Source organism: Felis catus, chromosome B3 (assembly GCF_018350175.1).
Source record: "Felis catus isolate Fca126 chromosome B3, F.catus_Fca126_mat1.0, whole genome shotgun sequence".
In the NCBI taxonomy this organism is placed as follows: domain Eukaryota; kingdom Metazoa; phylum Chordata; class Mammalia; order Carnivora; family Felidae; genus Felis; species Felis catus.
In genome coordinates, this window is record NC_058373.1 from 71,185,149 (window position 1) to 71,316,344 (window position 131,196).

The following is a 131,196-nucleotide window of genomic DNA, read 5'->3' on the forward strand; positions in this document are numbered from 1 at the left end:
TAAACGTGAGACAGGAAGCCATCAAAATCCTCAAGGAGAAAGCAGGAAAAAACCTCTTTGACCCTGGCCGCAGCAACTTCTTACTCAACATGTCTGTGGAGGCAAAGGAAACAAAAGTAAAAATGAACTATCAGGACCTCATCAAAATAAAAGGCTTCACAGCAAAGGAAACAATCAGCAAAACTAAAAGGCAATCGACAGAATGGGAAAAGATATTTGCAAACGACATATCAGATAAGGGATTAGTATTCAAAATCTATAAAGAACTTATCAAACTCAACACCCAAGAAGTGAATAATCTGATGAAGAAATGAGCAAAATACATGAACAGACACTTCTCCAGAGAAGATATCCAGATGGCAAACAGACACATGAAAAAATGCTCAACATCACTCATCATCAGGAAAGTACAAATCAAAACCACATTGAGATACCACCTCACACCTGTCAGAATAGCTAACATTAACAACTCAGGCAACAACAGATGTTGGCGAGGATGCAGAGAAAGAGGATCTCTTTTGCATTGCTGGTAGGAATGCAAACTGGTTCAGCCACTCTGGAAAACAGTATGGAGGTTCCTCAAAAAGTTAAAAGTAGAACTACGCTATGACCTACCAATTGCACTACTAGGTATTTATCTAAGGGATACAGGTGTGCTGTTTCAAAAGGGCACATGCACCCCAACGTTTATAGCAGTGCTGTCGACAATAGTCAATGTATGGAAAGAGCCCAAATGTCCACTGATGGATGAATGGATAAAGAAGATGTGGTATACATATACAATGGAGTATTACTTGGCAATCAAAAAGAATGAAATCTTTCCAATTGCACCTATGTGGATGGAACTGGAGGGTATTATGCTAAGCGAAACTAGTCAGAGAAGGACAAATATCATATGACTTCACTCGTATGAGGACTTTAAGATACAAAACAGATGAACATAAGGAAAGGGAAGCAAAAATAATATACAAACAGGGAGGGGGACAAAACACAAAAGACTCTTAAATATGGAGAACAAACAGAGGGTTACTGGAGGGGTTGTGGGAGGGAGGATGGGCTAAATGGGTAAGGGGCATTAAGAATCCACTCCTGAAATCCTTATTGTGCTATATGCTAACTAACTTGGATGTAAGTTAAACAATAAATAAATTTTTAAAAAATAAAAATGAACAAAAAAAATTACATCCCAAGTATGAATAGCCATTCTTATAGCAGTTGAGAAGCGGGGAAAACAATATTATAAAGATACAAATAGGGGCGCCTGGATGGCTCAGTTGTTAAGCATCTGACTTTGGCTCAGGTCATGATCTCATGGTTTGTGAGTTCAAGTTCCACATGGGTGGAGCTCAAGCCCCGGCTCAGGTGAGCCCCACTTCTCTCCCTCTCTCTGCGTTTCTCTCTCTCTGCCCCTTGCTCACTTGCACCTTCTCTCTCAAAGACACACAAAAAAGATACAAATAAAAATTAATAAAATGGAAAAAATTTCAAAACATGAGGGTAAACAACATCAAGTTCTTTGAAGACTTACAGGAAACAAACTGCCAAAAGAAAAGACACAAGATACAAATAAAAACTATCAGTACACAAAAGGAACAAAAATTCTGATACCACAAGTAATAAATAAGGACATATTATAAATAATTTAGTAAATTTGAAAACTTAAATAAAATGGATAAATTACTTAAAAATATAAAATACCAAAATTGAATCAAAAGAATAAAAACTTAAAATAATTCAAATCAGTAGTTAATCTTTAAAATATTTTTTTAATCACTAAAAAATGTCAGGTGCTAGAAGACATGAATAGACATTCTTCCAAAGAAGTGATACAAATGGCCAGCAGACATATGAAAAAATGTTCAACATCACTCATCATCAGGGAAATGCAAATCAAAAACTACAATGAGTTACCACCTCAAACCTGTCAGAATGGCTAAAATTAACAACATAGGAAACAACAGATGTTGGTGAGGATGCAAAGAAAGAGGAACCCTCTTACACTACTGGTGGCAATGCAAACTGGTGCAGCCACTCTGGAAACACTATGGAGGGTCCTCAAAAAGTTAAAAATAAAACTATCCCTACAATCCCACAATTGCAGTACTAGGTATTGACCCAAAGGATACAAGAATACTGATTTGAAGGGGCACATGTACCCTGATATTTATAGCAGCATTATCAACAATAGCCAAACTATGGAGAGAGCCCAAATGTCTATCTACTGATGAATGGATAAAGATGTGGTGTATGTGTGCATATACATACATATGAATATATGTGTATGTATATATATGTATGCATTTATATGTATGTTCATATGTATGTATTATTTGGCCATAAAAAATAATGCAATCTTGACATTTGCAACAACATGGATGGACCTAGACTATTATGCTAAGTGGAATAATGCAGTCAGAGAAAGGCAAATACCATATGATTTCACTCATATGTGGAATTTAAGAAACAAAACAGATGAATATAGGGGAAGAAAGGGGAAAAATAAAAGAGGGAGGCAAACCATAAGAGATTCTTAACTATAGAGAACAAATTAAGGGAGGGAAGTTGGGTGGTGGATGAGCTAAATGGGTGATGGGAATTAAGGCGGGCACTTGAGATGAGCAACATATATAGCATGCCAGTGATGAATCACTAAATTCTCCTGAAACCAATATTACACTATACGTTAACCAGAATTTTTAAAAAATTTTTAATGTATATTTATGTCTGAGAGATGAACGGGGGAGGGGCAGAAAGAGAGAGGGAGACACAGAATCTGAAGCAGGCTCCAGGCTCTGACCTGTCCACACAGAGTCCCACACAGGGCTCAAACTCACAAACGGCAAAATCATGACTTGAGCCGAAGTTGGACGCTCAACTGACTGAGTCATGCAGGCACCCCCTATGTTAACTAAAATTTAAATAAACACTTGAAACAACAACAAAAGCCAGATGCTGATAACTTTATAAGCAAGTTTTACCAAGAAAAAGATAAACTGATATAAAAAAACTTCAGATAATAATGTAGAAGAAACACTCTTTACTCATTGTATGAGGCTAGCATAACTCATATCAAAACCAGATTAGAATAGATTAATAAACTGTTTATTATGTGATTTTTACATACACCTGCCCTTAGATTCCACACTTGTATTGAGTGTTTATCATGAAAAGGTGTTATACTTTATTCAATGCTTCTTCTGTATTTATTGAGGTGGCAAATAATTTTTCTCCTTTCATCTCCTTTAATCCTTTAATCCACCAACTGTAATCAACTTTAATGAACTTTAATCAACCAGCTGAGCCACGCGGTGCCCCAAAATATTACCTTCGAGTATCAGAATAAGACAAAGATGCTTGCAATCATCACTTGTAGTCAGCATTCTAGAGGTCCTAACTGGTGCAGAAAAGGTAAAAGGATTGGAAAGGAAGAGATAAAACAGTTAATATTTGTACACAGAAAACCCAACAGAAGCATGAGAGATTATTAGGATGTGAGACTCTAAAAAGGTCACAGCTACAAAAATATATAGAACAGCCAATTATATTTCTTCTATTCCCAGACATAGCAAAAGTAATTTTTAAAATTACACTATTTACAGTAGCATTGAAAACTATGAAGTGCCTAGGAATAAATTTTTTTTTTAATATATAGAAATTTCTTTTTTCTTTTTTTTTTAATATATAGAAATTTCTTTTTTCTTTTTTTTTTTAATAAGGAATAAATTTAATAAAAGATATATATAAGACTTTTCTGGAAAAAGTATATAATTATATTGAAAGACACTGAAGAAGTCTTAAATAAATCAAGAAAATTATGGATAAGCAGATTCAAAGTATATAAAGATGTCTAGTCTTCCTAAATCGATCTATAAATGGAATGCAATCCCAATCAAAATCCTAGAGGAGTTTTTTGTGAAAATTTACAAGCTAATTCTAAAATGTAAATGGGCTGCTTGCTCAGAGCAACATTAAGGAGCTTCTCTGATCAGATACTGACTTCTTATAAAGCTATAAGATGATGTAACATGGGCATAGAAATAAACAAGTAGATCAGAAAATATCAGAATAGAGACCTCAGAAACAAATAAAACAAAAAAATATATATAATACACATATTACATATATATGTAATATCATGAATATATATATATATACATACACACAGACACACACACACACACAGACACACACACATACATACTTGGTTTAAGACAGATAGGGCTTTAAAGATCAGTGGTTAAAAGATAGATTCCTTAATAAAAGACGCTGGGCCAATTAATTATTCATTAAGAAAAAAAAGTATATACCTACACCACAACATAAAGAAATGTCATGATGAAAGAAAAAGATGAAAGCATAAAACAACAGAGGGGAAATATCTTTATGACTTCAGGGGGCGCCTGGGTGGCGCCTGGGTGGCGCAGTCGGTTAAGCGTCGGACTTCAGCCAGGTCACGATCTCGCGGTCCGGGAGTTCGAGCCCTGCGTAGGGCTCTGGGCTGATGGCTCAGAGCCTGGAGCCTGTTTCCGATTCTGTGTCTCCCTCTCTCTCTGACCCTCCCCCGTTCATGCTCTGTCTCTCTCTGTCCCAAAAATAAATAAACGTTGAAAAAAAAATTTAAAAAAAATATCTTTATGACTTCAGGACAGGAAAGGACTTCTTAAAACACAAACAGCACTGACCATAAAAGACTGCTAAATTCAGTAACACTGAAATTAAGATCTGTTCAACAGAAGATCCAGTACGGAGATTACAAAACAAAAGCAACCATTAGATGATGTTTGCAGCACATAAAATGACAAAAGATTAGTATGAAGTCCTACAAATAAATTTGAAACCCAGTAAAGAAGTGGTCAAAGACACAATAGTCCTTTCACTGTGAGAAATATTAGTAGCTCATAAATACACGAAAATATGTTCAAACCCATTTGTAGTGAGAGAAACGCAAGTTAAGGCCACGAGGGATATCCTTCAAACCTCCCAAATCTGTGGTCCCTAAAAAATAAGACAAATACCAAATATAGAAGAGAGTAAGGAGCATTAGGAAGACTCATCCACTGACTGTAGAGACATAAATTGGAACGGCCACTTTGGAAATGTTTGGTATTTCTCAAAAAAGTTGAGCATGTGTATATTCTGAGACCCAGCAATTCTGCCCTCATGCTAATACTCTGAACAGTGCTTCTCACACATTAGTGTGCATCAGAATCCCAGAGATGGTTTGTTAAACACAGATTACTGGACTCTTCCCTGAGTTTCTAATACATGGAATGGGGCTTAAGACTTTGCATTAAAAGAAGTTCCAGGTGGTCTTGATGCTGTTGGTCTTGGGGAACCACTCTTCTGAGAATCATTGCTATAAAAGAAACTCTTGGGGTGCCTGGGTGGCTGTCAGTTAAACCTCCATCTGACTTTGGCTCAAGTCATGATCTCACAGTTCGTGAGTTGGAGCCCCATGTCAAGCTCTGTGCCGACAGCTCAGAGACTTCCCTCCCTGCCCCTCCCCCACTCGCACTCTGTCTCTCGTTCAAAATAAAATAAAAACATAAAAAAAATTTTTTTAAAAGAAACTCTTGCACTTACTTATCAGGACACATGCAGGATATTAATAATGTACTTCCTTGATACAAACAAACCCAAACATCCTTTAACAGAATAACTACATTATGGTGTAATCAGTGAGATTATATAACTGTGAAAACAAATGAGATCATAGAGAGAACACAAGGGCTTCTAAGATACAAATTAATGTTCTAGTTTTGAAGCCAGGTGGACATTTTCAGATATTCTAATCACTCTTTAAACTGTACATACATGTTTTGCATATTCACTTGTTCATGTATTTCATCATAGAATCTTTTCTGCTTCACTCTACCACCTACTGGCCATTTTTCTACTGCCTGGCCCTACACAAAGTATGTCAAACCATACTCAGGACTTGAGTAAAAGGAAAATAGTTACCTGGTCTCATCTGTCTACTGACTCTAATGCACACACATTGCACCAGCCCCACTTTCTCCCCAGTTGCCCTCAACCACTTCTCAAGATATTTTACACCCTTTCAAGTTCCTGATTGCTCTTCCATGACTATAGGTCTCAAAATCAATACCCAGAACTGAACACAAAGCTCCACATGTGGTATGACAGACACTGTATCAAGACCTCTTCTCCCTGGCTGCTACAGATTCATTGGTACAGCCAAAAAAGTGTTTTTGCAACTGTATCATACTGATTACTCATACTAACTTTATCTACTAAAATTCTCAGCAATTTTGGAGCAGCTGGGTGGTTCAGTCCACTAGGTGTTCGGCTCTTGATTTTGGCTGAGGTCATAATCTCACAGTTCATGGGTTTGAGACCCATGTTGGGTTTCATGCTGACAGCACAAAACCTGCTTGGGATTCTCCCTCCGTCTCTCTCTCTTTCTGCCCCTCCCCGACTCCCCTTCAGCCCACCCCCACCACTACTCGTACACGCACAGAAATGCGCTCTCTCAAAACAAAAATATACTTTAAAAAAATTCTCGATAATTTTTCATACATAATGCTAAAGATACACCTGGAAAGTTGGCCTTTTGAGACCAAAAGAATGGACTTCAAACTTTTATCTTAGATTCAGCCCTTATAACATTCTTAGATAGATAGATGCTGATTTTATTACCCATTCTCTGAGGATTCCTCTATGCTTTAGATTCTTCATAGAATGAATGAGCCACCAATGATATTCAAGTCACTGATGAAGTTCAAAAGGACCGGACAAGTACAAAGACCTGAGCCAGAAGTCTTCCAAATTTATCTGTATCCATTAATGTACTCTCTGGTTACAGCCATCAGTTGGCTATTAATCCTCCTTCACATTTTCCCATTTTTCCTCAAGGGTATTAAGAGAAACTATTACAAAATGTATCACTAGAATCTAAAGAAACTGAGTACCTGGCACTCTCTGGTCTTTTAGCCTAATAACACTATTCGAATAATATTGCTGCCATCTTGCACCACAAGGGCCACCCCCAAGGATGACAGAATGGGAAAATGGTTGGAAGCTGCTTCCCAGTGACTTTTCGTGGAGTTGCCATTCCTGCCTTGGGATACCTGTTGCCAGAAATCTTTTAACTGGAAGAGAAATAAACTATTTAGTGTAAAGAAAAAAAAGGTGGGGGGGGGGGATTACAATAATGGATTGAAGTGATCCTAAAACCAAAATCTAAGCTTGAAGAGAATGAAGCCAAACTATACAGTATTTTTTCTCCAAACAAATTTAATTCTGTTCCAGCCCCAAAGAAGGGGAAGGACCTAATGTTTAAAAATAAAATAAAAGTTGCAAAAAAAACAAGCCATTAAAAAATCAAGCCCCCTCCCTTAGCAATAAATACTGCAATGATATATACACATGAGGCTCAGGAAGGAGGCAAGAACGAAAACCGTGGGGACTCTGTCCCATGGCAAGATGCCAACACTTCTACCAATTCCATGCTCTTTGCCTAAAACACAGAAGAGCGATGAAAGAGGCAGGAGAGATTACACCAGGGAAGTGTGTGGCCACAGAGAACCTGAACATGTGAACAGGAGAGAAAGACGAGACACAAAGCGTCCTACAGGGCAGGGGAAGGGAAAGTCATCATCTACAACATCCCCCCTTCCTGGCTGAGTCACTGGGTGGAGCTGGCCCAGCTGCTGACGGTCTTGAGCTTATCCTCTCGCCTCCGCTCCTTCTTCAGCATGCAAGTCAAGGACGGTCATTCGCACTGTGGCCGTGATGCCACTGTGGCAGCGGCCTGACTGCTGGAGCCCTGGGGCTTCCCGTTCACCACCAGCAGGAGGGGTGTCTCCACACGAATACTGCAAAAGGAATAGTCCTAGAAAAGACAGACAGACAGAGGTTCATTACAGATCCTAAGGTGGAAGCACAGGGATACACATCTGTGACTTTCTCCCTCTTCCTATCCCCTCAGTGTATACGCTCCTTCCCTTCGTCTCACGTCAAATAAATAAAGCTGAGTTTATTTTTATATATCCCCTAACAAAGGGGATATAATTTTCCCCAAGTTTTCAATCTTCAGAAGGACAGTCTGGGGTAGGTAAGATGCCAGTAGTTTCACCACAAGAATGGGGCAAATCTCTGAAAAATGACAGGTGCCGCTGCTGCCTAACTAGAGGGTGCCACCAGCCTTCACAGAATCTGCCCGTCCCAGTGTCTTTTGACAATGAAAACCAGACGCACACAGCCACCAGGGAGAAGCCTGAGCAACTCTTAGTCCCAGTGTTTGTAAGGCCCTAAATTAACTTGCCAAAGATAAATTCAAGTTAATTCTCCCTTCTTCCTCCCTATCAGGGGGAAGAAACGAATGAGTTGTTTAGACATTCCAATAGTAACAGAAAAGACAGCCCACTTTACCAGTTCAAATGTACTTTAGACCATAAAACATGTTGTTAAAACATCTTCATCCAAAAACTATTGTCCCACTGGGAGTTGTGAAGGAGGTGCTTTTAAGTCAAAGTGAAGACGTGAATTAAACAGTTCTCATAAGTCAATTTTTTAAATATCCTAACAGGAATATGGGCAATGACAAAAAAATACCAATTTATAAAAGGAATATAAACAGCCAATAAACTTGATAAAATGTCCAACCTCACCAATAATCAAGAAACCAAAGCACAACAATACTGATGCTGTATTTTTTCATGTAAAATCAGCATTTAATTTTTCAAAGGTTTCTACCCAGACTTGAAAAGAAAACTACAAAGAAGCAATTACATCTGCTGTTGGTATTAACTAGTCCAACATTCCAAAAAATAACTTGACAATATGAATCAAAAGTCTTAGAATTCTGCATACCTCTGGAACCAGAATTCTACCTTAGAAATTCACTTAAGTAAATAATCATGGATATAGGCAGATATAAATTTTTTTTACTACAGTGCCTTTATAATTGGGAAAAATTAAAAATAATCTAGATCTGAGAGAAGTAAATTTTTTCTGTAGAGGGCCAAATAATAATTAATTTAGGCTTTGTGGGTCACATGGTCTCTGTCACAGAAGAAGTATTCAACTCTGACCCCATAGTGCAAAAAGCAACCAAAGACAAGAGTAAACAAATAAGTGTGGCTCTGGTCCCAAACAAATTAACTTTTTGGACACTGAAATTTGAATTCCCTATAATTTTCATGTATCACCAGTTATTATTCTTCTTTCAATTTTTTCATTTAAAAATATAGAAACTGGGGAGCCTGGGTGCGTCAGTTAGTTAAGCATCTGACTTTGGCTCAGGTCATGATCTTGCAGTTCGTGAGTTCAAGACCCACATCGGGCTCTGTGCTGACAGCTCAGAACCTGGAGCCTGCTTCAGATTCTGTCTCCCTCTCTCTCTGCCCCTCCCCTGCTTGTGCTGTCTCTCACTCTCTCAAAAATAAATAAACATAAAAAAAAACAGATAAATAAAAATACAGAAACTATTCTTATATCACAGACTATACGAAACAGTCAGGAAGCCGGATTTGATCAATAGGCCAGTTTGCCAACCCCTGATCTAAATGGTGAAAAAGTGGTGAAACTGCTACTCTTAGAAGATTTCTGTGTTTATTACATGAGCCAGTATAGGCAATAAACCTTTTAACCCAGCACCTAGCAGTCAGTTAAGGTGTTAAGGAAATGTTAACTGTCATCATCATCTTCATCTCCACCTTTGTGTGTCAATTCAAAACAACGCTGTTAGAATATGTTAAACTGCAGGAAATGTTCACAAACATTGCATATAATATTCCACTCATTAAAAATATACATATGGATGTGTATATATATATACATATGCATACATATATGTATATACTATAAATAATATATATAAATAAATATATAAATATATAATTGTAAATATGTTTATAAATGTATATATGTATATATACATATTTATGAAAAAAGACTGTAGGTATATATAAGAAACTAGTATCTGAGTGATAATATTTCAGTCCATTTTTAAAAAAATTTTTTATAGAAATAATTGACATCTAACATGTAAACATGTTTATTTAATACATTTATATATTGGAATATGATGACCACCATGGTGTTAGGTAACACCCATCATGTCATACAGTTACCACTGTTTTTTTGTTGTGGGAGCAATTAAGATTTGTTCTCTTAGCAACTTTGAAGTATACAATACCATACTGTTGTCTGTAATCACTGTGCTGTGCATTAGCTCTCCAGGATTTATTTACCTACTAGTTCCAAGTCTGCACCCTTAAACATCACCCCAATTTGCCCACCACAACCCCAGCCACTGGTAACCACTATTCTATTGTTTTCATGAGTTCAGCTTTCTTAGATTCCATATATAAGTGTTATCATACAGTATTTTTCTCTGTCCAGTCCATTTTTTAAATTCTTGTTTACCAATAGGTTCCCTTTTTAGTAAAAAAAGTATATGGGGCACCTGGGTGGCGCAGTCGGTTAAGCGTCCAACTTCAGCCAGGTCACGATCTCACGGTCCATGAGTTCGAGCCCCGCGTCGGGCTCTGGGCTGATGGCTCAGAGCCTGGAGCCTGTTTCCGATTCTGTGTCTCCCTCTCTCTCTGCCCCTCCCCCGTTCATGCTCTGTCTCTCTCTGTCCCCAAAAATAAATAAACGTTGGAAAAAATAAAAAATAAAAAATAAAAAAGTATATACATCATATATGGAAATATGTGTGTATATCACATACACACACACACACATATATATATACATTACGTTACATATTTATTAAAAGAGATAAACTTGGTCCCACTTTCAGAGCCTATAAACTGGGAAAAAATCCTGGCCATCACTCACTTTTCCTTTGTGCTGAATTCGGTGAAGCCGAAGATTGGGCTCAGGAATGGCTACGGAGTCCCCAATGAGCACTCCCCAACTCTGTACCATATTATACACCATCACTGCACAGCAAGGTCCATCTGAATCTACCAGGCCAAATGTACTGCCAGGTTAAGACGGGTTAAGGGAAGGGTGGGGAGGAAAGCAGGCAGGAAAGAAGAGCAAAAACAGTGGTTTTAGAATACCAGCAAAATTAACAAATGCTTTCTCAGTTAGTTACTTAGAAAACTTAAGACAGGTACCATCATCTACCATCTGAGTCCTCATTTGTCTTACATATGTAATATCTTTAAAGCATATGCACAGGACTCATCAGTCTGTCACTTGACCAAGAACTTGAGACATCTGCACACTGAGTCCATTCAACAAATAATAATGAACCAGCTCAAAATGTTGCAGCTGTGACATTATTCCTGGTCTATCAATTTAGCCATCACAACCTTCCAACTCTCTAACCACCATCACTGTCAATTTAATTCAGTCCCACAAACTTTCCCTGAATGCCTCTTATGCGTCAAGCTTTGTGCTTAGCAATAAGACACTGATCCAGCTATGAGTGAGTTTACAGTCAAGCAGGAGTCAGACAGTTAAACCATCACTTACAGGACAAATGTGACAGGTGCCAGAATAGTTTTTCCCTTGCGATGAGTTCAGTGAGGCCAAAGATTGGACAGTGGGAACCCAGCGGAGAAATGTTCAAAACTAGAAGGCAGGGAAGATTTCCTTGAGGAGGAGACCCTCAAACTGAATTGTAAAGGATGAAAAATTATCTGGGTTAAAAAAGGAAAACCACTCCTCAGTAGAAATAAAGAACCTCTGAGGGAATGAGAACAGGGACTGACTGGGAGGGAACATGAGAAAACTTTCCGAGGTGCTGGTAATTACTGTTCTCTATCTTGACAGGTGTTTGGGTTACACAGCTGTACGTGTTAGTCAAAACTCAGCAAATGTACACTAAGATTTGTATACTTCATTCTATGTAAATTTTTACGTAAAAAGAAGAAAACTGTAAAAAACAAAACAAAACACCAAACTCTAGTTAATGTCTATACGCTGGAGTATTCAGAGGAAAGTATATAGATCTCTACAATTTACTCTGAAATGTACCAAAATAAGATGGATCAATGGATAAATAAGCAGATAGATAGACATGTGATACACCAAGTATAGTAAAATAGTAGAAGAATACAGGTGGTTGGGTACACAGATACTCACTGTAAAATTCTTTCAATTTTGCTGTGTTTGAAAATTTTTATAATAAATGTTGGGGGGAAAATGTTATCTATATCAAGAATCAGTAAAAGGATTATCCAGACAGACACAGAAACAGTGTGTAAAGGCACAGAGGCATAAAAATAGCTGTTCTGAAACCCACAAAATAATCCCATGATGGTAACAAAAGGCACAAGTGGGAAAGTGACAGACAAGGAGTAAATTATGAAGGGTTTTTGCATGCTAAGGCAATCTAAGGAGTTCAAACTTTATCCTAAAAGTACCACAGCAGCAGTAAGGGATTTTAGATAAGAAATGGCGATGGTCAGTTTTGCATCTGGGAAATATTTCTCTGTACTGTGGAACACTGGAGGAAAACAAGGAGTCAGAAGATGTGTCTGGAGAAGCAATAAGGAGCTATATTAAGTCAGTAGAGATAGAAAGGTAGGGACCAAAAAACCCAAAACAAATGTATGGACGTGGTGAGCACCACAATGCAGGAGAATGGAGAATTCTAGAACAACTTCTAGAAGTCTTAAGAGACTGAGTAGAAGTGGTACCACAGATTGACAAGGAATGCAGGGAGGAGAAACAGTTTAGAGAGAAAGAGGAAGTGAGTAATTTTGAACCTACTGAGTTAGAGATTTCTGATTGGAGCCCAGAGGCAGTTGGATATAGGAATCCAAAACTTGGAAATGAGGCCTGGGCTGGAGATCCACCTGTGAGCATGGTGAAGGCAGCCAAAGCCTTGGGCTTATATGACATCACCAAAAGAGATGATCTATAATGAGATGGTGAAGAACTGGTACACATGCCATCACTTGACACACCTGAATTCATAGCCAACCTGCAATCAAGCCCAACATTCTCTTGGTGGATCCAATCAAAGCCTCAGAATCCTTCTACACAGTAACTTGGGCAGCTGCTGCCAAGTGATAAAAGTTAGCACCTATTTGCCATCCTGGTAAAGAGAGAAAAGAGAATCCTCCTGGAACTTAACATTTAGAAGTTAAGAAAAAGAGAAACCAAGGAGTGACAAAATATTTGTTCTCAAGGCCCCCTAAAATCCACCTTTGTCTGAATTTCCTTCTCATTCCTCTTAGCTCTAGGGTCTGCTCTAGTTAACAAAACTTTTCTCAACCATCTTCTTGCTCTTCAACCCATATGTCTCTAGAAAACACCATGGGCATATTATGGGAAGTGTTTCCTTCTGGATGAAGCAGAAAGGATATGAAAAGGAATAAACAGTGAGAGATAAGACAGTGTTGTGGAAACACATAGTGGAAGCCAATGGACCAGACACTGGTGAGGCTAGAAAAAACAAATCCAGTAGAAAACAGAAAAAGGAAACCAGTCAACAAGGGATTAGGAAGTGAGTGAAGAACCAAGGACTGATGGCACAGACTAAACCCTAATTTTTCAAGGCTTAAAAATCTTCTAAGTAAGGGGTGCCTGGCTGGCTCAGTCAGTAGAGCATGCAACTCATGATCTTAGGGTTGTGAGTTCGAGCCCTGTGCTGTAGTGCAAAGAGAACTTAAAAAAATTAAACCTTTAAGAACATTTTTTTTCTAGGTGAATGTTCTTAACTCATATCCTCTACTAGACTGTAAGCACCTTCACTTGGATCCTTTACATTTCACTCCCTACCACACATATACCAGATGCTCAATAAATATTTGTTAAATAATATCTGAGACAATATCCCCATCAGGCCTTAAAGTCTAACTCAAAGCTAACCTTTCGGAACTGCCTAGTCATACCTAAGTCCAAACAGGACTGAAAATTTTTCCTCCTTTAACTTCTATGATCATGAAAACACAAAGAAGCAGGAGAATTTCAAGGTTTCCTTCTGTCTTCTAAAAAACACAGCAGTTCAATTTCAGCTATGGATGTAGGAATCCACAGAGCACCAAGCTCAGAGAAAAAAATGGGTGATGACAGAATCTACAGAGAGACTGTTAGATATCACCTCAACACTCATGAGACAGTCACAGAGGGAAGCAGAACTCACTAATCTGTGACCACAAACAATGTCCTCAAATGTCAAAGAAAGGCCAAGTGAGACCAATTCAAAAGAATGAAAAAGAGGAAAGGGAAAACAAACTCACAAGGGGACTTTCTCCTCTGTGGTGAGGCTGAATACCACTTTTCCTAGGACCACAGCACCACTGTTCACACCGGGTTGTAGCGCACTCAGGGGCTTGAGCTCCAGGGTCAACTTCTGCCCGGAGGCTGACTGGTAGCGCCCATCACCACAAGGGCCTAGATGAGCCGGGCGCAAGCTTCCCAGCATGCTCTGCAACTTTTTGGTCTTCACCTTTCCCTGCAAAAAAAAAAAAAAAAAAAAAAAAAAAAACCCGAAAAGAATGAAATCTTGCCATTTGCAACAACATAGATGGAACTAGAGTATATTACGCTAAGCAGAATTAGTCCATCAGAGAAAGACCATATGATTTCACTGATATATGGATTTTAAGAAACAAAACAGATGAACACAGGGGAAGGGAACCAAGAATAAGAAAAACAGAGAGGGAGACAAACCATAAGAGACTCTTAAATACAGAGAACAAACTGAAGGTTGATGGCGGGGAGGTGGGTGATGGGCTAAGTAGGTGATGGGCATCAAGGAGGGCACTTGTTAGGATGAGCACTGGTTGTTATATGTAAGTGATGAAGCACTAAATCCTATTCCTAAAATCATTATTACACTATATGTTAACTAACTTGGGCTTAAATTAAAAAAAAAAAAAAGGATGGGGCACCTGGGTGGCTCAGTCAGTTAAGCATCCACTTCGGCTCAGGTCAGGATCCCACAGGTTTGTGGGTTCAAGCCCCAAGTCAGCTGCGCTGACAGCTCAAAGCCTGGAACCTGCTTCGGATTCTGTGTCTCCCTCTCTCTCTCTCCACCTCTCCCCTGTTCACACTCTGTCTCTGTCTCTCTCCCTCAAAAATAAATACTTAAAAAAATATTTTTTTAGAAACTTAAAAAAAATTGTTTTTAATTTACAAAAAAGGAAAAATAGATAAGCAGCTGGAAGCTAGTCTGCTCTCTTTGCAAACCTATTCCTACTCCCACCTACCCACTTCTACAGGTAGCGTCACTACTACTGAAGCCTAGTCTTTTCTTAGTTTATTTGATCCACAGGGTCAGGAGGATAAAAGTACGATTTGGCCTTTTGACAACTTTACCTTGCTCTCAAGGAGACTGGTTAATCTATTCAGGAATTCCAGAAGTTGTTGCTCTCGTTGCCGGGGCTCTGGCCATGCAGGGTCCAGTGCTGCAGCCCGAGAGAAGCCCTCCAGGGCCTCCCCATAATTCTCTTCGTATTTATGTAACTGCACAGGAAGTAACCAAAAACCTCCCAATTATATGTATATTTAACACAAACTACACCGAGGGGAGTAATGGCACAATGCACTAGCAATCTACGGAAATAAACTGTTTCTGGGGTGCCTGGGTGGCTCAGTTGATTAAGCATCCAAATTTGGCTCAGGTCATGATCTCACAGTTCATGGGTTTGAGCCCCACATCGGGCTCTCTGCTGTCAGTGCAAAGCCTGCTTTGGATCCTCTATCTCCCTCTCTCACTCTCTGCCCCTCCCTGGCTCTCACTCTCTCAAAAATAAACAGAAAAAGAAAGAAAGAAAGAAAGAAAGAAAGAAAGAAAGAAAGAAAGAAAGAAAGAAAGAAAGAAAGAGAGAGAGAGAGAGAGAGAGAGAGAGAGAGGGAGGGAGGGAGGGAGGGAGGGAGGGAGGGAGGGAGGGAGGGAAAGAAAGAAAGAAAGAAAGAAAGAAAGAAAGAAAGAAAGAAAGAAAGAAAGAAAAACTGTTTCCCTTCTGCCAGTTGTTCTCCTGCTCTACAATGAACAATCTGAATAAACAGCAATGCTTTCCGTCCTTTATCCTGGCTAAGGTGATCACGAACCCCAAAGATGGCATCCCTTCAAAGAAGCAAACTTCCAAATTCTAAAACAGCTAAGCTGCAGATAGTGGGTCATTCTATTTGTATACTTATAATGAACATTTCAGAAAAGTCTTCTAAACTGTCCTCCCATCCTCTATGTACCCCTCCCACCGCCTCGGACCCTTCTCCTTTCCCACCAGACGCTCCATCAGACACTGAAGTCAAACTGAGCCAGCTCTTCCTGGAAACAATTTGGCTCTCTTCTCAAAGTTTGTACTCAACCTTGTCCCTGTGAATATCCAGTTATCCTCCCAGGCTAAGACCCAGATGTCACTGTTTTGACTCAGGTGATCACTACCCCACTCGTCTTACCGTTGCCCTGTTCAGATGAAGATCAGGATTGCTGCAAGCCATCCTGTCAACTTTCTCCTACAGTGAGAGAGAAAGACAATCAGTGGATCCTATCTCACTCTTAAGGATGGTCAACATGCCCTAGACCTCTTCCTTGTCAAAATGTTACCTACACCAACCTTTTTATAGAGTAACTGCTTGAGTGGTATATTACTCAGTCCCTGACACCTCAATGATGTAATGGTTTTTATGTGTACATGAAATATTAAAATATGATTATAATTTATCCATGCAATAGTATACAGATAAAATAAATGTGTAAAAGCATTCTGATAAAAAAAATTTTTAATAGTGAGATAATGGTATAAATGAGGAAAGCCTAGAAAAGAAATTTCACTTATTTAAAGCATTTCCTCTGCCCACAAGCCCAGCTCCAAATACTGGCAGAATCATGTTTCTACATTCAAGCCCCCTTAAAGCATCCATTGAAAGTCAAATTCTGGGGGCGCCTGGGTAGCTCAGTCGGTTGGGCGTCCAACTTCAGCTCAGGTCTTAATCTCACAATTCATGGGTTCGAGCCCCTGCACTGGGCTATCTGCTGTCACCACAGAGCTGGTTTTGGATCTTCTGACCCCTCTCTTTGCCCCTCCCCTGCTCACACACTCACTCACTCTCTCTCTCTTTCAAAAATAAACTTTTTTTTTTTAAATTATTAAGAGGGGCGCCTGGGTGGCACAGTCGGTTAAGCGTCCGACTTCAGCCAGGTCACGATCTCACGGTCTGGGAGTTCGAGCCCCGCGTCAGGCTCTGAGCTGATGGCTCAGAGCCTGGAGCCTGTTTCCGTATCTGTGTCTCCCTCTCTCTCTGCCCCTCCCCCGTTCATGCTGTGTCTCTCTCTGTCCCAAAAATAAATAAACGTTGAAAAAAAAAAATTAAAAAAAAAATTATTAAGAAAAAAAAGAAAGTCAAATTCTGATTCTCTAATTTAAATAGATGGCCAGAAATTATGGAAAGAGCCCAAATGTCCAAATGATTAAGAAGATGTGGTGTATATATACATAATGGGATACTACTCAGTGATCAAAAAAAATGAAATCTTGCCATTTGCAACAATGTGGATAGAACTAGAGTGTATTATGCTAAGTGAAATAAGTCAAAGAAAGATCTCATATGATTTCACTCGTATGTGGAATTTAAGAAACAAAACAGATGAACATAGGGGAAGGGAACCAAAAACAAGATAGAAGTAGAGAGGGAGGCAAACCATAAGAGACCTTTAAATACAGAGAACAAACTTAGGGTTGCTGTAAGGGAGGTGAGTATAGGGATGGGCTAAATGGGTGATGGGCATTAAGGAGGGCACTTGTTGGGATGAGCACTGGGTGTTATATGTAAGTGAAGAATTATTGGGCTCTATTCCTGAAACCAATACTACACTGTATGTTAACTAACTTGAATTTAAAGAAATTAAAAGAAAAAAAATGATAAAAAAAAAAAGAATGAAGAAATGAATACATACATACATACATACATACATACATACGTTGATGGCCAGAAACCACATGCAAGTGCAGACACATGTGCTGTGAAGAAACTGCTATGTTCCTGGCTATATTCGTTGTATTTTTCTAATTATGTTCATTGCCTAACACATTACAAAAGTACAAACACATGAATTAAAATTGTTTAAATGGTTGGGTGTGCCTGGGTGGCTCAGTTGATTAAGTGTCTGACTTCAGCTCAGGTCATGATCTTGCAGTTCGTGAGTTTAAGCCCCATATGGGCTCTGTGCTGACAGTTCGGAGCCTGGAGCCTGTTTCAGATTCTGTGTCTCCCTCTCTCTCTGTCCCTCTCCCACTCGCACTCTGTCTCTCTGTCTCTCTCAAAAATAAATAAACATTAAAAAAAATTTTTTTTAATTGTTTAAATGGTTGCCTCAAATATGTCTATGGTTGGGTAACAACATTAAGTTAAAAGCAACAATTTAGCAGAAGCCAAATATAAAATTTTTTAAAACTACACTATTATTTTTTAAAATGTAAACACTCACCAAAGTAAGAAATCAGACTAAAATATAATTCCTCTGCCTTAAAGCTCCCTGATTGAAAAAAGGCCAGTCCCTAAACTACAAACATGAATATAAGGTAGGTACATTCTTTATTCTGCCACACAGAACAAAGTAAGTAATGGTAAATTAAAAAGCAAAGGTCTATGTCAAGAGAAGCAAGAAAGCAAAAAAAAGAAAAGTGTATAGGAGGCCTAAATCAAAAGTGCTCAGAAGGCCAATGTGAAGCATCTAATAATAAGTGGCCAGGCTCTCACACCTGAAGGAAACCCCCATGTAAGTGGCTACTGATATAAAAACAGCCTGAAAGCCTATGCAAAGCAGGAGCTCCAGTGGATTAATCCCAAGGAAATGACTGCAGAATGGGGTATATGCTGTTTTCTATTGTAGCCTGTGGGAAATCCAGAGCCACAGTATCTCATGGTTAATCTAGGGAGAGCACTTAATTTATACTTAAGTATTAGTGCTTTCATTTTTCTTTAAAAATGTACACAAATTGGGGCGCCTGGGTGGCGCAGTTGGTTAAGCGTCCGACTTCAGCCAGGTCACGATCTCGCGGTCCGTGAGTTCGAGCCCCGCGTCAGGCTCTGGGCTGATGGCTCAGAGCCTGGAGCCTGTTTCCGATTCTGTGTCTCCCTCTCTCTCTGCCCCTCCTCCGTTCATGCTCTGTCTCTCTCTGTCCCAAAAATAAATAAAAACGTTGAAAAAAAATTTAAAAAAAAATGTACACAAATATTAATAAGCCTTATTTTAAATTTTTTTAATGTTTGTTTATTTTTGAGAGAGAAAGAGTGCGAGTGGAGGAGGTGCAGAGAGAGGGAGACACAGAATCTGAAGCAGGCTCCAGGCTCTGAGCTGTCGTTAGGTACAGAGCCCGACACAGGGCTCAAACCCACAAGTGGGGAGATAATGACCTGAGTCAAAGTTGGATGTTTAACCAACTGGGCCCCTCAGGAGCCCCAATAAGCATTATTTTAATATAGACTTTTTCCCCACTACAAAAGATGAACATGTTGGGATGGGCTCTGCGATTGGTTATACATGCCTACAGGAAACCTGGATAGTTCAAAGAGCTGTCTAGCAGTGAGGCACCCTTGCAGGCTGTTGCTAATACTCAAGTTATAAGAAGATATAGGGGTGCCTGGGTGGCTCAGTCAGTTGAGTGTCTGACTCTTGATTTTGGTTCAGGTCATGATCTTCTGGTTCGTGAGTTTGAGCCCCACACTGGGGGGCTCTGTGCTGATAGCATGGAGCTTTGCTTGGGATTCTCTCACTCTCCCTCTCTCTCTGCCCCTCCCCTGTTTGCTCTCTATCTCTCTCTCAAAATAAATAAAAACAAACTTAAAAAAAAATTAAGAAGAAATAAGTCACCCCTGCATACACAGCTTTGCAAAACCACACACACTGAACGCCACTAATGACCGCCCATGCTGCTTGCTAAAGAGCCACATGGAAACTGCTGTTCCTACCTCTATTCATCTGGCCAGGGTGACCATAAATACTTACTGCTTGGGCATAGGCACTGAGGGCTTGCTGGGAGATCTTAGGGTTCTGGCCAGTATTGAAGTAAAGAGAAAGATATGCATTCCCCAGAATATCTGAAAGAGAAACAAAGGGTTTCCAGCTCCTTGTGTAAGGGGCTTGGAAGTTACCACTCCATCCTGACAGACTGAAAAATCCTCAACTCTTCTTGGATCCAGAAGACAGGGAACGACACAGGGCAAACCACTGCCCCTAAAACTGGAGAGAGTCAGGCGAACACAGGGAGTGACCAGGGCAGACACTCACGAGCTGAAGGACCCGGTGCTGAGGTAGGCACACCTGAACTGTAACTGACAAAGTGCTGGAGGTTCAGCGTGGACAAGTCTGGGAGCAAGAAACTCCAGGGGTCCCTGTGGGGCAATAAACTTAGAGATTCCCCGGGCTTACACCAATGGGTTAACAAGGCGTAAAGAATTACAAAGCCATAGGATGTTCACACCCAAGTTTCGGTAAACAAGATTAGATAAATAAGTATAGAGAGGGCGGGACGAAGGCCCCAATACAGAACACAGGTATATGAAATAACCAAGATTAGATATTCAGGGCAGAAGCGCCCCCCAATTTAGTACTACAGCAGAAAGCTGCTTTCACAGGAGGGAAGGATCAAGTTAGATAAACAGGTAACTAGAGCTATAGACTGCTGCCTGCCTGTGGGTGAAGCTGCCCAGAGCGGAGCTGATTAGCAAAAGAAAAAGGTGCCTTGTTAACCCTGAGGTTACTTGCTCTATCTGTCTCATCCCCTAGGCTACCTAAGATAAACAGAGGTGCTGCCTCCCATCTGCTGTATACAACCTTCCATTCGGTGCCAGGATTTTGTTTTATATTAACCCAAACCCCTAACCCCGAATATCTTCAAGACCCCCTTTCCCTCACGTCCATGAGTTAATGTTCACACACAGACTGTCTCTTTGTGCACGTCCATCACCATGTTTGTAAGCCTTCTGATCCTAATAAAAACGGGGCAAAGACCCTTGTACTGGGCTATTTTCTTTTCCCAGACATTAGCCATCTCTCACTTTTAATCCTGCGTCCCATTTTCTCGCCAGACAAGAAAGATTTTCAGACTTAAGAGTCTATGACAGGTCCAGGTCATAAGGAGGCCCCCACAATACTGTGAGATTTACCTCCAGAAGCTTCAACCAGCCAGATTCCCCCAGCAAGTATCAGAGAAAAATCCCCTCATACTTCCAGCAAGGGGAAGGAGAGAAAGAACTGTTCTGAACTACGCCAGAGATCCCTGTTCTTAACAAGGTCTGCCCTCGGCAGAAACTATCTAACCAGAGCCTAACTGATCTGAGGAAGGAAAATATCCACCTGGCTCTATCCTTGTACCTAGGAGAGGCGAAACACCCACTTCCAGCCCACTCCAGCCATCCTGCCCCTCCTAAGCAGAGAAAAAACTGAGATACATAGTGGTGAATCATCTCAGAGCCCAGGTTCAAGATATAACTTATTCTGGTCACCCTCAAGAGTCTATTTGAAAGGTCCCACATCTGACAAAATCCAGTGATAACACTATATTTAGTATACCCCAAATTCCACTGAGATAAAGAGGCAAACACAGACCCAAAGGAGAAACTTGAACAGACTGCACAAAAATCCTGCCTTGCTTATGTGCAAATAAGCGTCCTCTCTTGGATGAAACGATCCAAGAGTTCCTAGAATAGTGGCTCATCAAAATACCTTTCCGGCTTCTTCAAAACAAAGACACTTAGAACCAGACTCAACAGTTGGGCTCCAGATGATTGTGGAGTGTAGCCATACTGAGAACCACTGCTCTAGAAAATTGGAGACCTTTTTCTTTTGAGAGCACTCACACCAGGAACGGCCATCATGGACATCCATCTGCACGGCCAACTTAGCCTGTCGGACACTGTCCATTACATGACGAGAATGTTCATCTCCAGTGTCAGTCCGCAGCTGGCGAAGCACCATGGACAGGTTTTGAAGGGAGACTTTGTTCTTGCACTGCAAATGGAGAAGACATATACTCACCCTTCCTGATTCTATTTCCCCTTTCTTATGCATCTTAATCTTCTAAATCTAATTTTTCATCTTAATTCTTACTGCATCTATATCTTAGACCCCTATCTACAAGGATCAACTTGGTTGTTAATCTTTCTTCACCTCTCATCTATCCCTGAACCTGATCCCATCATCTTCTTCCTTTCTCAGTCCCCTGGCCCTATTTTCCTCATCCAGGTCTGCTCCGACTCTCCCTCCCCTCTGATTTCATTCTCCTAGTTCCAGTATAGTTCTATTCTGGTATTCATATCCTAGGGAAATTCATAGAACCAAAACAATCTCATCTTTCCCATCTGTGTTTTCCAAGAGTATAATAGATGGCTCACATGGGTGAGGGCTCCAGAGAAGCAGGTGTGGGCAGACGCAATATCCCCTTTTTTCCAGTACACCTCACCCAGCTGGTTCCAGGCTTCCACCAGCTTGGGCTCCAGCTTCACAGCCTTGGACAGAAGTTCCTCAGCCTTAGGGCTATAGTCAGGAGTCACATTCAATGCCTTCCCAGTCAGCATCAGAACCTGGGCCTTGCCCTGGGCAGAACCTAGGTGGAAGGGGAAAAAGATAAAGGCAATTGGAAAAACTGAGGCAATCTTACAGATAAGACCAGGACACTTTCTCTCTAGAAATAACCTCAGGTCAGCCCTAGGAATGAAACAGTTGAAGAAAATCTGTATGAACAAACCACTTATTGAAAGCCTACCACATGCAGAGTACTGTGTTAGGTAATGGGGTAACAAAGAAAGCATTATCCCTACTCTGGAGGGGCTTATTGCCCCTCTGGTAGAGAGCCGATAGAGAGAACAAAGCATATTCGTGGAAAATTAAAACAACAATGAAAAGGGGCATATGGCATATCCCAATGAATGAGCTTTAAAAAGTGAAAAGGAGTGGGGCGCCTGGGTGGCGCAGTCGGTTAAGCGTCCGAGTTCAGCCAGGTCACGATCTCGCGGTCCGTGAGTTCGGGCCCCGTGTCAGGCTCTGGGCTGATGGCTCAGAGCCTGGAGCCTGTTTCAGATTCTGTGTCTCCCTCCCTCTCTGCCCCTCGCCCGTTCATGCTCTGTCTCTCTCTGTCCCAAAAATAAATAAACGTTGAAAAAAAAAATTAAAAAAAAAAAGTGAAAAGGAGAAAACTATGTAAACCAAGACAGAGAGGCAGAAACCCCTGTGGCATGTTCAAGGAAGAATTGATAGTCCAACCCAAAAGAAACAGAAAGTTCCTCTGTAAGTAAGTAGGCAGAGAGAAGAGTAGAAGAAAACAAACAGAAATGGTCAGACAATAGAGACTTGAATACCATTTTAATTCATACCAAATTAAGGTGTTGAGACTTTAACCAGTCAGCAGCAGGAATCTTTGAATACACTTGAGCAAAGAGGCAAACAAAAGGATAAGACTAAATGCAGGAAGAAATATTTAGAAAGATAATGGCATGATCATTATATAAAAAATTTGGAAGTAAAAAAAATTAGAAGCAGAAAGGTCAATTAAGAAGAACAGTCTCAGAAAAAAATATGTTCTTTTATTTTATGGCATTCGCTATAATCCAACTTTGGAAAACATTGTCTAGAGGACCGGTAGGCTGCCATCCTACACAGTGGCCCTTAGAAGAAACATTCTGTTGGGGCGCCTGGGTGGCTCAGTCAGTTAGGCATCCGACTTCAGCTCAAGTCATGATCTCATAGTTCATGGGTTTGAGCCCCGCATTGGGCTCTGTGCTGACAGCTCAGAGCCTGGAGCCTGCTTCAGATTCTGTGTCTCCCCCTCTCTCTGCCCCTCACCTGCTTGCTCACTTGCTCTTTCTCTCAAAAAAAAAATTTTTTTTTTGAAAAAAAAATTTTTTTTTTGAAAAAAAAATTTTTTTAAAAAAGAAGAAATATTCTGTTGTACCATCCTGCAACAGCCACAAACAATATAGCAAAGTTTAGAACGAGAGAGCAAAACTCTGCAGCACGTTAGTTAGCCTCCCGCAGGGGGCTCCATGCTCTTTTGCGACTCGTACCCACTACTTCCTCCATCTGCTGCAGGGTCTTCTCCATCTCTTCCCGCACATCCTGTTGCTTCCTTCCAGCATCCTCCACACCATGTGTCTCGAAATAGCACTCTCGAAATGAATAGAGCTGATCCACCAGTTCCTAAGAAGTGTAAAAAGGGTACCATTAAGAGGAGAGAACATCATACTCTGGTTTCTCTTCAGATCGTGTAAATCTTTCACCTTTTACTCAAGATTTCTGTGGAAAAGAGGAGCGAATGGCAGACAAGGAAATTTGAGACTGGCTGGCCATACCAGTTGGGGCCTAGAATTACTGATTCTCTATCTCACTAGGAATGACACAAGAGGCAGGCGGACAGCTTCTACCAAAATGCACAGGTCATGAAGAAAAGTAGCCACTGTCCCAAGGACCACTCTGGTGAAGTTCCGTGCCAGTCTGTGCACCATGATGACAGCTGTCTCTCTCCCAGCCCCAGCAGGGCTTCCAGTATGGCTAAGCACTTCATATACCATAGTCAAGAGGAGGGAAACACTTTGCAACTTGAGATAAAACAAAAAGTTAATAAGATATTTTTAGGCAGAAATCAAAATGTACCACCATTCCCATAAATAGTAACATCACTATCTTTTTCCTCTCCTCTACTCCATTCCCCCCCATTCCATTCCTGCACCACTCCTGCCCACCTACCCCAAGGTACTCCCAGCATACATGCTTAGTCCATCTACGACAAATGAGCCCAGGAAAAGACAGTTCTCAGCAAAACTTACAATACAATTCCTTTTGTCCTGCAATCAGCATGGCTGCCAATTAGGAATTTTAATTAGAGAGGGTCTCATTGTCTCATTCTAGCTGTGAAAGCAAATATGCATGAAATTGTTTAGTTTTGTTTTGCTGCAGTAAACACTTTTTTAATGTTTATTTATTCATTTTGAGAGAGAGAGAGAGAGAGCACATGCAAGCAGGGGAGAGGCAGAGAGAGGGAGACAGAGAGAATCCCAAGCAGGATCTGTGCTGTCAGCCCAGAGCTCAATGCAGGGCTCGATCTCACCAACTGTGAGATCATGACCTGAGCCAAAATCAAGAGTCAGTCACTAAACCAACTAAGCCACTCAGGTGCCCCACTGCAGTGAACATTTTTAATAACTTTTTGTCTCTTGGAAAAATCAATATATGTAAGGTGCTAAAATTCAAGTATGTACATGTAAAAAATACAAAGTAAGAAATTCCTCATAATCACTCCGAACAACCTCAGGGATAACTACTGTTTAGTATACCTCTTCAGACTTTTTTCTAGACGTATCCAAATACATATATACAACGTCTCTAATATGGAGCCAGTATTGATAATCTCTGATTTCAGCGAGTCACGACAGGGAATGAAAATAAATTAATCCAAGTCAACTAGAAGTAAAATAAAGCTCACACTCTAAAAAATGTTATTTTAATAGGCTCAAGAAACAAATAAATGTCACCAATGTTTAAACTTTTTTGCATTACAAGCTTTTAGTCAGGGTATAAGCCTGTCACATGTCTAATGTTTAAATTTCAGGCTGTCTTAGAACACAAAGAACTGAGTTTCTGAGTTTTAAGGAAAATATTGGGTCATGGAAATAAGGTAAAGAGCAAGTAACCAGTTAGCTCATACCTACCAAGTACAAAAAACTAGCCCTCCTCACAACTGCAGTCAACTGTGAACTGGGTGGAGTATGGACCCTCTGCATCAGACCCCAAACTGGAATAGCAAGTGTGCAAAAGAATCAAAACCGTGAAGTCCTGAGAGGAGTAACCAGGATACAAGGGGTGCAAGCTATTACTGTGCTTGTGGCCAATTTCAAAGCAGGTAAGTAGTAAAGAAATGGCCAATTTCAAAGCAGAGAAGTGGTAAAGAAATGGCCTTTGTGGGAATGAAAACAATACATGATAATAGCTCCTGCAGATCTGCTACATACATGTGTATACTATCTGTTATGGGTGAATCGGAAAAACAAAACAAAACAAAACAAAACTCCGTAAGAACGTTGAAGAATAAATTTAGAAGCGCAAGAATAAACTTAGGAGCAACAAATCCTCTTCCAAACAGGAGTGAAGTTGAGTGCACGCAGGTCAGCAGCAGAAGGTCCCAACACCCCGCTGCGCCCCTTCCGTAACAGGGGAGGCTCCCCTCTCCGCCAGCGGGCGAACCCTCAGGAGTTGTTATAGTAACCTCACTAACACATGCAGCGTCCTGCATGCGCCAAGTAATTCGCTGGTAATATATAAACTGGACTCCCCCCTTCTTCCCGAGTAACAATAGCACATATAGATTTTAACCTATGACTCCCACCTGCAATTTCTGCAAGATCTGCTTGACTTCCTCGTCTTCATCAGCCATCATTTCCCAGCCAGTCTCGGCTTCTCCGCCCCCAACTTTGTAACCACAGAGACTCAGGCCCACCCCCATCGTGGAGCCAGAGCGACATCTAGGGTACTGGAGGCTTACCTGCACCTGAGTAGAGGAGCTGGTTGATTTGGGTTTTACATGTATCCAAACATTATTTTTAATTTTAAAAAAAATGGACAAATTATACATTTGACAAATCACAATGGTAATTTACGATTTCAGGGAAAAAAATTCTCCAGTTTTCTTATGAGAATCACTATAAAGTTATAATGTAAACACATTTCTCAATGTGAAAAGGCATAAAATTTCCTTTATAGATAACGTGTCACTTATCTATCATGTAATATCAAATGCACCTGTAATGCCTTAAAGTAAATATGAGTCTTTTGAGCAAAAGGAGCCAAATCAAAGACATCATTAAGGAAAAACATGCATACGAGACTGAATTCTATGGAGGACAGAAGCCATTATTTTACTTATTTTTAATTTTTTTATGTTTATTTATCTTTGAGAGAGAGGTGGGGGAGGGGCAGAGAGACAGAATCTGAAGCAGGCTCCAGGCTCTGAGCTGTGAGCACAGGGCCCCATGCGGGGCTGGAACTCACAAACCCCAAGATCAGGCCCTGAGCCACCCAGGTGCCCCTATTTTACATATTTTTAAACTCGATAGTTCTGACAGAGCTCTCAGAACATAGTTTTTCAGTTAATGGGCAGCAAACTGACTTGCTGGTTAAATTAGCAACCATGCAGCTGCCTGACAACAATTGGATAATTTAGGAGTAACTGGCTTCTGGACATTAATTTTAATTACTTTGAAAAGCCATAATTTAGTACCAAATGTTTAAACACCCACTATAATTGCTAAGCTGTGAAGTCAGCTTTATAACAGATCAGCTATACAAAAGTCATCCATTTTCTTCAAAAAAAAAAAAAAAAGCTAGTAGAAATCCCAAAGAATAAAGAAAAAATTACTAAAGGTCACATTTACTAATCTAGTACCATAAGTCCAGTCTTAGGCCATCCCAAGTGGCTGCAAGGAGGAATGGCAGAGGTGATGATGTTGGAAAAGGGTACTTCGTTTATTTATTTATTTGTTTATTTGTTTATTAGCTTTTAGGGCATGATCTCACCTCTCCTGAGTTTGAGCCCTGCACCTGGGTGGCTTAGTAGGTTAAGGGTCCGACTTCAGCTTAGGGCATGATCTCACCTCTCCTGAGTTCGAGCCCTGCACAGGGACTCTGCTGACATACTGTGTCTCCCTCTCTCTCTGCCCCTCTCCCACTCACGCTCTCTCTGCCTCAAAAGTAAATAAACATTAAAAAAATTTTTAACGTTTATTTACTTTTGAGGCAGAGAGAGACAGAGCGTGAGTGGGGGAGGGTCAGAGACGGAGGGAGACACAGAATCCAAACCGAGCTCCAGGCTCCGAGCTGTCAACACAGAACCCAACGCAGGGCTCAAACCCACAGACCAAGAGATCAAGACCTGAGTCGAAGTCCGGTGCTTAACAGACTGAGCCACCCAGGTGTCCCAGAAAAGGGTACTTCTTAACCTGTGGGCCCTTTTGTGCTGTAAGGCAACACAGGATCTAGCAGAGAGGAAAATCGATGAGGCGGGAATTTAAAACAAAAGTTTTTGGTTCAGATGGTAAGGAGGCCCTCAAGAACAGCAGAAATCAGTATATCCAGGAGGCAGGGCTGGAGTCTACTTCGTGAACTAGAGGGTTTCTTCTTGGTATCCAAGTCCCTTTTAAATTTCTTCAAGTTTTTTAGCCAAGTTTGACATGTCATAATTCTGAGCCAGATACATTCCAAACACATTGCCAAAAGTAAATCCAAGCAGGATCTGGAGCATGGGGTCTGCAAGGAGGGGGAGGAGGGTGCAAAGGGTGGCTAAGTAAGAGCTGGTTTTCAAGGAAGGGCACCATGGCAAACCAACTTAACCCAATACCTGTAGCTCAAGAGAGGCTCTATAAATCACTTTGAGTTCATAAACTTGTTTCTTTCCCAAATCCTAGAAACATACTAGTCTCAACTTAATTGCATGTATATTTTTGTCCTGTATCTTTTTATTTTGGGGGATAGGGGGGAGAGCACCAGCAGGGAAAGAGCAGAGAGTGGGGACAGAGGATCTGAAGCAGGCTCTGCGCTGACAGGCTGACAGCAGCAGATGACGTGGGGCTCCAACTCACAAACCACAAAACCATGACCTTAGCTGATGTATGCCATTCAACCAACTGAGCCACCCAGCAACCTCTGTTCCGTATCTTTGTACGTATACCAAGATTGTATTACCACCTCCCCCTGCCAAAGAAGGACAGGTTAAGACAGTGTATGCCTGTGTTGTAAGTTTAAAATTTTGAAAGAAATTGGTTGAAGATTTTCCAAACACTCAGGATGGTATCATGAAAGCCATAACTAATACACTGACAGTATATTGACACACTCTTAATGCCAATATATTGACTACACCTAGAATATATAAGAAACAATGACACTGTCTCTGTAAAGGGAAATGGGGACCAAGAGTTGTCAGTGGGCAAACAAAATTCTTTTGCTGTGTACACTTTTGAATTTATTATGTACATGTACTACCTATTCAAAAACAATTGTCTTAAGTTTTGTTTGTTGTTGTTGTTTACTTTTGAGGGAAGGGAGGGGCAACAAGAGAGGGAGAGAGAATCTCAACCTATCAGCGCAGCACCCAACATGGAGCCCGAACTGACGAACCACGAGATCGTGACCTGAGCCAAAATCAAGGGTCAGATGCTTAATCGACTGAACCACCCAGGCACCCCAGAAATAAATTTAATTTTTAAATAAAATATTAGTTGCTTCTACATAGCCTATCTTGGAGAGAGACACAAGACACTGACAACAGTTTCTTTCAGAAAAGTGAGGTGACTGGGGGACAGGGGTGAAAGGGATTTCACTCTATGCCTTTTTTTGTACCCTTGTGCCATGTGAATATATTAAACTCCTCAATAAGAAACTTTTTAAAAGTGACATATAATAGTCCTAATAAAGGCTCTCTTTACTTTTTAATTATAGCTTATTTGTATTTCAAACTAATCCTGTGGGGTCTGGGGAAGAAAAAAGAAAAAAGAAAAACTGATCTTGTGAACCTAACAAAAGAAGCAAAGGTCCAAGGCAGAAATCATGAATATACATAAAATTATTTCCCCAAACCATTTTCCAGCAAAATTTAAAACTGCTTAAGGAAGAAAAATACTTTGCAACATAACCTATGAAATCCGTGTTAACAGCTATGAAATGGGGAGAGGGGTTTTAAAAGATTTTAACCTTTTTCTCAGACACCATTTTAACTTTGGAATACAGAAAAAAAAAATTTTTAAGTGAAGTTATATTCTATACTACTAACGAAGAAAACATTACTTCCTTTCTATCCAATTATATAAAGCAAGGGTATTTACTTGCCTTTCTACAACTAAATATACAACCTCTTCAAATGCTTTCAGTATGACTTTATTACCCAAATAACAATGGGATTTGACATTTAGGGTAGTCCCATTGTATTTCCTCCCAAGCCAATAAAAATAAATAATAAAATTCAAGAGGTAGAGAAGGGTTACAAGATAATTTAATTCAGTCCTTCATTTTACAGATGTAGAAGCAAATTCCCAGAAAGTTTAAATTCAAACTCACAACCAATAGGAAAAGAACATAATTGGAACCCAGATGTCCTGCCTCCACAATCAGTATGCTTTCAAGTCACGCCCCTAATAGGATGTAAGGTAACTCAAAGTGTCATTCAAATTTCTTTCCTGGCTCCACATTTTTCAAAAATTTTTTTAATGTTTATTTATTTTTGATAGAGCATGAGCACAGTAAGGACAGAGAGAGAGGAAGACACAGAATCCGAAAGAGGCTCCAGGCTGAGCTGTCAGCACAAAGCCCCACGCGGGGCTCCAACTCATGAACCGTGAGATCGTGACCTGAGCCAAATGAAGTCGGATGTTTAACCAACTGAGCCACCCAGGGCACCCCTTAGCTCCACATTTTAATGTTTATTTATTTTGGGGACAGAGACAGAGCGCGAGTAGGGGAGGGGCACAGAGAGAGGGAGACACAGAATCTGAAGCAAGCTCCAGGTTCTGAGCTGTTAACACAGAGTCCGATGTGGGGCTCCAACCCACGAAGCATGAGATCATGACCCGAGCAGAAGTCGGTCACTTAACCGACTGAGCCACCCAGGTGCCCCACATTTTAAATAAGTAATCTGTGATAGTAGTCAGAAATGCTATTTAATAAAGGAAAACAAGGAATAAATCTTTAAAAGTATTTTAATTAATATAATCTCTTGAGATCAATAATATATTGTTTAAATTTTCTGCGTAAGTAGGCCCAAGGCAACTGCTGGCAAAAGGGTAAAGAAAAAGTAATTTTATTTTAAAATAAATGCCAAAAATCAACTTTACAAAATAACTTTATCAATATGAATCTTTTTAAAAAAGAAATATAAGACTTCATATACATGCATCAAATTGTACTCTCATTCACTGACATGAACACACCTCCACAAACTAACACAAGGGCAAATAAATAAATATATACAAATAGATATACATGGCCAAATAACGAGCTACAGATTCACCTGCCATTTCCAGAAACCAAAATCTTCTTATAAATACACTGGCAAATACAGCAAAATACCAATATAAAGGAACACATATATACATATATGCATAAATACCAGAACCCAAAGTGACATGTAGACATATACCACAGTGCTTATATACACATACATCATAAATAAGCATGTAGTCCAGAAAGAAAACAAATGGTGATCTACAAAACAGTCAAAAATATTATACCCTTTTCATTGCTGGTGAAAACTTAACAGTTCACAATAAAATTGAGTTTAATATAATGCTCATGTCTTAAATAATGGAAACAGAAAAAGAAACCAGACTCTAAAGCCATTCCTACAGACACTGAGTCTCTCATAAAAATATAACAGCACAATGATGGGGACTCCTACCCTAACTAGAATAAAGGTAATTTGCTAAATGAGACCACTGAAAGTGATAAGAGAAACATTCTGTAAAATGAGCTAAATTCTTTTCACTTTAAAGGCCCTGCTAGAGATTTGCTGCTGCTCTACTTCACGACCTGGGGAGGCAAAACTAAAAAAGCTGTTGCTGGGTTCAGGTGCTGTGGGAGAAGCCACAAAAAATGGTCTGAACTGAAAATCTCCATCTCCACCACCCCGATTTTGAACTGGTGTACTGTCCAAAGGAAACTTGGAGTTGTTCCCTAGGAAAAAAATAAGGGGAAAACTTAAGCATCCATTTGCTTACAGATCTTTAGGTACAAAAAGACAAAATTCATTTAATAAATATTTTAACAGAATCAATTCCTATGAGACAGTAAAATATAAACTTAATATTGGATAGAGAAAAGGGTTATGATGGCTCCTACTCCCTCCCCCAACCACAGTATATACTATACCTTCTGCTGTGATGCACTTTGCAGTAGCTATGAACTCATCACCAAAAGTAATTTTACAGTGAAATGTTTTTAGTATAGCTAGAATTTACAATTCATAATTTCATTCATTATCTATGTAATCTACTTCAAAGGAATATTGTGTGTGTTTGTGTGTGTGTGTGTGTGTGTGTGTGTGTGCGCGCGCGCGCGCGCACGCCTGTGTAATAAAGCCTTTTGTCCCAGGTTCTTTAAGAATAATTTTATTTATTTACTTATTTTATTTTTGAGAGAGAGAGAGTGCACCTAGCGGGGTGGGGGGGGGGGGTGGGTACATACAGAGGGAGAGAGAGAATCTTCAGCATGCTCATCTGGTGAGGAGCCCAATGCAGGGCTCAATCTCACAACCATGAGATCATGACCTGACCCAAAATCAAGAGTCCGACGCTTAACTGACTGAGCCACCAGGAGCCTCTAGAATAAAATTTTTTTTAAATACTGCCATAAACAGAAAATATATATCAACTATGAAAAACTGGCACATACTTGCAGTCCAAGATTAGAATAACATTAAAAAAAAAAATCAGACAATAGATTTGATTAAATAAACATTTAACAACTTCCACTGTACCATTCTTTGGCTTCTACAAGTTTTAAATGGAGTATGTAACTAAAAGAGAATGCTGACTATAAACATGCTTCAAGCCAACAGCTGTAACAAGAGATAAAAGTAAAAAGGTTAAGGGGCACCTGGGTGGCTCAGTCAGTGAAGCGTCCAACTTCGGCTCAGGTTATGATCTCACAGCTTGTGATTTCAAGCCCCTCATCGGGCTCTGTGCTGACAGCTCAGAGCCTGGAGCCTGCTTCAGACTCTGTGTGTCCCTCTCTCTGCCCGTCCCCTGCTTGCACTCTGTCTCTCACTCTTTCTCTCAAAAATAAATTAAAAAAAAAAAAAAGTTAAAAAAAAAGGTTAAGTGTGCATAAAAAGTGGAACAGGAAAGAACTGATGAATATAAAGAAATCAACATAAATGTGGATTGTAACAAGAAAAAATATCTATAATGTTAATATACAATAACACTTTGACTAAATTATAATTATGATTAACTGAAATTTAAGCAAAAACTTGTTTTTGCTTCAATTCTTATATCTAATATTCTTCACCTTATTACTTCCTGCCTTTTCTAGGACATCTCTTCCCCTACTAAATGTTTTTCCTCAGGCTGTAATTCAAAAAACATGTATTTAGGAAATTAAGCACATGAAACTTCACTTTTTTACATTCCAAAACTAATTTATACTAATAGCATAGTAAAAATCACTTGGATTCTATTATATCAAGAATAGTATAAAGAGAACTCAGGAAGAGACAGGAGTTTCATTGTATCTGTCAAGGGACCTAACAAGCAGAAAAGAACTGGTATCTTCCTAGATTGTGCACTTCCAGAAAGCAGGAATCCTATCTGCATAATCCTTATATTCTCAGTGCCTAGGATTATGTCTAGCAGACTAGTACATGAAGTATGTTTGATAAATACTTGATGAATGAATAAACAAAATCAAACCAACAATAACTTAAGTACTGTGCAATCAGTATTGCCATGTGAAAGAAAATGAAACATGGACTTCTTGAGGATAGGAAATGGTTGAGTGTGGGCTCTGAAGATAGTTCTGTAACTTGACTAATTTACTTAAACTTTCTGTGCCTCAGTTTTCTCATCTGTAAAATAAGGGTAATAACTACTTCACAAAGTTTTAAAAAATAAAATGAATATATGTAATATTATAACAGTATCTAGTCCTTAGTAAGGAATCGAAAACTGGCAACTAGTATTACTGCAAGGAAACAGCTTTTCACTTAAAGTATCAATTTGCAAACTATTTTGAAGAGATTTACTGTTTACAATGAAGATGTAACTTAACCACAAGCAAATAAAAATAAATAAAAGCAAAGATGTACATGTTTAGACCTGGATAAGGAATCTGGAACCTATCACCACTCTAGGCCTTTGGAGTCTCCATTGACTTTCTAGACTGTGCAGAACACAATGTGAAAGATTTAAAGAACAGTTATTGGATATTATATGTCCTTTCTTACCTAATGGAAAGCCAAAAACACCAGATTGTGCAATCATGGATGGTTCCAGCATACTTTCTTGGTTAGCAATAGTGATGTTTCGCAGCCTAAGGCTATCATACAGGCCTTGGAGCTTTTGATACTGACGATTTCGCTCCATAAGTTTCTCAGAGATGTCACTGAACTTTTTCTTATATTCTTCTAGCACTTTCTTCATGGAGGTGACTTCCCCCTTCATAGAGGTCAATTCTACATCCTTACTCTGTATTTGCTGAGTGTATATCTTCTCCATCTGTTTCAGATGGCCCTCAGCCTTGCTGAAATTGTATTCTTGATAGAGACGCTCCTGATGTACCTGCCCCGAGAGAAAAAGAGATTTTTAAGGTAATAAGTACAAAGTTATATATCATAAAACTTTACACAAAAAGATCTACACCAGGACATTACTAATTTAACATTTAGAACCAGATTAAGAAGCAAACTAGATGTACAATTGGATGGTTACTATAGAAAATAATGCACCATGTCACTAAACACGTAAGAAAAAACTCTGGAGGAATATTCTCAAACTGCTACCATTATACCAACAAAAGTATCTATCTAACCCTGAAAAGTGACATGTAGTCTTAGTATTTTTAAAAAATATGAATGTCATATTTCAAGTAATCCATAGTATGGAGAACAGATAAGACAGTCTCCAATTATCCCTGTCTCCTTGTACTTAGATTCTCTCCTACAATGTGGGCAGAAGCTGTGACAAGAATACAGGTAAAATGAAAGGATGCTGCTTGATATTACATAAGACTATAAAGTCCGCCTTAGCACACTCTCTTGCTGGCTTTGTAAAAGCAAGTAGCCATGTTGCAAAGGCCAAGGCAAGTAATTGAGTACAGCCTTTGAGCAACAGCCAGCACAATACTGAGGTCATAATGAATCTAAACATAAGACTGTACACAATCTTCACAAAAATTAACTCAAAATGGATCACAGAACTAATGTAAACACAAAACTATACGATTCCTATAAGGTAACAGAGGAGAAAATCTAAATGATCTTGGGTTTAATGGTGACTTTTTAGATGCGACACAAAAAGGCACAATCTGTGAAAGAAAGAACTGATGAGCTAGATTTCATTAAAGTTGAAAATTTCTGCTCTGCAAAAGACAATGTCAAGAGAATGAAAAGACAAGCCATAGAATGAGAGAAAATATCTGGGGGCACCTAGGTGGCTTGGTCAGTTAAGCATCCAACTTCGGCTCAGGTCATGATCTCATGGTTTATAAGTTTGAGCCCCCTTCAGATCCTGTCTCCCTCTCTCTCTGTCCCCCCACGCTTTCTCTCTCAAAAAAAAAAAAAAAAAAGACATGATAAGTCTGTTATCCAAAACATACAAAGAACTCTTAGAACTCAACAATAAATAACCCAACTTAAAAAATCAGTCACAGGGGCGGGCACCTGGGTGGCTCAGTCAGTTGAGCAGCTGACTTAAGTTCATGCCATGATCTTGCAGTTTGTGAGTTCGAGCCCCGCATCAGGCTTTGTGCTGACAGCTCGGAGCCTGGAGCCTGTTTCTGATTCTTGTCTCCCTCTGCCCCTCCCCTGCTCACACTCTGTCTCTGTCTCAAAAATGCATAAACATTAAAAACTTAAAAAAAAAAAAAAAATCAGTCACAAGCCTTAATAGACATTTCACCAAAGAAAATAAACAAATGTGAAGTAAGCATATGAAAAGATATCCCGACAAAGCTGTAATCATCAAGACAGTATGGTACTGGCACAAGAACAAATACTCAGATCAATGGAACAGAACAGAGAACCCAGAAATGGACCCACAAACATATGGCCAACTCATCTTTGACAAAGCAGGAAAGAATGTCCAATGGAATAAAGACAGTCTCTTCAGCAAGTGGTGCTGGGAAAACTGGACAGCGACATGCAGAAGAATGAACCTGGATGGACCACTTTCTTACACCATACACAAAAATAAACTCAAAATGGATGAAAGACCTCAATGTAACACAGGAAGCCATCAAAATCCTTGAGGAGAAAGCAGACACAAACCTCTTTGATCTTGGCCGCAGCAACTTCTTACTCAACACGTCTCCAGAAGCAAGGGAAACAAAAGCAAAAATGAACTACTGGGACCTCATCAAAATAAAAAGCTTCTACACAGTGAAGGAAACAATCAGCAAAACTAAATGACAACCGACAGAATGGGAGAAGCTTTTTGCAAATGACATATCAGATAAAGGGTTAATATCCAAAATCTATAAAGAACTGATCAAACTCAACACTCAAAAATCAAATAATCCAGGGAAGAAATAGGCAAAAGACATGAATAGACACTTCTCCAAGGAAAATATCCAGATGGCCAACCGACACATGAAAAAATGCTCAGCATCACTCATCATCAGGGAAATACAAATCAAAACCACAATGAGATACCACCTTACACCTGTCAGAATGGCTAACATGAACAACTCAGGCAACAACAGATGTTGGCGAGGATGTGGAGAAAGAGGATCTCTTTTGCATTGTTGGTGGCAATGCAAGCTGGTGCAGCCACTCTGGAAAACAGTATGGAGGTACCTCAAAAAACTAAAGGTAGAAATACCTACAACCCAGCAATTGCACTACTAGGCATGTATCCAAGGGATACAGGTGTGCTCTTTCAAAGGGACACATGCACCCCCATGTTTATAGCTGCACTATCAACAATAGCCAAAGTATGGAAAGAGCCCAAATGTCCATCGATGGATGAATAAATAAAGAAGATGTGGTATACATATATATACAATGGAGTATTACTCAGCAATCAAAAAGAATGAAATCTTACCATTTGCAACTACGTGAATGGAACTGGAGGGTATTATGCTAAGTGAAATTAGTCAGGCAGAGAAAGACAAATATATGACTTCACTCATATGAGGACGCTAAGACACAAAACAGATTAACAGAAGGAAAGGGAAACAAAAATAATATAGAAACAGGGAGGGGGACAAAGCAGAAGAGACTCATAAATATGGAGAACAAACTGAGGGTTACTGGAGGGGTTGTGGGAGGGGGGATGGGCTAAATGGGTAACGGGCATTAAGGAATCTGCTCCTGAAATCATTGTTGCACTATATGCTAACTAATTTGGATGTAAATTTTAAAAAATAAAATTAAAAAAAAGAAAAGATATCCCATATCATGTCATCAGGTAAATGCAAATTAAGACAAGATACTACTACACACCTATTAGAATGGCCCAAATCCAGAACACTGATAACTAGCAAGGATGTGGAGCAAAAGGAACTCTCCTTCATTGATGGTAGGAATGCAAAGTTTGGAAGACAGATTTCTTGTAAGACAGATTCCTTATAAAACAGCAGTTTCTTATAAAACCAAACATAGTCTTACTATACAATCCAGAAATCATGCTCTTTGGTATTTATCCAAAGGAACTGAAAACATGTCTTGCACACAAATGTTATTTATAGCAGCTTTATTCATTATTACCAACACTTGTAAGCAACCAAATTGTCCTTCAGAGGTGAATGGATAAATAAACTGTGTAAAATCTAACAACAGAATAGTATTAACATTAAAAGGATATGAACTATCAAGACATGAAAAAAGAGGAAATTTATTTTTTTTTTTCAACGTTTATTTATTTTTGGGACAGAGAGAGACAGAGCATGGACGGGGGAGGGGCAGAGAGAGAGAGAGACACAGAATCGGAAACAGGCTCCAGGCTCTGAGCCATCAGCCCAGGGCCTGACGCGGGGCTCGAACTCCCGGACCGCGAGATCGTGACCGGGCTGAAGTCGGACGCTTAACCGACTGCGCCACCCAGGCGCCCCAGAAAAGAGGAAATTTAAATGAGTATTACTAAGTCAAAGAAGCCAATGGAGCGCCTGGGTGGCTCAGTGGGTTAAGCGTCAGACTTCAGCTCAGGTCATGATCTCACGGTCTGTGAGTTCGAGCCCTGCGTTGGGCTCTGTGCCAACAGCTCAGAGCCCGGAGCCTGCTTCAGCTTCTGTGTCTCCCTCTCTGCCTCTCCCCCCTCACACTCTGCCTCTGTCGATCTATGAAAAATGAATAAACCTTAAAAAAATTTAAAAAAAAGAAGTCAATGAAAAAGACTACAAACTGTAGGATTCCAACTGTGTGACAGTCTAAAAAAGGCAAAACTATGGAAATAGTAAAAAGATCAGTGGTTGCCAGGGGTTAGGGGAAAGGAGGGATAAAGATGGTGCACAGATTTTCAGAGCAGTGAAACTACTGTGGAAGATATTATCATGGTGCATATAAGTCATTATACATTTGTCCAAATTCACAGCATATATATACCACAGAGAGAACCCTAATGTAAACTATGGACTTTGTATGACAGTGACATGTCAATGTAGGTCCACCATTTAAAACATATGTACCATCGCGGTGGCAGATGTTGATAATGGAGGACTATACATGTATCGAAGACAACAAATATACGGGAAATCTCTCCATCTTCCTCTTAATTGTGCTATAAACCTAAAACTGCTTTAAAAATAAAGTCCCTTCGGGGCATCTGGGTGACTCAGTCAGGTAAGCGCCCGACTTCAGCTCAGGTCATGATCTCATGGTCTGTGAGTTCGAGCCCCACATCAGGCTCTGTGCTGACAGCTCAGAGCCTGGGGCCTGCTTCAGATTCTGTGTCTCCCTCTCTTTGCCCCTCCCCGACTCACACCTCTGTCTCTCTTTCTCTCAAAAGCAAATAAACATTAAAAAATTTAAAAAACAAAATAAAGAATAAAATCCTTTTAAAAAAGTAACAAAAAATATGGCCCTCAGTTTCACATTCCACTAGGAAGGGAATGCTGCCAGCATGAGCTTGGAAGCAGATCTTTCCTCAGTTGGCCATACTGTAGCCCCTGTCAACACCTTGATTATAGTTTTGAGAATCTGAGCAGTCTATGCCTGAACTCTTGACCTACACAAACTGAGATAATAAACATATGTTGTTCTAAGCCACTAAATTTGTTGATTAAGCCATTAAGTTTGTTACACATACACAACTACTATATACAGACACAAATTTTAGCTTATCTTTGGATTCACTATCCTTTATATATTGACAAGAATGAAATATGAGCATTCACCTCTAAATTTTTTTTTAATTTGCCCATTCAATATAGCGTGATGTAACTCCACCAAGTCTGGGTTACCAGTCCCTTCTATGTAGTCCCACAGCACTCTGTACTTTCCTTATAATGTACACATTACAAATATATTATAAATGTCTGGGGTTTTTTAATCTTTATCACCACTAAACCGTAGCCTTCTTGAAACTCATACATTTTGTTCATTACTGTATACTCAGTACCTAAGAAGGTGCATGAAATATAAATGTTTCCAGAAAATATTTGTTGAATAACTAAATAGGAAAAAAAAAAATTTATTTCTGACTACCTTACTCATTCACTGCTTTCTACCATATTTGAAAAGATGAAAACAGTAACACATTCATGTTCAATCAGTACTATCCCCCAAATAGGAATCCACTTTAAGATATAGTGTCTATTCATTCAGTCAATAAATATTTACTGAGACTTAAGACCAGTAACTATGATGGTCACTCAGGACCCAGAGATAAAGTATCAAAACTTGACATAAAGAACTCTCCCACCTAGAAGACATGAACAAGTATGCAGATAATTATAATACCATATAAATAATACAATAAAAGTATACATAAGATACAGGAGCATATAAGAGGGATGCCTTACCCAGAAAAATATAATGAAAGGATTAACTTGTTGACAAGCAAAATCTTTAAAAAGCATTATAAATGTATATGCAAGATATACAATATACTCAAGGACACGATTAAAGTTCTCCACAGAAAAGTCTTTCTAAGAAGGTACCAGAAATCATGAGTTAAGGATGTGAACTTGGTATTAAGGATGCTCATCACAGTGGTTTTAATAAACTAGAAAAAAATTATGAGACATTTCTATTATATCAAAAAAAAAGACTAATAAAAGATAAATAAAAAAAGAGATAATATCTTGCAATATCTGAGTTACGTACATATAAAGAATTCTTGGTAGTACCTGGGTGGCTCAGTCAGTTGGGCATCTGACTTCAGCTCAGGTCATGATCTCACAGTTTGTGAGTTCAAGCCCCACGATGGGCTCTGAGACTGGAGCCTGCTTCAGATTCTGTGTCTCCCTGTCTGCTCCTCCCCCACTCATGCTATGTCTCTCTTTCAAAAATGCATAAACATTAAAAAAGAGAGAGAATTCTACAAATCAATAGGGAAAAAACCTACAGCAAGTGAAATAAGCAAACTAAAACAGGCAATTCATAAAAATACATGAAAACATACAAGAAAATGTTTTCAGCTAACCGTCATCTAAGAAGTGCATATTTAAACAAGATTTTACTCTACTCATTATCTAATTGGTGAGTAGAAATATGAACAATCAGGCACCCTCATACATTTAAGGGACACAAAAGGTCCTAACTGGAAGACAATTTTAAAATACTGCAATTTGGGGAGCACTTGGCTGGTTCAATCAGTAAAGCATGCAACTCTTGATCTCAGGGTTGTGAGTTTAAGCCTCACGTTGAGCAGAGAGATTACTTAAAAATAAAATCTTTTAAAAGTTAAATTAATTAACTGCAATTTTTAAAACTTTGAAATATGTATTCATCCACTTTCAGGAATTTAATATTAACAAATAATTAAATACGTGAATTTGATAAGAATGCTCATCACATTTTTTTATAACTTGGAAGTAATTTATGATACAACTATTAAAATTATGATTATAAAATAACTAATTTAAAAATACTAAAATATTCTAGTAATCATAATATATCGTCAGCTGTAACTGATATTATCCTACTTTGGGACAAAAAATATATATATGTAAAACATATTTATGTACAAAAAAAAGTCCAGTAATACACAAAAATAATAACAATGATCTCCAAGTTATGGAATTATGGGTGATTTTTTTATTTTCTTCCCTTTGGATTTCCAAAAGTAAACATATGACCTTTTCAAATTTTTTTTTTAGTGTTTATTTATTTTTGGGAGAGAGACAGAGACAGAGCGTGAGCAGGGGTGGGGCAGAGAGAAAGGGAGACACAGAAACCCAAGCAGGCTCCAGGCTCCCAGCAGTCAGCACAGAGCTGACGTGAGACTCAAACCAACAAACCACAAAATCATGACCTGTGCCAAAGCTGGATGCTTAACCAACTGAGCCACTCAGGGACCCCTAAACATACTACTTTTGAAAAAAAAAATTATTAAAAAGAAAGTTTTCTATATATTCACAAAAAATAAATACAAACACAGTGCAGGAAAAACATTAGAAGCTTCCACATGCCTCCAATCATACTGTCCAGAAAAACTAACCTAAGCACTAACCTGATACGTCCAGAAGGCCAGTGCACGGGAGCTAATGTCCAACACAATCTCTGGTCGAAGTCCTGCCAATACCATGGCTTTATATTCCTCTGATGGACTGAGTTCTGTGCGGACAATGTCTAGCTTTCCAGAAAGGGTACTGTTGCAGGCAGGGCAGATAGCTGGTGAACGACTAAACTCACCACTGCCATGCTGATCACAGAAGATGTGAGAGCAGGCAGTGACCCACGCATAACCAGAGAGTTTGAGACGACACTTGCGATAATTACAAAGCAGCATGTCTTCACACAAAGACATAATAGAAAGTGAGGTCTCCAGATGCTGAAAAGAATCCTAATAAGGGGTAAATGAAAAGGCCAAATAAGTCAACTTTTAGTGAAAATGAAATAAACAGTAAATAAACAGACCATGTTTTCATTTAATTATGATAAAATAATGTATTTTATTGTTTTTGTAATTATTATCAATGTTACATTGATTTCACTCAATATTAACTGTGTTCTTTTGTGTAAACCGCTAGAAAGTCCATGAAAAAAAATTTTAAAGAAACAAAGACACTAGTGGTCCAAATCTTACTAAAGCCAAAAATAGTATGTACGTAGAAAATAAAGTTCAGGAACATTTTGCAAAGTACAAACAAATAAAAGTTAATTACGCCCTTCGCCATTCCTCAATACCTAAATAAAAAAGCCAAATTTATTACTGTCCATAGTTTGCTAGCATATTTTAGTATCACTTCTCACACTTGGCAGACTTAAGTCCAGGCACTGATTTCAACCATTCTTTAGTGCAAAGTGTCTTTTAAGTTACATTTTTAGGTTTTTCATAATACATGGACTTCTCAGATTCTTTACCTGCATTGCCTTAACTAAAAAGCCGGTAGTAACTCTGCTAGTATTAAAATAATTTAATTCGTCCAAGCAAATGACTATTATGAAACCTGAACAACTGTATAAAAAGCTGCTTTATCATCAAACAATTCCTTGCAAACAAATTGCAAGGATAGCATTCAATATTAATACAAATTGAACTGCTATTCAATTGCTATTGCTATTGAATGCTATCCTTGCAATTTTTTTTTAAATGTAAAACTAAATAAATACTTTTAGGTTACTTTTCAATATAGCGTCCACTCTCACTGGAGTTTTACTAACCAAGACTGGACAGCAATATTGTGGATATATCAAAATCATATACTGTAAGAAATAATTGTGACACTTCAATTATACGCCAAGGAAAAATGTTCACATTTATCAACCGATAAATTCTGTCAAGAATGTTGCCTCAGTCACAGGGGTCGATGAGGACGCTCTGACACCTTTATCCCCAAAGTTCCCGCTGAGGTAGGCTCCAAAGATAAATGGCACCTTGCAGCCAGAGTTATAAGGCTTATTTTACCTCCAGCAGGGTTAATAGGCATGGGGCGAGCAGAAAAGCTGGGACGTTTCGAACCAGAGCCTTCTCGGGCAAAGCGAGGGGAGCGGCTAATTTCCAATTTTCCCTGACTGGGGGAATAAAGCCAATTTAGTGAGCTGTCCAAGTTACTGAGGGCCAAGTTTTTGAGAATTAGACTCACAGAAACCACTCTGGAGTTGTTGGCCTGCTTCCTGCGGTCTACGCAGAAAATAATAATAATACAAATAAAATATCTAACCTGAGGCGCCCAGATAAAGCGCGGGAAAACACCGTTGCCGCCACAATTCCACAACTACTGTAGGGAGGGCTCGACCTGCGGCTCTTACTACATCTGAGAGCGCATGCGCGGGGTTGCCCCGGAGCCTGCCGGGTACTGGGCACAGGGCTTAGTACCGCTCGGGATCCTGGGACCGGTCAGGCTGTGGCGCCCAGACTTGGTTGGGTACGTATTCCCGGCGCAGGCGCATATCAGGCGCTGTGAGGGTGCGAGTCTCACGTAGTGTGGTCTAGGTTTCCCGCTTGGGAGCCCAATGGATACAGCCATTGAGTTCCCTTCACTGCCCTCGACTGGCAGATGAGTTAACATCCTAGCCCTCCTGGGTGTAACAGCTGAGGTCAGAGTCTCCCGAGGTAACAGCAGGCAAGGGGGCGAGAGGCAGTTGAGAAGCTAACAGAACCTCTGAGTACACAGGCGTGTTTGTCCTAGAAACACTTGGGGATGACAGGCTGGGCAGCACATACTTCCTAAGTAGGAAAAAGTCCCGGAAATGTGACGCCTTAATTGGATAGCTATCACCTCCACATTCTAGTTCTGCCATTTTACTTTTTATCCATCTTGGTACAGGGATCTTTATAGCTTTCACATAGCTTCTAGATACATTTAAAAATAGAACTTTTGCTTAGTTTATGATGTTACCAACATTTATTACAGGGCCTGAAATGAAGGGAGAGGATCAGGGGTCACAGCTTTTTTGAGGTGATCTGCCTGTGTGCTCTCCTGGACCTACTTTTAATTGTTTAAATGTTTGTGCCTGTTTTACCCTAATGCTGTCACCTGCCAATTTCGTTTCTGTTCTGTGTAACCTGCGTGGTCTTCTGCTCAATCTATAGAAGCCTATTGGAATTCATATTAGAAACTCAGCTGAAGAGGGCTTGAGGGGGTCCTCAGAATACAAGCCTTAATGCTGTCTTCTGCAGCCACCTCCACATAATGTGTAGTAACAGATACTACACAATGGACACCAAAGCCCTGTAAACCCCTTTATGGGTTGTAAATCTCTAATACTAACCCTTTCTTCTTCAAACAAAACCTATCCTAATTACACAACTTTTGGCTAGTTTTCTGTCTACTTCCAACTTGTTCACAGTAATTAGAAAGGGTCCTCTTGGCCTTTGTATACATTTCCTAAAATGTCGTCTGAGAGTTTACAGTGGTAACAACTTAATTCCGGTGGTACAAACTGGATTCAAACAAAAGTGGGTGTTCATGTGTAAACCCCTAACATCTCTTTTGCATATCTGAGCAGTTTATGCATTTCCTGATTTTAATTATGCCAAATATACTACAAAAGTGTAGAATCTAAAGTTAGAAAACAAAGCATTCAACTTCAACCAGTACCTAACTTTGTGATCTAACTTACCTTTGTACTGCAACATGATCTCTTCCTGCTTCTTCATCAAGACCATTGATTCCCCAAACCTTAGGGTTTCAAAACTAAGTCAGTTTCAAAGTCAGTCTCAAATTTCCTCTAGAGTCCGTTTCACATTTCCAACCCATTTGGCTAAAAGCCTGTAGGAATAATATACATATTATGTGGGTGTGTATGTGTGTGTATGTATACTTTTTTTTGCCAACATTTTGCCGGATAGAATAAAAAGGGGCAGGGGGCTACAAAGACTTAGTATCCCAGTTATCTGGAACACCAGGAACTGAACTAACCTCCTTCTTAGTGGCATTGTGTCCTCTTGTTATGGCAAACCTTTCACTGCCTTCACTGGCTCTTTTCTGGAGTGCTCCTGGGGATGAGATTACTAAAATCAATCAAGACTGAGATACAGAGACCCATCCACCAAACAGAACTTTTTAAAATACTGGTTTTGGGGGTACCTGGATGGCTCAGTTAAACATCAGACTTCAGCTCAGGTCATCATCTCCCGGTTTGTGAGTTTGAGCCCCAGATCAGGCTCTCTGCTGACCTCTCAGCATGTCGCCTGCTTTGGATTCTGTGTCCCCCTCTCTTTCTGCCTCTCCCCCACTCATACTCTGTCTCTCTCTCAAAAATAAACATTAAATTTTTTTTTAAATATTGGTTTTTATTATTAAATATCAAGCATACAAAAAATGTGACAAATGACCATCATGCAGCTTTAATAAACTGAAATCTTTCTCACATTTGATTTTCTTTTAAATGAAGTAACATATTATAAATATAACTGAAGCCTCCCCATTTTCTTCTACCTCTCCAGAGGTAAACAAGCCAGATTTTGGTATTTATCATTCTCATGCATGCTTTTATACTTTTAGTATATATGTATATATCAATCTTGTTTTGCATGTCCTTAAACTACTAAAATCTTATTTTGCATGTCCTAAAACTACTTATCATAGTATGCATCACTTTGCTATTTTATTAACTGTTTTTGACATGTAGTCATGTTAATACACATAATTCATTTTAACAGCCAAATTCTAAAAATTTACCACAATTTATCCATTCTTCTAGTGGACATTTCTTCCAGGTTTTTAAAATTAAAAACAGTACTTCAATTAACTTTCTATACATGTCTTCTTGAATACACATGCCAAGAATTCCTATAGAACATAATACCCAGAGACTGGATTTGTGTATAATCAACTTCAAATAAATTTCACTACCACCAGCAAAAACGAGAGCACACTGCTTCAGACTCAGCAACATATGCAAGTGTCATTTTTCTGGTTTTGTTTTCATTTTTGCCCTTATGATGGCAGTAAAATGGCATCTCAGTGTTTTAACATGCCAATTCTTTGATTATTAGTGAGATTAAGCATCTTTTCAGGTGACTGACTACTCAGAGATCCTCATCTGTGAATTACTCATTCATATCCTTTGATCATTTCTATATTTCTATGGAGTCCTTTGTTGATTACATGGTATGTAAACCTAAGTTTTAATTTTACTGTATACAAATTTATCAATCTTTCCTTTTGGTGCTTAAGTCTATTCCAATGTCATCATATTCCTTGTTTTTCTATAGGTTTAAAGTTTTGCTTTTCATTTATAGATGTTCGATCCATTCTTCCTAATATAAGGATCTGGATAAACTCTGTAATTTGTGCTTACGCATCATTTATACCATTTAATTACAGATTATCTTCACGTTTCAAAAATGATTTTTTTATCATAAAGTTTGATATTGATCTTGGGTAGATATTAAGTGTCTATCAGCTATACTGAGTATTTATATACCACATTGCTCTAAAAATTTCAAAATAGTAGTTTCTCCTGTTATTATTGAATCTTAGAATGTTAGCATGATCTAAACTAATTTGATACTTATATTCATTTTAATGGAAGAATCTTAATCTAAAAATTAGATTTCAAATTCTAACAGAAGTTATTATAGTGACATACCATTTCTATAATTCTAGTATGAGTATTAAATCTCATTTCAAATCACAGGGATAAGTACTAGACTTCCAATACCTGAATTTGTATGTTATATCCCTTGCAAGTAAAATATATCCTCAGGGGTATAAGTATACTATGTAGGGCAAAAAATTCTTTAAAGTATAATTTAGCCAAAACAATTATAAGTATTTCAACATTAACTATAAAGCAGAAATAATGACTTTTTATTTTTTTTTAACGTTTATTTATTTTTGAGACGGAGAGAGACACAGCACGAATAGGGGAGGGGCAGAGAGAGGGAGACACAGAATCGGAAGCAGGCTCCAGGCTCTGAGCCATCAGCCCAGAGCCCGAAGCGGGGCTCGAACTCGCGGACTGCGAGATCGTGACCTGAGCTGAAGTCGGATGCTCAACCGACTGAGCCACCCAGGCGCCCCGAAATAATGACTTTTTAACCATACCTGAGTGCTCTGTAAAACTTAAATCAATGATAAATGTCCAATTAAGGCTATAAATAAAATGCTCATAATAAAAGATATCCTATTAAATATCAGTAAGCTTTTGGGGTGCCTGGGTGGCTCAGTCGGTTAAGACTTTAATCGACTTCAGCTCAAGTCATAATCTCATAGTTCATGAGTCCAAGCCCTGCACTGGACTCTACTGTCAGCACAGAGCCCACTTTGGACCTTCTGTCCCCCTCTCTCTGCCCCTTTGCTGCTGGTTCTCTCTCAGAAAAATAAACATACATACATACATAAATGTAAGCTTTTATATAATTATTCCTCAAACCCAGATTGTTTTGGCAGCCATTCATCATTGACCCTTAAAGGATCAAGCATCATAATCAAAGTAATCTCTACACCCAGCTTGGGTCTTGAACTCACAACACTAAGATCAAGAGCAGCATGCTCTACCAATAAGCCAGCCAGGCACCCCAAGTATTAAGACTTTTAGGTAGACTCACTGGTACCCAGATGTACCTATATATACAATGTACCTATATATACATTTTTCAGAGTCAAAATTTAAGTTCCAATTATTACATGTAAATAAATGTCTTGCCAAAATGCCATTAAAAAGGGTGCCATTTTCCAGGAACTTAAAAAAATATCTAATGGAGGTTTCACTTCACATATTTTTGAGTATCTATTCTAGGCCAGGCATTACAGATAAGGAAGTTTTCCTGCTTTCATGGAGTTTACAATCTAGCAAAGAATCTAAGAATGATGAAAGAAAATATTTTACTCTTCCTGCCTCTTACATTTTTGCAAGTTTTTTTTAACTAATTTTCTTGCATTTCTTTTTAAAAAATTTTGTTCATGTTTATTTTTGAGAGAGAGACAGAGCATGAGTGGGGGAGGGGCAGAGCGAGGGAGACACATAATCCGAAGCAGGTCTCAGGTTCTGAGCTGTTGGCACAGAGCCCAATGCAGGTCTCAAACTCACGTACCTCGAGCTCATGACCTGAGCTGAAATCAGATGCTTAACCAACGGAGCCACCAGACACACCCTGCAAGTTCATTCTATAAACCCTTTCTGAGGAGAAAAGTCTGTTTCCATCTTTAATTTCCATCTACTTTCATGCTGTGAAGAAAAATACATTTTTTTTAAATGTTTATTTATTCTTTGAGAGAGAGAGAGCACAAGCAGGGGAGGAGCAGAGAAAGACACACAGAATCCAAAGCAGGCTCCAGCCTCTGAGCTATCAGCACAGAGCCCAATGCAGGGCTCATAAACCGTGAGATCATGACCTGAGGTGAAGTCGGACGCTTAACCGACTGAGCCACCCAGGCACCCCGAAAAATACATTTTTAATACTAACCTAAAATGTGTAAGCAACCACTCGGTAGAAAATTGATCAGTAGAAACTCATCAGTACAAAATGATTAAACAACTTAAAATGTAAACATGAGTGACTTCAGAGTTATTGTTTCAGAAACTCTCAATTTACTAAACCACTTTCTTTCATAGCCCTAGGTCAGTGCTATTCAAATACTATTGCAGTCAAAGGATTGTCAATAAACTTATACATCCTTCTATTTTAATGTTAGTTTTGTTTTATTTTTCAATCACAGGTACATTGTCTTAACCTAGAATCACCACCTGCTTTGTAATTGTTTGACTCCGCAAAAATCAGAAGACACTAACGGACGGCCAACCCATCCCCATGGTGCCCTGAGTGAAAACAAGTCAGCTTGGATATATGATGGACTAAAATCTCACTACCTAAGCTCTAAGCAGTGAGAGGAACAGCCATCAAAATTTATCTCCAACCATTTTAATAAATGTTTTAAGAATGTTTTAATGTTTAAGAATGTTTTAATAAATGTTTTAAGAAACATTTATAAAAATAAAGATATTAAGTCATTCTTTTTTTTTTCAAGTCAGTCTTAATAGGAATCAATCACTACATCTAAATTTTTAAAAAGTCAATTAAGAGCTAAATGAACCATCAAGTATCATCTGCTCCAGCTAAAAGACAAAATGAGGAATAGGATGATAAATAACTCAGTGCCAAAACAAGATCAATCAACTAAAGAAATGTTACTGGAACAGTCACATAGAGATACACACTAGTCCTGATTACCATACTTATTACCATAATTCTAGAACTTTAAATTAGGTTTTATGTGCTGGAGATAAAGATGTCAGAAACCACCAGGTAGAATAGTTTAAGATAAATATGCACATGGACTTTGATGATAAAACAGCTAATATCTAGGGGCACCTGGGTGGCTCAGTCGGTTAAGTGCCCAGCTTCGGCTCAGGTCATGATCTCATGGTTCATGGGTTGGAGCCCCACATCGGGCTCTATGCTGACAACTCAGAGCCTAGAGCCTGCTTCAGATTATGTGTCTCCTTCCTTCTCTGCCCCTTCCCCACTTGCACTGTCTCTATCTGAATAATAAACATCAATAAAAAAAAAAAAACAGGTAATATCTATTGAACAATCACTATATGCTTAAGCAGTGTTCTAAGCCCACAAATTTATTATCTAATCTTCAAAGTGACATACTATTCTTTTGAATCTGGCACTATTATTCTCATAAGATATTTAGACACTGAGATGTTAAGAAACTTGCCAAGGTTACATAGCTGTTAAGTGACAAAGGATTGGTTTGAACTCAGTCTCACTCCAGAATCTATGCATAATATACTATGCTACCTCAACATCTTTGACCTTTTAAAAAATTAAATCTGTAGCAACTTAGCAGCTGGCCATGAAGCCACAAAGTTGAATTTTCAAAGATTCATATGTATGTCAAAGCTTCTCAGCTTCAACATAAGCCTTACCACAAAAGAAAAATGTTGTCATCATCTGTTGTATATCCAGGACTTACAACACCCAAGAATTCCAAGCTGGGAAAGAAGTCAGACTCAGATCTAGTTTTGGTCTCTGAAACGTCATTGCTGCAAAAAGACATAGCCAAAGCTGAAAGCTATTTCAAGTACTAATGTTACTTTGGATTATTTGCATTTCCTGTATTTCTCCCTCAGATGTACCCCATTCTCTGCTGAAGCATGCAGGCACAGATAAAAAGAATAGAAGCCTGTTCTGTGTAGGTTCAATTAATACAATACATGAATATAATAAAGTCAGAAAACACAGGGTAACAGGATCACCCTTAGAATGCAATTCTAGAAACAATAAGCCCTAGTACTGAGTATATCCTTTCATAAAATTTCTGAAGTAAACATAAGTATATGAAAATATTTAAGCATAAAAGGGATTAGGCACATTGCTCTATAACTTGTTTTTAACTCAATGTATCTTGAATATCCTTCCATTTCAAAAAAGGTAAACCTGTATCAGAACTTTTAAGTGACTACATAGTGTTGCATTTTATGATCCTGACAAAATTGACTGAACCAACTCTGAAATCCTCTTAATCTTATATATAAATTAATAAAATAGTGATTAGTTAAAAACCGCCAAGTGGGTGATAGAATTATACCAGTTATCAGTGCTTTTTCTGTAGTGTTTGAATGTTTACACTGAGGAAGATTCTTGACCCTGGTTCTATCTATCTCAAGAAGATATCACAAAAGGTCAAAGCACACAACAAAGTGTTGTAGTATCAGATCTGTAATTCAAAGATTTAAGATTTACCTGGGACTGGGGGGCTAGATCCCAGTAAGAATTCCAAGAAGCAGAATTCAACTCCAGGTGTTTGCCCTAGCTTTAGTCTGCTCAGAGCATGTGTTTAATCAGGGTGATCAGCTGAAACACGGACTTAACATGCATTTCATCATGGCAAACTGTAGGTGACTGATGAAGGGCAAACCACCACAGGCTCCCCGTCTCTAAACTAGGACACTCTTAAGGTTAGAACTAAGGCTTTTTCAAACTACCAAATTCCAGCCACTAAGGACACTGAGCCCCAAAACTTACTAGATGATTAGAAATCCAAATCAAGTAAAGACTTTTCTTTTACACTTACCTCTGGTATCAAATCCATCAGCTTCTATCTAGAAATTAGTTGAACCACACGATCTACCAACTACCTGCATATCATCTTTCCAAATGCATCATCTCTGAAAAATAAAGAGTAAATAATAAAGGTTATGATTACAGGACTTGAATGCATACCAGCCTACTTCCAAGCCACATCTCTATAACCTCAAGGAAAATTAACCTCAAGGAAAACCATTCTTTGTATCAATCTCCAACCAGTAATATAAATTGACCCATCTATTTGGAGAATGAATGGCATGAAATGCCCAAATGCCCAAACTCAGTATCACATTAGGACAGGACTTCTTACATAAGCTCAGATTCTTGTATAAATTTAAAAGTTTGGGTAAAACTGTACAATAAGTTTAACCAAACTCCAAAAGTTACATGTCCAGAGTCTCACAATAAGAGAACAGTATGGAAAAGGAAGGAGCCATGTGCTGGCTGCAACCAGAGCTTTGCAGTTATGGGAACAAATTCAGTGAGATGGGGCATAAATGACATGGTTTACTGCCAACCTTTCCAAGTCCATAGGGTGTTCAACTACAGAAAATACTTGTAACCAGTCATTAGATTCACAAAATCCTTTAAAAAAAAAAAAAAGAAAGAAAGAAAAAATAAGGAAAGGAAAAAAGGATGCCTGAGTGGCTCAGTTAGTTAAGTATCTGACTTCGGTTCAGGTCATGATCTCACGGTTTGTGAGTTCAAGTCCCGTGTCAGGCTCTGTGCTGACAGCTCAGAGCCTAGAGCCTGCTTCAGATTCTGTGTCTCCCTTTCTCTGCCCTTCCCCTGCTCATGCTCTGTCTGTCTGTCTGTCTCTCTCTCAAAAGTGAACAAAATTTTTTTAATAAAAAGAAAAAAGAAGGAAAGAGCCAGGAACTCATAAAATAAATAAGGTAATCTTGGGCCCATGGCTTAGTCAGTAGAACATGGAACTTGATCTCAAGGTTTGAGTTCAAGCCCCACATTGGGCATGGAGCATACTTAAAAAAAGAGAGAGAGAGAGAGAGAGAGAGAGAGAGAGAGAAGGTAATCCAAAATAGTTAACTTTTTTTTCAAAGCATGTTTCAATTTCATGAGACAATGCTGATTGTATTTAACGTTTACTTTTGGTAAAAATTTATCACAACAAACTAAAGAAAACTTTCCTGACATAGCAAAATTGAATTAGTATCATTTAGAACCCAAGGCAGCCACAAGATGGCAATATAAGAAAGCATAATTTCCTCTTCCAAGGCTTCAGTGTAATCTTTCAGGTGAAAGCCTAGACACAAAGCTCATCACTGCAGGCAATCTTCAGACTATTCCCTATTATTAACTAGAAAGTTTCTTGTATTATATTTAATGATAATCTAAAACTTACTAAAACTATTATATTTTTATCATGTTCCTTTTCATACAATATGAAGATTTTAAAATCCATAACCTCAGATACAATCTAGTTAGAAATACAAGACTGATGCAGATTAATGTCCATGGGAAGAACCAAAAAGTGGTATAGCAAGGATTGTTAAAAATAAGAATCATTGGTCAGGGTGCCTGGGTGGCTCAGTCGATTGAACGTCTGGCTTCAGCTTAGGTCATGATCTTGCGGTCTGTGAGTTTGAGCCCTGCGTCCGGCTCTGTGCTGATAGCTCAGAGCCTGGAGTCTACTTTGGATTCTGTGTCTCCCTCTCTCTCTGCCTCCCCCCCACTCATGCTCTGTCTCTCTGTGGGTCACAAATAAACATTTAAAAAAGTTAAAAAAAAATAAATAAGAATCATTGGTCATAGTAGTCTTCATGAAGAAAAAAGTTATGTATCTTGAATGAGCCTTAAAATAATACCATATTGTATATTTGGAAGTTGCTAAGAGAGATCTTAAAAGTTCTCATCATAGGGTGCCTGGGTGCCTCAGTTAATTAAGTGTCCAACTCTTGATTTGAGCTCAGGTCATGATCACAGTTTGTTGACTTCGAGCCTAGCATTGGGCTCTGCATTGACAGCACAGAGCCTTGCTTGTGAGTCTCCATCTCTCTGCCCCTCCCCCACTCACGCTTTCTCTGCCTCTCTCAAAATAGATAAACTTAAAAAAAATTTAAGTCAAGGGGCGCCTGGGTGGCTTAGTTAGTTAAGCACCTGACTTCAGCTCAGGTCATGATACCAAGGTTGGTGAGCTCAAGCCCCACATCAGGGCTCTGTGCTGACAGACAGCTCAGAGCCTGGAGCCTGCTTCAGATTCTGTGTCTCCCTCTCTCTCTCTGACCCTCCCCACGCTCATGTTCTGTCTCTGTCTCTCTGTCTCCCAAAAATAAAATAACATTAAAAAAAATTAAATAATTCTCATCACAAGAAAAAAAATTGCACTACCCAACAGGTAACACCACATACAGCTGTTAAATTTTAAATTAAATGCCTCAGTCACATTTTAATTGCTCAATAACCACGTGTGGCTAATGGTTACCATGCAGAATACAAATATAGAACACTTCCATCACAGAAAATTCTGCTGGATAGCAGTGCCTTAAAGGATGGGTATGACTAAAATAAGCTGACGGAAAGAGAAGTAGTATCTAACATTGTTAAAAATTCCTAATATCTGGGGTCACCTGGGTGGCTCAGTAGGTTAAGCATCCAACTCTTGATTTCAGCTCAGGTCTTGATCTGATGGTTCCTGGGTTCAAGACCCATGTGAGGTTCCACACTGATAGTGCGAAGCATGCTTGGCATTCTCACTCTCTACCTACCCATCCCCTTCCCCTCTTGTGCATACACGGATACACTCTCTCTCTCTCAAAATAATTTTTTTTAATGTTTATTCATTTATTTTAAGAGAGAGAGAGTGAGAGAGCACGAGTGGGGGAGGGGCGGATCATGAAAGGAGAGAGAAAATCCCAAGCAAGCTCCCCAATGTCAGCACAGACCCCAACAATGGGCTCGATCCCAAGAACCATGAGCGCATGACCTGAGCCGAAATCAAGAGCCAGATGCTTAACCCAGGCACCCCACAAAATAAATAAGCTTAAAACAAATTACTATTCTGTCAGAAACTTTAAAAATCATTTCACTCAAACTTTATTATCCCATATTTATTGTTAAATTTGAGGCTTAGAGAAATTAAATTAACTAGCTATTAAGAGCTATTAAGACCTAAGATTTAGGGACACCTGGGTGGCTGTCAGTTAAGCCTCCAGACATTTGATTTCAACTCCAGTCATGATCTCAAGAGTTCTGAGATCGAGCCCCACATCAGGCTCTGCAAGATGATGTGGAGCCTGCTTGCGATTCTCTCTCTGACCCTCCCCCCCTAAAATAAGTACATAAACATTTTTTTAAAGAGGATTTAAATTCAGTTCTGTCCACTTCACCATGCTTCTTCCTACAAGAAATAGGAAGCAGAGTTACAGAAGATGGTTGGTTTTAGCATATAATGAGAATGACATACTGGCTCAGTAGGTCAGAAAGAAACTGAGATGGTTTAAGTACCTGAGAGATATAATCAAAGTGTTATTTTACTCCCATCTGACAGTTGAATAACACTTTAATTATTTAAGGCTATTTTCAGATGAGCAGCATATTAGATTAACTAAGGGAACATAAGTATTAAGACATGAAGTGCAAGGTTTCTACAGTTCTACCAATGGCATTCTACCAATGAAGGCCATTTCATAATTACTAAGCATTTAGGGAACTCAAGTAAATATTTTATAAATACCCCATAAACTACCAATGACCCACTCATTTTGTCCCCTGTGAGAAGTAAAAGCTTCTAAGTACTGGTATTCATGACCAAAACATACATTTTATGTATGGGAACAGATGCTTCATGAAAACCTGATATAAACTACAAACTGATAATACCAAATCTGATGCTTCTAAGATGACAATTGCCTATTCAGTTCCATGCCAATTACTCAATGCCCACTGTGTGCCTAGGATTATGGGAATCAACAGTAATTTAAAGAACCTATCTTTCTGAGATAGAAAAGACACATAGACATGGGACACAGAGAACACTTTAAGGCATTATCTTAGTCAAAGTTCAAGTACTTGCTTTATGGTCCCATCAGCCTTTAACCATTCCTACCGAGAATGTCCAAATCCAAGCCCACTTGATTGATGCTACAGATGCTTTCACAGTGCCACTTCTGGGCTGGCACATAGGCTTTCGAAGACCCAGGCCTGCGTTCCTCCATGGATTCCATCTTCAACCTGAAGCAAAAGGAAAACACAAAATTCTGCATAGGAATTAAATGCTACACTGTCACTTGGCATAGTTCTCTTTTAGAGATAGCTCTATAAGGCACTACTATCAGAAAAGATTCCAAGTTTGTTTCTCACTCACTGTCAGCTATTTTAGCCCAAAATACCAATGGTTTTAACCTCAGTGCAAGCAGAATCCACTCAGAGCATATATAAAAGTGAGGAGCTCAGAAACACAGACGGGCCATGCAGCTCATACCAAAAGACAACTATTTCACCAGGGTCACAAATGAAATACTACCTGAGGGCTTTGGATCACAACAGCAGGAAAGAATAACTTGAAATCAGAATACAAGAGCCAGTAAAAGTCTACTCTGTTAACTTGATATTTTATCTATTTCATAATACTTTGCCTATCTCAGAATTTACAAAGCCCTTTCTATATATTGCCTCATTTTGCAAATATAGGTCATCTCCATCTTATAGGTCTGTAAGCATGGTTTGGAGACTAATGGCAGGCACCTTAGTGGTTAACATAATGGATTTTGAAGTCAGACAAAACTTGACTCCCCCACCTATTTGCAACTTTTCTAAGCCTTGGTTTCCCTTTCTGTAAAATGAGGACAAATACCACCCACCTCTTAGGACTGTTGTGAAGATTAAATGAGGTAAAATAAACATAAAATACTTTGCACAGTAGCTGACATGCAACTAAATTGTTTAACGTGTTGTTTCTATTTTAAGTGTCCAAGCTCAACCAGCTAATGAGTAGGAATGGGGATATTCTGCCTAAAAATTTCACTTTCACAATATCTTAAAGCCCAGAAAGTCACTCCCTAATGGGAGTGACACATCCCTAATAAGTCCACTTTCAAATCCAAGATACTCCTAACTGGAAAACTAGAGGTTTCACAAGACATGATTTTAGCCTTTTATGACTTAAAAAAAAAAATAAAAAAGCTTTGGTGGAATTCCCAGAAGCTTTTGTTTTGCATATTTTCATCCCCAAAAAACATTTCTGTTTTCCCTAACTTAATGCTAAAATATGAGTTTACTCACTCAACACTGTTATTGCAGGAAGATATCCAGCATGCATTCTGCTAAGTAAACACTGGAAACATGCTCCTTCTGCCCATGTGGTTTCTCTGGTTCATGTTGCCATTCCTTCTCAACATTAAATGTGTTCACAGCAAAATAAACCATCCCTTAAACTGAAGTGGGCAAAGATCCATTCACATAAAAGCCATCAGCGTGGTTTTGCTTTTGATAAAAAATCCTTTATTGCTCAATCAGGACATTTATGGTGTTGGTTGGTTTCCAGTTATCACCGTGTACAAAATAAATATAAGTCACAGGAAGCAGTGCATGTTTAGAGTCCTTATAAACTATATCAAACCCAACTGAACTGGGGCATGTGACAACTGACTTATATACAAGGTTATTCATTATGGGGTAAACAACAAGACTGTAAACTACCTAAATGTTCACCAATAAAGCTTAAATTATGGTATGCACATACATTAGATTACTGTGTAACCATCATAAAGAATATGGATGTTCTTTATTCATTTGGAAATCTCAAGTGGGAAAAGTAAGATACATGGTAGAGTATGTAAGAGGGGAGGGTAAAATACATATATTTGCCTATACTTACATAAAACATCTCAGAAAGTATACATAAGAAACTGTTAATGCTGTTACTGGGTAGAGAAATTAGGCGACGTAGGAGACTTCATGATACACGCTTTGACCCCTTTTTAATTTAACCATGTAACTATTACTTTCCAAAAAAATAACATTAATTTAACAATAAAGCATAAGAATTATAAGGATTTTGAGAAGTCTACAACATTCTATTACTACATTCCATCCACTAGTTTATTTCTTTCACATCTTCTGCCTGGAAGAATAATGAACACATACATTGTATTCAAACTAATGTATATCAAGGAGGAAAAAAAAATGGGAATCCATTTACACTCAAAGTCACCAGGCAAGACTTTTTATAAGAAAAAATATATCCAAAATAAATTTACTGCTTACTTCTAGAAGGTATATAACATTTATTATAATGCCTGGCCTTCGTATATTTTGATTTTCAACAGCGGGGCCTCATAGTGGTCCACTGAGTTACCCAAGGTCACTGGAGGAGTAAACTGTAGTGCTAGAATTTGATTTGGGCTTGTCCCGAGCTAAGGCCCCTGATTTTTTCTTTAGTAGTTCTTAGGCTTTTTAGGGCACCCTCACTACAGTGGCGACATTAAAATTGGGAGCTCCTCTGAGGGCTCACTAAAATCATCTAACTTCAGAGTTTGCTGCCTAGGCTCACTAAGAAAGCTATAATGAATGCTCTGAGCAAAGACCAGGGAAAAATCAACGTTCGCTACAGCTCCCACAAACCCAGGGAGGGCCTGGGCTCTACAGACACGAGAGAAAATGTACTAGTCTGAACCTCTTCCCAAGGTCTACCCTCCGGCCAGGGAGATCTAAGTCAAAACAGCATCACAATAATAACAATACCTGCCCCTCCAAGCAAAAGGAATCCAGGTATTTTCCAGGAACACGGGGACTCTGTACATGAAGCAGAGTCCGTTGTTTCTGGGTCACCAGGTCTCGGGGAAGGAAGGCAGACCCAGTGCTGCAGAGGCCCACGTGGAAATAAGCCAGGCAGAGCATTTCACTGCCTTCTCCCAATCTCCACACAGCCGAAATTAATCGCCTTGTGACTCACACACACTCTAATGTTTGCTTGAAAAAAAAGGCCTGCCATCAGGATACAGGGCTCAAATGGAAAAGAAATTCAGAATAATCAGGGAGCAAAATTAAGTGCATACTCACCAGCCCACCACCAAATCGGAGAGACTAAGTGGAGAGACAGGAAGTGGCTTTGAGAAGTGGCCTCAGAGTCTGATTGGCTAATGAGTTAAAAGCAGAGTCCCTCCTCCTTTACCTTAAAAGGTACCGAAATGATACAACCCCCCCCCCCCCACCTACTTGTGTCTTTATAGAACAGTGATGCTACTTGCACTATTTTTAGAATGACCTTTTTAAACCAAGTTTCCTTTTGAGTTCAAGTACTTAACACAAGCAAACATAGGCTAATTCAAGCTATTTATACACATGCTTGTTTAGATGGCCCAACTGTAAACAATTTTGTTCCTTTAGGATAATTTCCTAACCTTTGGACTTCAATAGGGTTAATTTATGCAAAGTAACAGGTTTCATTATAAACAGTCTAGATCCATTCAAATTAGAACTTACCTTCAGGGTAATATTCCAGTTAACAAGCCGAGTGACTAAAAGATGGGTGTGGTTAAGCGGTTAGGCTTTGAAAATGTAGTTGTATAAACCAACCTTATTAAACTAACCCTTATCTTGGTAGCTCTTTCTTCACCAGTTTCTACTACTAGTTCAAAGCCCTTTGTCTTTTGTCAATTCTTCACAAATTTGTCTCTTTGTCTAAAAGTTTAAAAGTTTCCTACTCTGGTCACTTCTTCATTCTGTGAAGGTTCCCACGTACGTACATGTGAAAATTCAATAAAACTTGTATGTTTTCCTCCTGTTAATTTTTGTCAGTTCAATTTTCAGATCCTGCCAGGGACTCTAAGAAGGTTAAGGAAAACTTTTTCCTCCTTTAGAGTAGCAAATGAAAATCTCTATTTCAAGGTGCGGAACAGGGATATTCTGAGACATTTCACATAAATTGTGATAGTTTCCAAGACATTTTCTAGCTGCACAATCTGGAATAAATTTCTTAAACTCTCTGAGACTCAATTTTCTCCTCTGTACCATGGGGAAAGTAATACCTCCCTCCCTAACATATATACAAATATATGAAAGAGTCTAACAAAATGACTGGTCATAGTACATGGTCAATTCATGTTCTCCTTCCTTCCTTGCTCATCCTTCATTCTTATATAGAGAGGAAATGAAAAAGTAAATAACTGCTTGCATGACTTTACTTATAAACTTCTATTTGTTTACACATCATACAATTCTTTCAAGATATAAGAAATCAATGGAAATTAGTTTTTGCTCCTAAATTCTGTGATTACAGACCTACACTCACTCATAATTTCCTGCTTCTTAAAGTAACAAGATTACATTGCAGATTTTCTTCTTCTCCAGTGAGTGATATTAGCGGATCATTTTGGAACCCCAGAAAGATGAGTATAAGGCTCTCTGAAATCACTGTGGAAAAAAAAAACTACTTTAGTAAAGAACTTTAGAATACCAAGATGACATATAAAGGCAGAGATGCACGGACCCTACGTGTTTCAAGCGTGGATAGGAAAGGCTGCCCAGTCTCTAACGTGAATTCAGGAGAAGGGAATGCTCCTCCCTGAAGCCCTAAGTATTTTTAGAGAATTCTGGGGAAGAGAGAGGCTTGTTGTTCTTAGTAAGGCACTGGGAAACAACAATCTCCCCATCCTCCACACACACTCTAAATTTGTGGAAGAGTTCATGTCAGTTACATATCTACAGTTACCAAATGATATAAAGATTATACAGTATCACAGATTTAGCCCATTATCCCAATTCCTGCTGTACCATTATAAACAAAAACAAAAGCAAAAGAAAGCAAACAAGTTTCCCCCCAAATCACCCTTTTTCAGAAACCTTTCTCAGCTCCCTCTGTAGTCACCTCTGTGGCAGCTACTCTGTTCATCTCTTTTGCTCCACTTAGTATTTCTCTTCATCTCTTCCCCACTTCCATTCTTCCATAGGATATATTTTACAAGAAGTCCTTGACCATGAGACACTCCCAGGTCCCTTTGCTGTAATCACAATCCTTCACCAGGCTTTTCAGCTGGTTCCTTCCTTCTTCTCTGGACCTATAATTCCTTCCCCTTCCCACTTTATCCCATCACTAGCCCCGCTGATACGTCTTCTCTTTCTTCTGCATTGGTCAGGCTCTGCGGGTCTTCTGAAACCTTGCTACTATTTCATTTCCCAAAAGTTGAACAAATTTATGATGCCACAGCAATATGAATATTGCTGGCATGTCCATGGAAAGCATACAAAAAATATCTTAACGATTACAAGTCCGAGCAGTAAACTCACACTTACATTGTGCAAATACGACTGTTAAAATTTTTTATCCTTCTTTTTCCACTTTCTTTTCCTCCTTCTCTCTCTTCCTCTTCACTTTTCTTCTGCTCCTGCTATTTCTCCCTATATATTTTATAGATTCTGGGATTTCAGAAATTTTTTTTAGATACTACTTCTATTCCTTCTCAGAACCCAAATAAAGAAAATAAAATCATACTTATTTCTAGATTGTTTCAGCCATTTGAGGTTTGCATGATCTTATGTATGAACTAAAAGATTCTTATCTGGACATGGGAACTAGTTACCCAGTCCAGTGGGATGCAAACCTAAACTAGTCATTAGGAAGAGTCCTTTTCTATTTTAAAGAAGTATCTGTTTAATCTTGGGTATCACAAATCCATTTTTCATGCACTTTACTTTTTGAAATATGTAGACTTCCCCCGAAATTATGTACCTTTTATGTCTAACTTGATTAATCAAATTTTTCCTGTCATTATGACATGATAAAAAATGTAAATACATCTTAGGAATATCACATTATAATCAGTAATACTACCTAAAATATTCACTTACCAGGATATGAAGTCTTGATTTGCAGTTGGCTCTTCTCTTTAATTACAGTTGTCTTGACTAATTCATCCTTTTTTTCCATCATGTTTTCCTTAATGTATCTTCAATGTAATATGACAATTTTAAGTGCACAGAAAACTAGAGAAAAGAATATGATGGACATCTCTACATAGATTACCTACATTTAACAATTGTCTGTATTGTACAATATTTGCTTCATTTGATTATTTTGGTTGAAGTATTTCAAAGCAAATTCCAGATATCATGACATTTCACGCCTAATTCATTTTTTAAAGGAACTTTTTAAAAATCATAGCTACAATACCATTACCACATCTATATAAATAATCCCCTAAAATCATCTAATATTCAGTTCATATCTGCATACCCTCTTGCTCCCAAAAGGATTTTTATTGTTGGCTTGTTTAAACCAGCATCCAAATACCAAACACTGCCTTTGGTTGTTATGCCTGAAAAGTCTCTTTTAATTTAGAACAGTGCCAATCTTATTCTTTTTTTCTTATAACAATAACTTGAAGAGAACAGGCCGATTGTCCTGTAGAATACTAATACTAATACTTTGCATTTTTATGCCATGTGAGCCTGAAAATTTTTTCCACGTCCTTGCTTTTCATATTTGCAGTTTATTCATATCTTTTGTTCAGTTATCCACAGAAAATTTTGTTTCTCTTATGACTATTAGATAGCTCTTTATGTGTTAAGTACATTGAATTCAAATTTTAAACACTGTAGCTTTCCATTGGGCATTTTCTAAAATTCTTTCATTTTCTTTTTTAAGAATCAATAGGCAATGTATTATTTTCCTCTGTTTTCTTGTTTTGTTCAAGACCTAAGAAAATTCTCATTCACCACACATTTGTTAAATAGTTTCTTCTAGTTATCAGTGACATGTTTTAATACTGTTTTGGTTATGTTTACTTTGTGTCTGACTATAAAAAGTTATATCTTCAGGGCATCTGGGTGGCTCATTCGGTTGGGCTTCCGACTTTGGCTCAGGTCATGATCTCATGGTTCATGGGTTCAAGCCCCGCATTGGGCTCGGTGCTGACAGCTTGGAGCCTGGAGCCCGTTTGGGATTCTGCATCTCTTTCTCTCTCTGTCCTTCCCTTATTTGTGCTCTGTTTCTCTCTGTCTCTTAAAAATAAATAAACATTAAAAAATTTTTTCTTAAAGTTATATCTTCAAAATATATCTCAGTAATTCTCACTGACTACCATAAAAAATAACAACTAAGAGAAGAAAAACTAAAAATAAAAATAAATTTTTAAAAATGTGGGGGGTATGGTAATTACTACCAAGAAACTTGACAAATAAAATAGTCTAGTAGATAAAAATAAACTTTGGAGTTACATAGATCTGACCTGCCTCTTATGAACTGGGTGTTACGGGCTGAATTGTGATCCTGCCTCCCAAATGCATATGTTTTAAACCCTCCCACGAGCTCAGAATGTGACTGTATTTGGAGATAGGACCTTTAAAGAAGTAATTAAGGTAAAACAGGTCATATGAGTGGGCCTTCATCCAGTATCACCAGTGTCCTTTTAAGAAGATGAGATTAGCACATAGACACAGAGGGAGGATAGTGATTGGGAAGACAGGGAAGAAGACAGCCATCTACAATCCAAGGAGAAAAGCCTTAGAAGAAACCTACACTGTGGACACCTTTATCTTGGATTTCTAGCTTTCAGAATTCAGAAAATAAATGTCTGTTGTTTGAGCCACCCAGTGTGTGAGCTAGCTATGGCAGCCCTAGCAAACAGACTGTGTGAGCTTGAATAAATTACTTAAAATGTTCTAAAGCTCAAATTCTTTAGCCATAAAATGGGGACAAAAACAATACCTACCCTGTAGGGTTGTTGTAAGAATTAATGTATGTAAAGCTCATACCATAGTAAGCACCAAATAAATTCTAGCTTTTATTATTTTGAAGGTTAAATGAGATTATGCACGTTAAAGCACTTTACTCAGTGTCTAGTACACAAAGAAAGCTCTGCTGAGTATTAGCTAGTTTGTTTTTTTTTTTTTTTTCAACGTTTATCTATTTTTGGGACAGAGAGAGACAGAGCATGAACGGGGGAGGGGCAGAGAGAGAGGGAGACACAGAATCGGAAACAGGCTCCAGGCTCTGAGCCATCAGCCCAGAGCCCGACGCGGGGCTCGAACTCACGGACCGCGAGATCGTGACCTGGCTGAAGTCGGACGCTTAACCGACTGCGCCACCCAGGCGCCCCAGTATTAGCTAGTTTTAATAAATTTTCCATTTTTAGTACATTTTCCTATCTCCAAACTAATGCCTTTTAGACCAGTCTAGCTTATTTGTGCTATAATTAAGTTAGATGCAACAGATTTTAACCTACCAACGAAAGAAATTAACCAAACCAATCCCATCCAACAAGCATTTGTTGAGCATCTACATTTTGTTAGATTTATTCCCAAATACTTAATACACTTTGATGTTATATTAAATACTATCATTTCTTTTTTTTTTTTTTTAATTTTTTTTTCAACGTTATTTATTTTTGGGACAGAGAGAGACAGAGCATGAACGGGCAAGGGGCAGAGAGAGAGGGAGACACAGAATCGGAAACAGGCTCCAGGCTCTGAGCCATCAGCCGAGAGCCCGACGCGGGGCCGAACTCACGGACCGCGAGATCGTGACCTGGCTGAAGTCGGACGCTTAACCGACGGCGCCACCCAGGCGCCCCTAAATACTATCATTTCTTAAAAATTCTATTTCTATTTGTTTGAAGCTCTGTTATAAAAATGCAATTTATTCTTACAGGTTATTTTCTATCAGCCTTGTTAAACTTTCCTATTGAGTTAAAAATTTTATCCTGTAGTTTCTTCTGGATTGTTTATATTCACAATCAAACCACATGCAAACAATGAGAATTTTGTTTTCTTTTTTCTAAATTTTATGTGTTTTGATGAACAAAATTCTTTAATTTTAATATAATTAAATGCATTAATATTTTCTCTTATACTCAGTGACTTTTGTCTTAAGAAACCCCTTCCTTACCTCAAGATCTAAAAGATATTTGTGTGTATTTTCTGCCTAAGAGTTTTCAAGTTTTATTTTTGAATATTAGTCCTTAACCCATCTGTCGTTCATACACACACACACACACACACACACACACACACACACACGCAGTAGGACAAAATATAGTTTCTAGCCTAGCTTGCTGTGGAAACTAGCTGCCTCTCCGGCTGATCTCATACCACGCTTCCTTTTGCACTCATTGTTTCAGCCATTTTTCTCCCCTGTTCACTTTGTGATTCTCCAATACAGCTCAACTCCTGTCATGGCCTCAGTGATGAGTTCCGCAGTTTACTCTCCCATTAGAACTTCCTTCCATTGTAGCTGTACTTTTGCTTCTGCTTGTGTGATTACTTGATTAATATCTGCCAGCAGCTACACTGTGAGCTCCATGAAGACATGAGTTCTATCTTGGCCAAAATATTCTCTATCTTGACCAAACTATTGTAACCCCCAAACCCAGTAAGGTCCCCAATAAATATTTGTTGAGGTAATGAATATATAAATATCTCTGTATCTATACATATAATGAAAATCACCAACACCAGGGTTGCCGGGTGTTATCGGTAAGAATGAAGACCCTCACATTCAGACGGTCTGGGATAGGGGGCGGGGATCTGAAGTCTGTTTGTAATGCTTGTTAGGTGCACTGCCCTCACCCTCTGTGGGGCGGTGGCACCCAAATATCTGAGAACTCCTAATGTCATCACCACGTACCTTTGTAAAAGCCAAATGACCAGGTTTCTCTGGTCTTCAAAGTCTCCCTAGATCATTAGCATTCCCATAGCTCCCCTGACCCTTGTATCCCCCTTTCTTCCCCTAGCCAAACTCAACTTTCTGAAGCTTTCACTACTCAAACTTCCACTATTAGAGCTTTCTATTCTAGGATTTCCACTATTAGCTAGGATTTGTAATTGTAACTTTCTCCTTGTCCCGCTTTATTTTTTTCAAAAGCAGGACGGGGGAGAGTAGTCTGAATTGGGTTATGAGGCCCCCCGTTGGGGGGTACCTCACCTCAGCCATTGAACTCACTTCGCTGGCCGTGAGTCTTTTCCAAGCTCCGGCTAAGGAGGCATCCGCCAGGCCCCTCCTCGAGGGCGGGGTCCATGGCATCTCCTGCCCAGTCTGCCCTCGCGCGGAGCCCCGTTCTCTGGGAACTCACCTCCCCGCAACTCAGGGAGGACCCTGTTAGGGCCGCTTTTGGCCCTAGTCTCAGACCTTCCCAGGGGACATGGGGTAGAGTGACTTAAGGCACTCAGCGCGTAGCCCCACCGATGAGCTTCCCTCCGCCCTATGGGAAAGGGTGGCCCCGCCGAGCATTTATAAGACTCCCATACCTAAAGACATTTCTCAGTTATGGTGATTTCCCACAACACACAGCAACATGCAAATATCGAGGGGTGTACCGCCCCTGTCCTTTGTAGACGTCTTCTCTCCAGGACGCACGCGCGCTGTATTCCCGCCTTGTGACTCTAGGCGGGCGATTCCTGGGAGAGGGTTGATGACGTCCAAGTTCTGGCTTCATGGCGGCCCGGCGGCGGGGGACTCGCAGCGGTAGGGCACGAGGTTCGGAGCACATTGTAGGGGACTAATGCTGGAGGGGCGGGGAGTCTGAAGGGAACGGTGCCCTCTGCCCTAGCCCCTCCCCTTCCGTCGCCCTTTGACCTGCCCTCAGCTATCAAGCTAGTTTAGGTGTAAAACTTTTAAAATTTCGGTTCTCAGACCTTTTTGGATTACAGAATTATGAGAAGGGCTTGCTTGTAGACATCTAATAACTAACAGTGCCAGCACTATTTTAAACACCTAATGTCCAATTAAAAAAAATTAATTGTAAGGTGCATCATGTATCACTAAGAAAGGAAAAATGCTTCCAACTAAAACGTGATTCATTGCTTATATGTCATCCACTGTAGGATGCATACCAGTTTCAGAGATAGTAAAATTCAGGGTTTAGGACTAATGAGCCATCATACTCTCTGTGTACTATGTTTTTAAGTGCATAAGTCCATCCTACAAATTATATACTATTTTTGTCATCCTCTGGATTTTACAGTGGGGGCAACTAAAGTACAAAGAGATGAAATAACTTCTACAGGGTTTCACAGCCAGAAGAGACAGGGCTGGGCTCTAAGCTAGACAACTCCAGAGCACTCTACTAACCACAATCTCATACCACCTTAGTTTGAGGATAGATGGTGAGAACGTTTGGGGGCATGAGTAAATAGAGATAAGCAGGCTATGAGACTCTTGACTTAGGCTATGAGCTCACAAGAGCCCGTGGGGCTCCATTTTAATTTAATTTAATTTAATTTAATTTAATTTAATTTAATTTAAGGTTAGTTTATTATTTGGCTAGAATAGCAGTTTAGGAAGTGATTTCTCAGACTATTATCAAGAACAGTGGTATGCAGTTATTATTTCTTTGTAAATTTACAAAACCATCTTGAGCCATTTCTTTAAAAAGATGATGTTTTTTCAAAGTAGGATCGTGTTCAGTGGGTACTCATTCTTTCTTTTGGTTCTTTGCCCATTCTTTGTGCCCATAGCTTCTGTAGCATTAAACAAAGCTGGAAGAGTTAATAATAGCAACGTAGCTACAGAAGACTGGCCTCCTGCAAAGAAAACTCGAAGATGTGAAAGGCAGCGGGTAAAGAAGGAGCCTGTGACTGAAGGAAAGGCCAATAATGACAGGACAGAAGATAAGCAAGGTCAGCTTCAAGTGGTAGGCCAGAGAGGCTAGCAAGAATGTCTATGGGAGGCTGCGGGTGAGGGATGTCTTGTTCTTTCAACTCTTCTTCCTTTCTCGAAGATATAATTAATATTCTATCCTTTGGGTGTAGTACTCATCTACTTTCTCGGAATCTTCAGTTTCATGTAGTTTAAACAGCTTGAAAACTGGGCAGATCAGGATTGCTTGGGAAGGGCAAAGTTAATTATGACATGATAACTATTTTTGATCCTCATATAAGTAGCTGTAGTCCGTATCTGTCTTTCCTCAGAGTCTGTGAAGACTTTGCTGTTAAAGGGAAAAGCTCCTGTGGACCCAGAGTGCACAGCCAAGGTGGGGAAGGTGAGAGACTCCTCTGCCCATCGGTTTCTCAGAAAGCAGTTGTTCATTTGTTACTTGGATTCTTGTCCAGAACACTGCTAGGACTCATTTTAAGAGTCCTTTCCCAAATACTGCTTGTGATTAATTTTCTCCAAGGCTAAGAGATGGAAGTGGTGGAGTTTGGGGATAATAATCGGTATTTCTAACTTCTGGGGTTGTCATCAGCTTCCCACACCTCATTCTCTTTCTCAATTAGAAAATTATACCATTATGAAGGAAGAACCATCTCTGTTCTAATGAGAAACTGCCCTGGTATGGCGTGAGTTACTGATAAATGTGAAAAGGATGTGAAGAATACAGAAAAAAGGCTTCCTCTGGAGCAGGTTTTAACTGTCAGAATCATTTGTTTTTCTGTAATTACAAAAAAAGCAACGTGTTTTCATTATAGGAATAACAGGTTATGGGGAGAAGAACATACTTTGGCATTTCTTTCCTTGGAAGATGGCTGTTGGCAGTGCTGGAGAATGACACCTTGAGGCAGAAGAAAATTTAGTGTCACTTAGGATCTCATTAGGGCTGAGAATATACTGATGTCAATTTTTTCCTTCTCTCTCTAGGCCCATGTGTACTGTGAAGGGAAGGATGTCTATGATGTCATGCTAAATCAGGTAAAGGGAGGAGCCATTCTATTTATGGCAATTTCTTCTTGATAATTACTGATGACAGTGTCCCAATGCCCAGATCTTTAATTCTGAAGTCCCTTATATTAGCCTTTTCCTTATAGCAATAACTGGTACCGCCGGTGACCAAGGAAGAGTCATCGGTTTATTGGCTTCCATTTGTAAACCTCTCTCTTATGTTCATATTTCTCTCATCATAGACTAATCTTCAGTTCAACAACAACAAGTACTATTTGATTCAGCTCTTAGAAGATGATGCCCAGAGGCACTTCAGTGTTTGGATGAGATGGGGCCGGGGTAATGACTTTTATTATGGATCTTCTGATTGGTCATTCAGAAAGCCTAAAGCGGCTTAGTGAGTAACCAAAAGATCCCCTGGGTTTCAGTTGGTAGAATGGAGGCTCTGTAACCTGGGTGGGGCTTGCAAATGGAATAGCAAGCATCCTCATTGGAAAAACCTAGGGCAGACTGTTGAGGCTGGGAGTGTCCTGCAGTTGGTCTGCTAATGCTGCTCAGGGACTGTGGCAGTTAGCAGGTAACTAGTATCAACAGGATCAGCTTCCTGGATCCATTCACCTTTCCTTCTCCCCTTCCTGCCCATTTGTCACATGCCAAGCAGGGAGACCTTAGAGAGCTGGCTTGTTTCGAGAGAGAACTCTTCTTGGATTGGCAGGAAACCATCTTATGTGTGGCATTTACTTTGCAGTGGGGAAAATGGGGCAGCACAGCTTGGTGGCTTGTTCAGGGGACCTCAACAAAGCCAAGGAAATCTTTCAGAAGAAGTGAGTACCAAAAAAATACTATTCTTCTTGGATGTGTCTTCTTTAAGAATTTTATAAGAAATGTGATTTGGCCTCACTGTTAATGTATTTCCACTGTGACATTCTGTGACTGAAACACCAAACTGCCTCCTTAAGTTAGTGATTATATCACCTAATGTTGAAATTGACTAAAGATAGAAGAATCTAATATAATTAGCACATGACCAACAATTTAGGAAACTTGGGAAACCCAAGTGGGTAGGATGAGAATATTGCAGCTAGAGTTTTAAAAATTCTTTCACTATGATGTGGATGCAGAGATTTCTGGAGTCTCTGAGAATCTTTCAGAGACAGGGAGCAGATAGGGATCTTTTGTCTAAAATCTCAATGGCTTATGTGGTATTTTGGGGCCTTTAAGAAGCTCAAGGACCCTTTTTTCCCATTTTTTTGTTCCCTTTGTCTCCAGAGCTTTTCTTTCTATTCAGGATCCTAATTTAGAGTCCAGATTTGTGGGAAGTTGGGTATAAAAGAGTTCTAAGAAGTTTGGGGGTTGGGGAGAGACATAGTTTGGAGATGTTCTAAGGAAACAATTATAAGCCCATTCCTAGTAGACCCTTATTTGTAAGATATTCTCACCATCATGGATTCTACAGATTCCTTGACAAAACAAAAAACAATTGGGAGGATCGTAAGAAGTTTAAGAAGGTGCCTGGAAAATATGATATGCTAGAAATGGACTATGCCACCAATGCACAGGTAAACTGACTACACATTTGGGGAGAAAACTGCTTCCTCTTAACCAAGGTGAAGTCTAACAGAATGGCTTAGATCAGGTCCTAGACTAGAACAGACCAGGGTGTCTTGAGTCTTGCTGTTCACCACCTAACTGAAGATAACAGTTACCTCAGGGATAACTTTCACGGATCTTTGTAATCTTAAAGGGACTATAGAATGAAGATAGAAAATGCTATCTAGTCTCTACTGTCTAGTATGGTTCTTATAAAATCTCAGGTCCTGAAGTTTAATGTATGGATCCAGAGAGGAGTAATACATAGTCACAGTGATGAAACTGCATTTAAAGTTGTCTTCACTTTTGGTTATATACTACCAGTATATACCATACCAATAAAGAAAATAATAATAATTTTGACAAATTGAGTTGCAACCAGGATGCTGAAAACTGTTACATACAGTATCTGAAAAATGTAAAAATCTTAGTCATTTTAAGATGAGAAGATCTGAGACATAATAGCTGTCTTTACATACTTACCAGCATATTAGGAGAGCCTTTTAGACTTATTCTGAGTGTTTAACTATGGGAGGCAGATGTAGGAGTCACACTGAGTACTCTAACTAGGTTAATAATGGAATGAACCTGTGGTTTGGCAGAGGCTGATTGATGTTCACCTGCCAGGAATATTGTAGAGCCATCCCTTGCAGGGACCTCAAAATAGATACTTTCATATTTTTCTTTTTTTTTTTTTTTTTGGCTGTAGAATGAAGAGAAAACAAAAAAGGAATCTCTTAAATCCCCCTTGAAACCAGAATCGCAGCTAGATCTCCGTGTACAGGAGCTGATAGAGTTGATCTGTAATGTCCAGGCCATGGAAGAGATGATGGTAGAAATGAAATATGATACCAAGAAAGCCCCTCTCGGTAGGAGTTCAGATGCTATCCTACATTCCCTCTCTATATTTCCTAGTTCCTTTCATGGAATATTTAGTCACCTTCATGATTTAAAGCTTGCTGATAGTATGAATGAAGAACAGGAGATCTGGGGTAAGAGGTAGTATGAGGGGAGAGAAGCTGTTTTGAAAGTTGAGTGGTGAGAGTCTTTGTTGGGTAGGCATGTGAATACAGTTTACAGGGTAAGACTCCACGTGTGGGATCTGATGATCTTTGGCTGGGCCTACAGGGAAGCTGACAGCGGCACAAATCAAGGCAGGCTACCAGTCTCTTAAGAAGATTGAGGATTGTATTCGGGCTGGCCAGCATGGACGAGCTCTCCTGGAAGCATGCAATGAATTCTACACAAGGATCCCACATGACTTTGGGTAAAGCCTGTGCTGTTACTTCTCTTTGGTCTTCTACCTAACCGTATCCCCTATATCACTCAGCAGCAACTATAATTTTTTTAATCTTTCATTTCTAATGAAATGATCATCTTGGATAAACACGGAGCCAAAATAATTTAGAGATAGCCTATTTAGTTGGCTTACAAGTTTGGAATGCAAACTCCTGACCTGATTACAACCATATTTTCTGACCAAATGGAAGTTACCCAAGAGAATATGAGTCTAGCTATCTAACCAACAAGTAAAATACCTTCAGACATATAACTCCCTAATTCAAATGATTGTAGGTATAATACATTTTATCTTTGTTGATTCTATATTCTGGTGTCGATTCTGTTTTTATTCCTTTCATTGCTTTTTAGAGCTCTGTGACCTAAAAATAACCCTAAGTGGTCAACAGGTCTACTTCTGCTCCTAGACAGGACTATATCCAAATTATTCTTTATGGATATTGATATAAAGATTCATCTATTATTTTTTTTTTAATTTTTTTTTTCAACGTTTATTTATTTTTGGGACAGAGAGAGACAGAGCATGAACAGGGGAGGGGCAGAGAGAGAGGGAGACACAGAATCGGAAACAGGCTCTAGGCTCTGAGCCATCAGCCCAGAGCCTGACGCGGGGCTCAAACTCACAGACCGCGAGATCGTGACCTGGCTGAAGTCGGACGCTTAACCGACTGCGCCACCCAGGCACCCCAAGATTCATCTATTATTTAAGAAAATATGGGAAATAGCAAGTGTTGGAGAAGATGTGGAGAAAAGGGAATTCTCATACAGTGTTGGTAGAATTGTAAATTAGCACAGCCACTATGGAAAACAGTATGGAGAGTCCTCAAAATACTAAGAATAGAACTACTATATGGGCCAGCTATTCCACCTCTGGATATTTATCTGAAGAGTATGAAAACATCAATTTGAAAAGATATGTGCATCCCTGTGTTCATTGCAGCATTATTTACAATAGCCAAGATATGGAAACAACCTAAGTATCTATTGACAGATAATGGATAACAATGTGGTATATTTATACAATGGAATACTACTCAGCCATAAAAAACAATGAAATCTTGCCATTTGCCACAACATGAATGGATGGATCTTGAGACTGTTATGCTAAGCAAAATAAGTCAACAGAGAAAGACAAATACTATATGATTTCACTTATGTGGAATCTAAAAAAAACAAAACAAAAACTAATTCACAGATACAGAGAACCAGACAGAGGAAGGTGGTTGGGGGTGGGCAAAATGGGTGAAGGAGGTCAACAGTATGGTGAGGGATGGTAACTGGACTTGGGATCACTTTGTAGTGTATACAGATATCAAGGTTATGTACATAACCTCTCTTCATATATTTATATATTTATATATTTATATATTTGGAACCTCTCTTTATATATATATAGATTCTCCCTCACGTGGAAAACCCCAGTTTTTTATACTTATTTTCTAAAGGACCTATCTTTAGTCTGTTACTTTCAGTCACGTGCCTTCGGTCACACATTAGAGAACTGATTATGAATTATATCTCTGTTTTTAGACTCCGTACCCCTCCATTAATCCGGACAGAAAAAGAGCTGTCAGACAAAGTACAACTACTAGAGGTGAGACATGTGTGGATTGGGAAGCATTAATTCTGTTCCCAAGTTCCTACACATTGATCCTGCATCTCATCTTGCCAGGCTTTGGGAGACATTGAAATTGCCATTAAGCTTGTGAAGATGGAGCTGCAAAGCCCAGAACACCCATTGGACCAGCACTATAGGAAACTACATTGTGCCTTGCACCCTCTAGACCATGAAAGTTATGAGTTCAAAGTAAGAAAAATGGTCATGTATTTTCCTGCCTTTAAGACCCATCCCCCTAACCCCACTGTTCTCTGAGTGCTTCTGGTTAAGAGCAAACTTTTACATAGAGCAGAGTTTCTGTGTACCAGGAACTGGGGAAAGTACAGCTCTCTCACTGCCTTGTGAGACCATTAGGGAGCAGGAAGTCTGCCAGTTTTTACCAGAAGCCCCAAGGTTCTTCAGCTCAGTCTGGTCTCTTGTACAGTCCGTATCAGCCATTTCTTTCATTTTTTTTCACAGGTGATTTCCCAGTACCTACAGTCTACTCATGCTCCCACACACAGGGACTATACCATGACCTTGCTGGATGTTTTTGAAGTAGAGAAGGAGGGTGAAAAAGAAGCCTTCAGAGAGGACCTTCATAACAGGTCTGAGTTTAGCTTTGGGTTTGGGAAAACATTCCCTTGCCTGAAGTGTGGTTATGGGACTTCTGGAAAATGGCAGAAAATGGCTTTTTTGTGTTTGTGGCCTATCCCTGCTGGAGAGCAATAGAGGGCAATAATAATAATAATGGCTTTTCCCTAGGATGCTGTTGTGGCATGGTTCCAGACTTACTAACTGGGTGGGAATCCTGAGCCATGGGCTTCGAATTGCCCCACCTGAGGCTCCCATCACAGGTTACATGGTGAGTAGAAATTGAATCCTGGAAGGAAGCCCAGGGTAAAGGATAACAATAATTTTCGCAGTCCTTTTTTTTTCTCTTGTATTTCTAGATTAGGATTCTTCCCAAGAATTAAAACAGCTCACTAAAAACCCTAACATTTCTTACCTTTTCCCTCTTCCTTTAAATTCCTAAAGATATCCCATCTACCCCCTCAGAAAGCAGAGACTCACCAATACATCTGCCTTCTCTGGAACAGAACTGCAAGGAGAAACGGAGAAGGGTCTATATAGTGTTTAAGATAATGGAAACATAGGGTCACTGGTATAGGCCTCCTTTCTAACACAGTGGGTTAAGCAGCTGACCTTCATGGCTGTTGATATGTTTCAGTTTGGGAAAGGAATCTACTTTGCCGACATGTCTTCTAAGAGTGCCAATTACTGCTTTGCTTCTCGTGTGAAGGATACTGGACTGCTGCTTTTATCAGAGGTGAGATGAACATATGTATGATCTCTAGTTTGTTATGAGTTCCTATTTTTCCAAAGAGAACAGTTTGACTCCGGAACCAGGAGGTATACCTGGGAGAACCTGAGAGGGGACCAAGGGCAATTTTCATTCTGTTCCTCTGCAGGAGTAGGGGAAGAAAGTACTGATGGGATTTTCTGTTTGGCCTTAGAGCCATCCACTTCTCAGTAGGATGTGGGTGTTAAAAGATCTTTTTGCTTTGCAGGTAGCTCTAGGTCAGTGTAATGAGCTACTAGAGGCCAATCCTGAGGCAGAAAGATTACTTCAGGGCAAACATAGCACCAAGGGACTGGGCAAGATGGCTCCCAGTCCTGCCTCCTTCATCACTCTGTAAGTATTCAGTCTAGAGGGCCAGAAGACTCCTTTTGGTCAGATAAGACTCTCTACTTTCTGTGTTCCAACTTTTGACACTGACGCCGATGTTGACACACTTTCTTCCACTTGGCAGGAATGGGAGTACAGTACCCTTAGGACCAGCAAGTGACACAGGAATTCTGAATCCAGAGGGTTATACCCTCAACTACAATGAATTCATTGTCTATAGCCCCAACCAGGTCCGCATGCGATACCTTCTAAAGGTACGGTTTAATTTCCTGCAGCTGTGGTGAATGTCAATGGTAAATAACCCGGATAAGATGTGATCTTCAAACAAGAAAATGTGTAGTGTTGTACTTTTGACTTTTCTGATATTTTATGTAATAAAAATAGCACAAATCTACCATTGGCTTCTTTGGGCTCAACTTCTCCAAACACCTATTTCTTCTCACATTCATACTTCTTCATTTTCAGGACAGAAAGTACCCATTGCTCTATGTATCCCACAGCTAGCTACAAATTACTCAGGATCCTGTTTCTTCACAGAAGAATAGCTTCTGTGCATTGACGATGCTAATGGAGAGTGATGTTTTTCCCCCACTTAATTCAATTTTTATGCAAACTGAAGTTTGTTGGGTATTCTTACAAGAAGGGTAGAGACAACAGAGGCCGAATTGTTCCCTTGTTCCCATCCAAATCTTCTAACGTGACTTTTTCCGCCATTTACCAACTGCAGACCAGGTCTCCCACCACTTATCTTGGGATTCAGCAGATGTCCAAAAATCTGGAAGCACTTAGAGGACTTGTCACTAAGCCTAAATACATCTCAGGGAGGAAAGGAGAGAATAGAATGAATTTTGACATACCCTGTTCCATTTAAGAAGTACCAAAGTCCAGGTCAGGTCCAAAGACTTCCTGATTATTTGTAAACACATGCAACACAGACACACACACACACACACACAAACGCAGACAAAACCATACTTCATTAGATAAAAGTGAAGGTTATTTAAATGAAAACAGTAGCCTGTAACTTTTTAGAGATCAGATTACCAATCAAAACTTAAAATGTACATACCTTTTGACCTAAAAACCACAGATATGCATGTTTGTATAGATGATGTCAGTGTAGCATTGTTATATGTAAAAAAAGATCCCTAATTAAATATATTCACTCATTGAAATACTGTGCTGCTATTAAAACTAGACTACACACTTCTCCAAAAAGTAAAAGAGAGTATTTCCCAACTCATTCTATGAGGTAACATGAAACCAAAACCAGATAAAGATATCACCAGGAAAGAAAACTATAGATCAACTTCCCTTAAGAATATAGATGCACAATAAAATGCTACCGAGACTAAACCAGTAACAAAAAGGACAATACACCATGATGAAGTGAGATTTATCAAAGGAATGCAAGATTGGTTCAACATATGCAAATCTATCAGGGTAGGACAAAAGTCACATGACGATCTCATGAGATACAAAAAAGGCATTTGGCAAAATCCAACACCCTTTCATGATAAACATTCAGCAAAGACTGGAAAGGAATTTAATGTATATTTTTGAGAGAGAGGAAGAGACAGACCATGAGTGGGGGAGGGGCAGAGAGAGAGGGAGACACAGAATCTGAAGCAGGCTCCAGGCTGATCTGACAGCACAGAGCCCAACGTGCGGCTCGAATTCATGAATTGCAAGATCATGACCTGAGCCAGTTGGACACTTAACCAACTAAGCCACCCAGGCACCCCCTCAAAAACATTTTTTTTAAGTGATCAAAATTAACATCACCAGTAAGAAGTCATGTTGATAACATGTGCTTCAGATATGATATAACAAGAAGGACATATATCTTTTATTCTTCCCTTAAATCCACAATCTTAGTTCACTCATGAAAAAACATGAGACAAAGCCAAACTGAAAGACATTCTACAAAACACTGAACCAGTATTCTTCAAAAGTGTCAAGGTTATAGAAAGACTGAAAAACTCACAATTGGCGGAGACTAAGGAGACAGGATGAGTAAATGCAATGTATTCTGGACTATAGAAAATGGGAATCTAAATGTGGCTATGTAAGGTGTTGGTGTTAGAGGAAGCTTGGTGAAAAGTATATAGGAATACTCTTCTGGAAATCTTAAATGATTTAAAAAAAAAAAAGGATTAAGAGCCATTTTACTGGAAAAACACCAATGCCAAAAGGTTCTTTAGGGGTATAACTGTGTATCTGGTTCCTGGTTCTCCCTCCCAGTACGAGATAGGATACCTCTCTCCCTTTTGACAGTGGGTAGGGCTATGTGACTTGCTTTGCTCATATTTACAAAATACGAGTGGAAGTGATGTGTTTTATTTCTAGACTGAAGACTTAGAGCCCACAGATTTTGTTTGTTTGGTTGGTTTTTGCCACATTTCCTTTTTCCTGCCTTTGCAGTCACTGAAAATGTTAAGCATGAGCAAAGTAGAGCAGAATCGCTCATGAATCCTTGCTGTGGCATCAGTAAGAAATAAATCTTTGTTATTTTAAGCTGTTGATATTCTGGAGTTGTTACCATAGCATAACCTCACTATCCTAACTGACAGAAAACACATCCATTTTCCTGGATGGAAAGATAAGGTGTTTGAAAGAATATCAGTTCCACATATATAAGTTTTTTGAAAACTGAAGAATTTAGCCCAGATTTCATCTGACCAATTAAGTAAATACCAGTAATGAAGACATTTTTGAGGAAGAGTAACAAGGTAATACTTGCACTATTGGGTCAGTAAAAGAACAGTCAAGCTAGACTTACTGAACACTTAGCACATCAAATGTTTCACCCACCGCGACTCATCTAATTCTTACAATATCCCCAAGAAGTAGGTCCCATTATTGTTCCTATTTAATAGACAGGGAAAGGGAGGCATGGAGATTTGAACTCAGGCAGGCTTTTTCCAAGTTCATGCTTTTAGCCACTTGGTTACCGGGTTTCTCTTAAATAGTGTTTCTCAAACTTTCTGTGATAAAAGACCAAGTGTTTGTTTCTTTGTTTTAATTTCTGGTCTGTCATGGAACAATACTTTCATAAAATTTAATAAAAATGAGGAACTAGGAAAATGAAGTGAAAAGCATACAAACTACAAGCTTCAGTTTTTATTATTAAATTTGTCAGATATATAAGATTACTGTTCATATTTCTATAACAATTTCTAAATGCTTACTCTCAATTTCTGTACCTACTGTGAACCACTAATAATTTGTAGACTGGCGGGGCACCTGGATTGCTCAGTGAGTTAAGCGCCGGACTTCAGCTCAGGTCATGATCTCATGGTTCCTGAGTTTGAGCCCTGCGTTGGGCTGAGCCTGGAGCCTGCTTTGGATTCTGTCTCTCTCTGCCCCTCCCCCACTCATTCTCTGTCTGTCTCTCTCAAATATAAAAAATAAAACAAAAAATAATAATAATAATTTGTGGACTGGCACTAGTTTACAAAACTAAACTTTAAGGAGCTCTGCTCTCGATTTGAAAACAGATTGTGAATAGATAGGTAGAAACATGTATAAAAATTTGGTATATGAAAAATATGTTTTTATGGATGGGTAGAAGACTGCTCTGATGTCCTATGATCCCACAATCCAATGGCTATAATAGTGGAACTCATCCAGATACTAGGAGACACTGAATTTCTTCTTAATGATAAGAACTCAGAAGATGTTTAAACTAAAACCTGAACTCCCTTGGGCACATACTTACTTTTACCTAGAGTCTCTTCTTATTGTCACTTATAGCAATTATACTCTGACCTTGCCATACGTCTACAAGATAAAAAATATAGAAAAACCCCTTCAAGGAGGCCTGGCCAACAAGGCTGAGTCTATTGAGCAAAGGTCAAGTTAGCCTTTTAATTTTCTTTATCTCCATTCCTCTAGCCTTCGGTGGGGTGCTTTTGTAGAATTTTTATGCATGGAAGACAGACATCTAGGGCTTCCTCTTGTCCTTGGCCCATGCTTTCAGAGGAGGAAAAGGTCAGAGGATTGAAATCAGCAACTTTTAGGATGATGCCATGCCATGGATCTCTAGCGTTTCTAGGTAGTATTATAAATCATAAATTTCAAAAAACCTTCATTTGAACTTCTAGTCACAAGGTGTATGGAGGAGGTGGTCTTGGAAGTATTTTTAGAGTCCTTGCATGAGGCACATGAGAAAAGATAGAAGCATGACCTATGATTAAGACATCAGCTGATGGCATTTCTTATGTCTTTATCCTCTGGCTGAGGGAGACCATGAGGCATTGGTAGAGGTAAGGAAAAAGTCCCTCAGGTGATTTCTCCATGTAAAACCTAGAATCAAGGTGAAATGAGAACAAAACTCAGTACCCCTCAACTCCCCAAATCCACAAAACTCATTTCTAGGTCAGAGTGCAGTGGTATTTCTTTGAGAGAACCTTACCAACCAGGACAAAATCTTGGCTTCTCATATACAAGTCCTTGAACTCTTGGGACATAGATCTTTAACCTTTCCCTAACCCTTAGAAAGGGCCTCAGGGAACTTCCTCTCCCATAAGATAGAATTACAGGAAAATAAGGTTCTAGAGCTTAGAAGGATCACAGTCCCTGGTGAGTCCATTGGTATAATTATTCTACCTTTTCATTTGTTTTAATCTGTGTGAACTTCAATTTGAGAGATACACTTTTGTGATTTCTTCCAAGAATGCAAATTACTATATTGACAAATGTATACAAGTCAAATGGCTGCTGCTGCTCTGTCAGAGGGTGTGAAAACCAGAAGTCTCGTAGTTTCAGTGCCCTGGCTTTTCATCTCTTAGCTGGGTAGGTAGTTCTGCATAGAAGACACCGTTTCTATGAGTGGAGCCTAATGTTCTCTCTAAATGCCCTAACTGGGCACTTTCAACTCACTCTTCCTTCTCTTATGCTTTCTTCTTTTAGTTTTTTTTAATGTTTTATTTATTTATTTATTTATTTATTTATTTATTTATTTATTTATTTAGGGAGAGAGAGAGAATCCCAAGTACACCCCGCATTATCAGTGCAGAGCCTGACACAGGGCTCGATCTCATGAACCGTGAGATCATGACCTCAGCTGAAATCAAGAGTCAGATGCTTACCCAACTGAGCCACTCAGGCACCCCTCTTATTCTTTGCTGACTAAGCGAGAGGTCTTCAGCTCTCTGTTCAAATTAAGTGCTGGCCAACATCACTCATCCCTCCTACTGGCAGGAATGGTATCTTAGGATCCTGGGGTCAGCAAATGATAGAAGATTTCTAAAGCCTCGTTTCAGAGAATGTCTACTATAGATTTGGTTCTTTTTCTTGCAGTTCTAATAAGAATTAATGTTAAATCAGAAAAAAAAAATTAGAACTCCCATATTCTTGGTCCACATCCACTTCAGAGCATAGGCAAGACTGCACTTGAGGTTTTCTGACACTTTATTTTTAAAATTTAATCAAGAAAGTAGCCACTGGTATCTTCAGGCTTTGCATCTCTAGCACAGTGGTGTCTCTGCCTTCATTCCCAGGACAGAAAGTACACATTCCCCTGTGTGTCTCCCACTGCGAGCTCCAGGGTGGAGTTAGGGCCCAGCCAAGGTTCCAGGCAGCTCACAGCCCCTTCGCATTGGAACAGGCCCAGCTACAACGGGGAACAGAAAAGGGGGAGATAAGGGCTACAAGCCTAGGGTCTCCTTACTAACTTGTTTATCTCTCACATTAATGCCTTAAAAAAAATTTTTTTTAATGTTTATTTTTGAGAGAGAGAGAGAGACAAAGTACAAGCAGGGTAGGGGCAGAGAGAGAGGAAGACACAGAATCCAAAGCAGGCTCCAGGCTCTGAGCTGTCAACACAGAGCCTGACGTGGGGCTCAAACTCACAAACAGTGAGATCATGACCTGAGCTGAAGTCAGATGCCTAACTGACTGAGCCACTCAGGTGCCCCTCACATTAATGCCTTTAATCTGGAAACAGGTCAGTTGCACATCATAGCAAAGACAGAAGAAACCAGATTTTTGATCTTTTGCACACTCCTTGCCTAAGTTTGCTCTCTTGTGACATCCTTTAGCCCTTCTTACACATATATGCACTTACCAGTTGCATACTGGGTCTCTCCCACAGCTTAACATCTCTGTCCTTTGAGGCTGTCACCAGCAGCCCCGGCAGCACATGGAGAGCCGTGACAGAGCCCGAGTGAATCTTGGAGGGAAAGGAGAAGCGGTATGGTGAGCTGTTAGGAAGCATCAGTCTGTCAGACAAAGAGCCTCCTTCCCTCTATTTGTGATCCTTCCCTCAAACTCACCTTTCTACGCTGCTGCGTCTTTAGCTGTGGGGGCGGTGACCAGCTATCTGTGCTGTCATTCATAGATGGCTCTGTCCCTGGAGTTGGAGTTTCAGGCATTTCTGCTTCTTTCTGCCAGATGTCACCTGTGTCCCATTCTCCTTCCTGGGTGCATTTGGCGAGTTTCAATAGCATCCCGTCAGAACTGGCACACAAATATGACGACTCTGCCATTTCAAGGGCAGAGGTTAGAGCTAGGTTTCCAGCCTTGAAGGACTTACCATCCCCCACAAGGCATCTCCAGACTCCTTCAGTCCACTCATCACACTCACCAGATTCAGGTTTGGCCTGAGTTACTAACACTAGGGTCCCATTTGGATTCTCCAAGGTCAGATCAAAGTTCAGGCTCTGTTCAAACTCTCCTGATTCCTTTTGCCTCTGTGAAAGGATGGCTCATTTTGTTTAGCCTACTTGCACTTGACCCTATCCAGCCAAAGCAACTCTTTTCAGCTCTGGGCTGTTCAGAACTTTTCTTAACTGTAATTTAGATACAGTAAAGCATATGAATCTTACATGTATGTCTCAATGAACTTTTACACATGTACACATCCATGTAATCACTGCTCAGATCAAACTGCGGAACATTTCCATCACCCTGGAAACTTGCCTTCACGTCCCTTCCCTGTCAATGCCAGAGCACCCCCACCCCCTGTGCTAACAACATTCTGAGTTATCACTGTAAATTTCTTCTGCTTGTTCTTTAACTTCATTTGAATGAAATCATGGAGCATGTACCCTTCTGTGTCTGCCCTCTTTCACCCCATGTACTGTCTATAAGATATGTCTGTTTTGTTCCAGATATTAGTACTTGCAGTGGCAAGGCAAGAGAGACATGAAAAAAAATGCAATTAAGAAAACTCCTATGTTGATGGTTTCCCATGATCTTTTTAAAACTAGAATCCTTTTTTGTATCAAAAAAACCTCATAGGAAAGCCGAAACCCACTATAGAATGCTCCAGTTGAAGGAAGAGAAGGGAATTTAGAACCAGTGCCTTTCCCTTCCTCTTATCCTCAAACATGGTCCCAAGGTTTTAAAAATATTGGTCCTGGGGGGCACCTGTTGAGCATCTGACTTTGGCTCAGGTCAGAATCTCTCAGTTCGTGAGTTCAAGCCCCACATCGGACCCTGTCAGCCTGTCACGGCAGAGCCTGCTTCAGATCCTCTATCCCTCCTCTCTCTGCCCCTCCCTCACTTGCGCCCTCCCCAAAATAAATAAATATTAAAATATATAATATATGTATATATATATTGGCCCTGGACAAATGCTCATTTTAATACATACTCAAATAGGACTTACAATGAAATAAAGAACTCCAGAGTTCCCTAGCTGTAGGACAAACACACCATAGTCTTGATGGGTAGACAACATAATAGGATATTCTGTAAAGCCGCTCCTGGTTTATAAGAAAGAAAGAAGGCAAACCCATGAACATCTCTCTATAAGATCCCAGTATTTTGTTCTAAGTTAGACCAAACTTCAGGGTAACCACTAACCCACTTTTCCTCTTTCTGTAGCCTGAGAGGAAACAGCATTTTGGATCCTACCAGATTACAGAGGGAGCATCCCCTGGCTTCATGTGCAGCAACTCCAAATCTGCTTTGGCCAAGATGAGGGTGTGACCGTCTGGGGCCAGGGCCACACCTGTCAGGAACCCTAAGTCCTCCAGCAGAACTCGGTTCAGGTGAAGACTGGAGCGCAAAAAAGGTACATGAGACAGAAAGTTCCTATTTTAGTTCCCCTCTCTCAGGCTCCTCTGCTCCCCATGAATTCCTTAGGAGTGAAGTACAAACACAATGCATTACCTTCACTATGAATTCTCTTCCTGTTTCTGTTTTCCTTCTGTCAGTATTCATTATCACCATCTCCTAACCTGCCCAAACTAAGAATCTCTTACATGCCTGTCTTTTCCTTCCATCCTGATTGATAAGCACTGCGGATTCTACTTGTAACAGATGCCTAAACCTCTCTCCCCCCTTTGCATCCTACTGCCCAGCTCAGGGCCCACATTATTTCTTCCCTGGACTAGAACAACTAATGTAAAGGTGATCTCCCTGCCCTTCACATCTTTCTACTATTATCCATCCTCCATACTGCCACTAGAATCCTCTTCCTCAATTTCAGATCATTATTCTGTTCAAAATTCTTAGCACTGTGCTCTCCACAACCTGGCCCCAGTTTATCTTTTCAATCCAAATTCCCCGACACCCCCACCCCCACTCTCACCAAGAACCCAACACTTGGCTGTGCCCAGAGTATACCATGCACTCTCATGCCTCCTTGCTTTCTGTTAATGCTACTTGCTCTTCCTGAAACATCATTCCCTTCCCTTATGGGTCTAGAAAACTCCTGCTCGTCCTTTAAGCCCAACATCAAACAGCAACTCTTTTGTACACCATAAATTTCTCAAATTCTGCACCCCCAGGAATTACATATCTCTCTCTTCATTATAGCACTAACCACTCTGCATGTTGCTGGTGGTTTACTTAAGTGCACATTCTTCCACTGTGCTTCCTTAATTAAAAGGTAATTTCAGGGGTGCCTGGGTGACTCAGTCAGTTAAGTGTCTAACTCTTGATTTCGGCTCAGGTCATGATCTCACAGTTCATGCATGACTTCAAGCCCTGCATTTGGCTCTGCCTGACAGCGTGGAGCCTGCTTGGGATTCTGTCTCCTTCTCTCTTTGCCCCTCTCCTGCTCGCTCGCTCTCTCTCTCTCTCTCTCTCTCTCTCTCAAAATAAATAAAAATAAACAAACAAACAAAAAAAGGATTTTCAATCTGGTTCATACTGCCTGGTTCAGAGCTTAGCATAAAGTAGGCACTTGGTAAGTATTATTTAAATTGACATGATGAGGAACCAAAAACAATTTCCCAGGGTCTTTTCCCCACTTGCTAACATCCTGTTAGTTCCTAGTTCAGAAGTAGAGGTGGAGTGATTTGCTCAAAATCCTGGGTGTGAGGAGACCACCGTGGTATCACATTAACCCAGCTGCCCCCTTTCACCTGAAATTTGTCTGTGTCGAACCCTTCTGCAGTTCCACTTGCCACTCGCTGACCTTTTCATTAGCACTGAGAACAATCAAGGTGTGTGCTGAGTACCAGATCAGAGCACTGATGCTGCCTGGAGCCTTGAGAACACAACAGGTCCATTTCAGCATTCCTGAGGAGCCAGGACTAACCTTCCTTCCACTCCCAGACATCCCCTCTTACCCCAGCACGTGCCACTACATGCACAGCCAGGGCAGAACTCACATACACAAGGAACCAAGGTTGCCCAAACACACCTGTGCTGTGGCCACAGCCTTAGCTCCATGCCACAAGGTTAGTTCCCCAGTTTGATTCCCAGACACTGCCATAGAACCATCTGGGGCCCAGGCCACAGCAGTGATGGCTGTAGGACTCCTGGGCATATACCTGTCATCTGGAGAAGGAAGAAAGTGATGCATTAGAAGCTGAACCACTATTGAGATGAAAGAGGAGATATCAGGCCACCCTGACCTTCATGGTCCCACGAACACACCCCTCTTTCATATGTTGCCTCGCTCCATGACTCACTCACCTGCTTCCTTAGGTACCTGCCAGAGCCGAATGGAACCATCCTCTGAGGTAGTCAACAGGAGGCCTGAGGTCTCTGAAACAGCAGCTGCACTGATTGGACCACTGTGTCCCAGGAGGGTGTGTGTTTGAAACACCTAGGAGGGGGGTGCCTGGGTGGCTCAGTCAGTTAAGCGTCAGACTTCAGCTCAGGTCATGATCTTACAGTTCGTGGGTTCAAGCCCTGCACAGGCTCTGTGCTGACAGCTCAGAGCCTGGAGCCTGTTTTGGATTCTGTGTCTCCCTCTCTCTGCCCCTCCCCAATTCACTCTCTCTCTCTCTCTCTCTCTCAAAAATAAATAAACATTAAAAAAAAAAAAAAAAGTGAAACACCTAGGAGGAAAGGATGGAGGTGGGCCCAGCAGTGGGGGGAGGGGGAGGCACAGGAATGTCAACACAACAAAAGGCTGTTCCACTATACCCCCCTCCACTCCGCCCACCCCAGTCCTTTCAGGGAACTCACCAAGAGTGGATGCCACAACCGTGTGGCCCCATCCAGTCCAACAGTCACCACTAGAAGCTCTGACCCAGGCTGCCCAGCTGATAAGGCACAGAGACTAAGTCAAAAGAAGGGAAGAAGCATGGGCAAAAGGGAGGGAAGGGGGCTGACAATCCCTTACCTGGCTGGGGCTCCAAGGCAGCTGCACAGTGGCTGATCGGTCCTGAGTGAGCAGGGATGCTAGTCAGCTCCACGCCCTGATGGTCCCACACTTTCAAGGTCCCATCTCGGCCCACAGACACCACATGTTCTTCCTGCCCCAGAGCACAGGATCAGTACAGAGTCCTATTGAGCAGGATATGGGGAGTGTGACTCCTCCCAGGAGGTGAGGGCAGACCACTAAAGGCTTAGGCATTGTCAAAGAGTGAGGAAAACGCAGGGACAGAGTCTGGGTGGCTCAGGACTGCAATCCTGCATGAGGTCCAGATACTAAGCTGCCCTCTTCCTCCCATCACACCAACCCTCAGCCTCAATACCCTAGATCGGTTCTAATCCAGGCCCGAGTATCTCATTCTTTATACTTCTTTTACCTTTGAGATTAGATACCCAGGGCACCCAGTGTCCCAAAGCCTACTTAGCTTTCCTAGAGCCCCCACTGAGCTCTCCACTGCCTTCTCACCACGGCTACCACGGCGCTCACGGCACTCTGATGACCTAGGAACTGGCCAAGCTGCTGTTTCAGTTCTGGGTCCCACAGCCCCACAGAGCCATCACTGGAGCAGGAGACCTGCAGAGTCAGAGGTTGGAGGAATGGGATTATCAGCATGCTTCCAGCATTTTTGTGTGTTTATAATATTGGGGAGGAGCAGTAAGGCTTGTGATTAAGAACATGGGATGTCCTGGGTTCTAGCTCTGCCATACTTTACTTTGTGACCTGGGACAAGTTCATGTCTCTAAGCCTTACAATTCTTATCTACTCAACAAGGATAATAACAGTGTATCTATCTCATATGGCTGCTGTGGGGCTAATGCACCTGCCTGGACTTAAGACTTAGCACACTGCCTAGCACATACTAAGCACTGAATAAATAGAGGTTATTGTCCTTGTTATTAATATAATGTCAGTCAACAAACCCAGACAAAGGTGAAAAGTCTGCAATGCCAAGAAAAGATCCAGCTGCCTAAAAGGCAAGGATAGGGCAGATATAACAAGTTCATTCAACTGATACTCCTTTCTCATCTCTTCTTGAGAATAATATAGGGACTCTGCATTGGAACACTAGGTTTTACCAACCTTGAGTGCATAATTTGAGTTGGTTTTTTTTGTTTTTTTGTTTTTTGCCTTAGGACTAAAGAAATCATAGCAGTAGCCTTTAACTGCAGGGACAGGGCATACTAAATCCTTAGGGAGACAGTGTGTGTTCTTGTTAACAGCATGGGCTTTCTTTTCTTCTTCTTCTTCTTTTTTTTTAATGTTTATTTATTTTGATAGAGACAGAGAGCATGAGCAGGGGAGGGGCAGAGAGGGAGACAGAGAGAATCCCAAGCAGGCTCTTCACTGTCAGCACGGAGCCCCACGTGGGGCTCAAACTCACGAACCATGAGATCATGACCTGAGCTGAAATCAAGTCAGATGCTTAACTGACAGAGCCACCCAGGTACCCCAAGTGCATGGGCTTTCTTATGTTTACTGGTTCAGTTCATAACTTACCTGACCTTAGAAATGTTCTTTAATCTATCTGAGCTCTATATCCTTGTCTGTGAAAGAGATAATAGTAGTATCTGTATCTGCTTTACAAGGAGTTGTAAAGGGTAAAAGAGGCAAGACATTCAAAGAGCTTAGTTCAATGCCTGGCACATACTAAGTGCTCAATAAATGTCAGCTATTACTATTATTATAAATGGGTGTTAGAAATAGGATGAGGTGGACAGTGTTGTCCTCCCCCAGGAACCCTGCTGAGCTCTGCCCCACCCCCACCTCTTCCCTTACCAATAGGTTGTCTTTGGTCCAGGCACAGCCGGTGACCCAGTCACGGTGACAAGCAGAGAAGGAGTAAATCAGAACAGGGGCTTTGGGCATCCGCACATCCCAGCAGAAGAGACTCTGGATAGGTCCCAAGAGAGGGGGCAGTCAGGACCACAGGAGGGAGGTAGGAATACCAGGGCCATTTGGGGCAAGAAATTTTAAAGGGAAAGGGGATATCAAGGAAGGGATGGTGGGCAGATGTGGCAAAGGAGATATGGCAAAACAAAATGCCTTAGGGAGCAATGGGAAATGGGCTGTTGAGGAATCCAGGGACCAGAGGGGCTGTGGGGCCCAAGGCGGGAGGACCCCTGTGGCTCACCCGGTCCCTGCCCCCAGTGGCCAGCCTGCCTCCATCAGTGCTGAAGCTACAGCAGTTTACAGGCCCCTCGTGTCCCCGGAGCTCAGTGCCACAGGGAAAGTCTTCTGCCTTTTGGGGCAGTGTCAGCAACTGCTTTGGCCAGAGCCGCACTGTGAAATCTTCTGCATTGGAAACAGGGAGAAGGGAAGATTCTCTGAAAGAGGAAGTGTGACAGGACCCCAAAGACAAAGGCAATCATGCGGGGCAAGGGCGATGTCCCACGGCACAGCTCCAGGGAGAAAAGCAGTGAGTCATAGGCTGTGGAAAGCCTGAACAGGGGGTTATTCATCATATGAGTTCACAGGACAGGAATATCAGGCACTCCCAGCTCTCGCTCTTCAGCTGTCTAACTCCCTGCTACACCTCCAGACCCTCCTCTTCTCAAGTGCCCACTATTACTTGGACCAAGCTTCCTACCTAGAAAGGACTAAGGCCTCTCTCCTCATTTTCACCTCAACATCTCTCCTCATAAGGGAATGTCATTCCTATACAAAGCAAAGTGTCCCACTGGGCAGAAACTCAAAGAATTATAGGGATTACAAAGAGGTCCCAGAATCAGGGCTAGGAAATACGAAGAAATAGTCTAGACTGCTTATGTAAGATAAATGCATTTAAAACCACTTTCAAAGTTGTAAAAAAAAAAAAAAAAAAAAAAAAAGTGTGTGTATTTTCTTGTATGCATATACATATAAATTGAGGGAAACTATTAGCATCTTTAAAAGAAAGCTGCCCACTGCCCACCCAGCAGTACCTGAGGCAGAAGCTAAGAGTTCGTTGGAGGTGGCCAGTCCCAACACGGGTTTCTGGTATCTGGACAAGAGCCAGAGGGACTGAAGGGAACTTTCCGTGAGGTGCCAGCCTTGCAGGGACCCATCTTCTGCACCACTCACCAACACCTTAGGGCTGAGCCAGGCCAGTGCCAACACTGCCACATCTAGTGTTTGACACTGAGCCCCCTGGGAACCTAGAGAATGACCAGAAAACATAGAGTAAGACATTCCAAAAGGGAATTCAGGGTGGGGAGGTTCTTTCCAAAGGCCCAAACACCCCATCCTCTCTCTCTTCAGTACCTGAAGCAATTTTATAGATCCTAATGCCATCTGCTCGGTACCCAACAGCCACTCGATCGCCATCTGGGTTGAGAGCCACAGAGAGGGCAGGAGAGAGGGGAAGGGAACCAAGGCATCCCCGGGGCCGACCCAGAGATCCGGACCACACCTGAACCTGAGGGCCAAGAACAGGACTTAAAGATACACCACTTCCACCCCCAGAGTGACAGCCACCCCCATGAAAGTCCTCCTTCCAAAGAGTCTTCTCTGGAGAGCTGCTCGCGCACACACCTACACCCCTCTCCCTGTAGCTTGCACCAGCTAAGCTCCTCCCCTGTCTCCCTGACAAAGGCTCCACCCTTACCCAAATATTCCCTGCCTTTCGTACCCCGTCCTCAGAACCCACCACCAGCCCTCTGCAACCTGACCTTGCCATCCTCTCCGGCTGTCAGTAACTGGCACCCAGCACGCAGGAAAAGGGCAGCGGCCACTGTGCCATGGTGGGCAGGGAAGGCAGCCAGCCGTGCCCCCTCATGCCAGGACCACAGCTCCACCATCCCGTCCAGCCGACCCACAGCCACAACCCGCCCAGGCACATTGAAAGTCAAGGTACGGATGGAGGCTCCTGGGGCTCCCAGTTCCTACATGAGGGGGTAGAAATGGAAATGTCGGGACCTGCTCTCAACACAAGCCCAAAGTGAAACAGAATGTGGATGTCCGTCACTCCACATCTTCTGCTCCCACCCTCTTGAGCTTCCTCTCCCAGGGCTACACAGGACCATCTCACCTTGATAGCTTTGAGCCCGTCCACATGGAAGAAGCTGAAACTGCCAGCCCAGCTGCCTATGGCTATCACCTGCCCTTCTGGGTGGAAAGTAACGCAGTTCAGGGGCCTGGGACATGTATGTTCGAAGGCCAGCTGCCAGCGAACTGTGTCCCACAGCTGAAGGAGAGAGAAGGAGAGGAATCTAGATGCTGAGTACAGATGGATGCCTGAGCATCACAGTCCCAGAAGCCACCTTATCCAGTCCCCTGCCCTCAGCAGGGAAGGCTTCCCCCAGCTAAGCAGTCAGCAGCTCTGCCTCACAAAGAAAACAACTTCACGGGGCTGACTTGGCAGTTAAGGCCACTTTGACTACCACAGCCCCTTGATCATTACCTTCAGACATCCTCCCAGGCACACAGTGGCCAGCAGCCGGCGGTCTGGGCTGAGGCAGCAGCCGGTGATTTGGTACTGGTGAGCCTTGGTCTGGAGCACCCTATCCCAGGGAGACAAAGTCAGGCTCCTGGGGCCCCTGGCCTCCCTCCTCTTTCTTCTCCCCTGGGGGCTCCCAACAAGCAGGGAAGGCCCTCACTCCCAGACATGAGGGAGGGACCCCTTACCGACAACCTTGCTTCAGGTCCCAGAGCTCCAAAAGCCCATCAAAGGCAGTGAGAAAGAGGGCACTGTCTGAGAGGAATGAGCAAGAGGATACCCCATCACAGCCGCTCACCAAAGACTTCTCCTCCTGTGAGAACGAGCAGGAAAGCATGCTCAGGACATTCCCTTGACCCCCCAATGTCCAGCACTCCAAGCCCCAATCAAAAAGGAGGCCAAGGCAAGAAGGGCTGGAGAAAGTGTGGCCCTCTGTCCCCACACCAGGAATGCTTGTTAAAAGTAAAAAGCGTTGGGCCCAGCTCCAGATGTCGGCCAAGCTCAGGTTCAAGTGGGGCCACAAAGTCTCCCCTACTCCAAACCCCATAAGTATCCCCAAGTCACAGAAGATTTTGATGGGTCTGAGGAGGGAATGGTGTTACACACATGCATACTATGGGGGTGGGGGGGTGATATGGTTGGGAAGCAGAGAGAGGCTGTGGCTGTGGCTGTGGGACCCACCTCTGCAGCCTAATTTGCTGTTACTATCCCTTAAGCACCCTCTACTCATTCCAGCAATTCCCAGGAAACATTCTCCCCTATGCCTTTCACTCAACTGGAATGCCTGCCCTTGTCTGTCCCTGTTCTCTGGTAAGTACTCAACTCATTCAGCTCTTGTCCATGTCACATGGCTATGTTTTGATTCCTTTTCCCCTTGTATGTCATATCTTTCAACAAAACTGACCACTTGGTGGGCAAAGACAATGTCCTACCCCTGTTTTCCTTGTGATGCTTAGTACAGTACAGCCTCAGTACAACCTTGAATGGAAGGTGTGACGCAAATATTTGGAAAGCATGATTGATTTTGTGACCAAGCTTTCGATCTGATGTGAGGAAATAAAAGTTGCTGGATCAAACAGGGTAAAAACAGGTGGGGTTGGCTTGCCTAGTCTGAGGCTTTTTCTGGAGGCAAACTCTGCCCGCCTTGAGCATCATACCTGCCAGGTTTTCAGGTCCAACAGGTAAACCATCCCACTGGCTGTGCCCACAGCAGCTCTTTGCCCCCTGGGGCACAAGGCCACTGCAGTGGGGGATGAGGAAACTGTCAGAGACAGGCCGGAGCTAGAGAGAGTAGCAAGAAAGGGAGGAAATGAGGAATCAGGGAAGGAAGCCAATGGAAACTCGTGTTTGCATTTCTGTCCCTGAATCCCCCTCTCCACAGTGACTTTGGTCTGTCCTTTTTTCTCCAGTTTCAGAAAGGACTATAGCTTGCTCTCTGGTGGGCTTACCAGCATCTGGGGCCAAGGGCCTTACCTCTGCCGGCCCCCCACGGTGTGGGGTTTATTCAACCATCGTAGCATGTGCTGGAGGCGCCAACGCCGCTGGGAAAGCTGGGGTGCCTGGTGGCAAAGAGGCGAGTCCAGAGGCTGGTTGGCTGCCTGCTGGGGCAGGAGCAGGGGGTACTGGTTGAGGATTGGAGCCTGCTGCCTCAGGAATGTGTGAAACACAGCAGTGTCAGTCTCAGGAAGACTTGGTTCCTCTTCGGGGACTGAGGAAGCTATGGAAAAGCAGCACTATGTCACTGGGGGGGCTAGCCTAGACCCCCATTAACCCCATTAGCCAAGTATGTCAGGCAGTGTCTAAAATGTCGTCTCACAAAACATAAGAGATTCTTAAATATAGAGAACAAACAGAGGGTTGCTGGAGGGGTTGTGGGAGTGGGGATGGGCTAAATGGGTAAGGGGCACTGAGGAATCTACTCCTAAAATCATTGTGGCACCATGTGCTAACTAACTTGGATGTAAATTATAAAAAATAAATAAATTTTAGAAAGTAAAAAAGAGAAAAATAAAATAAAATGTCGTCTCAAAGTCTTCTGACCCCACATCAGGAACACCCATTAGACGTACAAAGCCATAGGCCCCACTCCAGACCTAGGGAAATGGAATCTGGGGACCCGGAGATCTGCAGTTTGAACAACAATCCTAGGTAATTTTATACCTATTAAATAATGTTTGGAAACCTCTGGTCTAAGAGATCTGGGCAGAAGGTCCCCTGAAAATTACTTGCTTACCCCCTTGGCATTTTTAACCTAGAAGAGAAATTTAACTGTTCTTTGCATTATACCTCCCCCGGAGCAGACCCCCCATGAACACACCCAGGAGGCCCAGATCTCAGAGAAGCCACCTCTCACCATAGAGGGCATGGGCCTCCAAGAGCCGAGAGACCAGACCCAGTTCCAGATGTGCAGCCACCACGTGGAGATTGGTGAGGAATTTTGCAAGAAGGTCACGGTTCCCGCTCTGGAGCTGGGAAGGTCATTGGATTCATTAGGATATGAAGAGGCAGGTGAGGAGGAATAGTCTAGTTTTAGACCTTGTCTGTGCAGCCAGGACCTCAACCTAGGAGCTGGGACAAAGGACCTCAAGGAAGAGGGCAGGAAAACTGAAAGGAGAAAGGTAGAGGGGCATCATGGTAGTGGTGATGGTGCGGTCAAGAGGGAGTGGGGTCTCAGAACAGTCAAAGCAGCTGCTTGGGAGAAGGTATCTATGGGATCTTGAAACTAACCAGGTGGTGAGGCAAGTCTCCCAGAGCTTCAGGAAGGCAACTTCGGAAGATGCCCGAGGCATCGGGGTCACATGTCTTCCAGAGCTGAGCTGCAGGTGTGGATCACAGAACAGACGTTGAGATGGGCTCAGCCCTAAAGCATCTCCAAAGATTGTATTCCATAGGCTACCACAAAAGCCATTCGCTCACTGGGGTGGCAGGTGAGGGGCCAGCTGATGGGGAGCACCAGTAGGTGGCCTCCGGGTATAGGCCCCACACTCAGTACCCCGGGGTCACTTTGGGCTCCAATCACCTGCAATGAGGGTGTGTGCTGTCTTCTCCAGCCCTGGTCTCTTCCCGTATCGACATCTGGCTGCTGTCCTCAGGGGCCCAGCAGGGAGGCAGAGCCGGGCACCGGTGCGCTCCAGGGGGCCCTCCCCTAGCAAACTGTCCTCATATGAGGGAAACAGAGCAGGAGATGAGGGGAGGGGGCCTGTCAGTGAGTACCTGGCACAGCTGTGGACTCCTGTTCCCAACGCATATAGTGGTAACTTGAGTGGCAACCTATTCAGGGCCTGTGTGTCAGGGCCTATACTGAGGGAAGGGTGGAATGAAGAAAGGACCACATGGGGTTCTGGCTCAAAGATGTGAAGGCAGGGGCGCCTGGGTGGCGCAGTCGGTTAAGCGTCCGACTTCAGCCAGGTCACGATCTTGCGGTCCGTGAGTTCGAGCCCCGCATCAGGCTCTGGGCTGATGGCTCGGAGCCTGGAGCCTGTTTCCGATTCTGTGTCTCCCTCTCTCTCTGCCCCTCCCCCGCTCATGCTCTGTCTCTCTCTGTCTCAAAAATAAATAAAACGTTAAAAAAATTAAAAAAAAAAAAAAAGATGTGAAGGCACAGGAGGTTGGTGGGAGCTCAGCTGGGGGCAGCTGTACCTGCGCAGACTCTGGACGAGGTAGGCGAATGGGCCCATGGGGAAGGGGTCCCCGCTGTTACCAGCAGCCACTGCTTCGTCCCAGCTCTTGGTTCCCCTGGGAAGTATCCGCCATGCACTCAGCACTCCGTACAGCTGGTCCACAGTGAGACCTGCAAACCCCAGCTCTCTGAAGCCCTCACCAAACCACACAGCATACCCATCCCATGACACCTGGCTCCTCCTCACACTGCTCATGGAGACCCCAAGTGAACCAAGGTCATCCAACCCCTGAACTCTCGGTCTCCCAGCCCATCCCAACCACTGACCACTGCGTGTGGCCTCAAGGGTGGCCAAAGCTTGGGGAAGGACATCAGGGCCATGCTCTTGCTCCAGGGTGCCCAGGATGTGCTGCAGCAGCAGGGGGACAGTGGCTGGCAGGGTCCGGAGTCTGTCAGACACCTGGGAGAGGACGGAGACCGGGCTTCAGCCAGTGAGGGGAGGAGAAGAGGTGGCTTTCGTTGTGGGGAGGGGAGTGGGCAGCTGGAGAAATCGTGGGAAAGGATGAGAAAAGGAAGAGAAACAGTGGGAGAGAAGTGAGGGTAGGGGTGAGCCGAGATGGGGAATGGTGATTACAAGATGGCACAGGACAGGGTACAAAAAGTAGAGGGATGGGGGTGGAAGAAGCTGAATGAAGAATGGGAAGTGGATTAGGACTTAGAAAATAAGTGGTGAGGGTTTACATCCTCAACCAACCTGCTCATAGAACGTGTAGAGCCTCAGGTGATCCGTGACCAAGCGCAGGTAGAGTGGCAGGGATGATCCCCGCTTCACCAGCAGCAGCCGCATCTGACAAGATGAAGGGGACTCAGTGTGGGGAGCAGAGAGCCTGCCGCAGCCAGTCCTCAACCCCCCTGAGCTCCACCCCAAGCACCCAGCCCACTGCAGGGCAGTTCCTCCTCTGAGAGTCCCCAGCAGTGACCTGATGGCATCACCTCACAGCCATCCCTTTGCTACACTGCTCTGCCAGCCAGCCCTACTTTCTGGAAAGCCCCTGTGGTTCAGCCCACCCCACCCAAGAATCACAGCCTTACTCCTCCCCTCACTGGGATGGACCCTGGGAGGCTATTCTCTAGGGGAAAAAGGCTGGCTGGTGTTATAAGGAATCCCAGTTATCTTATTAACAGCATCCCCTGGCACAGAGTTCCTGCAGAAACAAAGCAGTAGGGCGGCACGGGGCAGCTGGCAGCCTCAGCACCCTGGGGCCTCACACACTCCAGCCCTGGCCCACATCCAACCTGGTTGTTAAAAGGTGACTCCTCCAGCCGCTTCCCATACAGGGCCAGCTCCTCTCTCACCAGCCGGGCCCGGGCAGATAGTTCCAGAGGCCCCAGGGCCACCACATGGGCACCTTGGCTCTGCTCCAGGGTCTCCCCCAGGCCGGCGTCAGTAGACACGCTCAGTACCAAGTTCACCCGCTGTGATATTTGGGCATAAAGAGAAGAAGGTAGAAGGAAAAAGAAGAGGAGAAGGCTGGAGAGCCCCCTGTCCCCACTACTGCATCCCACCCCCACCTCCTTCTCACACTCACCGGGGGAAGTGTCTTTGGGATCCAGTCTGAGACCAGCTGCCCATGCTGACCCACCAACCTGTCAGCCCCATCGATGATCAACACCAGGGTTTGGCCACTTTTCAGGGACTGAGCACACTTGGGCAGCAGTTCCTGCTGGAGCTCCCATACCAGGCCCCTGTAAGGACCAGGATCAGTGAGAGAGGGAGATACAGGGTGGCATCATGTGGAATCAACAAGGCTGGACTAATGGGGGATACACACCGGTAGGTGGTGGCAAGGGCACCTGGCTTTTGCAGTTGGCTATGCAGATAGGCACAGAGGCGTCTGAGCAGGGTGAGGGCAAGACCCTGGTCAGGGCGGGCCCCTGAAAAGTGGAAGAAGACTAAGGGGGCCACCTTGGCCACATCAGGAGCCTGCAGTGCTGACACAAGGGATGCCTGCATGGACAGCAAAGAGAAAACATGGTCACATTGTTACATGCACAACTCCCTGTGCCCTGCTTCCTTAGCCCACATGGCCCTCACTTCCTCCTGCCCGGGGCTCTGAGACTATGTACCAGGAAGGCCGTCTTGCCCTGTCCCAACTGCCCAGTCACCAGGCTCAGCCTCCCTCGGTGCAGCGTTAGCTGCTTCACTGTGTCCTGAAGAAGGTGCAGTCGGGCAGGACTTGATGGATTCTGCAGCTGCTGGAAGGTGGCCTGGACCAAGTCATCATCTGGGATGGACACTGGCTGTTCCAGCTGGGCCCCAGGCTGAGGACACATGGGACAGTGACTGATAATGTTTCCATGCCCCTCAGGAACCCCAGACCTGAAAACTCACAGAGCCCCCACCAAATTACTTCCCATCCAGGACTACCCAGACCACCCTACCTTCTCTCCACTACCCTGGCCATGGGCGCCCCTGCTGACCTGTAGGTAAAGCTTCTGGATCATATTCCACACATCCTGCAGGACCAACTTTCCAAACTCCTCCAGCCCCCCAGCATAGGGCCGGCCGGCTGCCACACCCCCCCATTCACAGGGGTATCTACAGGTGAACCATGCACAAGCAGAGTCAGAGTGGGCCTGGCCCCCCTCCATATATTCCTCCATGCAGGGGCTCTCTACCCACCCCACCCCCACCCCAGCTTACCTACGACAGGTAATCCCTTGCTGTCTGCTCAGGTAGCTCTTCAGTTCTGAGATTCGATGTGCGGCCTCTTCAGACTCAGAAGTAAAGTCAGATTTCCATGCATCTGGGACAGAGCTGACCACCAAAGATACCCCAAAAGTGAGGCTACACTCAGACCCCAGCCTCTCTTCAGCCCCAACCATCAGACCTGGCTGTGGTTCCCTAAAACTCCGCAAGCAGAGATCACCTGGCTTCAGTGGCAAGGCTTATTTGGTGCTGCAAGGCAAGCTTTCTGAGCCTTGTACTCTCTTCTAGCTCCCCCTCCTGTACTCTGAATGCTATGGAGAGAGAAGATCTGGCCCCTGAGTCTGCGAGGTCCAGAGGCAACAGCAGGTACCTGAGGAAGCCAGAATCCCGGAAGTAGATGAGAGCTTGTGCAGAGGGCTGCTGGCGAAGGCCCCGATTCAGGAACTGCATCACCTCCATCTCTGTCACAGAGCGACCTGGAGGGTACTGCTGGGCCTGCAGGGAGAGGGCAGAGAACAGGCTGGTTCAGTCCCAGGTCACACTGACCCCTCCCTTGAGACCTGCCAAGACCCTAGGGTTCCTGCATCTCAGCAATATTCCTCCCTCCCTCCAGACACAAGCCAACAAAACACAGCTAGTAGCTAACATGTACTGAATGCCTGTCACATGTTGAGCATTTTTAAAAATAGATTTCTAATCCTCATAGTAACCCTACAGTATAGACTCCACTGTTCCTCTTTAATACATGGGGAAGTTGAGGCTAGGTTAGGATAAGCCGTTTCCCACAAAGTCACACAATCTATAAATGATAGAAGGGAGATCAGAACCCAGATCCATCTGACAGCAAACCCTAAACAGACCTACCCTCTTACCTCTCGCATGCTTGGCCAACTGGGAGGTACTTCTCAAAGGAATTCCCTCATCTATGACTTGGCCGCTTGCAGAACCTTCTGCCTGGGTTTCACCTTCAAGTCTCAGATCTAGTCCCAAGGTTCCTGACACACTGTGGCTTCTCTCCACACTTGCCCCAACCTTTGTTTCCTCCCCAGACCCCACTCCAACCCCCAACCTGCCTTACCCAGCGGAAGTGAGGATGGTCAGGGAGGTTGTAGCTGGGGGGAACGTAGCCATAGCGGGAGCCCAGAATCCCCACAAACAGCTGCGAGTTCTCCACCTCCCCAAGGCACACTTCCAGTTGTCTGCAGACATGGTTATGGAGGCATCGGATCAGAGAATACAGGTATAAATAGGAAGATAGGGCCCCGGCTCAAAACTGAGCCAAGTAAAGGCAGACTGCTCTTGTTAGCATCCAAATAGCAGCCCCTGCCCTAGGCCCTCAGCCTCCCTTGTAGCCTCAACCCTACCCACCTCAGTTCTACCACTCAAGCCCCTCATCTCTGTCCCAGCTCTTCTCTGTGGCCCCCTCACCTGTTCCTCCGGGTCTCCTCCTCAGTGACGCCCCAGCGCAGGTCAATGGCATGAAGGCTGATGTGGTGAGGGGCCGCTCGGGCCTGCAATGCTGGCAGCACAGACCTCAGCAGCAGGTCCCGCTCCCCGTGCATGTCCCGGAAAGTGGAGGAAATGAAAAGCCTGATGCTGCGCCATCTGGGGGTAAGCAGAGGCTTGGGCTCACTCTAGCAATCAGCCCCACAACCCAATTCCACAGATGCGGCTGAGCACATCCTTCAGCACAAGCCAGTACAAGTAAGGTATGACAGATGCCAGGGGGAGGTCCAGCAGGCCTCCAGAGAATAACCTGCTTATAGCCTCTCCTGCAGAGCCCTGGAACTTAAACCCTACTTGCCATTTCTCACATATCCCTCTTTGTCAGCTAATTATTATGCACTTACTATTTGCCCATGCTGTGAGGTAAGCACCATCATTATTTCCATTTTACTAATAAAAAACTAAAGTTTTTAAGAAATTAAAAACAACTAGCCCAAGATTCAAGCTACTACTTGGCAAAGCTGTGATGAGAAAGCCAGAGCCTATTCTCCTAAGCCCTCTGCCTGAGCCCTGGCTTTATGTCCACGGTGCATGCTGCCCGCTGCCTGCTGCCCGCCTCACATCTGACCCCCTGCCCAGGTAGAGAAAGTAGTATGCTCACTATCTGACAACTTCCTCCGTCAGGGAAATCCCTACCTGGGAAAGAGATGAGTTCTACTTAGTGAGTAGAACAAACAGCATCTCCACAGCCAGAACTGCAGCCACCAGAATTTCTGCAGGTTTTGACCACAGTGTCTCCCGATTCACAAAGGCATAGAAACATAGACTAACCCATGCTGGGAAACCAGAGCCAAGGGGCTTAGAGTGACCTCTTCCAATGGCCGGAGAGACAGGCCCCCAGTCTTTCCTGGGGGTGGTGGAATCTTGAATATTTTGTCCATTTGGCCCACGTGCTCTAGAAGACAGGAGACTCCACGCTCTGCAATGAACCTGACATAAATATAACAAAATAAGTAAGAGTGAATACCAGAGTCAGAATCAGGCAGGTCTTCCAAGGGGGCAGGGGACAAAGATATAGAGAGGTAGGTCACCCAGTTAACTGGAGCCCCTTAAGAAGACAACCACAAGCAGTGAATGTAGACTTAAAATAAACAGGGGTGCAGAACTACAGGGATGAAGGAACAGAGAAGACACCCAGCTCTAGCATGGTCATCATGGGCTTTCTGTTGGGCCAGGGGTAGTTAGGCTGGCAAAGGTTAAGATTAAAGATTAAAGACTAAGGCCTTGATCAGCTTTGTATCAGCTGTGAAAGCTCTCTGGAGGAGAAATGGGCCTGAGGCTTCCTACTAGCAGCTGGGGGGCAATGGAGGCATACAAAGGAAAAGGTAGGAGAGAGAAAACAAGTAAATGAGAAGGCTAAGCATGGAGACAGAGTTAAAAGATTTCTGTAAATTTGGCATCTATAAATAAATTTAGCATGAGATTTACTCTGGATCAAGAATGGAACAGAGGCGGTAAAGAATAGAAATGATGTGACCAACTCTTGCGTGGTTCCCTTAAAAGAGAACAGTGCAACCTCCCCTGTCCCCTTCTCCTCTTTCCTACTAGGTGTAATGCAAAAATGATGACTGGGGCTGGAGCAGCAGTCTTGAACCGTGAGATGAAAGCAGAGTATTTGAGGATGGTGGAACAATAAGATAGAAGGTGTCTGGGTCCCTGTAACATTCTGCTGCTGCTACATCTGGACAGCGGCAAAAGAGGAATAAACTTCTATCTTGCTTAAAAACAGAAGTGGAGTAGAAGCCACAGGCAATCTCGGAAAGATGTGCTAACAAAGCCCCTAACCCCTTGTGCGTCCATTCTATACTCACTTCAGGATCCCGTCATTACAGCCTGAGAGTGTCACGTCATTGGGATTTGAATCTGATAATCTGGCAAAGGAAGAAGCAACCATCAGAAACAGTGCCAGGAACACAGAGTCCCTGCGCTCTAGGATGGATACCCCACCTCTGCATGTTTAATTAGGGTCATGTGCTAGGTTGGGGCTGGGATGGACCCCTACAAAGGGGTATGGAGCTAGGCTAAAGACTTCAGAGAAGGTTCTAGTATTTGAAGTGCAATCAAGGTAGGAGGCAGAGATGGAAGGCACCTGGTGAGTGGGAATGCCCCAAGCTTCAGTGGGGGCAGAGGGGAAATATGGAAACCTATCTTTTGGCACTGGACAAGGAGTTTGAGCGTCCTTACATGTCACATATCCTACTTAGGGGAACACAAACAAAGAGGCACTTGGAATTCACATGCTGCCAGAAACGCTGTTTGGCCTCATTTATCAGTTTCTCGTACGTATCATTGCCGAAGAGGATGACCCTGTCCACCTGTAAGATGAAAAGGGAGGAGCTGAGAACAGGGAGCACAGGGACAGAAGAGATGCTAATAAGCTTAGGACATCAAGAGAAGAGATCTCTGGGGCTGAGGGGATTAGGAGAACTCTGAAGGGAATGGAAATTGCCTCTCATGAGAGCCCTTAGGATGGGGGAGCCACTACACCCTGACATGGAGGGGCGAGAAAGTGGGGGAGGGGCAGTGGTGTGCTGTAGCTGGCTCACTCAGGCTCACAAGAGCTAACTGTTACATTTTTAGGAATTTTGTGATCCAGTTGTTAAATACTGCCACTGCTAAACATTGAAGAGTATAAACTTGTAATTAAATAAATTATATTAGAAACAAAGGTAATAAATACTTAAAACTCATCATTTCCTAGTAATTTTACTACATTTTACCATTATCTAGATCTTATTTACATACTCGATCTACGTTGTAGAAATACCATATGACGGTGTGCTACTGAGCATCTCTTCTCACCTCTGTTCACTGATATCATGCCGGCAGCTTGAAATCAGCCATGATTGGAGTAATTTACACCTTAGAAATTAGCAAATGCTATTAACCAAGATTCATTTTTTTCCAGAGCACTGGTTGTTAAACAATTACCAGCACACCACACGGCAGAGGGCTGCAGCCAGCAGGAAGTGGGTGTGGGTACTGCCCCTCATTTGAAAGATGACCTTTGAGAAATTACACACATCAGTTGTGGAGGGAAGGGTGAGGGCGGGGAGGGTTTCTCAGGGACTGGGGACTACTCACAGGGACCCTTTGGGCAGCCAGAGACAACAGGTACTTCCCAAAAGTGTGCAGGGACCATTCATCCTGTCCATCTGGCTCCTGAAGGAAAGAGTCTCATGTTCCTTATTTGCATGGGAGACAATCGGTAAGCAACAAACACCAAATACTGCTTGGGAATCTTCAGCACTGTATATATCCAAGCCTTTCCTGATTTTCCAGCCTGTGTCCAGGGCTGTGACCATTCATGCATTTTTGCATGGTGGGGGCAGGTGTCTGACCTGGACTTGAGCCTGGAGTATGCCGGCCGTCTTCAGGATACCTTCTTCTGCCTTAACTGTGATAGTCTTCACAGTGCCTCCTCCGCACAGTAAGAGATCCACCTGCTCCGCCCGTGCAATTACCATCCCAATCAGCAGCAGCACATAGTTTAGGTGGGGCTGATTGGACAAACATCAGGGTGAAATAAGGATCTCCTATTTTTTTAAGTAGGCTCCATGCGCAACATGGGGCTTGAACTCAACACCCTGAGATCGAAAGTCACATGCTCTACTGACTGAGCTGGCCAAACGCCCTGGCTCCCCTATTTTGAAACCCACCCTTACCCATCCAGCCCTGAAGGCCAAACACCTCCATTATTTGGGGGAAAAGGACAAAATCTCCAGTTAGGAAGGGACAGCTTCAGCAGCTTTCAGGAAGAGCTGGCCAGGGTGGAGAAGAGCCAGCAGTCCTGCCCAAATTCAACACTGGGATATAGGATGTAAAAATGAAACATACTTCGGTGACAGAAATTTAGAGAATTAAGCACCAGCCAAATGTGAAATATAAGTATTATAATCCATGAACAGGCTAGAGACCACATTCTAGGAACTGTCCTTAGGAACCAAGGTCTGATACCAAGAAGCAAATGTTTGCCATTTATTTCAGTTCTGAGTGCTTCCTTGGGAGAACCACGTCTGGGAACAGGATAGTTCTCGGGATCCCCAGCATCCTACCAACCCCCCACCTTTTAATTTTTTTTACCCCTTCTGGGTTGCGCTTGGGACAGAACTGGTCTGCACCGCCATCTGTCAGATAGACCAAGATGGTGCGGCCCGGCAGCGGGGGCACGTTGTGTTTCACGGAGAGGTTCACAGCTGTCTCTAGGGCCTGACGATACCGAACCAGCATCTCACCATCATATTTCCACTGTCTGCAGGCAGAAAAGACACAGAAGGGCTCAGGGGCTTCTCTATTTGCCATTTCGAGACAGACGGGAAGATGAGAACTTGCCACCCCAGAATGAAGTGTTCACACCACTTCCGCAGCCTGCCTCCATTGCCAGTAGAGAAGACTGGGACAGATGTTCCCTTGCCGCCATCCTATAGGACTCTTCTAACCCAGTCTCATGGCTGGAGAGAAGTCATCTCCTGATCCACTCTCTGAAATCGTTTGCCACACTTCCCATATCAATCCATACTTACTTCATAAGGCAAGATTTAACTTACTTTTAAATTGTATTTTAAAGAATATTAACTCCTTATTCCAAAAACTGGAAATTATTTTTTTAATTAATTTTTTTTCTTAACATTTATTTATCATTGAGAGACAAAGCATGAGCATGGGAGGGGCAGAGAGAGGAGGAGACACAGAATCCGAAGCAGGCTCCAGGCTCTGAGCTGTCAGCACAGAGCCCGATGTGGGGCTCAAACCCACAAACTGCGAGATCATGACACTCAACCAACTGAGCCAACCAGGCGCCCCCGAAAACTGGCAGTTAAAGGGGACAAAAAAAAGAACATTTGTCCCACGTTTCTAGTAGAATCTTTACTTCAGGGTAACTAAACAGCTTTAGTTGATAAGGCAAGTTCTTTTTAGAATTCCAGCTAATGAATACGGGAATGGAGAAAACTCCCATTCTAGAACTGTTAATGAAACAATTGGTTCAGGAAGAGATCACCAATGGATGAACGATCAACTTCCAGTGAAGAGATCAGGCTATAACCATTTAAACACATGGGTCAATCTTAGTTAACATCACACTGAGTAGGACCACAGATCTTTGGCGCCTCATGATCCTTTATCCTATGAGGAGGTTAAAAAAAAAAAAAGTCTGCTGGTCTCACTCATAGCATACAAAGGATCTCCTATGAAATATTCTTGCAAGGAAAAAAAAAAAGGGAAATCTGAATCTGTACAAGCCTTTGGAGTTAATGCCCTCAGTACATGAAACAGAAACAAGTTAGAAGACACCATGAGGAAGTTGACAAATCCAGAATGTGGGACATTCTGCAGAGCCCTTGAACCCCGTGTCTACAGCAAGTCAATGGTATGAAGACAAAGAAAAGATTAAAAGAGATATGAGAGACTTAATAATCAAATATAATGTGTATGCCTTATTTGGATTCTGATTTGAATAAAATTGTAAAATCATACTTTTGAGATAATTGGGAAATTTGAATATGGACTAGATAATAAATGATAATACCAAGGAATTATTTTCAGTTCTGTTAGGTATATTAATGACATTTTAGTTACATAAGACAATATCTGTTTTAATTTCTTTTTCTTAAGTACTTACTTAAGAATAAACAAATTTTGAGAAATTTTGAGAGAGAGCTAGCATGAGCAGGGGAGGGGCAGAGGGAGAGAGGAGAGAATCCCAAGCAGGCCCTGCACTCTCAGCACAGAGCCCAACTTGCGGCTCAAACTCACAAACTATGAGATCATGACCTGAGTCAAAATCAAGAAGCGTACACTCAATCAACTGAGCCACCCAGGAGCCCCAAAAATTCCTGCTTTAAAAGACACACATGAGGGGCGCCTGGGTGGCACAGTCGGTTAAGCGTCCGACTTCAGCCAGGTCACGATCTCGCGCTCCATGAGTTTGAGCCCCGCGTCGGGCTCTGGGCTGATGGCTCAGAGCCTGGAGCCTGTTTCCGATTCTGTGTCTCCCTCTCTCTCTGCCCCACCCCCATTCATGCTCTGTCTCTCTCTGTCCCCAAAAAAATAAATAAACGTTGAAAAAAAAAATTAAAATTTTTTCATAATAATGTTTTTAATCTAGAAAATTCAATAGTCTCTACCAGTATTATCCAACAGAATTAAATTACAATTAATGGAATGAAATGAAATAAAAATTACACATGTAATTAAAAATTTTTAGTAGCCACATTAAAAAAGTAAAAATAGGAGAAATTAACTTAATATGACATTTGATTTAACATAATATGTTAAAATATTTTCACCTTAACACATAATTAACACAAAAGTTACGAAAGAGATATTTTACATCCTTTTTCACACTGTCCTCAAAATCCAGCACATCTCAGGCCCAATTAGCCACATGTGGCTAGTGGCCACTATATTGGCCAGCAAAGGCACGTTGTTTGGACTGGATGCCAAGCTTGATTCTTTTTTCTTTTTTTTAAACGTTTATTTATTTTTTTTTAAAAAAATTTTTTTTTTTTTCAACGTTTATTTATTTTTGGGACAGAGAGAGACAGAGCATGAACGGGGGAGGGGCAGAGAGAGGGAGACACAGAATCGGAAACAGGCTCCAGGCTCTGAGCCATCAGCCCAGAGCCTGACGCGGGGCTCGAACTCACAGACCGCGAGATCGTGACCTGGCTGAAGTCGGACGTTTAACCGACTGCGCCACCCAGGCACCCCATAAACGTTTATTTATTTTTGAGACAGAGAAAGACAGAGCATGAACGGGGGAGGGTCAGAGAGAGAAGGAGACACAGAATCTGAATCAGGCTCCAGGCTCTGAGCTGTCAGCACAGAGCCCGATGCGGGGCTCGAACTCACGGACCACGAGATCATGACCTTAGCCGAAGTCAGATGCTTAACCAACTGAGCCACCCAGGCATCTCACAAGCTTGATTCTTAAATGGCCCTGTGTTCAGCCACTGATTCACTGATTCAGGAGATAATCAGGCCACTGAGTGGCCAGGAACCTCCTAGTAGGTTAGATGAGCCCTGAGTTTGTCTTGAATGAAAATGAATGAAGATACTACTGGAGCATCTAAAGCACAGAGTGCTGGGACTTCATCAAACTTACAGAACAGGGTTTATGTCTGAGTTTGAGCCTACTTGATGTTAACTATCTTTATATATATGTAAAGACTATATATCTATATATATATAAATGAGACAGTAAATGAGTCAGAAAATAAAGACAGAAAGAGAGAGAAACAAAAAGAAACTGATATCTTGGAGAAGATAAAGAGAAGAAAAAGATATCTTGGAGAAGAAAAAGAAACTGAACCAGAGCAGAAGCAGAGGACACTAGCATACACTAAGAGAAGGGAAATGTTACGCAGATTCACGGAACCCACAGAAACCAATAAAACAATCACATAATAAATAGGAGGCCCAGGGGTGCCTGGGTGGCTCAGTCAGTTGAGCATCCATCTTTGGCTCAAGTCATGATCACACAGTACCTGAGTTCAAGCCCCACATCAGGCTCTCTGCTGTCAGCATAGAGCCTGCTTGGGTTCCTCTCTTTCTCCCTCTTTCTCTGCCCCTTCCCCAACTCAAAAATAAAAAATAAACATTAAAAATAAAATAAAATAAAATAAATTGGAGGCCCAGGGGCGCCTGGGTGGCTCAGTCGGTTAAGAATCCGACTTCAGCTCATGTCATGATCTCACAGTCTATGAGTTCAAGTCCCGCATCGGGCTCTGTGCTGACAGCTCAGAGCCTGGAGCCTGCTTCAGATTCTGTGTCTCCCTCTCTCTCTGCCCCTCCCCTGCTCATGCTCTGTCTCTCTCTGTCCCAAAAATAACTAAAAACATTTTTTAAAAATTTAAAAAATAAAATAAAATAAAATAAAATAAATTGGAGGCCCACAGTTTTGTTTTTTTTTTTTCATGATCTCACCACAGGACAATGTTAAAGACAAGGTTTGCTATGCAAGAGACAATTGGAACCAGGCAAGTCTGAGCCACTGGGACAAGTATGTCTTACAGAATAAAATTTGGGGTTGTCAGATGACTCCGAAGCCCTGTAAGGGTGCCTCTTGTTGCCCACCCTTTGCTCCCAGATAGCACATGCACATATGCACATTTGTGTGCGTGCGCGCGCGCGCGCGCGCACACACACACACACACACACACACACACACACACACCTGGCCTTTTGTATTTTCAGCTTTTCCCGCTTAAGCTGCTCATATATCACAGGTATCATCATTGTTGTCCGAAGTTCCCGACGACTTGGGTTGCGAGGATACCTCCGATAGGTCCAATTCTTGTTCTTTCTCGCATTTCTAATCATTATCGAATGTACCAGTTTTGTGTTGGAAGGAAGTGGCAATGCTGTGTGAAGACAGGTAAGCATCTGAGTCAAGCAGCTTCTAGTCCCCCCTCTTGCCCTCCCACCAATACCGGTCCTGAGCCTGGACCCTTGGACTGGCAAGTGTCTGACCTCTGCCCACCCTACACTCTGAGACTAGAAGGCAAGAGGCTGACACATACGAAGGCTCCTGTTTCACCTACTCTCAGACATGAGAAACAAACGGGATTCAGAAGAAGACAGATAATAAATACCTTTATTTCTGAGCTGAATCTCAAGGTTACTGATGGAATCATGGGCATTAAGGAATCTGAATGGAAACTGCCGACTGTGGATCACCGATTTCTGGAAAGCAAAGGAGGGGTCATCACATTGGGTTTTGTGCTGACAGCTCAGAGCCTGGAGCCTGCTTCAGATTGTGTGCCCTCCCCCCGCCCTGCCCCCGCTCACGCTCTGTCTCGCTGTGTCTCTAAAAATAAATAAATGTGAAAACAAAACAAAACAAGCAAACAAAAAAACAAACAAAGGAGGGGTCATGAGCAAAGTATCAGGGAGTATGGGGTGGGGAGGTAATCAGGGGCCTTAGGAGCCAGGCATCTGAGATAACTACTCTATTAGACTTGTGGGCAAGTGAGGAAGTATAAAATGGATATTACAGAAGAGAAACAGAGAAAGCTGGAGAAGAATAAAGAAAAAAGAAAGTTGTCAAGTGAGAAAATGAGAAGAGGTAAAGAAAAATGGAGAAGTAACAGAAGGAGCCTTGTTTCTTTTCTATCAGACACCCTCTGAAGTCAGTTACATCACAAAAGTGCTTCTTCTTGGTAAATCAGTGATCCCAGAAAATAAAAAGGAAAAGTTTTTATACTTGAATCTCTGGGGGTTGTCTCCCTAGATCTGTCTCCCCATGTACCTGTATATAGCTCATGTGGAATTAGCTTGGTGGCCATGACCTTCCCCAGCCACAAGGAAGATGTGGCAGCATCTCCACACCCACTAGTCCTCCTGAGCCTCACACATACCTCATGCTGGAGTTTCTGGAGCACAAGCTCATGGTGGCGGGCACTGATTCCAACCCGCAGCAGGTTGCACAGATTCCGAAGCATGGCCATGAAGGGTAGCTTCCCATTCTCTGTGGAGGGTCACCACAGGGTTAGGAAAGCAAACAAAGGACGAGTAAGAGAGCTCACAGACCAGAGCAAGAAGTCATGTAGAAAATTCAGGATGGAGAGAGTGAGGTACTATAACATGTGATCTATCCTACTCAAAATGTTTTAGAGGTCTGGAAAGATAAAAACAGGATTGGCCTGAAGTGTGGAGCAAGATTTATACAATACTGTTTATGGAATGTCTGTTTGAATAAACAACGTCTATTATTACTTTGTCTGCTGGCTCCAGCCCTGAGATTGGACTTAACTGGCAAAACATATTCTTTAATCTAGAGTAATGATTTCCAAGGGTGCCTGGGTGACTCAGTCGGTTGAGCATCCATCTTCAGCTCAGGTCATGATCTCACAGTTCGTGAGTTCAACTCTGAGTGGGGCTCTGTGCTGACAGCTCAGATCCTGGAGCCTGTTTCAGACTCTGCGTCTCCCTCTCTCTCTCTGCCCCTCCCCTACTCGCACGCGCGTGCACGCGCTCTCTCAAAAATAAACAAACATTAAAAAAATAAATTTGTTAATGATTTCTAAACAGTATAGATGGTGAAATGTGAAATTTCCTAGTGTAAGTTTGTTTATTAATAAATACATATGTACTGCAATCAGCAGTTAATATTTCTAGGCACAATATACACCTAAGGTAAGGTTCACCTTCAATTATAGTGAATGTAAATTCATATTTCAAATAATCTTCCTGCTTATTTCTAAGTTCTCTGGCAAACTTCTTGTGAAATATGACTAAATAGTCATTGTTTTTCATTTAAATGCAGGTGAAAAAGATTTGCACTGAAGCAGAATTTCGCCCCATCCCTTTCTTATCATCCGTTTGTTTTGTAATACTAGTATCATCTTCAAGTCACAGTTTCTTAATAATAATCTTTTTAAGGCTTATGTATATTCTATTTTATTTTAGTTTTGATGTTTATTTTTGAGAGAGATAGAGTGCAAGTAGGGGAGGGATGGAGAAAGAGGGGGACAGAGGAACCGAAGCCAGCTCTGCAGTGACAGCAGTGAGCCCTCATATGGGGCCTGAATTCACATGAGATCATGACCTGAGCCAAAGTCAGATACTCAACTGACCGAGCCACCCACATGCCCCAAAGCTTATGTAAATTTTAGATGGTTAGTTTGGTTAAGGCTGAGTAATAATTCTAAATCCACTTACAATTCAAGGATAAATACTGATAAGTCATTATGCAGAAACCAAAAAAGAGTGAGGGGATTTCATGGATGCACATTGTGAAACCCCTACTCTTCCTCAATAAACTTGAACTCTCATATGGGACATGTACCATAGAACACATGGACTGAGTGATGATAGGGGTTTGATCCATATGGTAAATAGTGGGAAAATTCTTTCTTTTAGATAAGGGTAAACATAAGGAGGAGGTGTGATAGTTCTCCTGGGTACCCCCAGAGGTGTATTCAGACCACTTTAGAGACATGACCTGTCAGCCCCTGCTCCCGCCCCAGGCTCTTCCAGCAGCTTTCATCAAGAGAGTGGTGGTGCGTTTTTTTAAGGTGAAGTAAGTCTCCTTTGAATTATAGGGAGAAGCTTTCAGCCTTCTCGAAGTCCTGGGGTTCTCAAGTTCATAATTCTGGTTCACAAACTGTATAGAACAATTAGGTTGATATATACCATGTAAACTATGTGTGACAACTGGTAAACTATTACATCCTTCATCAACTCATAAAGTGTTCTCAACTATTGCTGTGTATGAAAGGCTTTCTAGATCACTTAGATAAGAAATTAAGTCAAATATCATATTTACGATACTAGAAAATAAATTGAACATTTATCCTTTACACTGAGAAATTTACCGATTGCATTCCAAAAAACTGTTAGTGAGTTATTAATGAGCCCTGTGTTCTCCAAAGAGGGGTCTGTCTATGTAATTACATTTAATCTTATATTTTATTCTTATTCTTATAATTATTTACATTTTTTGTATTTTATTTATTTATACTTTTAGATCTGTATTTACATAATTATATTTTATGTATTTCCTAAAGTACATAATTTATTCAAACATATATCAGACTGTTTTAATTATATATACATATATTCTGGTATATTCCAAAACTTTTTGTGTAATATAAGATCAAAAAACTCTGGAGAGAGAAAGAATGAAATATGGCCCTGTGTAGCAACATGGATGGAACCGGAGAGTGTGATGCTAAGTGAAATAAGCCATACAGAGAAAGACAGATACCATATGGTTTCACTCTTATGTGGATCCTGAGAAACTTAACAGAAACCCATGGGGGAGGGGAAGGAAAAAAAAAAAAAAAAAGAGGTTAGAGTGGGAGAGAGCCAAAGCATAAGAAACTCTTAAAAACTGAGAACAAACTGAGGGTTGATGGGGGGTGGGAGGGAGGGGAGGGTGGGTGATGGGTATAGAGGAGGGCACCTTTTGGGATGAGCACTGGGTGTTGTATGGAAACCAATTTGACAATAAATTTCATATATTGAAAAAAAAATAAATTTTGGTCAAACAGAAAAAAAAAAAACTCTGGAGACCACCAGATTAGACTATGGGCATTAGTCTCAGCCTAGATAAATGACAGTTTTAATTTTCAGGGGCAGAGGGAGGAAGTGGAGATGACACATACCAGAATCATCTACACATCCTGGATGCCATCCTTCAGGACAGACTTCATCCTATTCCACTCAAAGTATCAAATGTTGGGGAAGAGGCTATCAGGCATGTGTGTATGCATGTGTGTATTCAATTCCCATGTGATTCTGATGGCTACACCACCACAGTGAGAGCAGGGACAGATAAACAGCTAAGCAATTTGGGCTGCCGTGAGTATAATCTGTACTTGGCAGTTCACTGAGAAACAGGTAAAAACAAATGGGGCTTCTGTAGCTCCAAAATATGAAGTCTCCAAAACTCAAGCAGTCAAAAGATCTACAGCAAGATATTTTTCAACAGATAGAAGCTGACTTGAAAATTTCAAAGATGAAAGAGGAAGTTAAAAAAAGACAAAATCGCATAGAAAGAGTCTTCTATAGTTAAAAATAGGCTAAAAGAGACAAACAGAAGACTGAAAGTAACTTGAGCCTCACAATTTAAAATGTTTTTTTCTTTATCAGTATGCGCAAATGACCTAAATAGTCCATGTCCTAAATATGGGTTTCTGTGGAGATTCCAATATGCCGTGTGCCAGTCCTATCTTGTTTGGACGGCTTACCCAGTATGATGCAAGTGAAATCAGAGAGAAGGTACCACTTTTGTCATGTGTCGGTAGAGGCTGGTGCATCACCTAGCCACATCTGGAAGAATGATCTCCCTTATGATGCCAATGCTACTAAAAGCAGGTACCCCTGGTCCGCTTTGGTGCGGTCAGTGGCAAACCTCATAAATCCGATCACTTTCAGTGATGAAACCACCAGGCAAGAGAATAACTGTACCATGCCATGGAAATTAAGTCAGGGTCCAAAATGTAGAGGTATGCATGGGGAAGAGAGGAAGGGCATATAGGGTCAAAGTTACTCTACCAATGAGTTCCTCCCAGACAGAAGCTTTGTTTCCCCTCAAGCTCAGCTCCCGCTCCCAGGTCTCCGGCCGAGGGAGCTTCATCCGCTTCCCAGCTCTGCTAGAATCCCATGGCCCAGGGAGGCGACTTCGAGAAAACTTTTGTAGAGTGGATGGGTATCTGCAACAGAGGAAGAAAAGCTTATCATTTCCAGGCCAGCTGAAAATAACTCAGAAATGAAAATGTCAGTCAGTCAAAGTCACATTTACAGGCCATATCTGCCTAAACTAATGTTGCCGGGGTCAGAACTACAGGCGCTGGGACCATGGATGTTGAAAAAGCCATGGCGTTACCCAGGTGGAAGGTATGCTCAGGGTGTGTCTTCTTACCTGTAGCCCAGCAGAGCTTGGACATGCTGAGCAGGCTCCTGGATATGCAGTCGCCGTACTAACTTCTTCAGGGTGAATCTCGGCTGAATTTTCTTTGGCACTGCATTGTAGGTCTCCTCAAACTGTGGAAATATCCCTCAAGTCACACAGGGGTCATTTAATCTATGACCATAGTCACTTGCTCCAGAAATCAGAACCTCAGACCTCCTATAGCTATGAGGTCATTTCTTTCCCCAAAGTAGATCTAGGTGAAGAGTAGGAATGGGGGCAAAAATCTCCAGCAACAAGAGTTTCTGCAGAGAACACATGATAGTAGCTCTTTGGGGTCACTGTGTTTCATTTATACAAGATTGAGCTATCAGTAGTTACCGTGAAATAATTGGCTTGTGAAAAACAAGACTGGGATAAAATGAACAGAGAACATCTTATTCTTAGGAGGGAAAGGAAAAAAGCAGCTCTTATTTAAATCACTGAGACTTGGAGGAGGAGGTAAATGGAGGTATCAGCACAATGCAAGCTGTGAGGAATGAATAAACTGAAAGAAGTGGCTTCCAGGATCATCTATGGTAGAAAAGCCAAGTTTGGGATGTATTAGGATAAAGAGAAAAAATCAGTTGACCAACTGAAAATGTATTCTCTTATAACACTATCATACATTTTCCTAACAATCAATTTTAATGATGATTGGTGACAGCCAACACTTATTCAGTGCCACGTACTGTTAGTATGTATGTATGTATGTATGTATGTATGTATGTATGTATGTATGTATTTAGAGAGGGAGAAACTGCAAGCCGGGGAGAAGGGCATAGGGAAAAAGAATCCCAAGCAGGCTCCACACTCAGCACAAAGCGTGATGCGGGACTCGATCTCAAGACCCTGGGATCACAATCTGAGCAGAAATCAAGAGTTGGATGCTCAACCGACTGAGCCACCCAGGTATCCCAGAAATACTTCAAATTCAGTAACTGATTTAATCTTCACAAAACCCCAATGAAGCACCCAATGAGGTGCTATTACTATCCCCATTTTATATCTGAGAAAACTGAGGGAATAGAGGGTAAGTCATTTGGCTAACGTCACATAGCCCACAAGTGGTGGTGGTGGTGGGATTGAAACCCAGGACTAAGTCCTGATTCTATGATCTTAACCACTAAGTGCAGTGCCTTATTTGTCATTAACGCAAAAAGGTTTTGTTTGGTTTGTTTTTCAAACATCCCATGAAAGGTAGATGTTTCACACATTTGAAAGTCACTTATCCCGCTGTACATGCCACCTGTCAGTAAATACCAAGGGGGGCAAACTGAAAAATAAAAGGAGCCTTTCCCTGTGCTCTCAAAATGTGACCCTATTATCATGACCGAGAAGTGACCAGGTAGGAAATTGATATGTGCCTACCACACCATTAGTATTTCTAAACCAAATGGAATTCCATTTCAAAATATTAGTTGAGAAAAAGTTGAACATGCACATATAGAACCCCGGAACAAGGCACTCACCTTCTTCTGTTCATCTTTAAGAGGATTAAGGTACCTTGGCAAACGTTGTGTCTCAGAAAATGGGCGCCCCGTCTTCTGCAGGGACAGAAAAGCAATTTCATTTTATTATTTATTTTTTTAATGTTTATTTGAGAGAGAGAGAGAGAGAGAGAGAGAGAGAGAGAGAGAGAGAACGCGTGCGTGCAGAAGTTGGAGAGGGGCAAAGAGAGAAGGACAGAGAAAATCCCAAGCAGGCTCCATGCTTAGTGCAGATCCTGACACGGGGCTCAATCTCACTACTGTGCGCAATCATGACCTAAGCCGATATCAAGAGTCAGATGCTTAACTGACTGAGCCACCCAGGGGCCCCAATTTTTATTTATTTTTTTAATTTGAGAGAAAGAGAATGAGTGGGGGAGGGAGGAAGAGGGAGAGAGAGAATCTTAAGTAGGCTCCACACTCAGCGTGGAGCTCAATGTGGGGCCTGATCCCATGACCCTACGATCATGACTTGAGCCAAAACCAAGTCAGATGCTCAACTGACTGAACCACCAGGTGCCCCAGAAGAAGCAATTTCAAAAAGGGAAATGGAGCTTGTCCCTAGAGAAGTTCACTCCAATAGTTCCAAAAACCCCTCTACCAAAAAGAAAGCCATTCAGGAAAGAGGTAAGCCCTGCCCTCTCTGCCCCTGAGCTCTGCTCGGCTCCTCTGCCTTTCTCTGACTCCTTTTATTTCTGGTAGTAGGAACATCCCAGATGCTCAGTGTGGGACCTCCCAGAGTCAGCATGTTCCTTCGACCCCCCCCCACCCCCGCCACCTTCCAGAAAAAAGGGGCCTGGGCTGTGAATGACCGGGTTGACCAGGGACTGACTGGAGGAAGGGGGCGCCGGTGGGGGCGTCTCTTGGCCCGGTGCTTCCAAGGGTTGTACTTAGCCAGCTGGTACTCATCAAACTGGGCAAATTTGTCAGTCATAGCTGCACGCAGGCAGGCAGGCAGGGGCACCAGCTTGTCCTCCTCTCCTTTAGCCAGGTCCTATCAGAGAGGGAGGAGAGGCCATCAGAAGTGAGACACAAACCAACCCTCTAAAACAGGGCAAGACCACTTCATGGGGTTAAGTGAGAGCACATAATACGAAGGTGGTTCCGAACCCCAGCTCTAAAGTGACAACTTCTATGATACTAGGCCAGTCATGAACACGAAGCCCAGAATGAGACCAATTTTTCTCAAACTGCGGTCCAGCCCTTCTCGATCATCTTCCCCCTGTTGGGCAACCCAACCCAGTCCAGGGAGAAGCTGTCCTGCCTGGGCTGTAGGGTTGAAGACAGCTAAGGGAATGTAAAACTGGCTGAGAATTTTCTACAGGGATGCAATGAGCAAAGGAGAAGGAACCAGTAAGAGCCAAAGCTCAGGAAACTGAGTGCCATACCTGGTAGAACTCAGCTACCTGGATCCAATCGGAAGGCAGCTGGACAATGGCACAGAAATATCGTCGCAGGTGAGGGCGGCAGACGGGCAAGAAGGCAGCAATGGCTAACATTTTGTTGGCCACATCCCGGATGTTCAGCTGCTGCCTAGTGTACAGACATGCCTAGGGCACAGGGTGGGGAAGGCAGGCATCTTGGCCTCTTGTCCCACAACGTCATGCCCAAAACTAACTTGTGACCCTAATCTGCCTTCATAAAACCTTTCCTGAGCCCTTTACATGGTCTATAAAATAGAAAGTCCAAGCCTCTGGGCTTGGCATTCTACATCTCCATAATCTAGACCTTACCCACCTTTGCAGCATGGCTTCTTTGGAGTCTACTGATCACCTCCCAAGTCAACCAGGCACTTAGAAGGCTTCCCACCATCAAGTTCTATGGAAATTTTACCCAGGGTTGAAACTGCTGATTAAACCTGATGTCTTCCAAAGCCTCATAGAAAAACACTTTTTCCCCCTCTCCTCTGCTTCTGAAGCATTCACTACCTATTACTCCATTTGCATTTATATAATACTTGGTAGTGTTCGGCTTCCCTAACAATATCATAAGCTCCTTAAGAGCCAGATTCAAGTTTAATTACATCTGTTAGAATGACCCTCAAGGCATAGCACTGTGTATTTAGCCTGTGTACTTACTAAACAAATGAACCCTAGTATACTCTTTCCCAATCTCATCCTCCCCTGCTCCTCAGAGAACCCCAGGGACTAGCCCGCAGACTCACCCAAAGATCATCTTCCCTTCCCAAGTGAACTTCCTCCTTTCCACCCCTGGTACCAAGCTGGCCACCGACCCATCACACACGACGGCCACAGTTCCCACCTCCCCACTTCCCGCTCCCATCTTCTCCCTCACAGCACAGTACCTTGAGGATGAACTCAGGCTCCAAGGGGGCAAGTTCACTACAGATTTCGAAGAGGGACACCGAGGTAGGGTCATGTGCATCTTTTATGTTTACATTTGATGCCAGCGTGGAGCACAGCAAGCTCATGAGAACCATCTGAGAATCGGGAAAGAGAGGGGAGAAAGGAAAAAAGAGGGAATGAGGACCAACTCAAGCACCCACACAGGCTAACTTAGGAAATCTAGAACAGAGAGAAACAACTCCACATTCAGGAAGATGTTTGTCCAACTGAGAGGTTTGAAAAGGGGATTAGGGAGTGAGAAATAAGAGCTGGGCAATGCCCCCTCTCTTTCCCCTTCCATCTGTGGAGGGGATCTGGCTCGGCCTTTGGTCACCACCCCTCCCATGCCACCCCACACCTTCCCCTCCACCATCATCAACTTCTCCCCAGCTCTGGAACTGTTACCTTCTTTTCCTTAATGGCCTGGTCAGTGGGCTCAGAACAAGATCCAGAGTCCCCAGCAGTGAGCTTCAGGACCGGCTCCTCCACTTTCTCCTCCTCTCCCAAGCTTAGATTATAAAAAGGCATTTGAACCTCTGCCTGTTCCTTCTCTTCTGGCATTTTCTCTTCTGAAGAGGAACAATGATCCTGGGGATAGTGGCACTTGTTAATCACAGCATGCACCCACAGTCCCTCAAAGACTGATCTGAAGGCAGCTCCCAGGGACAGGAAGATTCTACATCAATCTTCTATCATCTAAACTCCTCCCCCTCTCCCTTTACTCCCCAGCACGGATCTATCTTGGCTGAGGTAGTGACCCCTCACTGTTACACACACCATCTTTCCTGACTCAAGCTTCTGATGCTTTGGGATCTCCCCCTGCTTTCTTCTCCTTGTTGATGCCACAGCTTAGGAGACTGGTGCCCTTCACAACATACCTCCTAGGATACTATTAAGGTATTTTGCATTCAGAAGAAAAAGGGCCAAGTCCCAGATCAATCCCCCAGCAACCTTGAGCTGCTTGACCTCGGAGCCTCAGCTTTTTCATTCCCTACCACCACCTACCTGATGGCGCCATTAGATTAAATGGGATAATATATGTACAGCTCTTTGCAAATTGCAAAGCCTCAAATAAATGTAAGATGGCAACAGTAATCCTGAAAATGACCCTATGAAGTAGATTTTCATTGACCGTATTTTTTAAATAAATTAAGTAATTAATTTTTTTGAGAGAGTGCATGCAAATGGGGGAGAAGGACAGAGGGAGAGAGTGAGAGAATCCCAAGCAGGCTCCATGCTCAGTGTGGATCTTCAGGTGGGGCTCTATCCCACGACCCCGATCTCACAACCCAAGCCAAAATCAAGTGTTGGACGCTCAACTGACTGAACCACCTAGGAACCCCTCATTGAACGCATTTTAAAGAGGAAGAAATTAAAGCTTCAAAAAGTTAAATCTTGGCCAAGGTTGTATGGCTTGTAATTGGCAGAGATAGTATAGCCTTTGCCTCAGTCTGAATCCCAAGTCCAAACAGAAGGAATATGTGTTTATCTACCAATTCTGCCCTGTATGTTAAATGTGCTTGTATAGACGTGTACAAGTGGATGTACCTTTACACATATACATACAGGAAAGTGGACCCCAGTATAGCAGATGTGTCTCATGCCTGATGTAAAATCTCAAAAGCACTTAATTGACTGTTCCTACAATATAATATCACTACCTCTCCTGCTGAGCAGAGGCTTTCTCAGGACTGAGCCTGTTTTGGCTCTGTTGTCTAGAATATCTGAACCAGATATGCAATAAAACTAATGATGCTGAATAACACAGCCCAAGGGTAAAGGTCACCTCAGGAAGAGGCTCTGAGGGCAGAAGGTACACAGGCACAGAGCAGCACAGAGGGAAACTGGCATCAAAATCTAGGGACTACAGCATCCAACAGACATGGGTGGATTCAACATGAGTGCCTGGAGCTATTACCAAAGCTGTTTCAGGAGATCCCTCTGCGGCAGAGATGGATTTAAAGGCCCCGGGACAGGTCAGATGGCCTAGCCCCTCAGAGAGGCACTGGGCCCTCCAGGTTGGAGGCTCAGAGAGCAGGCAGTTGCTGATGTTCAGGCTACGATCAGCTTTCACCAAATCAGCTCTCTGGAGACAGTGGAGCAAGGGGCTGGCATACACAGTACTTTTTAGAATGGGGAGTGTGGCCAGGCACTGATTCTCCAAGGAGAGGACGTCTGGGTGGGCAGACACATGCCCACGTGGTTTCTCCATGGTCTTCAGGTCAGGAAGTGTGGCCAGGCACCGGTTTTCTAAGGAGAGGATGTCTGGGTGGGCAGACACATGCCCACATGGTTTCTCCATGGTCTTCAGGTCAGGAAGTGTGGCCAGGCACCGGTTTTCTAAGGAGAGGATGTCTGGGTGGGCAGACACATGCCCATGTGGTTTCTCCATGGTCTTCAGGTCAGGAAGTGTGGCCAGGCACCGGTTTTCTAAGGAGAGGATGTCTGGGTGGGCAGACACATGCCCATGTGGTTTCTCCATGGGCTGCAGGTCAGGGAGTGTGGCCAGGCACCGGTTCTCCAAGGACAGAATGTCCAGGTGGGTAGACACATGTCGATGGAGTTTCTCCATAGCTGGAGCCCAACCAGTATATGCCTAGAAGGAAAGAAAGACAGGTGATGAGCTCCTAGCTGCACTGGAGTGCATCTGCACCGGGAGTATGTCTTTTCAATAGTCCTCCTGGTAATGCCAGTGATGTGCAGGCAGAGAACAACCAAGGACTGGGTTCATTCTAAGGATGCATTCAGAGAATATTATACAGAGAGAACACAAGGAGTACTCTGAGTGAGAAGAGTAGGGAAAAGGTAAGGCAGTAGCTTAAGAGCAGGGAAGTTTAAAAAAAAAAAATGTCTGGAGATGAAAAGGATGTGTCTTCTCATGAAAGAGCCCCTTACAGCTTGAGTGTGATCCCAGCTAAATATAGGGATCACACTCATAATCTGGACTCGAGATTCTTAGCTCTAGAGGAACAAACGTTTTGATCAAGATGTCTATATTCACCAACCTCAACTTCCTTGCCTCCTACTCACTGTTCAACCAACTAAATGGGATTCTGTGGCCCCATTCCTCCAAAGCTATGCTATTGGTTAACCAATGGAATCCTTGTTACTACAAGAACAGACACATCTTGGCCCTTATCTTACTTCATCTCTCAAGCAGAATATGACCCCGTTGCTTACTCTGTCATTAAAACTCTCCTTTCCTCTGGCTGCCTTGGTGCTACTGTCCTGGTTGTCTTCTTACATCTCTGATCTCCTCCTTATGAAGATCCTTTCTCTGCCATCCCCTGAATGGTGAAGCTCCTTAGAATTCTATTCTAATCCTTCTATATATTTTCCGAGGGTAGTCTCACCTACTCTGGCTCCATATAACATTTTCATGCTGGCAACTCATAAATTCATTCCTTGATCTAGATCTCATCTGAGTTTCATATCCATTTATCCATTTGCCTGCTGGACATCTCCATTTGGATGACTCAAAGGTACCCAAAACTCCAGACCCCAAATGTATCACCTTTCTCCCACTCATCCCCATATCCAATCCCTCTCCTTTCCCCCTCTCTGCTTACAGGGGTATGGAGTGAAATAGACTTGAGTTTGAATCCTGATGGAACCCTGAATCTACTTGGGCTAGTTACTTAAACTCTCCGTGCCTCAGTCTCCTCATCTACAAAAACTGAGCTAAATGCCTACCTCACAGAGTTATTACGGCAATAAATAAAAAATATTAAGCATTTAGAGCAGTGTCTGGTAATTAGTAAGTGTTCAATAAATGGAAGCTTTTATTATTTGTTATTATCATCATCCAGTAAGCTACTAAATCCTATTGATTCTACTCCCTCAGTGTCTGTCAAATCTATCTAATTCTCGCCATTCTACCCACCACCACCTTTGCTGAAATCCTCCTAGCTACATGGCACACAATATGTAGATCTGTCTAAAGGAGCTCCTCAGTACATACCCCAGCCACTATTTACTACATCACCTTGTTTATTTTACCATGAATAAAAAGTGATTTTGTTTGCTTACATGTCTACTTGTACACTGTTTCTCCTTACTAAAATAAAACTCCCTGAGGGTCAAGGAGCTCCTCTTTCTTGTTCACATCTGCATAGCCAGCATCGTACACATAACCTGGCTTCTGATGCTCTCCCAGCCTCATCTCTTACTGCTACTCACATCTAAGCTGCAACCATACAAACTCTTTTAAGCTTATGAATTGCCCAGGTATCTCTTGACCTTGGATCTTTACACAGGCAGACGCCTAAAACACTCTTCCTTGTGCCAAGACCACTCCCTTCCCCAGCCCCTCCTTTACCAGTCCAAATTCTACTTTCCTGTCACTCTGCAGGCCTCAATCTAATAGTTCATCTAAGGAACCTTTGCTGACAGCCAGCGCCGTCTGATGTCGATAGCTCTATGTTCTCACAACAGCAAACTTTCTCTATCATAGATACATCCTTATATTGTAATTGCCTGTTTGTCTTCCCCCCTACTAGACTATAAGTTCCTGAGGACAGAGACCCCTTTAGCCTTGTTCACCATTGTTTCTACAATGCCTAGTCAGTGGGATTCAGAGGCTTTTGAGAATCTAGTGAAAGCTATGTAGATTTTTCACAGAAAAACATGAGTATATTCTATTTTGCACTTAACTGTCAGGAAGCCCATTCATGGATCTCCTAGAATCCCCATTAACAGCAATTTTAAAACCTCTGCCTGAGAAAATGCTTGAATTTATACCATTACGTGTGTATTTACTTACTTATTTGGACAAGTGCTTATCTCCTATTTACATTTAAGTACTTTAGGAATAAGTATGCTGTTAAGTCTATCACTTAGATCTTAATATACAAGAGCTTAGGGACAGGAATGCAGAATACTTCCAAGAATTGAAGGGACTGTTAAACCAGAACTAGAAAAGACAGTGATATCTCACCAGATACCAGTGTGAGCAAATCACATCAAGAATGTTGGCCTCTGTGCCCTGTACACTTCCGTCATGTCTTTGCATTATATAAGCCCCTAGGGAAAGGAGTGGGGGAATCTCGGAACTGACTCAAGATTGAAAACAAACAAAAAACTTACAATAAAAAGTAAGTTAAAAGAAAAATAGAGTTAAATATTTTTTGCACCCTGGAGTTTGTGACGGGAATTCAGCTGGACTACCAATGAAAAGTAAAATCCCATCTCTAGCTCCGTTCTCCAGAGATCACCACGGCTAACAGTTTGCACGGTTTCAGACACTTTTCTATGCATATACAAATACATGTTTCTCCATCCCCCCCCCCCGCCCCTTTTCTTCTTCCTGTCCACAAACAGGAGCATTTTCCACACTTAGTGTGTCTTGGAGACCTTGCCATGTTAATACCCACTTTTAAGTTGGCTGCCAGTCTCTCCTGTTCCAGCACACCTCCTTATTAGAGGCAGTGCTCGCACCACCTACGGTTCACTAGCGGCAGCTACTCTCCCTGAGGAGCACTCGGGGCGGAGGAGTGAAGACTCATCTCACCTGGTCTCTTCCCCGGGCCTTCCATCCACTGCCCCTCCCTCCTCCTCACGGTCCCAGCCGGCTCTCCCACTTCCCTTTCACACCCACAACCCCTCCCCGAGTTCCGGGAGGGCGCGGCGGGCAGACTCCCCCCCCCGTCGGCGCAGGCCCTCCGCGCTCCCGGGCGCTTCCTAAGTGGCGGCGCTGGGCCCTTCCCGCTGGCTTCCGGCGGCCGAGCCCAGCCCCGGGTCCCAGGGCCCGGGCCGGCTTCTACGGCTTCTACCTGCGCCTGGACCGCCCCCGGAGCCAGTGGGGCCGGAGACCCTGGCTGTCGGACGCGGGCCTCTCGGTTCTCGGCGGCCGGAAGCGGGAGCTGGGCTCTTGGCTCCACTGCTGGGAGGAGTGGAAGCCGGAGGAGGAGCTGGCGGGGAGCGGGGAGGGAAAGCGTCCGGGCGGGGTGTGGCCGCCCTGGCGCAGGCCTGCGAGCCCAGCGCCGCTGGGAAGTGAGGTACCCGTAGGGGATCTGAACACGTGAAGGACCCTGCAGCCTCCTCTGGGACCCGAGTTTACCAACCCCACCCCACCCCCATTTCCTGGTTCATTTTCTCCTGACCAAATCCCAGTTTCGCTATATTTCCTCTCCTTTCTCCTGTTACATCTTCAAACTCCGTTTCCTGGGAATGATTTTGGCATGTTCTCTGCCTATCTGGACTCCTTTTCTCTTGGTATCAAAGAGAGTTGGACTCAATTCATCGTAAAGTTACTTGGTGAAAATGGAAATAAAAGGTGAGGGAAAGTCTAAAGGCAATGAATGACCTGTAACCAAATGTAGATATGGAATAATTAAGGCAGAGTGAACTGAGAGCGTGCCAATGTCCATCTGAGAGAGATCCGTGGATTACAAAGAATCTATTTGGAACCATCCTGAAAGGCTAAGCAGAACTCTTCCCAGAAGGTGGGGCCAGGGGGAGGAAAGAGACAGTGACCTCTAGGATGCTAATTATAGAGCCATTTCATAAAGAGCAGAGCCAAACAGATAATAACAGAAGAAATATGTTTACATTGGGTAAGACAGATTATCTGTCTTCTGGAAGATATCCCCTTCTTTAGGGAGGTACCCTTCATTCTCAGATAAACACCTGAGCTTCAGCTCAGATTTGGGTGCCCCCAAATCCTATCTTCTCAGTTTATTGAGCCAGATTCGTTTCTTTCCTTAGATGCTTCCCTTACTACCTACCCTAGCAGTCCCAACACTTCCTTCTTATAACAAATGTTTTTATGCCCCCTTTATAACTCTGAACTACAATTTATAAATACTGTATTATACCTACATAAACAATTTAAAAATTTATAAAATGTCTACAGAGATATAAAAGGGTAAAAGGAAGATGATTTTTTTATATAACACTATGTGTTTATGTATGTAAATGTTTGGGAGGGCCCTGCTTGGCTCAGTCTGTTAAGCATCTGACCCTTGATTTTGGCTCAGGTCATGATCTCGTGGTTCATGAGACAGAGCCCTGTGTCAGGCTCTGCACTGTCAGCAAGGAGCCTACTTGGGATTCTCTCTCTTTCTCTGTCCCACCCCTGCTCATGTGCACACATTCTCTCTCTTTCTCTCTCTTTTTCTCTCTCAATAAGTAAATAAACTTAAAAAATATGTTTGGACACAATATTCAAGAAGACACAATATAGTCCTCCGATGCATGCAGCTCTATATAGAATCACCTGGAATGTAACAGCCACAACTCTAGCATGATATGGGGATGTTATGATGGTGATTCAAATACCATGAATAGAGGTGCTGATGTGGCATGATTTTCCAGAATGACAAATAATCTCTGGCAAATTTTTGAACAAAACAAGGCGTGATCATCCCATGATATTTATAGCAGTGGCACTCCTGGAAAGTTCAGAATATATTAAACCAAATATGAAATGCCTGTCTTTATATTTAAAATAAATTCAGGTCCTAATTTCAATGGCTTTTCAACTACACAAATGACTGGCAAGTCATTCAAAGTTGTCAGTGACGCAGGCATGTTCCTCATTATGTGGGAGGGCCCTGCACAGTTGCTGAATGTCTACCAATCTTGGCTAGATGTTAATCCTACTCATTAAATGTCTATGGATAACTCTAATGACTATGAGAGCAAAAAAAGCTTCCATGAATTCCTGAACCCACTCCCTAGGCACGTTACTGCCCATTGGAGGTCTGCCTATAGGGGAAGGGGAGGAGTTTGGTGAAAGAACACAGATCTAGGGAACCCCCGAGAAAGAGGCTCTGCAAGGAGACAGGAGTGGTGGCGTATCTAGAAGATGGAAGGAAGAAGAGTCTACCCAAGACTTCCTTCTGAAGGCCTAAATCTACACGACCTCTTCCCCTTGGAATAAGGGAGGTACTGTAGGTAATTGTCCCAACCTCAAGGTGTCCTCCTCTGCAGCTCTCTGTAGGAAATGTTTGCCTGCCCTACCGGTGAAAGAACAGCACATGCAAGCCCTTCCAGCTTAGTCCAATGAGCACTGAAGCCTCAGATCTGAGGACACTAGGGATGCAGGAAGAATAGCAACTGGGGACTACCACTTCCTAATTTACTACAAAGATCTAGAGTTTACTTTCTGATTAGTTGCAGCAGCAAAGGAATTCAAGGCCAGCAAAGTCTAAACACTGGAACCACTGGAGATCTTTTAAAAATTCCCAATCCCAGGGGCGCCTGGGTGGCGCAGTTGGTTAAGCGTCCGACTTCAGCCAGGTCACGATCTCGCGGTCCATGAGTTCGAGCCCTGCGTCGGTCTCTGGGCTGATGGCTCAGAGCCTGGAGCCTGTTTCCGATTCTGTGTCTCCCTCTCTCTCTGCCCCTCCCCCGTTCATGCTCTGTCTCTCTCTGTCCCAAAAATAAATAAACGTTGAAAAAAAAAATTAAAAAAAAATATTCCCAATCCCAGGCCACACCCTAGACTAATTAAATCACAGTCTCCAGAGTAGGACCCGGGCATCAGTAGTTTTTGAAGCTCCCTCAATGATACTAATGTGCAGAAAAGTTTGGGAACCTCTGCCCCAGGGTCTTGCTAATTTAACAGTGGGCTGTGGACCACCAGCAGCAGCAGCACCTTGTTAGAAATGCAAACTCTTGGCCTACATCCCTGATCTGTGAATCACAAACTATAATTTAACAAGATTCCCAGATTATTCCCACTCACATTGAACTTTGAGAAGCACTAATCTTAACAAGAGGAGTGCACCCTTAACAGCATTTCCAAATGCTGGGGACCAAGCCTAGCAACTGGTGTTTTAACAGGTTCTTTGGGCAATTTTGATATATGCTGAAGTTTAATAACCCCTGATTAAAACTAGGATTGTTGCTTACCATCCTCCATTACCCACCCCCCACCTTGAAAATTTCTGATTCAGTAGATCTGGGATAGGACCCCAGAATTTGTATTTCTAACAAGTATTGCTCAGGTAATATTGATTCTGATCTCTGATCCCAGGACCACATTTTGGAAACCACTGGTCTAGAGTGATTCCCCAAAGAGATAGTCACTACCTACCCCAGTGAAGCTTAATAAGGAATGCCCTTTGCCACATCTGAATTTCATATATATATATATATATATATATATATATTTCATATATATTGGGCCCAATTTGATTCCATCTCAGTTAGAGAGCCACTGACTGATCCCTAAAGGATATTTCAGCTGGACGTCGAGGGAGCCAGATAAACTCTCTCTGTGTTGCAACAGAGAAAATCTCTCAACTGGCAAAAAGTTTACAAAGTCCAAGTTTAGCTTTTCTTTCAGATGGACAATGCTAAAGGCATCTTGCCAATATTTGTTCTTTTGAGTTCTGCTTTTCTAAATTAGCCACCCTCTTGAGGAGAAGCAACCTTTCTTCAGATTACTATCATTGATTAAAGCAGGGAGTGTTGCCAAACAAATAACTATACCAGAGCTGAGGAGGCATTGTGTTCTCCACTGTGTTAACTCTCATAGACTGATCTTATTTGCCTCATTTCCTAGTTCTTAGAGGATACCACTCCATTTTCCCTTTATATCCAGCCTACACCACTAATTGCTCATCAGTGGCACTGAGCTGCATGTCTAAGTGATGAGTGTGGTGTCCAGGCTGATTCCTTTCTGGGGTAAAGGAGCACTATCCTCTCAGCCCTCAGAAGTCCCTTTATTTTTTTTAATGTTTATTTATTTTTGAGAGAGAGAGAGAGAGAGATGGGGGGTGGGGAGGGGCAGAGAGAGAGGAGGACAGAGGATCTGAAGCAGGCTCTGTGCTGACAGCAGTGAGTGGGGCTCAGATTCACAAACCATGGGATCACAACCTGAGCAGAAGTCTGACACTCAACTGACTGAGCCACCCAGGCACTCCTAGAAGCCCCTCTATTTAGGGCCTTACCACCTATGAATATTGCTCATCTCTTCTCGTCAGTTTTATTGCACATTTCTTGTCCTCCCTCATTTTGATTCAACAAACACCTGTTCACTAATATAACATAATAAAGTGTCAACTACACTTCAATTAAAAATATTGTTTAACCTGTTAAGCATCTATCAAGTGCAAATGAAAGCATGTAAATTGTATAAAACATGAGTTCTTCTCAAGGCTTCATGGTCTCATGAAGGAGATAGATACATGCAGAAGTCACAAAAATACCAGGCAGATTATGAGAAATGCTATATTCCACTAAGAAACAAACTATAGGGTTATGTGGGGAAGGGACTTTGAGCAATTACCTGGAGGGATAGGACTTTGAACTGGGAAGGGCAGGCTTCCGATAAGAATGTAAAGGCCAGCCTGGGTAGCTCAGTCTGTCAAGTGCACAACTCTTGCTTTGGCTCAGGTCATGATCCACCTAGCCCCTGGTGGAGCCCCAGTCACACTCAGTGTGGAGCCTACTTGGGATTGTATCTCTCCCTCTCTTTCTCTGCCCCTCCCCCACATGCGTGCATGTGCACTTTTTCTCTCTCTCTCTCTCTCAAAATAAATAAACAAACCTTTAAAAAAAAGACTGTAAAGGCCACTGGTTTCAGTGGATTTTTCCTCATTTTAAATAATTGTCTTTAGATTTACAGCTTGTGTTTCTGTTCAGTCTAACCACTGCCAACTTTAAAATATCGCACAAGTTGTGATGTATGTGATATACTACTACAGTAGTACTTGGCATCCCAAAGGAGCCCTTCTGGGCCATCTGAAAGCCACAGAAGCCAATCAGTAGTTTACAAGAACTTCAGGGCCTTCTTCCTTCTGACTCCTCTGACTCAAAACAACCTTGCGACTGGTCTCCAGCCTGTTGACATTTGCCAACACCTCTCTTCATCCTCCTTCAATGAGCATTTCCCACTATGAGCCCTCCTTCCCTGCTTAGTCTCCTTTACCAGGTATGGCAGATTAAAGTAGACCACATATTTTTTGCTTCTCCTGCCACTGAGAAATGGAGTCTGATTTTTCTTTTCTTGATTCTGGGCTGACCTGGTGACTTGCTTGACCGAGATACATGGCAGAAGTGTCAGTCTGTGACTTCCGAGGCCACGTCAAAGGAACTTCACACCTTCTACCCAGGACTCTTGGAATACTACCTCTGGGGGCTGCCACATAAGTTCAACCACCCTTAGACTGCCACATGGAAGAGCCACATACAGGTGCTTCAGTTAACAATCTCGGCTGAACCTAGTTTTCCAGACCTCATCACCAAACATGTGAACCAAGCTGGCTTGGGCACTCCAGACTAGTCCACTTGCAGTGAATACAACCAAGTAACTTCTATCAATGAAAATAGGACAGAAGAATCATCTAGCTAAACCCTGTCCAAATTTAAGTGAAACCAATGACACATAAAGTCATGAGAAATATAGTACAATAGTTTTTGTTTTAAGTCACTAAAAGTTTTGGGTAGTTTGTTATGTATCATTACATCATTGGAACACTAGACCTGCAACATTTAAGGCTAGTTTACATCAGATTACATTGTAGTGAACTCACTGTCCTAAAATCTTGGTGTTTTTTTTTTAAGTTTATTCACTTTGAAAGAGACAGAGAGCACAGGCAGGGGATGGGCAGAACGAGAGGGAGAGAGAGAGAATCTCAAGCAGGCTCCTCAAGATCAGTGTGCAGAGCCCAACGTGGGGCTCGAACTCACAAAACCATGAGATCATGACCTGTGCCGAAATCAAGAGTCGGATGCTCAACTCACTGACCCGACCAGGAGTCCCTCCTTAAATCTTCTAAATCACTTAATTCCCCATACATTGGTTTGTGCAATAGTTCCTTGTAACAGAATTGCTTATCATGGAGGTAGGTTAGCTAAAGTAGATGCCAATCCATGTGGCAAGCAGATCTGCCTGGACAAGGAGCCTTATGTTTACAGAATAGGTTACACTCCCTCATCATTCATTCAACAAATATTTATTCATTGATATCAAATTAATCAACATTCAAACCAACCTCTGGGATGTATGCAGTGAAGTCATGTTTTTCTAATAGCTGTACAGCCCACAGTTAGAGTCAACAAGTACAAGGAGACACTGGATCTATCAGATCCAGCACTCCTTCCTACCCTTGATCTAGTCTTTGTAGTGAGGGAAGTGGCCCTGTTTCTCAGCTTACAGAGAGGTATTGGGAAGAGGTCTTGACAGAAGACAATGAATAGATTTAATATATTGTTCCCATATATTCTTCTGCCTTTTGCATAAAAATTTAGTATCAATTTCCATACCCTCTTGGGATACTGGTTTTTAAAGAGTATCAGCACTAAGTGATCCCTGTTGTCTAAAACCTAACAAACAGGTAACTTTGGCACCTGCTCCTTGCATATTAGCAAAACACGTGTTTAAACAGACTATGCAAGTAGTCAGAGGCCATTTGGGATAGCCACATTCTAGGTATGTACCACAATAAAAAACTTACCAAAATTCACTTCAGAAGTTACCAGGGCCAGGTACTCTAGCACTTAGCATCATATCCCTTAGCACTACCTCTTGTAAGGACCTGGAAAGAGGAGTCCATGCTGTGGATTAGTGATCCTGGAGGCTGTAAACCGGGCTTGGACAATCTTACCTCTTGCTTGCTAGCCACATTTTAACAGTTGGAGAAAAACAGCTCTTAACACTTTCCTAACTCTCACTTGACAGTCCAAAGGGTTCAAATGACTTGCCCAGGTTGAAATAGCTGGTCAGAGAAGGAGCTAGGACTAGAACACCAGTCTCTTGATTCACAGTCCAGCCCTTGGCCACAGTAGCACCTGCTTCCTTTGACATGTCTTTAGCATTATTGTTTACAGAAGACCACTGCTAAAATGAACCATTGCCCTGAAGGCCTTTTACATGAACACATTAAAAGAGTATATCAGGGGACAACTGGGTAGCTCAGTCAGGTAAACATCCAACTCTTGATTTCAGCTCAGGTCATGATGTCATGATCGTACCATCAAGCCCCACGTGGGGCTCTGCACTGAGCAGAGCCTGCTTAGGATTTTCTCTCTCACTCTCTCTCTGCCCCTCCCCTGCTCACTCTCACACTCTACCTCTCTCTTCCAAAATAAATACATAAATAAGTGTTTTTTTTTTTTTTTAAAGACTATGTCAGCAGTCCATAAGTCTTGGAAAATGGGACCTGCCTGAGAAGTACAGACTCATATCAAGAAAGTAATCATATTGGGGGTGCCTGGGCGCTCAGTCTGTTAAGCGTCTGACTTCGGCTCAGGTCATGATCTCAAGATTCATGAGTTCGAGCCCCAAGCCAGGCTCTGTGCTACAGCTCACAGCCTGGATGGAGCCTGCTTCAGATTCTGTGTCTCCCTCTCTCTCTGACCCTCTCCTGCTCATGTTCTGCTTCTCTCGCGCGCGCTCTCTCTCAAAAATAAATAAACATTAAAATTTTTATTAAAAATATTTTTTAAAAGTAATCATATTAAAAATATGATCAGGACACCTGATCTCATATAGGACTTGAATGCTGTTACTGGGTGGGCAGGGCATTTCAAAGTAAACTTTGTATGTTAAAATAGTAGACTTGGGGGCATCTTTTAATGGCTTATAGGAACAATGACACAAAACATGGGAATTAGGATGGTCCCAGGAGGACTGGAATACTTGGCCACCATGTTAGAGTAATCTAAGATGGGTGGAAATGGTATAAAATTGTATAAATTTGCACTCTGGAGTCCAACAGATCTGTTTTTAAATTCTGCTTTGCTATTGATGGGCTGTGTGACCTCGGCCACAGAAAAAAAATAAGGTAAATAATCTCATAAACCCTGAATGGCATAAGAGACTGGCCCGTGAGTCTGCATAAGAGCAGATGATGCTGATCAGGTAACGGGGCCAGTCAGAGTCCTCTATTTGAAAAGTTTCACCCAGTATATTGTCCTCATAACAATCCCTGACTCAACACATCTTAATAAATTAAACAAACTATTAGAAGAGCCCTTTGCTGGGCTGATGGCTCAGAGCCTGGAGCCTGTTTCCGATTCTGTGTCTCCCTCTCTCTCTGCCCCTCGCCTGTTCATGCTCTGTCTCTCTCTGTCCCAAAAATAAATAAACGTTGAAAAAAAATTAAAAAAAAAAAAGAAGAAGAGCCCTTTGCTCTAGCTGAGCTTTGAAATTCATAGCTAGTATGTGTTATAGTAGTTGGATGTCAGATTCCTCAAGATTACGTCTCTAAGCTTCCAATACCATGTATACCCTTTAATTTCTCCCATTTATAGAGTCCAATGATGAGTTTCATGAATAAATCCTGCCCCTCCGTGGAGATGGATCTACATCAGAGAGATGGCACAATAAAGAAAGCAGGCTCGAAATCCTTCTACTTGAGTTTAAATACACGCTCTACACTTACAAACTGTGTAACCTTGGGTAAAAAAATTTTTACCCACTGCTCTAAGCTTTAGTTGCCTTATCTGTAAAATGGGGGATAACAGCATCCACTTTTAATGGGTTTCATTGACATTTAAATGAGATCATGTATATAAAGCATTTAGCACACCACCTGGTACAGAGCGAGCATTTAAACAATGTTAGCTATAACCTCCAACAAGTGGTTTTTACTTTGTTATGAGAGAGTTGGCTTTCATCAATGACAGTTTGCTTGAAAAGTATGTACTGGGGATCAAACTGCCTATGTGATGATTAGTCAAGCTGGTATATAGTTAGAAGAACCTTAACCCCCAAAATGCTTTTGCCTTAGCTAGAGTCCCGATGAACCCACATCCTTATCTTGGGAGCAATGTTAGACCAGAGTAGCTGGGGATAAACTTTGTAACCCTTTGTGTGGCACTCATGGTCTCAGAGGCCTATCTTGTTTGACATCATCTAGCTCGCTGATCTAAAAGGATGTGGCCTGGGAATGCAAGCTGGTGCAGCCACTCTGGAAAACAGTATGGAGGTTCCTCAAAAAACTAAAAATAGAACTACCCTACAACCCAGCAATTGCACTACTAGGCATGTATCCAAGGGATACAGGTGTGCTGTTTCGAAGGGACACATGCACCCCCATGTTCATAGCAGCACTATCAACAATAGCCAAAGTATGGAAAGAGCCCAAATGTCCATCGATGGATGAATGGCTAAAGAAGATGTAGTATATATATATATATATATATATATATATATATATATATATAATGGAGTGTTACTCGGCAATCAAAAAGAATGAAATCTTGCCATTTGCAACTACGTGGATGGAACTGGAGGGTATTACGCTAAGTGAAATTAGGCAGAGAAAGACAAATATCATGACTTCACTCATATGAGGACTTTAAGAGACAAAACAGATGAATGTAAGGGAAGAGAAACAAAAATAATATAAAAACCAGGAGGGGGACAAAACAGAAGAGACTCATAAATATGGAGAACAAACTGAGGGCTACTGGAGGGGTTGTGGGAGGGGGGATGGGCTAAATGGGTAAGGGGCACTAAAGAATCTCTTCCTGAAATCATTGTTGCACTATATGCTGGATGTAAATTAAAAAAAAATAAAATGTAAAAAAAATTAAAAAATAAAAAATAAAAATGCAACAGATTTTTGTATATTGAAAAAATAAAATAAAATAAAAAAATAAAAGGATGTGGCCTTGGAACTATCAAAGCACACTTAAGGACTACCAGAACATACTTTTCTAAATGTGCCTAGAGTTCCTTAAGACTGTCCCAGGCTCTGGGGCTCACAACTATAACAGCACTCTGATGTTTATAGTACAGATAGTCTTCCTATTTTATGGATTAAGATACTGGCATTCAAAGTGATTAAGGGATTTACGATTACCAAAACAGTAATTGATTTGGGGCTCGAACCCAAGTTACTGATTCTAATTCAATATGCTTTCAAGCTGTACCTTTTTTCCATCATTTTAATCACTAATACAGATGATTATATCTTGAATCATCAACTATAACAATAATACCATGAACATCTATCTCTGAGGAAAAAAAGACTATAATCTCATGGCTAATGACATATACTATATCCCTGCATATATGTATTTTTTTGTATTGCTAGGACCTGTGATAAATTCACACTTTTCCACCTATAGCCCCTTGATCCCAAGGGTTAGCCAGGATTTGGAATATAAATAGCCTGTGGCCCTGAAAGAGTGTTAGGACTTTCCTGACTATAGACCTAAACCATGATGCTTGTTCAAGCCAGCCGCTTGATTCTTAGGTAAAGATACGTCACCTGGAAACTGCTCTCACAAAAGACTTTCCTCTTCATTATCCAGGCTGTGCCACATTCCTTGGCTCTTTGCACTTTACAAAGAAGGGTTTGAATTACATGATTTCTAAAATCTCTTCATTCCATGATTCTATTAAATAATCTTTCTGTGCAGTATTTCACTCTTCTGGTTGGACACTGTTGCTTCTACAGCCCAGACCATCTGGGTAAATAAGGATACATGGTTTTGTAGCTAGTAGGATCTTTCACCCTCCCCCCGCTTTTTTTTTTCATTGTTAACCCTTTGCTGCCTTCAACTTTCCAGGTGTCCAAAGCATCATACATGTTGTGTATTTGACAGAGAAAATATTGGGACAAGAAACCAGTTACGTTTCTATTTCAGCAGTTCAAAATCACATATGAGTCAAGTGAAGAAGAAAGATAAGGGGAAAACAAGCCTAAATGACTTCAAAGCTTTGTGTCTAGGAAAAAGGGAAAATGAGAGTGTCAACGAAGCCTGATGAGTCTGAAGTCATGATAGTGGTACATCCAAGTAGAGGTGAGGAATGCTGAAAAAAACAATAGTCTAGAACCCAGGTGAGTTATTACAACTTTAGATGGAGGTGAGCTGTCTGAAGAGGAACATAAAACAAGTTAAGAGAAGAACATGAGCAATCTATAATGAGGCACAGGAGACAAAGGACTCAGGTAGTCCAATGCATTTACTGGTACATCAGCCCACATGCTCAATCCTATTCAGTTCCTGAGTCACTCTTGAAAAGATGTGAGCAATAGTAGAAATCCCTCCCTCACTCACAAAGGAGGTTGAAAGAAGAGCGTAGAGGGAACTAGTAGGGGGAATATCTAAAACACCTTGCCTCTGGGGCGCCTGGGTGGCTCAGTTGGTTGAGCGTCAGATTTCGGATCAGGTTGGTTGTGATCTTGCAGTTTGTAGGTTCGAGCCCCGTGTTGGGCTCTGTGCTGAGAAGCTCAGAGCCTGGAGCCTGCTTCAGATTCTGCATCTCTCTCTCTGTCCCTTCCCTGCTCGTGCTCTGTCTCTCAAAAATAAAGAAACGTTAAAAAAATTAATAAAAAAAAAAACAAAACACCTTGCCTATCATCTGATGTACCAAAGGTAAGAATCCTGGGCCTCTATACACTCACCAAACTGTAGCCTAATCCCTGGATTGCCATGACTGCCCACTCTGTGTGAATGTTTTCCAGCCTAATTCCTGTTTCTCCTTCCTCTTCTGTTCTGGGGTTGCAATACTACCTTGAATCTCAGACCACTTGGCTAGGGCCCCAACCTGTTACTTGCCCTATATCAGTCCTCTCTCACTGAAGAGTGGACTGTTGACTGGTGTCCTGCTACAAATCAGAGGCCTCCTTCTGTCTTCTCACTCTATCCCTACTTTAAAAACTAAATAATGAGGGGCATCTGAGTGGCTCAGTCGGTTGAGCATCTGGCTTTAGCTCAGGTCATGATCTCACGTCCATGGGTTTGAGCCCTGCATCGGGCTCTGTGCTGACAGCTCAGAGTCTGGAGGCT

General features: G+C 42.1%; 4 protein-coding genes, 2 non-coding genes and 1 pseudogene across 27 annotated transcripts; 1 reads left to right on the forward strand and 6 right to left on the reverse strand.

The window, feature by feature from the left end:
• Positions 1-7,062: 7,062 nt before the first annotated feature.
• Positions 7,063-26,370, reverse strand: TTC5 (tetratricopeptide repeat domain 5). Its single transcript, XM_003987375.5, has 10 exons — positions 26,259-26,370; positions 23,944-24,076; positions 22,276-22,487; positions 21,742-21,892; positions 19,889-19,980; positions 16,339-16,395; positions 15,253-15,399; positions 14,172-14,386; positions 10,810-10,954; positions 7,063-7,855 (listed from the first exon to the last, which is right to left on the reverse strand). Exons 1-10 carry the CDS (start codon positions 26,307-26,309, stop codon positions 7,736-7,738), a joined length of 1,323 nt encoding a protein of 440 aa, XP_003987424.1. The 5' UTR covers positions 26,310-26,370; the 3' UTR covers positions 7,063-7,735.
• A 1,491-nt stretch (positions 26,371-27,861) lies between these two features.
• Positions 27,862-28,257, reverse strand: LOC101090696 (annotated as a pseudogene).
• A 2,343-nt stretch (positions 28,258-30,600) lies between these two features.
• Positions 30,601-57,795, reverse strand: CCNB1IP1 (cyclin B1 interacting protein 1). Of its 5 annotated transcripts, XM_023255547.2 has the most exons (9): positions 57,748-57,794; positions 54,794-54,918; positions 50,714-50,807; positions 49,566-49,682; positions 44,600-44,676; positions 44,301-44,449; positions 41,245-41,577; positions 33,861-34,194; positions 30,601-31,591 (listed from the first exon to the last, which is right to left on the reverse strand). In XM_023255547.2, the coding sequence occupies exons 7-9, from the start codon at positions 41,539-41,541 to the stop codon at positions 31,389-31,391; spliced, it is 834 nt and encodes a 277-aa protein (XP_023111315.1). In that variant the 5' UTR covers positions 41,542-41,577; positions 44,301-44,449; positions 44,600-44,676; positions 49,566-49,682; positions 50,714-50,807; positions 54,794-54,918; positions 57,748-57,794; the 3' UTR covers positions 30,601-31,388. The 5 variants fall into 5 exon arrangements, with proteins under 5 accessions (XP_023111315.1, XP_023111317.1, XP_044915554.1 ...); XM_023255549.2 differs by lacking the exons at positions 44,301-44,449; positions 44,600-44,676 and having other exon boundaries at positions 57,748-57,795; XM_045059619.1 differs by lacking the exons at positions 49,566-49,682; positions 50,714-50,807; positions 54,794-54,918; positions 57,748-57,794 and adding an exon at positions 47,722-47,952.
• On the reverse strand, positions 48,384-48,530 carry LOC111561233. The gene has a single exon (XR_002743587.1). It is a non-coding gene; the product is annotated as a small nucleolar RNA SNORA79 (small nucleolar RNA).
• LOC111561239 lies at positions 50,457-50,533 on the reverse strand. Its single transcript, XR_002743592.1, has one exon. It is a non-coding gene; the product is annotated as a small nucleolar RNA SNORD126 (small nucleolar RNA).
• A 7,206-nt stretch (positions 57,796-65,001) lies between the features above and the next one.
• PARP2 (poly(ADP-ribose) polymerase 2) lies at positions 65,002-73,849 on the forward strand. Of its 3 annotated transcripts, none has more exons than XM_003987418.5 (16): positions 65,002-65,146; positions 66,139-66,300; positions 66,592-66,662; positions 67,259-67,309; positions 67,522-67,618; positions 68,028-68,103; positions 68,736-68,838; positions 69,579-69,738; positions 69,998-70,136; positions 71,699-71,762; positions 71,841-71,975; positions 72,246-72,373; positions 72,531-72,630; positions 72,997-73,095; positions 73,337-73,461; positions 73,580-73,849. In XM_003987418.5, exons 1-16 carry the CDS (start codon positions 65,116-65,118, stop codon positions 73,737-73,739), a joined length of 1,701 nt encoding a protein of 566 aa, XP_003987467.2. In that variant the 5' UTR covers positions 65,002-65,115; the 3' UTR covers positions 73,740-73,849. The 3 variants fall into 3 exon arrangements, with proteins under 3 accessions (XP_003987467.2, XP_006932749.2, XP_019688289.2); XM_006932687.4 differs by having other exon boundaries at positions 65,008-65,158; XM_019832730.3 differs by having other exon boundaries at positions 65,008-65,158; positions 66,592-66,653.
• A 149-nt stretch (positions 73,850-73,998) lies between these two features.
• TEP1 (telomerase associated protein 1) lies at positions 73,999-119,427 on the reverse strand. 16 transcript variants are annotated; one of them, XM_045059620.1, is made up of 55 exons: positions 119,271-119,427; positions 115,418-116,095; positions 113,905-114,087; positions 113,460-113,594; positions 112,543-112,704; positions 111,987-112,148; positions 111,137-111,211; positions 109,638-109,759; positions 109,271-109,428; positions 105,628-105,737; positions 104,863-104,953; positions 104,445-104,631; positions 100,352-100,520; positions 99,610-99,768; positions 99,353-99,430; positions 98,453-98,583; positions 98,080-98,139; positions 97,040-97,198; positions 96,191-96,367; positions 95,841-95,961; positions 95,133-95,257; positions 94,757-94,870; positions 94,534-94,651; positions 94,180-94,374; positions 93,885-94,060; positions 93,642-93,798; positions 93,349-93,528; positions 92,807-92,899; positions 92,380-92,512; positions 92,073-92,223; positions 91,453-91,586; positions 91,161-91,249; positions 90,787-90,901; positions 89,907-90,150; positions 89,591-89,714; positions 88,622-88,746; positions 88,398-88,497; positions 88,026-88,181; positions 87,667-87,879; positions 87,260-87,413; positions 86,941-87,153; positions 86,151-86,311; positions 85,796-85,909; positions 84,485-84,592; positions 83,987-84,119; positions 83,830-83,906; positions 83,332-83,464; positions 83,057-83,193; positions 82,776-82,900; positions 81,319-81,462; positions 81,071-81,167; positions 80,045-80,150; positions 79,734-79,939; positions 79,526-79,630; positions 78,853-79,072 (listed from the first exon to the last, which is right to left on the reverse strand). In XM_045059620.1, the coding sequence occupies exons 2-55, from the start codon at positions 116,069-116,071 to the stop codon at positions 78,950-78,952; spliced, it is 7,971 nt and encodes a 2,656-aa protein (XP_044915555.1). In that variant the 5' UTR covers positions 116,072-116,095; positions 119,271-119,427; the 3' UTR covers positions 78,853-78,949. The 16 variants fall into 16 exon arrangements, 13 of the variants coding, with proteins under 13 accessions (XP_023111318.2, XP_044915558.1, XP_044915555.1 ...); XM_045059621.1 differs by lacking the exon at positions 119,271-119,427 and adding an exon at positions 119,009-119,148; XM_045059622.1 differs by lacking the exon at positions 119,271-119,427 and adding an exon at positions 118,872-118,980.
• Between the last annotated feature and the right edge of the window lie 11,769 nt (positions 119,428-131,196).

Bases quoted from the DNA above. Each gene is read 5' to 3' on its own strand.
- TTC5 (XM_003987375.5), bottom strand. From the start codon at position 26,309: ATGATGGCTGATGAAGACGAGGAAGTCAAGCAGATCTTGCAGAAATTG. The intron at 16,396-19,888 runs GTAAGTATTTAT...CTCTCACTGTAG, and splicing joins TCAGTGCCTATGCCCAAGCA to GAGAAAGTTGACAGGATGGC. The intron at 10,955-14,171 runs GTGAGTTTGTTT...TTAACCTGGCAG, and splicing joins ACAGAGGAGAAAGTCCCCTT to TACATTTGGCCTGGTAGATT.
- CCNB1IP1 (XM_023255549.2), bottom strand. From the start codon at position 41,541: ATGTCTTTGTGTGAAGACATGCTGCTTTGTAATTATCGCAAGTGTCGT. The intron at 34,195-41,244 runs GTTAGTGCTTAG...CTCTCGGGGCAG, and splicing joins TGGCCTTCTGGACGTATCAG to GTACATCAGGAGCGTCTCTA. The intron at 31,592-33,860 runs GTAAGAAAGGAC...TTTTTTTCCTAG, and splicing joins TGTTTTTGGCTTTCCATTAG to GGAACAACTCCAAGTTTCCT.
- PARP2 (XM_006932687.4), top strand. From the start codon at position 65,116: ATGGCGGCCCGGCGGCGGGGGACTCGCAGCGGTAGGGCACGAG. The intron at 72,631-72,996 runs GTGAGTAGAAAT...GATATGTTTCAG, and splicing joins CTCCCATCACAGGTTACATG to TTTGGGAAAGGAATCTACTT. The intron at 73,096-73,336 runs GTGAGATGAACA...TTTGCTTTGCAG, and splicing joins GACTGCTGCTTTTATCAGAG to GTAGCTCTAGGTCAGTGTAA.
- TEP1 (XM_045059620.1), bottom strand. From the start codon at position 116,071: ATGGAGAAACTCCATCGACATGTGTCTACCCACCTGGACATTCTGTCC. The intron at 98,140-98,452 runs GTAAGGACGCTC...TTCCTTTGCCAG, and splicing joins CTAAGTAGGATATGTGACAT to ATTATCAGATTCAAATCCCA. The intron at 83,194-83,331 runs GTGAGTGAGTCA...TTCCTTCTCCAG, and splicing joins GCAGGTACCTAAGGAAGCAG to ATGACAGGTATATGCCCAGG.